Source organism: Carica papaya, chromosome 2 (assembly GCF_054855325.1).
Source record: "Carica papaya isolate Zhongbai chromosome 2, ASM5485532v1, whole genome shotgun sequence".
In the NCBI taxonomy this organism is placed as follows: Eukaryota; Viridiplantae; Streptophyta; class Magnoliopsida; order Brassicales; family Caricaceae; genus Carica; species Carica papaya.
In genome coordinates, this window is record NC_142310.1 from 36,605,805 (window position 1) to 36,737,571 (window position 131,767).

Below are 131,767 nucleotides of genomic sequence, written 5' to 3' on the forward strand. Positions count from 1 at the left end.
CATGCTTAAGCAATTATATAATATATTTGTGCACAAGTCATAAAACCCACTTAATCGAATATCGTAAATTTATCGCTATCAATTCTTGACGGTCTCCATTTTTGGACTCTCAGCATTCTTGGAATCTCTGTGAAACCCTAAAACTGAATCCATATATGTATGTGTCTGTCTGTGTGTGTGTGTGTGTGTGTGTGTGTTCAGAAATTACATATGAACTAGATGATTGGGTTGGTGGGTTCGCTTTAAATTTTTCGTAGTTTTTGATATGTATGACCAATCTTGACATGCTTCTGGTATCAGACAAATCTCCCATAATTGCCAAGGCTCATTTTACATTATTATGGGAGTATCACATGTACAATATTTGTTGTAGCATCACGGTATATATTAAGATTCAAATAATTGCCTACCCTACAGAAATGGAGATTACAGAAAGATAAAACAAGAAGAAAAAAAAAAACATGAAAACCGAGGCAAAAAAGAATAAAGCAAACAAAAATACCGAGTTATGCCACTTTAACCCCGCTAGGGCGTTTCCCTTCCATGGCGTCCTTCTTGTTTCTGCATTCGGCACATAGGAACGGTCCTTGCCAGGGTTTCGAGCTGGTAGAGAAAATTGAACCAGCGTGAACAGAGATGCCCTCGCTCGGAGCAAGATCAACTTGACATACAGCGCACATGAAAAGACCGGATGTTGATTGGTTAGCAGAATCATCGTTTCCCAGTCTGCAAGGTATGTTGTTAGAAATTATGCGAGTGTTGATCATCATTTAAAAAAAAAAAGTGCAGCGGAAGAACTTTGTCTCTGAAAAATGGATTATGTTTTGTAATGCCGGGGAAAGAAATCATCAATGGAACTCCAAGTATAAAACTCCATATCACCAAGTTTAACTTCTTGATTCGTAATTACCCAAGATGAAAGTACATGTCCGTTCTACTTTCCAACTTTTTCTGAAATAGAAAAGACTAAATCGGACACTAACCCGTTATGGCGAATTCCCAACTGACGAAAAGTAGCTACCACAAAATATTTTTTTCACCAGAATTATAATAGCCCGATAGATGAAACTCAATTTAGTTACTTAAATCCCATCAACACACTAATGGTTGTTCTCTATAAATGATGTTGATTCCTCTTGTAAATTATGTAAATTCCTCAAGCAATGTAGTAAAACATAGAAAAGAAGACAAATTTCTGCATAGAAATTCCTTTATGCATACGATAAAGAAGCTGGAAATATGGAGAACTCGAAAAAAGAGGAATCAACATCGTTTGCAAGCTTTTCGACCATTACCAATAGATGAAAATTTACAGCTTCAAGCGAGGGAGTACTAACCTTTCAGCAAGCATTGCTGAACCTTCTTCAAATAATTCTTCCACAATTCCAATAGAGGAAAACTTCTTTGATAGTTTGTTAGCAGAATCATGGGACCCCCTCCGGAATAATAAAGCTCTCAATTTGTTCTGCTTTTTGGGAGGCGGTGACAACTCTCTGGAATTTTCTGGAGGGATTATGTCAACGACTAAGCACGTCGTATCATCCTTCAGTCCCCTTGTTCTCAAGGCTTCCTGTACAGTTACCCATCAACGAAGAAGCCGTTTCGAGCATTTATCATAATCAGAGATGATAAGAACCAAATTTATTACCTTCACCACTTGTCTAGCTGCAAGTTCAGCTGGCAATCCACGGCAAGATTTTGCAGCTGCTTCTGAGGATAGAGCATCCCAGATACCATCAGAAGCAATAATAAGCCTCCCACCTACATTTGATAGCTGTTATACCAATAAAGATTGTTAGAATGCACTGCCCAGCACAAGTTCATTGACTTTGAAACATTATTGCAATAAAACTAGCTCTGTAGATAACAGACCAAAACGTTTTTCCAAAAGCTTAGTGCTCGAAATTTTAACACTTTCTCGGAATATGCTTGATCCATGCTTGGCAGTTAGTTTGGTGGATTTGCGTGTAAAGAGAATATTGATGTATAAATAACAAATAGTCCCTCTACAGAAGATCAAACTTTTAGAAAAATCGGTTCAACTCTTTTATTTAAGAGATATAAGTTGAGTTAAAGACCCAATACCTTCACTTGTTTGACATATGGTATTGGTACAATGAACTCTCCGACATCCATGTCTCCAATTGACCTAGAAAGGCATAAACCTCCCGGCCAACACCTTAGAGGACCTATCTGCAGAGTTTAAAGAATAAATATTGTAAAAACCTTACATGATAAAGCAAGATAAAGGGCTAGACATGTTTATTATATGAAGTCATCGGGAGAATTTGCAACTGACCTCAGCACCACCGACAATGCTAAGCCTCCCTACTTCCCCTCCGCTTGCAGTAACACGTTCTCTCCTGCAATCACAACAGAGTAAACTAACGAATCATATGGAAATAGAAAAAGGGAATAAACAAAAAAGATTTCGAGAATTTAGATAGACACACACTCTTCCGCATTCTCTTCAAGCCTATGATCGACAGTTAGGGAGGAAATTCCGCCACCCTGAGTATCTAAAATGCAGCGTGAGTCTCCTACAGACGCCACAGTGACAGTCCAACCATCGACTATCACAAACGTGGCTGTGGTTCCAGATGTCTCTCCTGAAACAATATGAGCTGGGTTAGAGATCATTAACTTATCCAAAGGCACAAGAGAGATAGAGTTTGAAATTTTGTAGTCAGATTGCATGCCTCTGCTCTGGAACTCTTTGTCAGTCTTTACAAACCCAGCAACTAATGCCCGAGGTAAAGCTTGAAGCCACTCCTCACGGCCAAGTCCACGAGGAATTGCACCCAAAACATGACTTAACAAATTCTCCCTCGTAAAAATTGCCGCAGCATTTCCATTGTGCCCGTCAAAGATCTTAGAATAAAGAGAAAAATACATATATCATGCATAGTGATACATCAAGCTTAAGATTAACCCATTTAATTAGTTGCTTGCTTCACGTTCTGAGAAATAAAGTCCCAAACTACATGTACAAAATAGACAAGAAATCAGCAATTCAGATATTTCTGTCTTCCAAAAAGTGATACAGCCACCATAATCTCGAGATAAGGAAACTGCTAAGAGAATAATCCCAATCACGCACACAACCACACAAAGCAAAGAGTAAAAGAAAAAAAAAATTCAAGATTTTACGTGATACGGCAAATATATCTACGTCCATGGCCAAGACAGAAAACAAAAATTTTCACTATGGTGAAAGAAAAGAATACATCACCAATTAACTTGTAAACCCCAATACACCCGAAATATTATGATTTTTCCAAACTAAAGAAAACCGATTAACAAAACCAAACCAAACCGGTTTAATATGACCAAAACCAAGTCAAAACAGTCAAACCAAAATTCAAGGCACATAAACAAAAACTCAAATATCAAGGTCAGGAAAAATGATGAAGAAGCTTGTCAAGATTTAAAGGAAAATTTTGGCTCAGTCAATTTGAGTAAGATTTGACTTCTATCATCACACTCATTATCGTGACTCGGAGATTGGAATTATTAAAATACAAACTCCAACAAATTTCATATTCAAGATTTCAGTGAAGTGATAAAGTGAAAATCCAATTTGGAAAGGAGCAAAACATGCCTAAGCTAGGTGAAGAACTAAAATTTTGATGATATAAGACTATAATAAAGCATCCCTAGTTCTAGGGACAAGAAATTCATACAGCAAAGACAGAAAATGTTGATGAGGAGTTTCCAGGTATTCGCTGATAATCCGTCTTTATCAAGAAATAATCTTCCCCCTTTCTGGACTGAGCAGCATACCCATATCTCACAGCCGGTTTCTCCATCTTTTCGTTCCTCATTTCTTGGTTTATCAAAGCAGCAAGAGGCACAAGGTTGTGATGACGACGTCTTCCTTCTCGAGACGCCATAGCTAGAGCACTGCACTAACTCAGCCTTAGGCCTCGGACCTTGAAACTATCAGAGCCTTGGCCTCAAGATCATAGTACTGTTTCCTAATACCTCTGCAACTCACAATCATATGACATCCAACTCAATCACAAGCATCTTCCTCCACATCAACAATCTCTCAATGTGAAAAAAAAAAATATAAAAATAAAAACACACACCAACCGTATTCCTCTGTCCCAATAGACAAAGACTTTGAAGTCAACTGTTTATGAAATCAATCACGAAGTTTCCAACTTGATCTGCAGTCGTGATTGACAGCCAGATGTTAAACAACATGTCAGGTAAAAATTGATAACATATAATACAAACTAAAACTAGGTTATGCTAAATCAGAACAGCTTAACAAAGGAAAGAAGCAGACCATAAAGCAATAGCAAAATTATTCCGGAAAAGAAAATCCCAACCGAGATAAATGGGAAAAATAAGGAGACCAGAAATTCAAGTTTCTAAAATTTTCCTTGATGGGATCCTAAACCAAGACCAAGAGAAAAACATCATAAAACACAAGATTCAAAAACTTCTAGACTAAGAAAAGACTTGGTTGCTTACTTCAGACAACAAACTCAGCTACATAGCAAAACTCTACTGCATATTTCGCACTTTCCTCAAGTTTCTCGGCAAACAAACAGAGGTTAACACTCAAGAGTCAAGAAGACAAACGAGGAGAAGGAATCTGAATTACCAGCAAGAATGTTTGCCTTGCTTGCTCCAAACCCAAATGCAGATCTGGTTACAAGATGCAACACTAAGCAAATACCAACTTCAACAATAAACAAATGAAGAAAAAGATACGAAACTCAACACGGAAAAAAAAAAAAAACGCGTATAGTTGACAAGATATGAACTGTAGAATCCATTAATCTAAATCCGATTCAAAAAGAAAATCACCATTTCAATTAAAAAAATACCCAGGTCCCAGAGACACCACCGGATTAAAATAAACCCAAAAAAGAAAAATCAATTATTTTTTAAAGACAACCCACAGGTCAGCTTCACAACATTTGCCCTCAAAAATCAATTTTCCTGGGAAAAAAACAGAATTTCCCAGGAAAACTAATTGGGGTTGCTTAAAAAGATAGCCTTTTTAATATTTGGAAAGTGGGGTTGCTGACTATAACGCAAGCTGTACACAACCCACATTCTGTTTCTGTTAAAAGTCGGTTTCTTCGATCAATTTGCTTTCTTTCTACTAAATTTTCTAAGACAAAAACTTTTACAGTGTGAGCAAATGGAATCAGGAAGAAAAGCAATAAATTAAAAAAAAAAACAAATTTAAGTAGACTGTCCTTTTGTTTACCTAACAGATCGCGGAAATGGTTTATCTTTCAGAGAGAAAAAAAAAAAAAAAAAAAAAAAAAAAAAAAAAAAAAGATCCTCTTTTCATATATATTCTCTGCTGGCTGGAGGAATCTGAGATGAGAAGAGAAAGGTGGCGGTGATATATCAGCTTTAGCTGGGAGCTTGGGAGACGAGTACCAACCAAGACGGTGTAAAACACTCAGTGATTAGTGCATTACAGTGAGATAAACTTGCAGGCCCCATAAATTTTTCTTTTTTCTTCTTTTTCCCTCAGATTTCATCTAAAAATACAAATTTGTTCATAAAATATTGATACAAGTCAAATTTAGGTCACCGTTGTTTTATTACTTTTTTTATTATGTATATATATATATATATCGTTTAGGTCAAATTTAGTGATCATGTGAAAAATAAAAACTTTTGCACGCGTAAGAGAGTGTGTAAAAAGGTCGTGCGTGTGTTTCTGCGTAAATGCTTTATGTTTTTTATTTTGCAGTAGGGTTGTTGTGCAGACTGCAAACCGTTTGGAGAAGACGACGATGGTCCCGTTAGCTGAAGCCATGGGAGGACCACAACAAGCTCTGTGGTTAGATTACGTTAACATGTCAGGATCTCCTTAATTACACTACTGATTATAAATACTTTTTTTATTACGACATAAATTTAATATTTAATTTTCATTACTAATTACTTATTTTTAAAAAACCCAGTTTCACATTTGTTATAATTTAATTTATAATATTTTTTTTATTGTAATTCAGTGTATGATATTTTATATAATTTAGTATATTATATAAAAAAATAATATTATTATTATTTAAATAAAAATTCAATAGATTTATAATATATTTGTAACAATTGTTGTATATAATTTGCATGGAGCAGCCAAATGGCTAGTGGGTAGGTTTCACTTTTCTCATCGTTGTATGTGGTCTGTATGAAATTTGCATTACCTAAATACAGATACATACATTAAATAACAAAGACTTTATAATAACATTATTTATTAATCTATATAATATAATAATAACAACAAATATATGGTCATAATTATGAGAAGTGAAGTTTGATATTAAACAAAGACTTATATTATATTTATTGTAAGGACTAGAAAGTAGAAAGAAAAATAATAATAATAATAATAATAATAAAAACGACGTCGTTTTAGAGAGGGGAAAAATGACGTCGTTTTGAAAGAAAGAAAAACGACGTCGTTTTGGGATGTAGGAAAACGATGTCGTTTTGGGGTAGGCTGGCAGAGTATAAAAGGAGGTCGGAAAAGGGAGAAGGAGGAAGAGAGGAGAAAAGAAAAAAAAAAGAAAGAAAAGGAAAAAGAGAAAAAGAGAAAAGGAGGGAAGGAGGACAGCGGAGACGAAGAAGAAGAGGAAAGTTCCAGAAGGAGAGAGGAGAGAGTCGGGGCGGAGGGGAGCGAGAAGGGAGAGGGAAGGAGGCCGTGGACGGACGACGCGACCGGCAGGAAGAAGGAGGATGGAAACGGGAGGTACGGTGAAAATTTGAGTTGTTTGGTGTGGTGTGTGTGTGTAGAGAAATTTGGTTGCAGGTTGCGGCGTCGGCAATGGCGCGACGGAGTGGAGCAGTGAAGGTAGGCCGTAAGCGTGGGGTTGTCCCGCGCGCTCACGGAGGTGATCGGGGAAGGAAGGGAAAGTATGGCGGTGTTGGGGGCGTGTGGGGGGGAGCCGTGGGGAAGGATGGGGGTGGTACGGGTAGAACAGAGTGAGGAGGATGTGAGAGAACAATCTAGGGGGCGCGGGTGGGATAAAAACTCGAGAGGACAGAAGAGGTGTGTGGGTGGTGTGTGCGTGGGTGGGGATGTGGAGGGAGCCGTTAATAGGCGGTGATGTGTTTCCCCGAAATGCACGGTGGTGAGGGCGTGTATGTGGCGTGAAACGGTGCAAGCTGAGAGGTTAATCGCCCTAGGTAGGCAAAAGTGTATAGGAACCGGGAGGAGGCAGGAGGATGGGGGAGGTAGTGGGTAGGGGGCAGTGGGAGAGGGAAGGGAGCTGGAAGGTACGGCAGAGGGGACTAGGAAGCAGGATTTGAGGGGGATTGGATGGGAGAAGAGGAGTAATGTGGTCAGTAGGAGTTAGTAAGTTAGAATGCTTGGGACTAGCATGGTATAAGGGGAGATGGGAGCATGCGGTTTGGGAGGGGAGATTTGGAGGCCGTTGGTAGGGGCGGGTTGAGTTGCCGATGTTGGTGGAGCAGGGAGGGGATATGTATGTGAGTGTGGCCTAGCAAGGCCGAGAGGGGTAGAAGGGTGCATGAGTCACGGATGGTGGTGACGGGAGGTGGAAATGTTTGTGTGTGTGCGTGGCCCAACGAGGTCGAGAGATGGAGGAGTGAGTATGAGTCGCCGATGTTGGTGACGCGAGAGGATGGTATTTGTGTGTGTGTGTGGCCTCTTTAGGTCGAGAGGTGGAGGAGTGAGTATGAGTCGCCGATGTTGGTGACGCGAGACGATGGTATTTGTGTGTGTGTGTGGCCTCTTTAGGTCGAGAGATGGAGGAGTGAGTATGAGTCGCCGATGTTGGTGACGCGAGATGATGGCATTTGTGTGTGTGTGTGGCCTCTTTAGGTCGAGAGGTGGAGGAGTGAGTGTGAGTCGCCGATGTTGGTGACGCGGAATAATGGTGTGTGGGTGTGTGCGTGGCCTATTAGGTCGAGAGGTGGAGATATAGGTGTGAGTCGCCGATATTGGTGACGTGGAATGAAGGTGGTTGGGTGTGTGTGTGTGTGGCCTCGTGAGGTCGGGAGATGGGGGAAGAGTGTATGAGTCGCCGATGTTGGTGACGAGAGTTAGTGGATGATTGTTGGGTGGGGGGGGGGGGTTGTTTGGCCGTGCTATTGCCTTGGAATGGGACCTTGATAATTAGTGTAGGGAGAGGGTTATGAGTTGTTTGGGGTTGGGTAGGATAAATGCATATAGACATTTCTGGAAATTCTTGTCACTGCATATTACACTTACAACTTGATTTTTATCGTATTGAGTTATGTGAACTCACTTCTCATCATTCACAGGTGGAGTAAGGACGGAATTGGGATCCGAGCGGCTGGTAACGGAGCCCCGTCGGTAGTGCCATAGGGCACAAGTTTTGTTTGTGATTTAAAGTAGTTTGAGAGGATGGTTTAGTCTGGATATTGAATATCTAGGAATGTTTGATATTGTATTACTATGTGTTGTAGAGGTGGAGATGTATGTACAATTGATTTGGAACATGGAATGTGGATATCTCTTGTGCATGGTTGGAATAATATGGATTTCGGTATTGTGTTGTATGGGTGCTTTATCGTACACCGTTAAGAAAAAAAAAACGGGGTGTTACATTTATGATATTATAATAATTAAATTAAACTATATAATTATTCATTTATCTTAGTTAAAATTATTTCAAATCGAAGTTATATATACATGTAAAAAAAAAAATACAAAAACTTAAATTGCAATTTACAATTTTTAAGGGTACACAAAAAAATTATATTAATAATTATACAAAACACTAATTTTAATTAATTTCACTAATTTTATATTAATTACTCTTTGAGAAAAATAAAAAATAAAAAACATAGGGGCCGACGTGTTGGAAATGTTAGGGACAAATTAAAATTGGTTTTTTATTTATTAAATAGATAAATAAATAAAGTCGGTTCATTGATTATTGCAAATCTTGGATATCGAATTAAAAATGTATATACATAGATACATACATACATATATATAAATATGTGTGTGTGTGTGTATATATATATATATACACGTACTATATATTTAAAGCCACTCGCCAATCTAAAATTTATTTGGGGAATTCCAAAGGGGAGCCTAGTAGGTACATTGGATCAATAACCAAATTTATTCCTCTCTCCTTTTGTTATTGATTTTTGAAATTTGACACAAAAGTGGGTAATCATATTATATAATTATAAGATATGGTCGGATTTTAATTTGGGCATTTGGGATTTTTTTTGAACAAAATTATGTACATTAACTTTGTTAAGTGTCTTAAATTTTGACTCTTACATATATTAAAATTAGTATGTCTTATATTATAGTTAGTTCATGTGCATTTAATGTATATATATGTATATATACATTGAATTTTTTCAATAAATGAAGAATTTAGTATGAGTTATATTCGTTTAATAATAGTTAATTTATGAACCCATTTAATAGTGATTAAATACAGTTAAACGAAAGTAGATCTTAATACATTCGAATTAAATATGAGTTTAATACATATAAATATTATATTTGTAGTTTCTCGTTTTATAATAGACAAAATAAAAAATATAAAATTATGTCGATATAAATAAACGGTTATAACTATCGAATCATGCATGCGTCATTTTATTTTTTTCTAAATTTTGTCATGATTTGAAAGTATTTACCGCATAATGTAATTAAATATTATGCGATGGATTAGGTAGGCTTTCGTTTATTATTTTTTATTAATTTAATAATAAATTACTTATTTAGATTTATATGATTTAATTTGATTTTTTTTTTTTTAAAAGAAGAAGAAGATTTGGTCCCATGGGAAAGAATGTGTTTACAGCTGTAGTGTTTATATGCATTGAACTCCATTTCCACCCTTCACATCATACCATAGCCGCCCACCATTTTACATAAATCAAGCAAATATTATATTATAAAATAAACTATATTTATAATTTAATATACTAATAAATTAAATTACTTATCTCTTTAAATTAAAAATTATAAATATATTACCGTCAAACTTATAATATACTTACAAAATTTATTAATTTTAATTTTAATTTTTTTCCTTATAAAAACAAAACAGTACTATAAATTTGAAAAAAAATATATTAAAAATTAACTTATAAATAGTATTAAATTTTAGTAATTTGTTAAAAATTAAAAAGAAAATACAAATATGACGTAAGCCCTAGCACCAAGAAATTTGCGAGCCTAGCCCAATTTAAACTAAGCCCGCAAGACACGCCGAGCCGCTCCCTTAACCCGTCCACTCTAACAAGCCCAGCCTAGTTATGGGTGGGTTTGTTTGTTTTTTTTTTCTCTACAAAAATTAACTCCTTTATTTGTTGATTTTAATTTATAAATTATGAAAATAAACAATCAAATTAAAATCAATATTTAAATACACTTTACTAATTATTTATTTGACAACAATTTACACTTTATTATTTATGTTATAAAAAATTATAAATTTAAATCACGTTGTATAATATTGTATGTTATTATTAAAAGATCGTATTAATATTATTTAATTAATAAACTATATAAATTTATAACATAAATACATTTTAAATAAAGAAAATGAAAATATAAGTGCTTTTATTGATGTATTACACACATAAACACATACGTTTATAATTATTATATACTCTTTATAATTATATTAAAATTAATAGTGAAATAATACTACCAAGTTAAAAGGACAGATAATTATGTATTTAAGTTATTTTTTGTTTAAATAAATATATGATTACGTACGATTTTAATGAAATTTTTAAATTTTATTTTTATTTATTTTAAAAAATTAATTGATATTTGAAATATATATTTTTTTATTTTTAGATTTATAATTTAAAGATTTCGATGAATATTATATGTGGGTCCGAGTTTTATTTTTTTTTTCGGATATATTTTTTTTAAAAAGAATTTTTGTATTTTTAGTAAAATTTATATCACAAAATAAAATTTTAATTTTACTTAACAACATTTTTTGGAGAGAGAAAAAAGAGAGAAGTGATTATGATTTTAATTATGTTAATTACTATCATAATATTTTTATTTAATATAAAATTAACATTAAATTTAAATAAAATAATATTAAATAATTTCAATTATGCTACAAAAATTAAAGGTAAGTAAATCATCATGAGTTTTCAGCTTCCCATACATTTATTATAATTAATTTTTTTAAAAAAGGTAAGTAAATATATAATTTTAATTTAAAAAAATAAAGTGTTGAATTTTTATAAGCACTTTTTATTTTTAAAAAATATTCTATTTATTTTTTTCCTTGCTAGTGACGGCTGACTTTTTATTTTATTTATTAAATTATAATAATAATAAATTCACACTTTTACATTTTTTTTTAATTATTTAATTCTGTAAAATATGTAGCTTAATTTGACAGCATCACCTTCCTCCAACTCGAATCCAAATCAAACCATACGCAGTCCAGAAACCCGGAAGCCATCCCTCCTCCAGATTAAATTCTCTGTTTGTAAACTCTTTCGCGTGTAAAAAACAGTGTAAGAGTTGCCATTACTGTTCAGAATTTTGCTAGGTTTTCGTCTCGATTAAAGTTCGACGAACTGTAATTATTATACTTTCCAGCTAGCGATCTGAAATTTCTCCAGTAAGCAATAGGTTAAATTCAATTCCCCTTCGGAGAAATTCTTTTGACATTGACCAGTTCAAAGAAAACACAGTCTATTACAAGAATCGAAGTAAGGTTTGGTTTATGAATTTGATCTTAACCCTTCAAACAAGTTAGTCCTAGATTCAAGATTGCGTCTCTCTGCCGTTCTCTCTCCCTGTTCGTTTCAAATGTTAGCGTCGGTTGGATTAGAGTATTTTGCACACGCGTGGAAGTGCGTGTATATATAGGTAGATCTTTCTTTGTGGATTTGCAAGTCTTGATAGGGTTTCTGAGAATTTTGAGAGAGTTGATTGAGGAAGATGAGTCGAGGTGGGAAATCGTGTAGTGATGCTCCAAGCACAAGGGATTTAATCTGCGACGCCGCTGCTGGTGCATCCGCTGGTTAGTTCAACTTCTTTGCATTATTTCCTGGTTTATCTTTTTGTGGGGAGTGCTGTATTGATGTTGCTTGGCTAGGGTTCTATGGTGGTGAAATGCATTATGTTTTGCTAATCTTTGTGTGGTTACTGGTTAATATGGTGTTTTAGGTGCAATTGCGGCCTCCTTTGTGTGCCCACTAGATGTGATCAAGACAAGATTGCAAGTTAATGGCCTCCCTGAAGCGACCCAGTCAGGTGGCAGAGGTATGTTCAGCCTCTGTTCAATTCACTTGATGCTTTTTCAGTCTGTTATTTTCATTGGGTGCATGATTGAGCAGTTCTGTAGCGAAGGATTTTGGATAAGGGAGTAATGTCTAAATAAACAGTATTGAATTGGTGAATCATCTATAGTAGTTCGTTAATAACTTAATACCATGTTGATGATTATTATATTGAAACTGTGCTATGTGACCTGTATGAATGTCACTTGAACTAGCTATTGATGTGATTGTTGGGAAAAGGATGTCTGTTGGAAGTTTTAATCCCCTCATAATTTTTCTGAAAATTGAAATAATTGAAAGCGAGACAATGTTTTATATGTCTCTGCCTCCATGAAAAATTTAACAAAGGCCTATGTGAGCTGAACACGAATTCAAAGCGGATTTTTTTCCTTTGATGAAGCAAGCAAGATTGGGTAAGTGGAAAACCTACCAAAAATGCATTTGGAACTGTGAATCCATTTGTTAATTGTTAAGGTTTGAGGTTGATGGTGTTAGTTGTCATGAATATCCTTTATTTTTTGCCTGAAGGGCACGTAAACAAGGCGGGTGGAACCCACAATTAAAGCTCTCACAAGGAGGAAATTTTGTCTCTGACCCAAACTGGCTTGGGCTAGTTGTAACAACATTAGTAACACTTTTTGTTTCTTTCTTGTCTATGCTCAGGTAGTATCATAATTACGAGCCTACAGAATATAGTAAAGAATGAAGGTTTTAGAGGAATGTATCGCGGACTCTCACCAACAATAGTAGCTCTACTTCCAAATTGGGCAGTGAGTATTACCTTTGTGGACTTTCCTCCTAAAATGAAGTTGAAAAATGGAGCTTCAAACTTTGAGGAGTTTCTTTTCTTTTTCTTTTCAACCTAAGATTTAGACTTTTATTGATAATCAGATATTTAATTTAAGCACAGGTTTTAGAGTTCTAATAATGTGCCAAAACATGAGCAGCTAGCTGAAATAAAAGCGAGCCGGTGTCTTTTAGTTCTAACTTTCCCTGGCACTCCATTCTTTCTTCATTTACAATACACATGATAAGATATCATTAAGGGTTACATCATTGGCTCCTCTATTCATAAAAATGTCTATCTTCTTTTTATGAAAAAGGTTATATAACTCCCCGTGCCTTTTCAGTTTTTGCCTCAAAAGTGGCTATGGTTTTATTCTTAAATTTCTTAAGCTCTCTTGAGGATGTGGTTTCTACATGCAAGATGCATTGTCTGTACCTAATGCAGATTTTCTGTAACAACCTTTTTGTTCGCCATGTAACAATCTAGCAGTGTACTTGTTTTTAAATATTTGCTGGAAATGAATTCAGATCTATGTTGGAATCTTTTTCCTCTGACTAGAAGAACTTCCATTGATCTTCCTGTGGTCATCTAGGAAGCACGCAAAATTATGATTTTATGCAATGTTCATAATTTGATAACTGGAAGATTTTCGCATCTCAATTGTAGGTTTACTTCACAGTTTATAGGCAGCTAAAATGTCTTCTCCATTCGCCCGGTTAGTTCTTCTCAATGCATTTATTTTCTCTGTGATCCGAAGCTAGCACATATTTCCATCATCTAAGTTTTGACATTGCTCAGCCGGTCAACCATGAGCATATTGACTTCATTCAACTGGTTACATCGTTTCTCTAACTTTCCATGTTCATCGTTTTAGAGGATGACCAACTCACAGTTGGTGCAAATATTATAGCTGCTGCTGGGGCAGGGGCTGCTACAGCTCTTACAACTAATCCATTGTGGGTTGTGAAGACAAGACTCCAAGTAAATTTGTTGTCTCATATTTTCCATTTGTTTTCCCTAAATATGGAGATCAGGACTTCTCTAGATATATCGCATGCTTAATTACTAACTGTATCTTTTTCTGATACCTATTTCTTAGAATATTATTTCAGGATGAAAACATGGTCTTGCATAATTTTGGTTTCCAGTAGTGAGCTCTGTTGTTGGAGCATTCTCTTGTTGCAACAGAAAAACACTCCTTTATGTTGTAACTGTGCAGGTGTATCTGACCCTGAATTTGAAATTGAGAATGGGTTAATGTGAACTAAAGTCCAATTGGTGAGTTAAGCTTTAAGGTGGATATGAAGGAAGATTAGTTAGGATAACAACATTCTGGAACTATTAAATAAAAGGGCAGATGTGTTACTAGTTCTGATTTGTTGGGCCTTTCTCAGCACATTCTTATGCACCTTGAGGGTGAGGAAATCCACATTGCAAAAGATTCTGTCATTCTATTGTTTGCTTGGAATTCCTTCTCTTAAATTCACTGGAAGTTCTAAAATTCATCCAGAAATAATGAGTGCTTCCCTTGGCAGCGGTTAACTTCTAAGGATCTAAGGGCAAATGAATAGTAATGCAATCAAAAGCATGCAGGATGCTCATTTATGTAGCCACTTTCTACCTGGAAACCTTCAATGGGAATGGTTGGGTGGTGGTTATTCTAAGTCTACAACAGATTTTTGTGTGGAGTATCATCCCCCTTAGGTTTCAGGCATTAGTCTTGGGATGTTGATTTAATCAATTAATCTGTTAATCAGAAATTAATAAGAAGATGAGAATTCTCTCCATTGTGTCTTGCTTGCTATAGAAGTGTTGGGAAATTTCCTTTGGCTAGATATATATATATATATATCTATAAGAAGACTCAGAATTAATTCTCTCAAAAGTGTCTTGCTTGCAATTGAAGTGTCGGGGAATTTCCTTTGGCTAGATTTATGCTGGCGTTAAAATGATTGGAAAAGTGAAATGAAGTAGATACCATGATTTTTATATTAGTCTTGTTGATTATAAACTTTTTTATCAAATCAAATTGCTTGATGTAATACTCTGTCTTAAATTGTCGTATTGATTGTGCTAACAGAAAAAGAAAATCAGATTTACATTCAGTATATTTCATTTTTACTCTGTTTGGTAATGGATTTTCTTTTATATTTGTTTAGACACAGGGAATGAGGTCGGGTGTGGTTCCCTACAAAGGTGTGTTTTCTGCTTTGAGGAGGATTACATATGAGGAAGGTTTGCGAGGGCTGTATAGGTCAGTATATTTTATTCTTTCTCATTGATCAGCCATTGGAACTTTGATATTCATCAGTCTATAGGAATTGACCTTCAAGGACCAGAGAATGAATTCAAACATGAATGAGACCGATTCATTAGCCTGGTAAAATAATATAAAAATCAGTTTCTGCTCCTTCTGGAGCATTTTTCTGTGAGCTGCATTTGTATTACTTTGAACAGTGGCATTTTGGTCCTGATACCTCCTTTATTTTGACCAGTGGCATTTTGCCCTCGTTAGCTGGGATAAGTCATGTCGCAATTCAATTCCCAACATATGAAAAGATCAAGTCATATATGGCTAAAAAAGGTAATGTGATTTCTGTATCTAATAATCTATTTCTTTCGTGCTTAAGGCGTGGATGTGAAATCTATGTAGATATATATATCTTTTATGTTGTCTTGTTCCATCAATAAGTTTCTCATTATATTTGGTTGAAGTTCTCAGATGGTACTACTGTTGATGAACTTAGCCCCGGACGTGTTGCAGTTGCCTCTTCGATGGCAAAAATAGTTGCCTCTGTGATGACATATCCACACGAGGTTTGTTGAATTAATCTGGCATTTCTCTACCCTGTGCTTGAAGGCCCCCTAATTCCTCACTCTCACTGTCTTCACTGTAATGTTGAAATTATATTATCACCAGGTTGTACGCTCACGGCTTCAAGAACAAGGGCAGGTAAGGAATGCTGAGGTCCAATATTCAGGAGTAGTTGATTGCGTCAAGAAGGTCATCCGAAAGGAAGGTCTTCCTGGCTTTTACCGTGGCTGTGCTACTAACCTATTACGAACAACACCATCAGCCGTCATTACGTTCACAAGTTATGAGACGATACGTAAATACCTGGTACGAGTACTCCCATCAGCCAAGCAGCATTGCCACGCACAGCCCAAACCTGGCGGGCGTATCAAACCTCTGCAAGAATTAGGGGGAACCGGGGAGGAAGAAGAAGCAGATAACGTTACGCGGCAAAAACAATCGAATAAGATAAGTCCTTCCCTTCCGCTGCCAAACAAAGAGCAACTAACAGCCAGACACTGACTATTTTTTCAATTTCTGAACTTGGTTCCCCCACAAATTTTCCATTTTTTTTTTCCCTCAAGTGTGAAGATGAATAAAAATGAAGTTCAATTTTCTCTCAATCTTATTTAAGATTGTATATATTGGATCCCACAAATTTTGGTGAATTACACATCAGTTCTTTTAATTTGACAGTATTATCCATGTTGCATGTTCTTCCCAAGTCTATACACCCACACACACACACAACCACAGTTTTTCAGGGTGCTGAGAGAAGATCAGAATGCAATTTTTGCTACTGATTTTTGGCATGGAAACCAAAAAGTATTCTCATGGTGCCATTGATGGTTAGACTTAGGACCCTTTAAGATTTATAATATATATATATATATATATATATATATATATATATCAAGTTTTTGTGGTGGGAACCCATAATTATTGTAGTGGTGCCACTGATGGTTAAATTCTTAGAAGCTATGATTGGCACTTTTGATCGAATGAAGTAATTGAACTGAGTAAATCATTAAAGAGTGGAATAGAAATATACTATGCTAGTGAAATTAGAGACATTCTATATATATATATATATATTTGATAAGAAAAAAGGAAGTTAGGAAAATAAAATATCATAAAATCAAGAAAAAGATTTATTAAAAATCGTCGTCAGAAAATTAAATTCCACAGTTACTCGGGGATGGCAACGAGCATGGGGCGCCATGCTCTTCTAAGCAGCAACCGGTACCGGAAACCGACCCAACTCGGCCTTGGCGAACCCGTTTCGACACTCAACCCGTTTCGGACACCGAAGGAGGCAACTCCATTCAACTTGGCGGCAACTGTGAACGTTCCGCTCTTTCCTTTTCCTTTCTCTTCTTCTTCTTCTTCTTCTTCGAATGAAGGCGAGGAAACGAACAGGTCTTTCAATTTATGGCCCACCATATCCTTGCTGCTCCTCTTCTTCTCGGTCAAATCTGTAACAAGTATCTTCGGTTGACTTGGAGGTTCGCGGCAGGCGGAGGATCGGCGGCTGGAGCTCCGACTCAGAAGCATCCTCAAGGTACTCTTCCGACGGCGGAGCTGCACCACCGGGCTTGTCCTTGGGCTTCTCGTAGGGCTCTGCGCCACGCCGCATTGCGTTGCTAGCAGCTTGAACTTGTGCAACGTCGCCATTTACAGGTTCCTCTGTCTTCTACCTCTCTGTTTCTCTCTTCGTTTTTTTTGTGTTTAAAGGAGATATAAGGGAGACTGAATTTGAATAATTGATGAACTGATTTGGGTGTGAGGAGTTTTGCTTCATAGAGAGAGAAAAGTATCTAAATTAGATTTGAAAATCTCTCTCTTCCTTTCCTTTATCGTCTCAAAAGTGCATTCTTTGAATGGAACTTGACGAGCTGAGAAAAAGAGAGGAGGGATTACATTTTCCGAGAAAATTCTGAATTTTCATAGACTGTAAGAATACATAAAGATTGAAATGTCTATACTGACCTCTACTTTTCCAGAAGGAAAAGAATTTTTGAAGAAATTTTGTCTCCTATGAACAATCTAGCACCAACTTATGGAAGGAGTAATCCCACCATCAGATATGTTTCAACTTTCTTGACTGCACATGTAATATACACTTCATGCCAAAAACTTAGCTTAACATTGCCTCATCACACAGCCAAATACTGACTCTGACAAAATAGACCATGGCTACCGTAGCATCTATTTGTTTATACGCCCATTCTCGAGAATGTTTTATGGTTTTCTAGTACTGCAGTATATTTATTACTGGATTTCTGATGTTGGTATTTATAATCATATGCATCATGGTTAAACCGATCAAAGATAAGTTGTAGATTCACCTTCAATATGAGGCCTTTATGATTTAAAGAATAGATTCCAGATTGGGTTTTTAAGCTTGCCAGAGTTGCAAGTCATAAGGAATAAATTCGCAGGAGAGAGTGGGAAGGAAAAGGGAAATTGAGGAATGGTTTTGATAGCTTTGTTTTATTCCCCACTATCACTGTTCCGTGAGGCCAAGGTTACCTCTCTTCGGCCTTCGATTCAATAAGTAGTAGGTACCTTTTGTTTGTCATCTTATAACACAATCAACTCAAGGCATTGAATGAAATTCAAGCACTAGATGTGTGTGTGTGTGTGTGTGTAGATCATCCAGAAGAATGCATCTTCCCTTGAAGAATCTCAGTAACTTCCTAAGATCATCAATGTGGTTGAGAATCTTATGTCATGACCCGAGCATATGATTCTGATTTAAGAAAGTATGTACTCTTTGAGAGAAAGAGAGGAAGGGTGAGAGAAGAAAAAGAACGATTTGAGAAAGATAGAATAAGCATATCAAGAGGAAGAAATAGAAAACTAGAGTAAAAAGATATTGAGATAGAGATAGATAGAATTTTGATAGAGATAATGATAATATATTCAAAACGTTTCATTAACTGATTGATTACGTAAATGAAAATAAGTGATTTATAGATAAGGAAAAAATGCACAAACAAGTTAATAAACAATTAATCTTTCATAGAATCTCAACCGGTTGTAGAAGAAATCCTTAAATTTATTGAATGGAGATGGAAGAGGAAGTGGTTGGTCAACTAAGGTTTGAGAGGACTAAAGACCCCTTGGGTTTGAATTTCCTGTAGACATTTCCGTAGTTCTCTTCGTGCACCTCTATAGATTTTGTACTTTCTAGTTTATTTTTCTCTGTCTGTACTCGAATCTTTACGTCTTATCTAAAAGTAAACAGAATATGAGACTATTGAATTTTTTCTAGGAGAAAAAAACTTCACTAACTGAAGAATTAACAATTTAAAATATTTTTAAATAGATTTACATTTAAATTAAATTTTTTAAAAATAATTGATCATAACGTAAAAGATAAACAAAAACTAAATTTTCTAAAAGATAAACTCCTACTAATTACATAATATTTAAAAAATAAATATGACTTAAATCTAATTAAAGATTAAGTATATTTAAATTTAAACTAATAAATAAAATAAACTATAATTTTTACATTAATCTTCAACAGAGATTATAGGCAGGTATAGTTCAGTAAATAAAAATACCACCTCATATAAACAGCGTCACCATCAAAAAAATGTCAAACATACGAACATTTGTTTAAGAATGAAACCCCATCAGCTATATACATTTTTAATGATTCGCTGTTAAAAAGATACTTTATACAAAAAACCATTGATGGAAGCAAAACTTATTTGTATATTATGATTGGTAAAAAAATGAATCCTCACCATCTATCGATAAAATGGAGGAGACTGGGGAAGATAAAAGGAGGAAACAAAAATCTTCATCCACTGGTATTCGGTGTAGTATCTGTACTAAACCACTTCTCAGTCACAGAGTTCGGTGAAGAAGGGAACTTGATCTTCATTAGTAATGCAACTTTATCACTGTCAGGTGGTGACGGTGGGGCCTCTTTATTCTTCATCAACTGAGGTTCATCCTGTCTTGTCTCTGCATTCTCCAACTTGCATTCCCCACTTTGGATTTTCTTTAATTCGTCCAGAACCTCTTCCATGGTAGGTCTAATTTCCGGATCCTGCTGCAAACATTTAAATGCCAATACTGCAACTAAAGTTGTCATTCGTCTAACTTCTTCATCAGATTCATACCCAAGATTTGGGTCAATCAACTCTTCAAATTCACAGTTTTGTATCTTGTTTACTGCTAAATTAGATAAGTTAACCTCATTCCTATTCCTAGTTATGTCAACTGGAGGCAAGGATGATATCAGCTCGACAAGAACAACTCCGAAGCTGTAGACGTCGCTTTTGTCAGTGAGCTGATAGCATTGGTGATATTGAGGGTCAACATACCCAGGAGTTCCCTGTGGAGCAGTTGATATATGAGTTACATCACTTGGGAACAATCGGGAAAGCCCAAAATCTGCAACTTTGACAGTAAAGTTATCATCAAGGAGAATGTTGGTAGTTTTCACATCACGGTGTATGATATCTGATGCATGGAGATAGGTTAATGCACTTGCAGTTTCTATGGCAATGTTCATACGAGTAGGCCATGTTAATGAACTAGGATTTGCTTGATCACCATGGAGATGATCAGCAACAGTGCCTTTAGATATGAACTCGTATACAAGCAGGAGTTCCTGGCTGTGACGCGAAGTGCAACCATAGAGGGAGACAAGATTTTTATGGTGCAGACATGTCAAGATTTCGACCTCATTCATGAACTGCTCCACCCTTCTATAGTTGTGCTCATATAGACGCTTGACTGCGACTTCCCTCCCATCTCGAAGTTTGCCTGGTTAAAAAATCCATGCCAAAACTAAGTCAACAAGCTGTAAGGTTATTCACAATAACCTCTCCATTTTGTTTCATTTTCACTTTTCTCACTTATTCCTTCAAATTTTCTAATGCCATATTGAGTTTCCATCCAACAAAATAGATATTCAATTTTCTTACCATGGTATACGGTTCCAAAGCCTCCATCTCCAAGTAACTTGTCATTGGCAAAATTGTTAGTGGCTTCTTCAAGTTCACTGTAAGAAAAGATGGGAACTCCAAAATACACTCTGCCTGCTTCCAGATCTAATTTTTTGGAGTGATAAGAAGTACTCCTTGAGAATAACTGTGATGACAGAGATTTTATTTTACGGTATCGCGGAAGCATGAAGACGGCAAATAAGACAATTACAACGAAGAAGACTGCTGCAGTACCTGAAGCAGAAATGCCTGAATGATCAGCTTTAATTGTTTGACAACCGTATATGAGAAGATATTAATGATTTGAGATTTCTGTTTAGGTTTGTAAAGAAACACATGAAATAGGGAAAATTAAGACAGAATTACATGTTGCTATCTTCCATCCGTAGTCATGCCCTGCAATTTATGTCAAAAGAGAACTCGTTCAGTTCAAACAGAAAAGACAGATACTGATGCAGAAAATTTGGCTTGCTGGGAATTTTAATTAACAGGAAAGCAATGCACAAACAATATTGAATACTTTATTGAGTTATTACCGGATAGAGTTACACGGCAATGCACTAAATTCATCAACCATAAACAACTACTGCAGATCACTACCAATGACTCGGTAGAAGAAGGTCTAACAAATGTTAGAGAAAGTAAGCCTTTGGTTAAGCAAACTTATGAGGGATTTTGGAACACAGAACGGGAAGACATACAAATGCATACAGAGCTATAGATTTACTCTTTCATCATACCCTTCATATTATGTCTCCGGCTTCCTGCACATTCATAGTCTCCTTGTCTGTTTATTTGACATTGGCCTCCTGAGAAATGACATCCATAACAATGGGGAGGTATTTTCACATCAACAAAGAACGTGGCATTCAAACATTTAGACAAAGATCCACATTTTCTTAGCTCCTCATTCACCGGGAGCAAAATACCTGAACACTGAGATGAGAAACTCTGTGTACTATTGTTTTGTACATCTCCATAATAGATCCTGTGATCTTTGCAGGTTGCATAATTGAAACCTTCCGGGAATTCTGCATGCTGAGTGCGATTGCACACGAAGAGACTTAGAGACTTATTGACTGCAAAGGAGAACCAAGGAGAACTTGGAAGAGTGAGGTAGTTGTCGAAAATATTGCAGTAATTTTTGGAGTTTATGTGATCACGGAGCACAGTATCAGTCAGAATAAGGTCATCAGCCTGAGATACCCTTTTGACTTCATACCATCGTCCTCCCTCCACTAGTTGTATCGTCTGAACTGACCCACTACAGTTTAACTTGAACAGGCCACAAGTGGAGTTTATATTGCTGGAATAGAAAGGGAACCTCATCTTCCCAAGCTGGCCGCAGTAGAAATCATGTGGACAATTTGAACCTCTTTCTTCCTCAGCCGAGTGAAGAAGAAGGACCCGAGAAAGAAAAAAGACGACAAACAAATAGACAGTAGCCATCTCAAGCAGCAGCCACAAACAAAGGGTCTCAATACACGTTCAATAGAGCTGTGTCTTCACCATATATTTTGCTTTTTATTATGGATCAAACATGGCCACTGTCTTGGAAGAAAATGCACAGAGAAGAAGACTTCAGGGCGGTTGAGACAACAAGGTAAGTTCTAATATACAAATGTCATCTTGTCCATTTGGTCATCTTTTTTATTGGTCCAACGGGTGATCCATGACCAAAACTAGAAAGATTAGACTCCATGACTCTCTTAATTCAAAAGCTAACACACAGATTAACAAAACTGCCTTGTTCTTTAAAATCTATTCTAATTCCAACTTCAACAACTAATATACAAACGCGTTCTCTGTTCTGAGAAAAAAAGAATCAGTAGCTGTTCTCAATAACCAAAGTAAAACCTAAAAATTTTCTGTCTTTTGCAGCTTTTTTGAATCTTGCAGCCATGATATGCAAGGGAAACATTACAAACTATGACCCACAATGAGATTACCTGTAGACTTCAAGAAAACCTCCAATAAACTTGGTTATGAAATCTGTTCTTCTCATAAATATTCTTCACTACGGTCTTCGCCAAAATTTAGAGATAAGCAAATGGTCTTATGGGGCAAAAGCTAGGAAATCAATTTGCCAGAATTTCAGGTCTATGATGACGATACTATGTGGAAATTTCTTACTATTTGGACTTGTCAACATAATTTTCTTCTTGTCCAGGATAAAGTTTTCTACACAAACAAACACCCATTTAAAATATTTGTTCAGAAGACAACAGAAAAACATTTCCATTTGTTCCCCCTTTTGGGAAAAATTTTTATAAAAATATCTCCGAATTACTCTTCAAACTCGTAGAAATTGTAACTCGAGAAACCATACTATGAACTAGATGTTCGTTAACGGGTTCGAGTTTGAGAGCTATAACTCTAATCCACCCAAAAGAACTTAAACCCAATAATTTATTTTGTTAACTAAATATCACAAGGATTAGGAATGAACTAATCATCCCTGATTAGTTTATGACTATTAATTATTCAACTGTCAATGGTCAGAATAGTTAGGAACTATACAGACCATTAAAACCATTCTTACAAGATAATTTACAACTAATTATCTTGTAATTAACAAAGTCAACTCTTAATTGTGAGTTTCGGTACCTAATGACAAAATTATGACAAGGGTAATTTAGGATTTTTTATTTTTTTTAAAGTAAAATTTTATAAACTAAAATATATTATGGATTTAAAAATAAATCTAAAGTAAGAGCAGTAAAGAAGAACTTTAATTAATGAATAACATAAGATTTTTTTTTGAGAAATAAATTATAATATAAGATCTGAGTTGTAAGTAAACAATATGGAATGAGATCTTCATTGTTCTTAATCTAAAGAAATATATATATATATAATTAATCGAAATTTTTATTTAGGTTCCCAATATATATACATATACATATATATTTATAGGATCCTAATATATATTAATCTCACCTTAACTAAAATCGAACCTAGAAGAAAAATTCATTACTTAAGATTATATATTTAAGTAATGAATTTTAAATTAAATTAAATTTTAATAAATTTATTATGTTTTTATATGAAAAAAATATTATACTATTTAAATTAACTTTTTCCTTTTAAAATATAATATATATATATATATGTTATGTATTTTTTCAAAATGAAATTAAAAAATGCAGTATATTTTGACCATAAACGCCCTTACCCAGTAGACACCTCTCTGCCAACATCAAGAATATATATATATATATATATATATATATATACATACACACACACACACACACACACACACACACACATATATTTATATAGCCGAGAATGATTCCTTCGGCTCAATCCCTGTTCTCACAGTCCCAACAATGTATAAAAAATAAGAGGAAGTAATATTTTCTTATACACAATAACTTACAGTTTTACTATAAATATTGGCAGGTTTCTCAAGAATATTTTAACTTGTTTTTACAATATTCTTCACTTCTAATATCATCTTTTATTTTGGTATAACTCCATATCTTTTCATATTAAACACTTTTCAACTTTGACCGTATACAAACTTTGACTCAAAAATTTAATCATCTATGAAAGAGTTTTACTATAATATATACATACATACATACATATATATATTTGCTATAAATAAATCTACATCCATGTCGGTAAACAAAATCAAATATGGGGAAATGTTTTAAAATTTTTATAAAAAAAAAATTACATGGTTTGTGTCCAAAGCTGAGAAAATAATAACAAAGAGGAAGGAAAAATTAAAATACATGTATGTATATATCTTCAAAATGATACATATATGTATGAATATTCCTAAGCATTAACAAAAGCTATCTTGATCTCCTAAAATTTTCACTAATTTTAAATTAACAATGGGTATCGTTAAAGCTCGATATCTTAATCAATCTGTTCTTAATTACAAACCCTAATTCTATCATCGTGGATTCTCATATTTCTCTCAGCATGACTACTAATAGAATATTTTATTACTCTATGTCAAATTTAGAAATATATTTATAAAAGATTTAGTTTTTTTATTTTTGTTATATGTTTTTCCGTCAAAATTTAAAAATTTCTTTTTATGAAAGATTAAGATGACGTAAGTTTTAATGAGGTTAAAAAAAGAAATTTCGATCTAAAATTTTTTATTAGAAAGTAAATTTAAAAAGAAACCTAAAATTTTTAAGAAGTAAAAACACGATTAAAAATTTAACCTAAATGCACGAGAACTCTAAACTTTTAACCTATCGTCCTAGTCAATATACCCTAATGCTATATTTATGTGCATGTTATTCAAACTTGAAACAAGTTTGATAAGTATAGTTTGATTACCTATATATTAAATTAAACTAATTGATTAAAAACGAATATAAATATATATGGAGAGCGGGTATAAAGGACATATTATCAAAATGTTTAAGGTTTGAATTGAATCGAGTCAAACTAATTTAATTTTCATAATCTCTAAGTTGAAAAAAGAATGGAAAAGTTCTAACACTTTGTTTCTAATTAAATATTACTTGTAAGATGAATATTACAATTAAACAAAAAGTAGTTCATGTAAAGTACTAGCTAGCTAGTTTGAACCCACTTGCATTTACTTGGCTTTGATCATTTCACATTTCTAACTTATCCTCTAATCTCAAAATGTATGTCTATATATATATATATATATATGTATATAGTTTTTTGGGTTTTGTTAATGATTAAACACGAGTAATAATGTTTTATGATATGAGTTTTATGACAGAGAATCATATTTTTACATTATTTTACTAAGTTTAATTATTTTTTATTGTTTATTTACGTTTCTGTCTTACCTCTAATTATATACGGGTTGAATGTTTGTTATTATCAAAAGTTTGTATAATAATTAGTATATATGTGATGCGTAATTAATAAAATGTATAGATTTTCACTACAAGCTTTTTAGTAACTAATTACTATCCGATTCTATAAAACCCTATAATCAAATTTTTTTTATTTTATCAACTACTACTTAATTAAATAGTTACCGTAGTTTTTTCTTTATAAGAAATTATAAGTTTGAGTCCGTGTAACTTCTTATATCTCGTAATAGTTTTGTAATATATTGATAAATCTTCGGATTTTCTTTTTTCTATTTCAAATAAACATAATTTAACTAACAATTAACAAGTAATTAACTGAATTAATTTAAAAACTCAACCAAACAAGCCCTTAAAAACATACCAGTAGAAGTATTGCAGCGCCAAGCATGAGGTCGATCAGGGCAAAAACACTTGAAATGATAAGTAGACTCGTCGAACCCACACTTGCCTCCACTCTCCTCGCATATACTGCAATTACTCGCCACCCACTTCACCCAGAATCCCCGACTCAGCAACTCACGAGTCGACTCACCTCTCCCCGACTCGTCCACCACGACCGGAACCATAACAGCGTCGTTCCCACACTCCTTCAACGCCAAACCCTCCTCCTCCTCCGACGGCAGAGCCAGAGTCGTCAACGCTGTTCCATTCCGATTCCCGCCATCGCAGCTAATCTTGTATTGTTCAAGATTCCGGCTGCCGGATGATAAGTTACAGTTGTAAAGCAAGAAGAGCTTCCCTCGAGACAGGACGCGGAACCGGTCTTCGAGTAAGGTCAGGTTTTGGATTGGTGGGAAGTCACGACAGACGGTGGTGGTTTTGTTTATGTGGTTGAAAACGGCGTCGGATATGCGAAGAGATTGGTTGTTGTAAGAGATCTGGCGGACGACGTATTGGTTATCGGGTAATTGGAGAACTGGGTTTCCATTGTCGTTGCAAGAGAGCTCGAAGCCAGGGAAGCCGCAGAAGCTTTCTCGGCCGCCGTGGATGGAAAACGGGAACTTGATTATTTGGCCGTCACCGCATGATTTAGGGACACTACAGGTCCGGAACTGCGAGTCGACGACGCAGAGAACGACGACATGTGAAAAAATGAAAGAGAGGAGGAAGAGGTTTACTATCAGCGAAAACGCAGCGTTTTGAATCATTTGGGATCTTCGATAAATGGTGAGGATGATGATGATGGAGTTATGAAGGAGAGAGAAAGGTTCGAGACAGAGAAAAGCCGAGAATCTGAAGATGGTGACGATAAAATTATATAAATAAATTGAGAAATTAATTTTGACTTCTTAAAAAATTATATACGGCTGAAAAAATAATTAAAAAATAAAATTTTGGACCGTTGAATTTTAACAAATTAAAAAAAGGAAAATTACCAAAATGGGTCCATTTTACGAAAAATATTTAATGTGGTTACTACTTATGGAGAAATTTAACAATTATGGATTTTTAGATTAACACAATATAACTTCACATTTATGGAAATTATAATTATAATAACACTTATTATATTTTTAAATTAAAAATATATATATAGAAAAAATAGACTTAATTTTCATATAAAATATTGTATTGAGTATATAAATTATAACTAAATCCTAAGATATTAAATAATTACTATTTAAATATATTTTTAAAAAGTATATAATATACCAACAAATATGGAAATTAGGAGGCCACGGCTAATCAATCGGACTCACTTGCACACATTTTTAGGGCTTGGATTATAATTAGCCACAAAGACAATTGTTAATTTGGGCCTATGAAAAAATTTGGGTCTTTCTAAAATTTGTTCATAATTCATTTTTTTTATTTTATTATAACGTAATATATATTAATCTTGTTCTATATAATATTTATATACAATTTAACGTAAATAACCACGGAATTAAAACCCATCGGTTCATTGTTAGGTTTTCTTTGCTCTAATACGAACTCTTTTTTTCCACGAGCGCTTAATTCTTTAAAGTTCGTAAAGGCCCAACTAAGTAATCCATTGAATTTTAACACGAAAAATAGTAGGTTTTGAAATATCAAATTCTATTAGAGAATCTCGAGTCCTCGAAGACTTTCATATTTCTCGAATTTTTTTTTATTATCGTGAGCAATTTATTTAATTAAATAAATATAGAGGATCTCCTTAAAAAGTTTAATATTTGAAGAAAAAAAAATTATGTTGATAATAATAAATAATAAAGTTAGGGAAATGTTGTGTGGACCCGCGGTGTAGTATAAATATGCATGTGAAAATTTGTGGCGGAGAATGAAGAGTTGTGGACCTAGTTTTTCAATGTAGGGAAGAATATTGGATATGCATATACATATATATATATATATGTATAAGTACTTTCTTACTTTTTAATTAAAAAATATATTAATTTTTAACTCGTTATAATTATCTGAATCAAAATATATATTATTTTTTTATTAAAAAATATTTATTAAAAAATTAATTAAATTTAATTACTGTAATTTTACTAACATAATAATAAATTAAATTTTTTATCTTACGAAATAAAATAGTATAATAATTTAAAAAAAAGAAGGCATACTAGTGGCCAATAATGAAAGTGAATTATGATAGCTATATATATATAATAATAATAATATATGTGAGAGAATAATGCTTAGTGTTGAGAGCATATGCCAAACTTGTGAATATGGATGAAAAATATATTTTATTATTTATTATTAATGTTTGTTTAACCATTAATTTTATATTAATTTTTTTAAAAAAATTTGTAATTAGGAATTTATACAAAATATTTTTATTATTTTAATATTTATTATTATTAATTTTTTATTAATATATATGTTTCGTTCTATATTTATCTCTAACAATAATTTATTTAAAATAAAAATAATTATGTAATGTTTTTTAATTAATTATCAAATGATTCTTAACTTATATGATTGAATACCAAAGCTTTATATGTAACACCCGGGAATTGGAAGAGGAAAAAAAAAAAAAAAGTCACGTCAGCAGCCACGTCAGCAGACCCAGTCAGCAGTCCCGGCCAACCAGGACCTGTCGCGTGGCAAAATCACATCGACCGGGGACGGGCCACGTTGGCGATCTGCGTACGCGCGATCGGACGGCCCAGATCAAGCGTGCGTACGGACGACCAAGATGAAATCACACAGACGGTCCAGATTAAAACAAAATGGACGGCCGAGATCAAAAGGCAAAAGGGTATAAATAGAACCCCCACACCAGACCACAAAAACCCTAGCCGCCTGCCCTCGCCGGAGAAGACGAACCAGACGCCGGAGACGCCGGTCGTCGCCACCCGCCACCGCACCGGGGAGATTTCCGACCGCCAATCGAGGTAAATTTCATACCCCGACTCGTTTTTCCACGCTGATTTCCCCTGTGGCCAAATCGGAGCCAAAATCCCGGCCAAACGGTCGGAAAAATACGGCCGAAATCCAGCGGCGCCGCCGCGCCCCTTCTCGATTTTTGCCTCCGATGAGGCCCTTCCCGGCCTCCGTTTGATGCAATTTTTATATCACCGTGATTACCATTCTTTTCTCTACAGGTTGATCGGAGCCGAATCACCAAAACACGAACTTCACCGGAGAGCCGCCGCACCCGAGAGCACCGCTGCCGGTAAGCTTCGGTTTTTCGTAATTTTTTGGCCCCCCGATGGCCCTAGGGTTGTTTTATCGCAAGGATCGATGCAAGTGTGCCGGAATTGCGATGTTGGCCAAAAAGGGGCCCTGGGCCTAATTTGTGATTTTTTTTGGAACACGTGCAGGTACCAGTAGTGCGTTTCAGTTCATCGGAAAAAATTCAGGGAAAATTAGGGATAGCCTGTAGGCGCACCGTGAAGCCGTGTTCGGACCCCGAAACGAGTAAGGACCCATCACCCTATTTCCTATCACGGTATTAAAGTTCAATAAATGATAAAACGGTATTTCATGAATCAACGAATGTGTGAAATTGCTTAAGGTCGCGAATGGAGCCCGAGTCTAGTGTGTTTGTCGGTTAACTGTTATTTGGCCTGTTTTACAGTTTTAAATGCAGTATGAGGTTTGATGTTTTCATTTTATAATTTCGTGTGCATATTTTACTGTTTTACTGATTATGGATTGAATAACTGGGATATTGATGTTGTATGTTGTCTGTTTGGCATAAATTACCGTTTTGTTTGTTTGCATGTGGATTGATGATGCTGACTGAAGGAAAAGAGAATGAAAGATTATGTAAATGGGTAATTATATAATGTGGTCAGCCTGACTAAATATCCTGGGAGATGGTGGACGGATCGGGTCCGTATGGAACCCTATCGGGATGGTGGTCTCCCATACCGGACGGGGTATGGAGCTCTTATGTGTTTTGGCGCCCATACCGGACGGGGTATGGGGACGGCCCGCTTCACCCTCATACCAGACGGGGTAATGAGGTTTATAGTTTTGGCGCCCATACCGGACGGGGTATGGGGACGGCCCTAGAATCTGATTTCAAGTGTTAAGGGTTAACGGGTAACGGGACCCCTATGGATCCCCATGGATACTAGTGGGCTGGTAAATGAGGAAAATATGTTGTGTAACGATTGAATTACAAAAGGCTTGATAAGTATTATGTTATACAGTTCATATATGATTTCATGATGATGATAATGTTATTACTTTCGTATACTGTTTTATGGATTTCACCGAGGTAAGTGGATGGTGAAGGATTTATTATTGATAAAAGAATTTGTTGTAAATTATGCTCAATTGGTCTTTTTGTATTTTCTACCCACCTTTACCTCCGTGACGGTGAGATATCGTGATGTCTTTACTGGGTTAGTGTAGTTCATTCCTTATTTAATCATTTCAGATCAGGAAGACATCGTTCCCGAGCCGGTTCCGCAGGAGGACGACGAATGGGACGCCTAAAGACTCCATAATCATATTCGTAGCTTTTACTTTCAAGTTTCTCCTTTAGGTAGTTTGATATTTTATATTTTGTGAGCACGTTTTTTGTTTTAGTATAAGGGATGTTAATCGAATTTTTGACTTCGCTTCCGCATTTGATATTTTTAATATATTTCATTTTAAATTTCCGGGGCCGTTACATTATATATATATATATATATATATTGAAGGAACAACAAAATTCAAACTTGGAGGAAAGGTAATATTGCCTTTTGAGTTAAAATGAACTTTCATTTTTAGACAGAAAAAAAAAAAATTTAAAAATAAAATAAAAATAAATTTAGGGTAAATTTCATTTTATTTTTCTTATATTACACAATTTTTTTTTTTAATTTAAGGGAAAAACTATTATATAATATTTTATAACAATGGTTTTTTCTTTTTTTTTTTATTTAATTAATTTTTTATTTATTTATTTTTGAAGTATTTAAGTGATAAATTGGTGTATTTTGAATATTAAAAAAAAATATATATTATAAATTAGTAGAATTTTCACTAAATAAAATAGTGATTGATCAAGGTGTATAATAATTTATATACTTATATTTAATTTTGAAAAAAATGAGATTATTTAAATATAATGCATTAAAATGTAAAAGAGAAATCGAGAAACTTAAAAAGTCAACAACCCTACGTTGACCACAGGTAGGCGAAATTGAAAGGGATTTTCAGTCAACGTGATTGGATCTAGTGGAATTAGCTTTCACCAACTAATTAAATAATTATTTAATTAATAAATTATTTTGGGTTTGCAACTTTAGGAAAAATATAATATATCTCGTTTTATAAATATATATTTTTTCTTTTTACAAACATACCAAAATCTAACGTGATACACATGACATAACCATCTTTAATAATAATAAATCACGTATTAGTTAAAATTTGTGTGTTTTATTTTAAATTACGAGTTAAAATTTTATTAAAAAATGTAAAAATTATTATTTTTAATATGTAAGTTATTGCGTTTATATACAAATAAATATTTTATTAGGGGTAAATTCTCATAATTAAAATAATAAATACGAGTTAAAATTTGATTTATTATTTTAATAATTAAGATAATAATATTTCGCGTTTGAATATTATTAATTTAAATATTATTTAATTTATTAGTATATAATTTTTATAATATATATATTGAAAAGTGATATACACGAACATGATCTCCGCTTAAAAAAAAAATAAACAACCATTAAAAAAGCAAAATGGAAATAATATTATTATTTGAGGGGCAAAAGAAATCGGGACTTAAGAAAATTAAAATAAAAAAAAAAAACATTAAATTCTGCACCTGCTGCTAATTTCAGTAATTTACATTTAAATACTTGTTTAATTATAATAATCATCGTATTAGTGAACAAATAAAAAGTAATTAAACCTTAAACATGCACGTGACGGCATTTGCAGGTTCTCTTCATCGGCTCGCCTCTTCGCTTTTTAAGAATTAAAAAAACAAAAGATAATTATAATTTATATTGTAAGTTTTTTAAAAATATTATTAAAATTTATATTTATTAAAAATATTTTTAATTAAAAGTTATTTAGTGTTTGATATTATTAATTGTGAAAATAATTTATTTTAAATAAATATGAGATTATTTAATGAAATTAATTTCTGAAATTTTAAGGGTCAATTTTAATAAAATTAAAATTATTTTTTATGATTTAAAATTTATCACTTTGGCTATCGTAAAAAATAAGTTGTATTTTACTTGTCTTAGTCATAAAAATATTTTAAAATATAAAAATTAAATGGACTCATTTTACATCAAAATATTAGATATCTAATATATATACATAAAATTCAAAATTTTAAACTAATTATAAACTATTTACTATATAAGTGATCAAACTAGATCATGTACATAAGTTTTAGCAAAAAAATTTTACTAAACGAAAAATTTAAACTGCTACTTCAAGTAAACGTTTTCCTTTTACACGATGATTCCACATTTCTTACGTGAATGCGACATAGATTGAAATTATCAAATATGCTACGAAATGTATCACAAAGCATAATAAAAATAGTTATCTATATCGTTTATCGCATAATTTAAAGTTTATATTTTTTTTACGCATATGTATGCTTTCAGTGTTTTTATCCCGAATCTCTTTCCTCAGCTTTCGAGCCCCTTTCTACACAATCTCTTGCTGTCTTTTCTCGGAGGACGGGTTTTTCTCCTTTTCGAGCCGAGTCTTTTGAAATTGTCTTTCATGTGAGACTTCGCCTTAAGAACTAGGGCGGAGCCCGTTCCTCGCTCAAGTTTTGTCTCTTTCTTGACCCGCTGCCGGCTAACCGTGGCCCTACTCCTTTCATGCCTCACCCCAAAGACATCCACACATCTGTTAGGGGATTCTATTCGTGTTTTGATTTATTATAGACGATAAATATATATTTGAAAAATAATTAAATATTGTGACTAATATAATTAAAAATATTTATAGTTAAATTAATTTATTCATTACAATTTAACTAATATTTAAATAAAATATAAAAAATAATGTAATAAATATTTTTTAAAACTCAAAAATCAGTCTTACAAGATGTTAGGTGTTGTAAAACGGACACTTGTAAGACAAGAGCACACGGCGTGTGTCTGTAACTTGAGAAGCGCGTCTACCCACGCTCACGCCCGCTGCGAGTGAAGAAAAGAGGGAACACAATTTATTAGTAATTCGAAATTCCTCGAGACAATCGACTGAGATAAGAAAAAGACACGCTTCCCATCCCTCAACTCTCAAATCCAACCGTCCACGTGTCCCGTCGTACACTCCGTTGGCACGCGTCATCGCTTCTTGATCATCACTCCTTTTAATTCCCTAACAACACCTCGTCCTCCAATCACACCTTCGTAGAACTCTCTTCGCTTCCTGACCAACGCCACTTAACTCTCTAGCCATTGATTCTGCCACTCTCGTTTATTATAAGCGCACTCCTCCAACTCTCCGGCAACAGTCGATTTTTTTTTTTTAATTTATATAATTATAATTTGAAATAAAAAATAAAATAAAATAAAATAAGCTTAAAAAATAAATTATTTCCCTTCCGTCTCTACTCATCCATTTATTTCAGTCTGATTTGGCCCACGTCTTCCCTTCCCTTTCCCTTCTCTCACGTTGCTTCATTTTCTTTTCAACCTCCAAAATTCGCTTATATTTACCCTTTTGCCCTCGCAATTTCCTTTAGATTCGTTCCTGATTCCTCTGCAATCTTCAGAGGCTCCATTGCAGGTTTCAATCTCCCTTAGGGTTTTCTCGCAGCAGGTTTTTTAATCCAGTTTCTGTGATCGGATTAACTTTTATCTGAATCTCATTTTTCTCGTATATCGACGTTATTCTCAGCCGATTGGATAGTTGTCACAGTACTTGTATATAAGATATATATATATATATATAAGCAAAGTAGCTGCTTCTTTTTTTTTTTTTTTTCCTTTTGCTCGTCTTTTTCCCCTCATCTTCTTGTTCGGGGTGGTTTTTCATTCGGCTGTAGAGATGTTGGGGGCAGGATTGCAGTTAACGCGAGGACGCGGCGATGATAGGTTTTATAATTCGGCGAAGGCTCGGAGGGCAAACCAGAATCAGCGTACTGGTGATCAACTGCGGAGAGCTCAGAGCGATGTAACGGCGAGTCAATCTCCGTCTCCGAAGGTTGCGGTAAACCGGGAGCCGGAGAACAGGACTAGGTCGGAGGAGCAGCCAAAACCGGTTGCCATCCCAGTCTATGAACCAGTTGTATCGCCTTTGAGTAATTTGGAGCGGTTTTTGGAGTCGATCACGCCATCGGTGCCGGCTCAGTACTTGTCGAAGGTCCGATGAATTTTTATATTTTGATTCACTTTGATCATTTAGGTCAAAGCTTTTCTATTTGCTTCAAAGGAATTTGCAGAAGCAACTACTTTTTTTAAAATTTTTTTTCTTTTAGTTTGAAAACAAGCATTGAATATTGTAGAAACGCAAATGAGAAGAATAAATGAAAGATGTGAAGGACGTGAAAACTAATTTAGCTTAGCTTCTTTAGTCATTAATTAATAAAATAAATTTTTCCTAGGAAAAATTTATTTTACTAGCGAAAAATTTATTTTATTAATTAATGACTAAAGAAGTGAAAAATTTACTCGAATAGCAAAAGTTCTACGTTGTAAAAGCTCAATTATAGTTGGTTTTCTAATATTTTGATATGATTTTTAATTAACATGTTTTGCTGGATTTTCATTGTTTGAACAGACAACTATTCGAGGTTGGAGGACATGTGATGTGGAATTTCAGCCTTACTTTGTGCTGGGTGATTTGTGGGAGTCATTCAAGGAGTGGAGTGCCTATGGCGCAGGGGTGCCACTAGTTTTGAATGACAGCGATTGCGTAGTTCAGTATTATGTCCCATACTTGTCTGGCATTCAAATATATGGTGACACCCATTCTATGAAGTCGTCTCTTAAGTCAAGGTAAACTTGCTATTACGGTAGAAATTTGTTGGCCTTGTTGATTCTTAATTTTCTCTTTGAGGGGCTAGTCAGGGCTTATTTGGTCCATTTAGTGTGCTATTTAGTAATTATTCTTATGCAAATAACGTCTATTCTTCTTTTGTGGGATTGTATTCCTTCTGGTTTACATCAAAATCTTGGATCTGTAGTTTATCTTAAGTAACTTGTTTTTATTAAAACATGGGAAGACATCAACCCAAACTATATGACTGTACCATAGTTTGTTATAAAATAGTGTATACCAGTTTATCTTGTTAATTCAAAAGGAATTTAGCAGTTTGGTGTGTGTGCTTTTCATGCTTTGGCTAACGCTTTGTTGTTGGCTACTAGGTAGAAGTCAATGACTACTCCTCTGAAGTAGAGAAGGAGTTTACTCCACAGTAGCTTATGAGATTGCATCATGATGTTCCCCTAGGAATTCATTGTGATTGATCAGTGTTTTAATTGGATTTTTAACATGTTTTTACTAGACCCGATCAAGCAATTCCAAATCATTATTATTTTTATCTTTGGTTTGTTTTCTGGTGAGTGAGTAATATTGTGCATGATTTCTACACGAATATTAATATTTTCAAATAATTTTTACTTGGTTTCCAAATGAGTTGGGTGGCTTTAAGGCTGCTGGGGCATGGCATTGTACTGTAAGATAGATTTTTTTTCCTTTGGTTGGCAGGAGCAATGTTTTCCCATCTCATTCTTATTCTTATTACTTATTCTTATTATAGTGTTATCTGAGTGTCACTTCTTTTAGGATCCCTCCTTTGATGATTGATTCTCTTTTATTTTCCTTTTCTTTCACTGCTCTTGGCATTTAAATTTTGTCTATGGACTGATGTACTTTCTTTATGGAAAGCATGATGAGCAAATTCCATGATAGTTGCATCATGTAAAATATTGTCAACTCCTCTGATAACAAAAATTTCTGATATTTGTTGGGGCAAGAGCTCGAAAATAAGGATAAATGTCATTCTCTTTTTGCTCGAAGGCTCTCCACTTGCCTAACATGCTTTGGAGGAAAAGATGAAGGGTTGGGGTGTTGGTGTGGTTATAGTTTCTTTAATGCATGTTTTTTCCTTCCTTTAATATCTGAAGTCCTATATTTTGCTTGTGAGAAGGTTCTTTTTTGGGGCTTTTTTGAAAAGTATATTATTTCTCTTGCTGAGTTGTTTCCACTAAAATAGCTAAATCCATTACTCATCATAACCAAACTGACTTGATGTGTTTAAATTGAAGTAAGCTGCAAACATCACATATTAAGTTGGTCTGTTAACTTTTTGTTTTCTTAGAACTGGCTGAGGTAGGTTCATTGATACCATTAGAGTGAGGCTTAGGCTGCATTTGATTCATTTTTCATTCAATTTCTAGTAATTTCCTTATTATAATTCTAAGATTTATGAGCAGAACATTCTTTTACCCCCACCTTGAATTATTCAACTTTTATTTATATATCTTAAGACTAATGTAAGAACTAGAACTAAGAATTGACCAGGAACTGAATTAGAAATTGACCAAATGCAGCATTGATGTACTTCAATTTTTTTGGCATTGATTATGATGTTCTTGCCAAGGGGATATCATAGGTTCTATGATAACCCTTGTAATTGTTAGTGTTCCTCACTCTTATAATTATTTTTCTATTATGGTTGTCATATTATTTTCTAGTTTAGAATATTATTCTTTTGTTTCAGCATCTCAAAACTGAGCTTCTCTTGTATCATAGGCGGCCAGGGGAAGAGAGTGACAGTGATTTTAGGGACTCTAGTAGTGATGGAAGCAGTGATTGTGAGCCTGAAAGAGGAATGAGTTACTCAAGGGAACAAATATCTCTCAGGATGGATAGGATGTCTTTGAGAGACCAGCATGCTGGATTGCAAGAAGACTTCTCTGGTGATGAGGGGGAATCCTTAAATGCTCAAGGTCGTCTGATATTTGAGTATCTTGAGAGGGATCCTCCTTATAGTCGGGAACCTTTAGCTGACAAGGCTAGTACTTTTCTTTTAAGTCTTCTGATCGAATTTGTCATGATTAGATCTGCATATGGCTCATTTCTCTCTCCTTCCATTGGGTTGTCTTCTAAAATTATTCTGGTTACAGATATTGGATCTTGCTTTTCGGTTTCCTGAACTGAAAACCCTAAGAAGTTGCGATCTACTTGCCTCCAGCTGGATTTCTGTTGCCTGGTATCATCAAATAAGCATCATTTCCCTTTTTTTTTCTTTCATGTGTATGCATCTATGACTTATGATTCCCTTCGCGATTGTGTAGGTATCCAATTTACAGAATACCAACAGGACCAACATTGAAAGATCTGGATGCTTGCTTTTTAACGTATCATTCACTTCATACTCCAGTGGGAGGTAATAATTTTGTATTTGTGGGTGTGTTTTTGTTTTATTCTTTTGATTGGTAGAAAGATTTGTACAAATTCCTGATAATATCCTATAGTCCTACATGTTACCATCGGCTAGCCATGTATATGTTTATTTATTTTTTATATAAGTACAATTTCTTCATTTTGCAGCCAAATTATTCTCGAATAATGGAGTGTGTGGGGAGTTGATAGGGAAGGCTGCCTTTAGGTTTGGAGGGGGGGGGGGACTTTGGTGCTTGGTTGTCTTGATTATGTACTAATTTGTGTAGTTATTGTTATTTTCGTTGTCTTCTCAAGAAGAATATTAGCATTATTATTGCTAGGTAGCTGGAAATAATGCTTAGCTGTTGTCAAGTCACATAGTATAATGTAGATTTTCACTTGCAGCCACACGAGATGCACATGCTCCGGTAGTGACTTGCCGCAGTGAGATGGATGGTGTTCCTAAGGTTTCATTAACTGTTTTTGGCCTTGCTTCATACAAGTTCAAGGGTTCTGTGTGGATGCATAATGGTGGATGTGAGCGACAGATATCAAACTCCCTCTTGCAAGCTGCTGACAAGTGGTTAAGATTGCGTCAAGTCAATCACCCAGATTTCATGTTTTTCTGCCGTCGGTGATACTATGATGATGACGATGATGCCGTCGGTGATACTATGATGATGACGATAACCATTTTGAAGTGAAGTGCAGTTATTTATTGGTTGGCTGCTCACTTGTTAAAATTCCCTGGTTTTGTTGGAGATGAAGATTGCAACAAATTGTGGGGTAAGTTTATAAGTTATTATGGAAAAAAAACAACAAAGAGTCCAAAAAGAAGGAAAAAAGAACACCTTTTTGGTTTGGAAGGGAAGGTCATATGCAGTAAGTGGCTCAAGAGAACAAGAAAAAAAAGATAAGACTTTGAAAAAGCTGCTGTAAGGCTTAGCTGATCCAAATAGGTAAAAAGGTGCATCGGCATTTGCTGTTATTATAAGCAACTTTTATCTTGCTAGTTCCATCTTCTTTGTCTTAAAGTTGGAGTATTTGACTAGAAGCAGGCTCTTTTTTCTGTCCTGATGATGAAATATTTAGATACGTGCTATCGTATTTATAATCTTCTTCTTACTATTATGTATGCAAGAGGATTTTGATAGGGAAGGTGGTGTAAGTGTCAGGTTTGATCTACCCCAGATGTGTACTTCGATGCTAACTGTTAATGTTCTTTAATAACTTGATCATCTGGAGATGTGTTAGAAGTATTGATAAAAAGAACTGATTGTTTAGGTTAATGGCTTCTTCCTATTATTTTTCTTTATTATTGTTGATTGCTTGTTTATGACTTGTAGACTTTTAACTTTATTAATAATTCGGTATATATATACCTTGCAGACTTGAAGTTACTTATGTCATGTTGCAAATGGATTTTGATATTGATATACCATGATGTTGATTTTTTTGGATGCAGACGCGTATTCTTCTTCGTCAACTTCGTAAAATATATTGGTTGAAATGTCCTCTATTTCGTTGGTATATTTCCATCGAAGATTTTGGATTTGAATTATTTGATGGTATTTTTCTACATGATAAGGATTTGTGGTGGGTGTGAAGTTACTTGACACTCGATCATATGATTTTGAATTTGATGGTATTCACCATACAATGGGGTTTGGTTTGGTGCTTAACACTCCACTAGTGTTCAATTTACAGAGCTTCATTTCTTTCGCAAATAAAATATAGTCTCCACGCGAACAAACTCATCTCGAGTAGATTTGGGTTGCTTGATCTTTCAGGAAGAGTGTTTACATATTGGGGTCGAAACCAAAAAATGGTGGTTTTAAATAATTCAACACCTTAAACCGGAATATAATTGAATGCAACTCATGGTTTGACACTTAAATACATCTTAATCAGAGCACGGTTTTAAACTCGAGCACGACCTATATATGATATTAGCTCGGTAAAGATTCTTAGCACGGTACTACTCAATCATGAGAGCTAGTCTCGAACTTATTTTTATACAAAATTAATTTGAAATCACAAAGTGTTATAGTAATTGATATTTTATGAAGTAGTTCTTTCATATTTTGATGGTATTGTATCAATTGACACTCGTTAAGTAGGATTAATATCCACTTGTGATCGGAAAAACCAATCACGAAGACTAGTCTTAATCTATTATTCTTCCGTAAAAACATTCGGAACCAAACAGTGATATGGTAGATCATGTATTAGAAAGCAATTCTTCTCTTAACAATTTACCTAGGGCTATAGATTCACCAAAAACTCTTTTTTCTACAATTTGATATAAATCATGACTTGTCAAATACCAACACCAAAACTATCTAAAATTGTAAAGAATGATACTAAGGAGATAATTATTACTGAAATTATACAAGATTAATACAATGCATCAAAAGACCAGGAAGTAAAAGAAACCAACCGGCCCATTGTTGCCTCATGTAAGTACAAACATATACATAGACCAAGATTGAAGAAACCGGGGAAGTTTAATTTGATCCATTAATCACATATGTTTTGAAGCTTTCTATCTATTGCCTCTGAACATATCTGAGTCATCATGTGGTAGAAAGACAAGAGTTCAGAGAGTTGGGCAACAGACATTTTCCCCATTATTGCTCTTGCTGTTCTCTCCTTCTCCTCGATCACCTTCAATCTTTTCATATACTCAGAAGCATTCCTCACTGTTGCCCCCATTTGCTTCAACCTCTTCTCTTGTTGCAGACTAAGTACTGTATTTGCCTGCAGTATATATATATATATCATATGTATATCCAATCACAACTATAATTTGAACCAAATTCTCGAGTCATTCTAAACTGAGTTTGACCAAATCTGAGCAGTCTGGACAAAATTCACTTCAATTTGGTACATGAGTCTATACTTCAGTTTTTGTTCTCTGAGTTCATATATGGTTCTAGCTAAAAACATATACACTACTCCGATACGAGCATGGTTGTTTTGTTTTTAACAATCATTTTTAAGTATAATAAGCCTAATTCATTTCTAAATCTAGTTAAAATCATGTCACGGGATTAAGAGATTCGTTAAAATAAAACAAAGAAGGGACTGATATCAAGTGACTAGAAGATTCACCAAAAAAAAAAGAATTTACAACCCAACTTCAAAGCAATCGAGTACTCTTTTTTACCTGTCACTGGACCTTTAGACTTAAACTGAGAAACATGGACCTGAAATTAATTTTGTTTAGCTAACCTCTAGAAATTCTGCTCCAACTTCTAGCTCAGATTCATGGCCTGCAGTCATTCCCTCCCCCGAACAGTACATGTTTTTTGCAATAGAAAAACTTCGAACAATTGTTTCCCTCTTCATTTCCATTTCTTGATTAAGCTTCGAAGTCTTTGGCACTTGAGTTGAGGAACTAAGCTTCTTCTTATAAGCAATCACAGCTTTCACAAATTCCTGCACATCAACAATCAAACAACTCTTTCTTCTTTATAATTCTGTCTACCAGAACATGCCTCTCAAGAGCTTATAGCAGTTCCTAATAGATTACTATAATCATAGCTATAAATACCCATAATAGTATTAGCATAATTTTGCTAGTAAATGTAGTAGAACTAGTTACAAGTTTGAAACTCAATCTTGCTCACATCCGAATGGAGGTACTAACTTATAAGTTGTGTATAATTGAATTAAGAAAAATATAAGAATAGAATCATTCTACCTGATATGCTGCTGGACATCCGGGATAATCAAAACTATTGGAAGCTGAATTGCACATTCGCTCTGGATGAAATTGGAGTCCCATGATGAATTTACCTTCTTGAGAATCATAAGCATCAGGGTCATAAAACCCTTCAATCAAACCATCAGGAGCAAATGCCATGGGCACAAACCTCTGAGCTAATCTTCTAACACCTTGATGATGATAACTATTTACCATAATTTCCATTTGATTTTCCTCCAAAGAATCCTTAAACCATTGATGTAAAGGTGTGTCCTTAACCACTCTCACCACATGCCTATGTCCATCATAGTTATCATAATCCATGTGGACTACTCTTTCCCCTTCCGAAGGGCAAGTTCTTGAAAGCTCTTTCTCCACATCTTGGTAAAGGGAACCCCCACAAGCAACGTTAAGGATTTGGGACCCTCTGCATATGCCTAAGTAAGGTACGTTTCTTTCTAGGCAAAGCTTTGCGAGTGCGAGCTCAATTGTGTCTTTTTCTCTGTCAATGACGGTATCACTTGAGTGGAGTTGCTTGATTTCTTCGAGCTCCTCTGGTGAAAAGCCGGAGCCTTCTGCATCATAAAGAGATGGGTCTATGTCTTCTCCTTCGCAAAGAAGAACTCCATGGATGGGCTGGAAGCTTTCCAATAGGGTGTCGACTCCACTTACTCGGGGAACAATCACGGGAACTGCTCCATACCTCACAATAAGATCAAGATGATATTCTCCTGCTCATGAAAATCAAAAGCATTTCCACTGTTAATTTTTCACAAAAGAAAAACGCATATAAAAGTCAGAAACACATTCATCCATGGCAATAACAAGAGAAACAGAAAACAAAGAAATTAAGCAAGTCTCTTCTGTACTGTTTTAGTCTAATCTTATTGTGGTTTCTCCATTAATTAGGTGAGATTGCTCCACTTCGTCAAAACCCAGAAAAATATAATGCCTTAATCTTTTCATACATACAAAATGTGCACACATACCCATAATATACAATATATATGTATACAAATAAAGGATCATGTTTGCCCAAACTCGTGAAATTATGTTCGTTCCTCAGTCTAGGGTGACGAATATGAATATACATAAAAATATAACATATACAGAACCGCCATTAAAAGGCCTACACGGATTCGGTATCTGCAAAAAGGTATTAGGGGAGAGAGAGAGAGAGAGAGAGAGAGAGAGAGCGAACCGACAAAATCTACGAACTTGTTCTTGCGGAGACATCGTCTGGAGACGATGAGAACCCTTGGAAGAATCATAGAAAGGTCTGACGCCATGCTTCTCTGCAACTATATATATGGATATGTATATATATTACAATATTTGCTACAAGGAGATCAAGAAAAATGATAATAAACCAAACAACCAGAATCAGAGAGAAACGGAGACGCCACAAAATCTTCAATTTATATTTCCGATTCTTATATAGACGCAGAAATAGATAACATACGTATATATATAGTGAAACGCAAATATAAATGCAGACTTTCTGAGGGGAGCTGATGGTGTGGACGGATGGGTTGCTTGGTTGATTGAGGTGAAAGCAAAAAACCTCAGAGTTTATATATAGAAGACGAAGCAGGGTCTAGGCGCCGCATATTTTTTTTATTTCTGATTTATTTATTTATTTATTTATTAAATCGTTTGTATATCTCATTTAATTAGGTATTAACAATTTAATTAATTAACGTTATCTTATAATTAGGTGGTACCGACGTGGAGATTTCTGGGAATTGGATGGCATCTCTCATGCGAAGCTTAACGACGCCGTTAAACAAGGGTTTCCGTTACCCATTTGGATGTGGATTGTTTATTTTGTTTTCCAGATTTGCCGGTTCAACTTTCCTATTCCGTAATTATCAAGCTGTATATGTATATATATATATTATATTATATATATATATATGAGAATTAACAAGCTGTTTAGTACCCACCAAAGAAGCAAATTGGAAACGATAGAAGTGAACGCCAACTAAATTTTGATTAATGAAATTAATACATGTATTATAAATAAACTCATTGTAATATATATGTGTGTGTGTATATATATATATATGTATATATATATATATATGATGGAGCATGTGAATTTTCCTTAATGCATTTGGTCGTCGTATACTCCATAGTTCACCGCTACGTGTATCTTCTGTACATTTTCACCCACAAAAACTCAAAACAAATATATAATCAATATTCAATTTCAGTAAATATAATGTTATATGTATATATACACCTATTCTTATCACTCTACAAAATGCTTTATGTATATGCCATTGCATTACCATCTCTATAGATATATTCATGTACGTATCCCTCATTTTGGTTTAACTATAAATTAACGTCGGTCACGCACATATATATATATATATACACACACACACACACACACACACACACATATATATATATATATATATATATATATATATATATAAGATGTTAAGATATGGTTTCTCAAAAACAGGATAAGGTACTTAATTGTACAATTAATACTTAATAATATTAATTAACAAATGAAATTTGGATAAGGAAGGTTCATGCTAAGCTTTTTTTTTTTTTTTAAATCAAGTAGATAACATATACATATATATATATATATATATATACACACACATTCATCATAATAAATAAAAATAATAGTTAGATAGTGATATATGAAAGTATAATTACGTATTTTTGTATAAAAATAAATATAATAGATAATATTTAATAATTATTGTATAAAGTTTGTCTTTTAAATGCAACACTTATCTAATTATTATCCTAATTTTTAACAAATCTATACATATATATATATATATAAAGAATACCAAAAATTGACGGGTCAAATAATTTTATTTTATTATTTTAATAATTAATTAACTAATTTTATCCAAAATTTTTTTTTTAAAAAAATAGTTACCTATTTGAATTGAATTATTTAAATAAAAAATAAAATAAAATTATATTATTGTCATAATTACGTAAGCAAATATTATCGGGCCAACCCTATGCAAATGTTTATAAACTTACACGAATATTAAAAGGCCCAGTTTAAATACTGTTGTATTTCAAAATATTTTATTTATTTATTTATTTATTTTAAAAATTAAATTATAATTTAATTACGTTGTTATAATTTTTGTATTTATTATTGTTATTATTATTATAATTATTAATGTTGTTATTAATTATTAAAATAATATAATATTTTATATTTAATTATTTTAACTGTATAATAGTATAAATATTTTAATATGAAGATTATTTATTTGATTTATTGTTAAATTTAATAATATGTGATAATTAATATATATTTTTTTATAAAAAAAAATTGAAAATAAAAAACAAAATCCTGATTAAAATAATAATAAAAAAAAAATCATTGTAACTTGTAATTTGATTTATTCTTATTAAAATTAATATTGAAAGACAACAACTTGAAAATAAAAACATAGCTTACGCCATTAAAATATACAGGACCGACGACTGAGAAAGGTCCCAACGAAACTTCAAGTGTTCTGGGAGACGCACATGAATTGGCGATTAGCTTTCGGTGTGATTGGCATTAAGATGAACAATCAACTTGTTTAGTTTCTCTTTACGATTTGGCTTATGTGAGATCGACACGAGCCGTCCCTGTCCACGCGTCCGCGCAGAAACCCTCATGAGACTCCAAGAACCATGTCAAGGTTGGTAAGGACACGTATCAATCGCCAAACTATGGCAGTGAATGGATTGCGCAGTCTCCATCTTCAAATACCCAGAAACTGAACGCACCACCGTAGATGGACAGGCTCATGAATTTGTCGTTTTCTTGCTCTCACAATTTCCCAACATTACAAAAGTCGTTATTTTCTTGGTTCCCGCTTTCTACACATTTTCACCAACTGTCTTTCTCTTTGTCCCGATGTTTCCATAAATTAGGAATAATTCCCAATTCCCCGGTCGGTCACCGCAAGAACTTGCTGGTTTTCTTCCTCTTCCTTTCTGGTTTTCTCTTTTTTGCTCACAACCCGTTCTGGGTTCGTAAACATGAGCCAGCAAGCGCCGTTTTGTGAGATTAGAGCTAGTTCAGGGGATGAAGTTGATGGGTCTTCAAGCAACCATGGAGATGGTTCTATTTTTCCTGTTTCTGCGTCACCTGAGCTCAACCCATTGTCCCAAATCTTTAGTTCCTTCACTTACTGTGGTGCGGAGGCAGACTGCTTTCAAGATGTTTGGGGAAGTTTACCTGATTATCAGCTTGACTCGACTGCACAGAACGTGTTGGATAATATGCCTGCGAGAGACTCAGGTTGTGAAGTGAACGAAGGTGACTCAGCTGGGAGGAAAAGGGGGTTTGATGAAACTGGTTATCGAAGATGTAGTAGCGAAGTCAGTAGTTTAAAACCAACTTCTCTGTTTTCCCTTTCTCTCCATTTTCAGTTTTTCTTCATCTAACAGTCTCTTAGTTTAATCGATTTGAATTTGTTTTTCTTTTGTTTTTTTTTTTTTTCCTCCTGGCAGGAGCCTAACGAGGTGTCTAGAGAATCCAAGAGAAGGCTAAATGAGCGGCCTAAAAGAACACGCTCAGCTGAATTACATAACATCTCAGAGAGGGTGAGATGCCCAATTTGCACTCGTTTATAATTTTTTTCTTTTGTGCTTTTCTTTCTGTTTTCCTTCCATCATGACTATCCCTGGCTTTGTTTTTGGGCAGAGGCGAAGGGACCGGATCAAGGGCAAGATGAGAGCTTTGCAAGAGTTGATACCCAACTGTAACAAGGTGACCAGTAACTACATATATGCAGTACATGTCTTCATATACATATGTTCTTATGTTGGCTTTGTTATATACACACACACATATTGATATCAATGTACGTTTAGTACGTCCAATAAGTTGATTAATTCGCAACCCCTGGTGCTGCACTCCCGTTCCGGCTTTCCCTACCTTCTTTAAACTGAACAAATCAATAGAACCGCATAATACATGATAGAGTTGTAGTTGCTGTATATTCAAGATTAAAACTTTTGATTATTCATTATATGAAATTTTATTAATCTTCCTAATCTTTTGAACAATGGCCTTGTTTTCTTCTTGTTTAATTCACTATACTCTGTCTTGCAACAGTTGCTATGCTTGTTAATGTGGTATTCCGTAAGGTAATTGTTAGATCATTCAGTGGGCAGACTTTTAAATGCAATTGCAAGAATGAAAAAAATTGACACGAAAGTAGTTCTATTTGAGAGAATACTTAGTCATTGCTTTTGCTTTCCATCCACTTTTTATTTGACAATATGTCAATTTTTGTGAGCTATTTATTCTGTAATTTCATGGCATAATCTCTATCATTTAACTGTTACTTTGAAATATTTTCTTTAATGTTTTTCACACTTTAGCTCTCTCCTAGCTAAAAAAAACGGAATGACCGCCTCACTTCCGTATATGCATGACTTTATTTCAATGCAAGTCATGCTGTTGGCAAACAAACGTTCTTTGGGCGACATTTCTTTGATTGAACACAACTAAGTATAATATTTATCTAACTGCAGTTGGATAGAGCTTCCATGCTTGATGATGCAATAAACTATCTTAAAGCCTTAAAGCTTCAAGTTGAAGTAATCTCTCTCTCTCTCTCTCTCTCTCTCTCTATCTCTCTCTATCTATCTATCTATCTATCTATATATTTATCTGTCTTTCTATATATCTATATATCTTTTTCAATTGTTCTTTGTTCAATGGTATTTCTTTCTTAAAACTTATCCTTTGTTCCTCTACGTGCATCAGATGTTGTCCACGGGCGGAGGAACACCATGCCAATTTCTTCATATGTCTCCAGCTGGGATTCAAAGCATGCAATTTCCTCAGTTTTCTCCATTTGTCCCCTTGAGACAGGGTTTGGGATTGGGAATGGGCCTGGGATTTGGCACGGGAATGCTTGGAGCATGCTTTTCAACTAATCTCCATCCTTCTCTGTTAGCAACTGCTACGAGATTGCCTCTGATTTCTGGATGTGGGGAGTTTCCATTCTCCCACATGCAAAATCCATTTTTTCATTCCCAAACCTTGCCTGAAGCAGCTGCCTCATCGTCCTCGCTGCAGGCGTTCTTAGCAGGGTTTTCCCCTGCATTAAACTGTTCAAATAAGGGAGATTTTGTTTGTCAAAGTGAAGCAACTGGTAGCATTAATTACAAGCATTAATTACCAGCAACTCTCATTAATCAATCAGGTTCATATCAATTACAATTTTTCTCCATTCAAATTAATTGTTCTGTGTTTACCCAATTAATTTCCGGATTATTTAACTTATGCAGAAATTTACTTCCGATTCAAAAATGCCGAGCAAGTAACATAACAACGCCTTCCATGAATGGGTAACATAGCAGAGGTGACTAAAACTATGACAAGTAAGTTGGCTGCAGTAGTTCAAGCCAGTGCAAGTGCCACTTCATTTTACTTCAATCATTCTGAATTAATGTATGTGCTATGTTTAGAGTTCAAGGGAGTGACTGCTTATTATGTAAATAATGCCAAAAAATGAGATAGTTCAACACATATTTTGTTCATATTGTTCAAATTCCGTGCATTTGGTTCCCTCAAGTTCACTTCTATCTTTTCGATTAAGCTGATTGTGAATCGGTTTTGCATTTCATATCTGTCGGTTTCGGTTCAGAGGCATTTACTTTATGAGCTGTGCTATTAACCAAGTCATTGTAGGCGACAAAACCGATATGATCCCCTGAAGTTTCAGAAACTTTTTGTTGCTTCCTGTCCAGAAATGGTTGCATCTTACAATATGTATAAATGCTCCTTTAGGAGGAATACTCTATCTTCTAGTCATCATGTATTAACCCTAAACAAGGCGTGGCTAGTTCTTTCCCATCATCTAGAGATACTGAGAAAAGCAAGGTGCTATGGAATAAATTCATCCATAATGATTAATAGTTAGATGTATACAAAGTCCACGACTTTCTGAGTTCATATATATATGTATATATATGTTTAAATATTAATGTGTAAGGATAATTACTGAGACATTAACACTGATAGTACTGATGAATTTTTTTTTTTTCTTGAATATCTTTTCTATATTTGTTTCTCTTCGAAAATATTCCCTTGCAAGGTTATATTGATTTCTCTTTTACTCGTGGAATCTTGTCAAGAATGTTAGATTTGACCATCTGAAAACAATTCTCTATCTCTTCGTTGCTTTTGCTGAGAAAATAGTTTACTGCTCCTTTGTACCGCATATAGACTATCGGTAGTGTCCCAAAGCAGAGAAATACTTTATGCCATAAACATAAAACATAGCTCAGTTAGGATTAAACAAGAAACTTTCAGGAGAGAATGAAGATTTAAGAACTATGTAGGATCTTACCAATATATATGAAGGTCAAGGAGCTGAAACAACTGCTCATAACTGAAAATCCAGAGGCTAGCAGTTGTCTGAAAAGTCATTGTTCTTGTGGTTGTCAATGAGAAATTTTATATTTATGGTAGCGGAAATATGAAGGGGAAAAGTATATATACATACTAGAAGGAGAGGTTTCAAATCATTTGAGCATGCATTGTGATATAATTTAGCCATAACCCAGTTGATCTTTGAGAAAACGTACTCACAAGTTGATTCAGATAGCTTGATTTCATCAAAACCAGGAGGACCCTTCATGCTGAAATGTATGTTTTGCCCAACAAAATTCTTTAGTTTGCACATTAGTAGTTCTAAGGTGTTCTATCAGATCGATTTTAAATCAAGGCACCTTGTATTCTCCTTATTGGGTTATTCTCTGTTTGGTTAATTTCTCATTTCATTCTTTAGTACATGTGTGTGTGTGTGTGTATATATATATGTCTGTATATATAGATGTAGTTACCTATTGAATATCCCTGCTCCATTAGACCATAAGAAGAGCATAATCATCATGAGAATGAGGACGTAGCAAACAAGGGGGATAAAATAGCATTCCACAACTTCAAGAAGAAACCAAATTACTGTTGACCCAATTAGCATTGAAAGAGAAATGTTTTGGTTCCTCCACAAACATATATCAGCAACTGCAAATAAATCAGAATCATTATGTTGATTACCAAACTCTTTGAAGAATTAAATTACACTCGAGGTTGAATCGAATCGATCATGAGAAGAAGAATTAGGTTAAAAGTTAGAATGCATTTATGAAAGTTTTTACCGAGAAGTAGAATTTCAAAATTTAAATAATAATTTCATAAATTCAAAATATATTAGAGATAAAACTTACGTGTCCTTACCATATCCACCTCCAAGAAATTCATGAAGATACTCCTCTGTACATGCCATGATTTTTTCTCTCACTTTCTTTTTTTTTTTTTCTCCCTTAAATTTCAATTTTGACTTTATCACTGTAGCAAGATTGATTCTCTTCTCATGCACTGTATATATAGAAGGATATGTTCTTGTCTTAGTATATAAGAAATTCATTAGAAAGAAGAAAGGAATGACTTTGGCAATAGTGTTGGTTAATTAATTAATTAATTAAATTCATGCGTGCACTTAATAAATCTTAATCTGTTGGATACAAAATATATTATATAAAGTTATTATATAAAATTATATCAAACCCCAGCTTAACTTTCAATTGAATATATAGCATGCTGTTTAGATAATTAATTTAGTATGTGCCATCACAGTTTATATTAGCACTAATTATGTAATTATGATGAATAAATGTAATAATGATATTGTACAGCTTACAAATATGTCATTATGAATTTGTTAGAAATTATTTTTACGCTTAAAATAATAAAATATAATAAGTGTTATAATTCAGCGTCTCGAGTCTTTTGTATAAGCTCTGAAAATAATGTTTGTTTTAAATAAACTCTGAAAAGCATGTTACATGTGGATAGGAGAAATATATATACACACACAAAATTATATATAAACAAATTAACATAGACATAATAGTTGATCTGGTGACTCATGACAATTTCTTTAACTACTGGACTTGATTTCTAAAATATATCAGATAACATTTATCCACTGAAATATCTCCACCAGAACAAAGTCTCAAAAATGTGGGAATCAACCTAGTGTATGGACATAATTAATTAAGCTTTTCTGAAATTACCGGGCTGGAGGTGGCTGATTCTGTGGAAAATCAGAAGCAGTCATGCCAATGCCTTCCTTAGGCTGCTTCTCCCATCCTCCAGTATCTGCCTTGGAGTGAGCCCAGTAGTAAACGATAGAACCTACCATAGACAGCAGTGTTAGGGCTGCTCCGGCAGCGAATATACCTTTGCGGAGGGTGGCGCATGATAGCTTTTCTGCTCCAAAGGCTGCTCGATACTTGGTATGGTATGCATTCCTTGCTGATCCTGCCAATAAGCAGGCCTCTGCTGCCAGAAAGCTTAACCTGATTTCATCGTTCAATTATCGAATATATTAGCAACAACCAACTTCTTAGTTCTAGTTCCCATATTAGTTTTGCTTTGCATAATTAAAAGACCTTTTGTGTTTGGATTAACAACCACCACCAAGACTTTCTTGCGAGAATTCAGCCACTACCATAAAATGTTGCAACGAAATTGCCAGCATTAAAAAATTCTAATTCAAGGAGGAGATTCATAACTCAACACAAAAAATTATATTCTAATTGTATAAAAATGTTCATGGAAGTTAGAAATGAGAAGTAGATATTAATTAAGAACGTAATGAAAGATCAACCAAAGGCAACCTTACAGTTTATGAATGAAAACATTTTGAAGAAATACCAAGGGCAGCTGGGTATTCTTATTTAACTGTTTAATTTTCCAAATAACTGCTTAATTTTTCAAATAATTAATTAGCAATAACCAAGTTATCAATGCACGAGAAACACATCTTTTAAATAAATCTTAGAGTTAAAGAGATCATGGCCTTTTGAAGAAAAATGGCAATATTCAATATTTCAAGGCTGGCCATCCAGGTTGTCAGGGAGACATTGATGAGAACTCGCAGCATACTTTTTACATCAAAAGAATATCGCCAGAGCTTGGCATGACAACCTTTAATAAGCTTCTGGCTATGATGTACTACCCCACAAGAGAAAAAACAAGAAAGTTGCTATTTCTGATCATCCCTAGCCTGATTCTGGTCAATTTCGAGTACAACTACAAACCAAAATCAATTTGGAACTGAAACCAAAACATAAATCCGTCAAAACCACACAAGAAAAAAAATAATAAAACTGGTTTGGTTGCATATAGGATAATTCTCATGGTATCTGTGAGATATAAATATAATCAGGCTTAGTGTATTAAGCTTATTAGCCGGAAGAAACTAAAGTGTGATTAGTTGTAGTATATGTAACATATGCAGATATATGCAATTTATTAAAGACTACATAGGTTTGTCTAGTCAAGATTTTGTCCAAACTCGCTAGTTGCTAATAAATCAAACCCCATATGATGCACTAAACGATTTGAAGGGAACTCTTACATATCCCATAAATCTTACAGAATGAAAGTCCACGAGAAGCTTGAAAACTTTGTAGAAAGCTCAAATTTTGATAAATAAACCATATTGAATAGACAATATACAGAGCAGCTGCATCAAGTGAGTCTCGTAATCTTCATGAATCAACATAATTTACTACTCACAACCAACACAAAACTAAGGCAAGAGATTTAGTCACGCACCTGATACAAGAACTAAGAAACAAGCAAAATTTTCATTTTAACTGATAAAACACGTTAATTTACAGTAGCAGTAAACCAAAAACGAGTTGTTTATGGAAATAAACTAGCGCAATTATCTGGCCGAACTCGTCGGCTATATGATATACAAAGAAAAGGAAGTAGATTCATCATGTACGACAAAAATGACAAATAAATAGTAATTTAAAATAATAAAATAAACGCCAAATAGGTAAATCCAATAGTAGTGATTGCCTCTTTTTTCTTTTAAATAAAAAACTAGTAATTACGGAGCAGAGTGAAGGAGAAAAGCGAGATTATACCAGGAGATGACGAAGAACAAGATCGAACAAGTAGTGGAGGATCTCCCCTTGATGAGTCCCCTGCCGAAGCAGAGACACCTCGTGATGCCGCTGACCACAACTTGACTGATCAGCAGCAGACCAAACGCCGAGAGCCCGTACGCCGTCGACGCGTCCGTTGTGTAAACGCAGTAAGTTCTGTCGTCATACTTATCAGGCACGACTTTAGCCTATTCGCACATCCGCAATTCAAGATTCAAGCAAATTAACATCTGACAAACTTCAAAAAAAAAAGAGAACAGAAATGGAAGAAAAAGATACAGAGAGATAGAGAGTGAGCGAGAGTGAGAAGAGAGAGATACTGTGCTACGTCTTCGTTCGGCGCCGATTGCGAGGACGAAGGCGAGAAGGTGAAGAGAAGTGATGACGGCTAAAATAGAAACTGAAAGCGCCATTGTTATCTTCTGCTTTTTCCTCCCCCTTCTCCCCCCTTTTTGTTGCTAACTGTCTCCTTTTGTCTCCCTAAATCATTAAGGATCACTTTATTATTAATATTATTATATCATTATTATTTATTTTTATATATTTACGAACTAACGGTGTCTGATGTGACGTGTACGGTGAGGATTGGAGGGTGTATGTTAAGAATAATAGATATGGAAGCACAGGAATATCATCGGACGCTTTATATTCCTGTAGTGGGGCCCATATCCTGACTGATATTGACAAAAGGCGTTATGCCCGCCCCAAATAGCTGCACCGCAGGTTTGCTTGTCGGTACGCGCCGCGCTAACGCTCTTCCCTTTTTTTTTTTTTTTTTTATATATAATTATTTTGAGTTAATATTATGAGTTAAAATAATTTCTAAAAAAGCATATTAAAGTAATATAAAATAATTAATTTTTTTTACAATTCTAAATGAATTTAATTCATTATTAACCTAAATTTATTTATTTATTTTTAATTTTCAAATTCTAAAAATATTTTAGTTTAAATAATATAATTACAAAATTGATAAGCCTAACAACTTAAAGTGGGGGCCCAAATATTTTGTTGGTTGTAATTTGTAAGTGGAGCGGCATCAAAATGGGCCTTAAAATTTGGCCCATCATCTAATCCAATTTCAAGTTATAGACAGAAAAATCTATCTATTTTTTTTTTAAAAAAAATGTTTATTATATTATATTATATTTATATTTATATTAATTTAGGTTAAAACGTTGTATATTTTAATAACGAGTAATTATATTTATAATATTTTAATTTTAAATTTAAAAAATAAGTAAATTATTATTTATTTTTTAAAATGAAGTATTATGATATTAATTAAATATTTTTTATCAACATGGTCGAATTGTTTGAACTCAATTTACTCTAAACAAGTTTTATTTTTCCTCAATAAATATTTAATATAATCTTGAGATATTGATGAATGGGACAAAATACTAGCAAACCATAAAACCGGCCAATAACTACCACGAAGGGCCAAGACTAATGGGCAAATCTAGTTACCTCAAGTGTACATTATATATATATATATATATATATATATATATATGTATATACTATTGACTCTTTAGTTCAACTTGGGTACATAATATTTTTTTTATAAAGATAGTGGGTTGGTGTTGAATTGTATTTTTGCATATATTATGGTTTAAAAGTTATGTTTTTTTTTTTAATTTTTATAAAATGTTATGGTTAATTAGTATGTATGTATTATTTAATTAATGAATATATAAATTTATTAAAAAATAAATACAAAATATAAATGGAGAGTGCTTACATGCATAATGGTCATTCATAAAAAAAAAAAGAATTAATATATTATCTTAATATATTTTCATCTTACAAGATTTATATATTTCTATTTTATTTGGTAAAAAATAAGTATCTTTTTTATTTTAATTATTTACATTTAATTTTCCGGTTACCGGCCATGATAAATTGCAATAACAGTGGCGCCCTAGTCGACAGTGCAACCCATTTCTTTTTTTTTAAATCTAATTTTGACAATTTTGGTCAACAAAGCTGGCTTTAAAATTTAAACGAGGATAAGATTTGAACTCTATGGCTGTCCGAGTCATTGCAGCAATACCTCAATCACAGTGTCTCGCCATTGAAGCATTGTATATGAGCAGTTGGATCACGTACGTGGAGACATATGATTGGTTGGTTTCCATAAAGTCAATATAAAAAAAAAAATATATATCAACCATTGATGTTTGAATATGATAAAGCATGAGAATTGGAGAATTGGGTCGGCGGATCAAATCCCACATCATCTGTCACATTTACTCTCCCCTCAACGCCTTATATCTTTCTGCATACGAAGAAACTTTAAGACATTACACAAACCCAAGTTTAAGTCTTTTTTTTTTTTGTTTTGGTTTTTACACAACGGTCAACGTCAAAGGTACTTCGGAGCTTTGTTGGGGATTTTACGGAGACAGAAAATGGTAAGGGAATGGAAGGAGATGGGAGAAAGAGAAGATGAAGGATTAAGCAACGTAATTTTCTTGTTCTGGGCAGTTCTGGTTAGCTTCTCTATTGTAACAGGCGTGTTATTCTCCTGCGCCGGCGGTGGTACGTCGAAAGACAAAGCCTCCGCCCATAACGATGCTTATGGCGCCTCAACTTGTGCAGGCTGCGGCGCAGGATGCGGCGGAGGCTGCGGCGGGTGACTCGTGACTCCGCTTGTTTTTTCTACGAAGTCTCTCGGAGGTTAAAAGTGTATAGAGTTTTCTATATGACACATTAGAAAATGCGGTGCAGAATTTTTCTTTCTTTCTTTCCTTTCCTTTCCTTTGTTCTCTCTCTTGGTGCTTTGTTTTCTGATAGAAACTTCAGTGGGCAGCATGGAAGGTAAGATGATATTTTTAGTAGAGATGGTGACTTTTTATAATCAATTTTCTTTAAATTACTTATGCTGTGTGGTACTTTTTCTTAAGCATGAAATGCACATATTCATCTCATTAAATATCTTAACAGAATGCAAATATTCTCCAAGTAAGAACACAATCACAGATTCTAACTTGCACTTTCTTCGTCATTGTTAAACATTAATTTGTAAATTGTATTTAATGTTCAATGCTTTTATAACGAGTTTACGAAGATTTATTCTTAAATCTTTCAATTCTAGCGGAAATAATATACATTTGACATGATTACAAACATTTTTTGGATGAACTTCTTATTTCCAGTGCGGATAGAACTTGCATTTGAATACACTTAAGGAAAAACTCTTAAAAACATAAAAAAGCTAACAGAAAAATATTACACCAGTTAAAAAAATTAATATCAAAATTTTTCTTAATTAATGAGCCTGGCACGATATTCTTAAATTACGTTTTTTTTTTATAAAGAAACATCATTTGGCTATCACAAAGTTCTTACACATTTGGGTAAAACGAGGAAAATAAAATTCAAGAAGCTTTTATTATTTGTTGCCCCATGTAAGCAGAGAAGGAACCGTGGTTGAGATGTTGCAGGCCATTATCAGATTTTATAGTCCGAGGCTTTTCCTTATCTCCGTGGATGATATATCCATGCGAAAAGCTTCTGCCGGTATTGAAACGAACATGTCTTTTAATTCCTCTGGAATGTCAAAATCTTCAAGCACCTGCAGAGAAATCATGTGGTAATACAGAGCAATAATACCAGTTGCAATCGAGGATAAATGAAAAATGACAGCCAGTTTTTCATTCATCATGAACCTTCCAGCATGTGGGTATACCTTAAAAATGCCATTTACATTGCGGCCACCGACAAGGAATGTGCATCCTGTTTGTTTGCAGGCATTGAGGATGTCAATCATTTTTCCATAATCTCCACTGTAGTACTTCGGCTACAAAATGATAGAACAGAGTATTGGTTATCTGCATGCTCACAATGCTCCAGCTGAATTTAAAATAGAGTCAAGAAAGGAAATGGGAAAGCACGCATCAAGATACAACACATTCCAGCCCCAATCTCCAGCCTATCCAAAAATAAACAAATAAAAGGAAAGAACAAGGGAATAGTATAGTCTATGGACAAGCTGCTTAGCTTCTTGCATAAGCTTCAAGCCTCTTATCAATCAAGTCTAAGAAAATGAGATTCGGGAATAGTCATATCCAAGTTGTGGAAATGATTGCACCCAAGGTCTATGTAAATGTTCAGATTCATCAATTTATCCGGCTTAATAAATATGCAAAATATCCGCTATGGCATATATCAATTAGACATGCTTACTTGAGATAACAATTAGACAAATGATGCAACACATGCTTAAGATAGAACAACAGTAAAATATTTCTCTACGAGGATATCAATACATTTATGCAGCAAAATTTCCTTCTTGAGGGCACAAAAGACAAATGTAAAAGAGATCGTTTAATTGAAGAATCCTTAGCAGCCTGCTACGCGGAATCTGTTGTTGCATTCCTAGTCATGGATAACAACAATAAGGCCATACCTTCAGATTATGTTTCCCATCATTAGAGTAGGGTAATTAAATTAAACAAAGGGAAGTTGAAAACTCTTACTAATTGTTTGGCATTATTTGGACAACAGGTTAGGTAGTGTTTGAATAAAATAGTCTATGATCATAGTGAGCTTTAATTCTATATACATGTATATACATACACGTATACATATAGAATATACTGTCATTGAAGAGACATTTAAAATATTAATGTCATTCATATAAAAACCTAGTTATAATTTCTTATTTTAAAAATTATTAAAGAATATTTTAAAACTTAATAGTTAATAGAGGAAAAGAACATGAAAAAGGCCCAGGCAATCATATCTCGCAACGAAGCTGGCATCCTACCAGGCCACAGTGTTCTATCCAAGCAGTGGCCAGTCGACCAGGTGCTCGCTCTCCCAACCAAGTGGACTGCCACCCGTGCAACCACCTAGGCTCTTCTCCATCTAGCCAAATCTAGCTACATTACATCACTCCATAGCCAGAACTGGCCGTGACCCTTGTTCCGGGATTTTCAATTGGTTTTGTAGTGGTCTATGGATGGTCAGCAGTAGTTCTATTGGTCGTGCAGATGAAAGAGGGTGGGATTTAAATTTTATAGACGGTGGAATTTAAATTTTATATATCATATTCTGTAAATATTTTAATTACTAGGACCAAACATGGAAGCAAAAAACGAGGATGGTTTAATGACTGTGCTGAACACTTCTTTCCCAATCCTATCTATCCTCCCTCTTTACAAAATATTGGATGGAATTTAGTAAGACCCTCTTACCTAACCGTAACCAGATCCGGTATACCAATGATGGTCTAATACCCACTAGAATAAGACATTATTTATTGGAATGAATAAAAAGAAAGATACATTTGGGACAATAAAGTTCCATACATCAATAAGCCTTGCCGCAGTATCTGCACCAATAACAAAAGCACTGCCTGGAAAAAGTTCAGCTTTCTTGTAAAAATAAGGCTGATTGGAAATTATTACCGTCTTTCCTGCCAGTCAATAATTCAAAGATAAAAAGTCATGCAACATATTCAGCATAAGAGAAATTTACATTTTTTAAACAGGGTTCTCAGGTAAAACTAATGACTATTTAGACAATTAAATGTCAGCAGGCATTGTCATCAAATAATCACTTGCGTATATCTTTTGCTGCAGAAGAGTTGCTAGAATCCCACATATGCAAACAAAGCATATATTTTAAATTACATGAGGACACCATCATATCAAGTCGATGACGATTTCCACTAGAAAGTCTGCTAAGCATTAACGGCACATTTTATTTTGAAAAACTAACATATAAACGTCCAGAACAAAAACAAGAGACAAAATATCAAAACAAAAGACAGACAGTCCCTACCAACTTTTTCAAATTGCTTGACACGATCTTTGATATATGGAATTGACAATGGAGGCTTGTCTGCATTAACTGCTGATATTTCGAAACATTCACATCCATTTCCACATATGCTGCATGAAAATTTTTAGTTAAATTTTCTGTTTTCTTTGAATTTTATTCATGATACTTAATTTATAACAGTTAAATATAAATTGAAGAAGATGATAGAGAGTTTGAACAATAAACTAAATACAAATCAGTTTCATAAAAGGAGAAAATCTTCCAGTTAGTGGACATCGACTATGACTTTGCTTTACAGGGAGATTTCCCTGAAGATATCAAATCTGTTCAGGCGCCAAACTTTTATAAGAAGTCGGATTCTTACACTTCTCTCAAGCAAGTTTAAAAATTATTCCCCAAGTAACAAAATTCCTAAGGGCTATTCCTCCCAGTTTCAATTACATTAAATGCATCAGAAGCAAACTAGATTCCAGAGGTTTTCCTGAATAATGCATCATGATCACTTCAGCTTGGAAACTTTAATTAGTTCAACCAACCTCTTTAACAGAAGGTTGAAGTCGAACAACTAAAAGGTTTACAGAGTTAAAATATTTAGCATTGGAACTGTAGATGATCTATGGTTGCATCTAGGTCATTTAAATATACAAACTTATAGTTTCTGAAAAAGGATATGCATGCACATTTAGTAACTTCCCTGAGGGAAATGCATGTACCTTTTGGCAACTTCCATGAGCTTGAGATGACCATCATGTAATGGATTAAAAGAACCAGACAGAACTATCTTCCTATCTTCGTCTAACATACATGTCTCTGCAACAAAGTTCACAGTTTATGACTAATGGAAACAGATAGAAATAGAGTTAGTTTCAATTGTAATTGGGGCCGATGCAATCTAAACGTCAAACCACTTTACACCTGAAAATGGATAAACCTTATAGCATATTTGCCCATTTAAAAGTTGTTCTAATTCTTGCTCTTCAGAGAATTGTGTTTCATATTCATCTGGCACTTCAGATTCAGTCAACCCAGAAACAAAGGTTCCTGGAACTTTGCAGGCATTCGCAACTGCCTATAACCAAAAGATGAATATGCAATTAAATAACATTGGAGTTAAAACAACAGCAACCTCGAAGAAGTTAATACGCGAGATTGCAATAAGAATGTCAAATGCTGAAAGATTCATTGAATATAAGAAACTAAGACAAGCACTTTCCAGTTTGCAGCAATCCAACTCTAGTTACTTGTACATTAAGACTTCAAAATTATTTAAAAATTTCTACAGAAAAGTTGTTCTAAAAAGAATTGATTACCAAACAAATTACATGACCTTACATTTCTTATTTTTTTTGAAAAGAAGTGGAAATGGATAATCTTCATCATGTCATTACTCATTAGGTTCCTCACGCACCTTGATTAAAATGCGACTTGAAACTTTTTCTTCTTCCTCTCGACTTCGCAAACCCTAAATTGATTTGGCATAAGATTATGATATACATAGTACAAAACTTAAGAAATAACACTTCCCATCCCACCCTCGACTCTGGGAAAACAAATTGGTGAAAGAATTGCAAGATTACCTTCGATAAGGTAACTGTTGACACCCAATGTCTGTCAGAAGTTCTTGTTGATAAGTAAAACCTGTTCATGATTGTGAAGAGTTTAGGCAAAGATGGAGGCCCCAACATTTCTATTGAGGTTGATCAACGTGAGATATCAACTATATTAATTCGACTTTTTCTTTCATACAAAAACATTTATTGAGGAAGACGGAACTGCAAGTTGTGAGTCATTGAACAGAGGAAGGAGAAAACATGAACTGCAAAAGGAATTACTACTGACATGTTCTAATAGAAAATACCACAAACGTATAACAACAATATCATGTTAGAAAGCAATCATTTGAATCAAATCGAAACAATAATGAAAAGAATATGTGTGATAAGGATTTTTTCTTGTAAAAATGAATTCCATTGAAATACCTGTGGTCCCCAAGTTTTGGGCGCATGGTAGCCAAAGAACCAGTAAAACCCACACCAAGAACTGGGGAACCTATCCAAAGCATGATTCAAGATCATATTATTATTTATATATGGAACCCCATAGGTCTGCCCTTTGGAGCAGAGTGTCCAGAAGTTACACAATTAACCATTCAAATCAGGCATATATTATGTCAGTTTTTAATGTCTGAGACCTTTTTTTCTGGTATTAGTCACAGTCTCCTCCCAGTTAATCATGTTCGAACTAAAATAATCAATTCAAGGGCAATATTACAAACTGATTAGCAGTAATTAACTAATAGCTCAGAATCTGGAGCATAGCAATTAACATTAATGCGTGCACATATCATGAAAGTTAAGTTCCAAAATTAAAGTACCAATTGTCTCAAGAAAAAAGTAGTTGCTCCGCATTGACAAACACAACCAAATATACACCAAGGCAGACTATTCCTTTTAGTTCACCAAAGTCCAGTAAATCCTATTTGCAATCTGCATGCAGCTTATTTTTTTATCCAATGGAACCACATAGTTGCAACATTTTCCACTAATTGATACTTATATGTTAGTGCAATTCCTATCATTGACCATTGTGAAAACCTAATATTATTAACAACAACCAAAAGAAGAAAATCAGAAGTTATATGTCGCTGCTAATCTCTACGTATTCCTAAAAAGAATTAGCATGAACTTGAAACTAACCTGGACTAGAAAGCTTAAGAGCACGATTATAAGCTAACAAAGCCATTTCCTCAGCTATTTGCTGAGAACAATACCGACTAGGAACCTGTAAACAACAAAATTACAAAAGAATTCACGAATTCCTTTGATAACAATACGCAATTCAAGTTTTATTCCTAAATGATGATGATTAAGCAGAACAATTGGGTTAATCAAGAAAACCTTGCCAAGTAATTGAACCAGAGACTGTCTAGAGTAAGGCACCACAGCTTCGAGGACTGTACTCGAAGCTCCCGGAACTGACATTAACCATCCTAAAGCCTGCTTAGATTTCAGTGCACGATGAATTAGTAATTGGTGACGAACATACGGCGAGTATAGAGATTGACTATGTACAAATATATAATCATATCGTACATACGTTTATACATAGTATATCTATAAAGAGAGAGAGAGAGAGAGAGAGAGAGAGAGAGAGAGAGAGAGAAAAGACCAACGAGGCACCGCCGCAGATGTAAACAACAACTTGCGTAGGGGATGAGTGTATGGCTTCAATAACGGCCCTCATGCAAGCGTCCACCATTTGTATCTTTCCTTCTTTCTCTCGATCGATACAACTGATCCCTCAGCACGGCTCTCAAGTCCAGATGAAGTTGACTAGATTTAAAACGGCGTCGTTATGTTTATCAATCTGTCAGCCAATAGTTTGCGTCCATCGAACGCGCCAGTTATATCCACGTGTTCGTCCGGCAGTGGGAAATAAGCGGATGAAACTTGGGCTGCAAGAAAAGAGAATAAAGATACTTTTCATAATTAATAATTAATTTATTAAAACTATTTAATACTTTTTAAAGTAACGTTTCATTATGAGAACTAATAATAATATTATTTTCTTATATCATTAATAAATACTAATTACTATTCGTATGATTACAATTTAAAATTTAAATACTAATCATTTAACTAACTTGATAATTTAAAAATAAAATTTACGATTTAATTTAATAATAAATGAGATTAAATCTTTGTCATTTTAATTCTAATATTATAATTTGATATTTATGATAAGATTTCATTAAACGAAATATTCATAAAATATTTAAATTTGATTCGACCAAAAATTAATTCAAATTTAGTCAAATTCAAATTGAGTCTTGCTCGATTCTTCAAGCAGAGCTTTTGGGCGCTTTTGAGTAACTTAAGCATACTTGAAACCTCAGATCGCGTTATATTATCCTAAATATAAATAGTGTCATCGTTGTTTAACTTTTGAACAAGATAATCAATAGCGAAACGGTTACCACAAATACAAGTTCTAATCTTTTGCTTGCAATCAGAATTTAACTTACGAAAAACTGAATTATTAAGGTACAACATACATAACGGTAAAGTAACATAAGCACTGATTTCGTGGTGAACCTGTTTTATGATGAGTCCATTGAGGGTCACTCCTTACTATAACCCCCTCTTGGGCTTTTGAGCATTTTTTATGAAGATATATTTAGTGTTTTCTGATCCAAATTATGTAATATTTATGTATGATTGTTTTTATTATCCATTTTAACTGGTTTTTCATATCAAAAAAAAAAATAAATTAGAATCAAACTCGAATGCAACAAAATCTTATCATATTTTAATTGAACAAAAATTTAACGTCATTTAAACTATGATTTTTTCTTAAATTTTTCTTCAATTGATTTTGAATTTATATATTCCTCTTTCAAAAATTAAGTTTAAGTTTTAAAAAATTTAAAGTTGAACTTAAACTTTATAATACTTAAAAGTATTTATATATTTAATTTGGGTATTTTTTTTCCTTGTAAAATACATATAATTTGTTGAACAACCAACATGCATACTCAAAAATAGGAACCAAGAATGATGAAGAAAGAAAAGAGAAGGCAAAACTTGCACTAATAAAACAAGATAACACTAAAAATGACTTGGCTTGGAGGACACAACTAGAGAATCCAAGCTAAGGATGTTGGAATTAAAAATTTTTATTATAAATTAAAAAGTAAATTTGCACTCAAAAAATAAAAAAAAAATATTTAGATTTAATAATTTAAAAAAAAAAAAGAATACTAATTTTAAATAATCAATATTTTAGAATCGATAATACGAACATGGTTCTGTTAGTTAAAATTCTTTTATTATATTCGAATGTTACAAATTTAAATTTTGCAGAGAACTTTAATTTATTATTTTATTTGGGTGTTATAGATTAATAATATTCAACTTATAATATTTAGTCTAATAGAATTGACGATTTAATTTATTAATGTGTTAACGAGACTGTAAAAATTAAAATTCTTATAATCTCGATGATTTTATTATAATTTTAAAATATAATTATATTAGTTAAGATTTTTTATATTATACATAAATGTTATAAATTTAAATTTTATTTAAAATATAAATTTCGTTATTTTTTTTAGTGTATTATTGATTAATAATAGTAGATTTATAATATTTAATATAATAAAATTAATTATTTAATTTATTAATATATTATATTTCTAAATAAAAAGAGAGAGTAGTTGGAGAATGCCGGAGCTGTAAAGGGTAGAAGGTCACAACTCATCAGTGAGGGTAGAGTGAGCGAGTGAGAGTGTAGGTCGGGAATTATTTATTCGGCGGTGGGCCCCGAGGAATGAAACTGTCACGCATTCACACTTCCCCCGGTGGGGCACTCCTTGTCTTTTCACCCCGTTATTCTGTATCTTCTGAAAAGACAAATATGCCCTTATCTCCTTGTTCTTTTTTCTTTTTCTAACACGTTTATAAATAATCGTAAATATTTAATTAAATTTATTCGCTTAGTGATTAATCAAATTTAATTTTTTAAAAAAATTATACCAAGTATTTTTATTTCAAAAATAGTATTATTTGAGAATTATATTTATTAAATTAAATGAAAATTACAATTAAATTATATGACTAGTAATTTTAAGGACAAGATGGTAATTCTATAATACTTGGCGGGCATTTGACTGCTAATTCCAAGAGTCGGAAACCGTAGACCGTGTAACTCTCTTTTCTTTTTCTTTTTTTTTTATACTCCCTAATTTTTAACATTTTGGTGTTTAGCCCCACGAAATAAACTTTTTATTCAATTCCACCCCCCCTCCCTTCTTACCCGACCGCGGACCACAGGTGTGTCTGTAAAGGCATATAAAGTAGTAAAAGCTCCGAGGTGGGGTCCGCGTCTTTAGCTCCTTCTGACAAACGGCTAGTTCTCTAGTCCGGAGTTCACACGATAATTTCTCGCCTCAATTTATCATAACGTGATATCTCACTCCATTACACACACACACACACACACACACACATATATATATACACACACGTATAACATATAAAAAATTTTTGTGCACAACGTGGAAATAACAAATGGGTTGTAAGGAATTAAATACGTAGGAGGAAAAAGTGAGAGTAATCATGACATGTCTCCTTAACGGTACATTGGTGGTGTGGGATTATCATGATTGTCCGATTCAAGGCTTTGTAGATCCTTCAATATTGACCATGCATGAAATCATTTTGATATTTATAAAATTTAAATATATAAATAGATTCAATCTAAGTAGTATTAAATATATATATATATATTATGAACATTTAATATAATATTGTATATATATATATAAGTACACATAAACCACGATTAAAAAATAAATTACACGTGAATAATTGTGGCGGAAGACGAAAATTACTAAAATATCGGGGAGGCTCTTGCATATCCACGTCATCGTCATATCCAACTTCACGAAAAAGCGGTTACCGAGACGAGATCGATCATAATCTCTTTCGCATTCCTTGCAAAATATCACGATAAATTCATTGACGATGAAAAAAATAATTGGAGAAAATTTCTCGCACCAACTTCTCCTTTCGCTTTTTTTTTTTTTTTTTGTTGCAAACATACTTTTAGGAAATTTCTATGTATTATTTAGAATATTTAAATTAGTGTATATACTTTTTTTCTTTAATCATTATTTCAATCCTTATACTTTTAAAAAATTTATTGTTTTAATCCCTAGTCATTAACTTCTACTAACAAATTTTATATTATAATTTAATTTCGAATTTTTAAATTTACAAATTTCATACTTGTCATAAATCTTATATCGTCAAGTTCATTTACTTATAAATAAGAGTAGAACGACGTTAAGCACTTCTAATCTTAAACGACTATTAGAGAGATAATTTTATTGTTTTAGAAAATATAGTTGTGATAATGACTGAAAAATTCGAGATCTCGCAAAATCATAAATACTAAAATACGAGAATGAATATTATGAAATATCTCATTAATGAATATAAGAGAATAGTCGAGTTATCTGCAGACAAATGCAAACTCATAGTCATTATCTTTGTTGTTATCATTTTTAATTAAAAACATGACCGTTTAGATCATGTGACGGAGAAGATTAGATTGAATGCGTGAGCAATATTTGTAGCTGGAATAAGAATCTTATAAGTAAAAAACGTTTCAATAACTCGAGCAACAATTTTGGTAAGATTGGCAAACGAGTAACTATTGAGATTGGGAGAGTTTGGAGAGATGAATAATAAAAGATTTGCATGGACATGCATCATTAGTTATCGTAGTGCGTGTAATTTTTTGTTTTTGTTTTTAGAGAAATGAAATTCTGACAAAATAGTTAGCTGAAATGAGAAAATATGATAAATGTGAGATTCGTGATGTCAATTAGATTTAATTTTTTTTTTATTTAAACGAATTCTTATATTGTAATAATTAAAAAAGACCAAGTTAAATATTTCGTTATTGAAATATAATATGTGACGTGGACAACAACTCAACTAGAATGTGAAACGTTGCAAACTTGGATCTATATAGCACCATTAGTGGAAGATAATAATTAGGGACCAAAGTAAAAATTTCTTACAAATATAAGGACCAAAATAAAAAAAAATATAAGGACCATTTTGAACAATTAAAATAATACAGGACCCAGATTAGTATTTTGACTAATTTTCTCCAATTGTCTATTTTCCCGAGGGTCTTCTTTAGCTCTAGCTAACCCAAACTTTCAACACTTCAGTCTCTTCTCCATCACTGTCACTGCTTTCACACACTCTCCCTCTCTAAAACCTCCATTGTTACTCTAAGCATCTTTCTTCATCTTCTGGCTTTATGGTCCAGAAAAGAAAGGTAAGCCCTCTAGTTCAGTCTCTGAGTTAACACTGATTTTCTCTCTTAACTGTCAACTCTAGCTTAAAGGCATGTTAGCTTTTATTTGCTGGGTTGCTTTTCTCTGCAACTTCAATATTCAACTGAGTCATGCTTTGAGTGGAGAAGGCTATGCGCTTTTATCGTTCAAACAGTCAATTGCCGAGGACCCAGAAGGGTCCTTGATGAACTGGAACTCCTCTGATGAAAACCCTTGTTCATGGAATGGGATTACATGCAAGGAAGAAAGAGTTATCTCTGTTAGCATTCCAAAGAAGAAGCTTTACGGCTTTTTTTCTTCTGCTTTAGGGTCTCTCTCGGATCTTCGCCATGTAAATTTAAGGAACAATAGGTTTTATGGAAGCTTGCCTAGGGAGCTCCTTGAGGCTAAAGGGCTTCAAAGTTTAGTCCTTTATGGGAATTCATTATCTGGCTCCTTGCCATTTGAGATTGGCAAGCTCAAGTATCTGCAAACTTTAGATTTATCTCAAAATTTCTTAAATGGGTCTATCCCTGCATCCATTATACAATGCAAGAGGCTTAGGACCCTTGATCTGAGTCAAAACAACCTCACTGGTGCACTGCCTGATGGGTTTGGGACTAGTTTTGTCTCATTGGAAAAACTTGATCTATCATTCAACAAATTTAATGGTTCAATTCCTAGTGATATAGGTAACTTATCTAATTTGCAAGGAACTGTTGATTTTTCTCATAATCTGTTCAGTGGTTCAATCCCTGCTAGCCTAGGAAATTTGCCTGAGAAAGTTTATATTGATCTCACGTACAACAATCTAAGTGGGGCAATACCTCAAAATGTTGCTCTATTGAACAGAGGACCAACTGCATTTATTGGGAATCCTGGGCTTTGTGGCCCTCCATTGAAGAACCCTTGTTCTCCCGATAGTCCTGGCGCAAGTTCACCTTCCTCGTACCCATTTTTCCCTAGTAATAGCACTCCTGAGAGTTCGGTTGACAATGGTGGGAGCAGTGGGAAAGGAAGAGCCTTAAGTAGGAGTTCTGTCGTTGCAATTGTAATTTGCGATATAATTGGAATTTGCCTTGTTGGATTGCTTTGCTCTTATTGTTATTCAAAATTTTGTGCATATAGCAATGATAAGGATGAAAATGGTTATGGGTTTGAGAAAGCGGGGAAGCGAAAGAAAGAGTGCTTGTGTTTTAGGAAGGATGAATCTGAGACTTTATCAGAAAATGTGGAGCAATATGATCTTGTGCCATTGGATACACAGGTGGCATTTGACTTGGACGAGTTGCTTAAAGCTTCAGCTTTTGTTCTAGGAAAGAGCGGAATTGGTATTGTTTACAAAGTAGTTCTTGAAGATGGGCTCACCTTAGCTGTTAGGAGATTGGGAGAAGGAGGCTCTCAAAGGTTTAAGGAATTCCAGACAGAAGTCGAAGCAATTGGGAAGTTAAGGCATCCCAACATTGTTACTCTCAGAGCCTATTACTGGTCTGTCGACGAGAAGCTGCTCATCTATGACTACATACCTAATGGAAGCCTTGCCAGTGCACTACATGGTAAACTTTCATAAAATTCTCCACACAACACTTGCATTTCTTTTCCACATTGGTGATATATGATTTTCGATATCAGGATTCATTCTTTATAATTTTTTAATACTGTGATTGCTAACATCAGGGAGGCCTGGAATGGTATCGTTTACACCACTATCATGGTCTATTCGTTTGAAAATAATGAAGGGAACTGCGAAAGGCTTGGTCTACCTACATGAATTTAGTCCTAAAAAGTATGTCCACGGAGATTTAAAGCCGAGCAATATACTGCTCGGACAGGACATGGAACCTCATATTTCCGACTTTGGACTTGGACGGCTTGCTAATATTGCAGGAGGATCTCCAACCTTGCAGTCAAACAGAATGCCCCAAGATAAACAACAAGAGAAACTCTCGAAGAGTGCACCTTCAGAAGTCACCACCATTAGTTCATCTACCAATCTGGGATCATATTATCAGGCTCCTGAAGCACTGAAAGTTGTAAAACCATCACAGAAGTGGGATGTTTACTCGTATGGGGTAATTTTACTGGAAATGATAACTGGGAGATTGCCAGTTGTCCATGTGGGACCATCGGAAATGGATCTTGTTCAATGGATTCAGCTCTGCATCGAAGAGAAAAAGCCACTTTCAGACGTTCTTGATCCATTTTTAGTGCCTGATACAGATAAAGAAGAGGAGATTATTGCAGTTTTAAAGATTGCAATGGCTTGTGTCCATAGCACTCCCGAACGAAGACCTACAATGAGGCATGTCTCAGATACCTTGGACCGGGTAATATCATCAAGGGATTGAGAAAACTAACATTACCATGAATTCAGCTTATGATGATTTTGAGTTGTCACAATGAAGCAAGGATTTGCCAATCCAGACTACAGTGACTCGGTGTTACCAACAGTTGTGCTGACTTGTATTGTCTTCGGGGTGAGGATTCACATTCAGATTGTTAGGGAGGTTGGTGAAAGTAGGTCTGCTTTAAGAGCTAAGAGAGATTGTAACAGATATTACTGAATGGGAAATCTGTACTCTGTATACTTACAGTATGTATGTATGTGAGATCATGTACTTGTTTTTATCCTCTTGCTCTTATAGCAGACCTTTCTTGTCTTGTTTAACTTTCTTAGCGAATGGAGTTTCCTGTTTTGTTTTCTTTTGTTTCTTTATTTTTGTTTCTAGTGCTTAACACAACAATTATTGAGCAACGGAGGAGAAAGAACTTTCTGCTCACATGGTTGCTGGACAAAAATGGAGATCTGTAATCCTCTAATCGCAGCTATGGTACTCCTTCATGACTGAGTAATCTTCTGTCAATTTCTTAGGTTCGTGCAGTACTAACCAACTATTTTTTGGCTGTGATATTAATTTTTCTTTTATTTTATATGAGAATATATGTTTGAATCGACCTGTTTATATACATGTTTTTGTTAAAAAATTGTGTTATAATTCACGTGGGACGAAAGTGAAATTCAGAGTTACCATTAGGGTAAAATTTTTCTTAATTAGGAAACTTAATGTTCTGCAAGAACTTCTGTTAATTTTCCTGATCTGTGTTCTGCAGTCTGCTGGGTTATGATAGCAGGAGAAGATTATGTAGTGTGAAAATGCAGTCATGTATAGTTGTGACTCGGAGTTTAAAGTAAAAGATTTTTAACCTAGTCGTGACCGTACAATTAACGAAATTTTTTTTATTAAATATTTTTTATATTTAAAAATATAATAAATTTATTAAAATTTAATTTAATTTATTCATTACAGTTTTAATAAATAATTATAATTATTTTTTATAATATTTTTTTTTTTCATACGTGATTTAATATATTATTTAATCGCATGTTTTATTCTTTATTATTTTTTTAATTTTAATTATTTCAATTTTACCATATTATTTATAAACACTAGTATTTTAATTCTGTTAAAAATTATTTTTTTTTTAAATATTAAAATTTTTGGACATAATTTAAAAGAATTTTAATTTAATTTATTAATACAAGACTCGAAATTGTATATTGTTTTAATGTAAATTTTAATTTAAAAAATTCAACCATGACCGAAAAATCACTACATATTTTGCGTTTTGAATCGAATGATTTAATTTAATTTAATTTAATACTTGAATTATTTAAATATTTATGTTATTGATCGTAAATAAATTATAAAAAAAATAATAAAATTTTTATTTATAATAATTATTATCAATTCATAATATATTTAATAAAATAATAAATTTTAATAGAACAAAAACCCGACAATTAAATCTTTTAAAAAGAGAATTGATAGCTGTCGTTTGGGATTTTAATTGGTGTTACATTTGTCTTTTTCTTTGACCTTTAACTTTATTTCTTGTCGGAAATCTTGAATTATATACTCCTCCCTTTTAACTCTTCATAATTTATTTTAAATATATATATATATAAATAATAATATAGCTATAACTATTGCTTATAATTATTCAAAAATATTTTTATAATAATCTTTTTATATGTTTTTTTGTTGGGTGGAAATCTATTTTACCCAAGAATGTTTGTCTTTTATGTATGTATTATAATGACACAATAGTAACTCTTGGATTCGATTAATAATTTAATACACTCTTGTTTAGTACATTATATTATTATATTGTATTATATGAGTGAATAAATTCAACTTTACTTACATTTTTATAAATTAAATATTTAAACAGAATCTAATAATCATTGGGTATAAATATATAATTTTTAATAAAAATGTTAGGTTGGTTTTCTTTTGCGAGTAAAAAAATTAACCGAGATGCCTTTTAGACGATAATAGAAATAATATTTTCACCCCGTATTTTCAATATTTATAAGTCAATCAAAATGTTAATAAAGTCTCAAACATTCTCGATAGAATACAGAAAATGATCCGAAACCCAAAATTATCTAAATTTTGATCGTTAATTTATAAATCACAGTTCATGTCATGTTAGCATCTTTGCCATCGAGCACAAAAGTTAAGAGCACCAGCTAGTGTAGTACCACTTTTGACAAGTAATTTGTACAAATCAAGTTGTAATGTGGTTAGTTTTTGGGGACTCATAATGCATAAATGGGCAGAGGATATTCAAAGGAGAGTGTCCCTTGTGCTCGGACAAAACCAGAAGGCTTCATTTTCAGCAACAGACAATGTGGGTGCTGTAAAGGCCCATGACTTAAAGTACATGACTTTTAGGGGTCAACTTTTCTCATTTCTAAAAAGAACCCTAGAAAATAAAGGATACTACTTTGATTCTTGACCATTGAGTTTTCCAATAGCTGAAATCTCATACCATTTTTTTTTTTTTCTTCTTGTTTGAACTTTTTGAGGCAACCCAGATGCTAGAATTTTGAGTAGATAACATCTCTCAAAGTATTAAGTTAACATCGCATGACAAAACAAGTTTCAGGATACCTTCCAGATCTACGAATTAATCTCGTGTCGTCGTGTTGTTGTTACTACGATGTGTTAGTTTGTATCATACCGTATGCAGACTGTGTTGATGTTATGATGTTTATGAATTATCATAATTTACATATAGACATATATATTATATGTCTGTTAGATTCAAGAAACAAGATTCAATAAACGAATACCCAGAAATTAGTTTATTTATTAATCCGATGAAAAACAGAGTACAAGTTGCAGTAACTTATGACTACAGTTTTAGCTACTAAGTATCTTAAAATTTCCCCGAATGGATATTTTGCTCCAGCAGTCTCTCTTTTTAAGTGAAATATTCAATTGACATGAAAATTTGCTTATCAAGATCAACAATAATGTATTTAACTTCATCCAGTGCCTACATGTAATGCTCAACCCTAACTAATATAACATCACTTCTGCAATTTATGCGCAGATTTCCCATTTTAGATTCATCTCTAAAGCAAGTAATCCTTAATTTGCGATCTGCAGAGAGTCTTCAAGCCAAGACCATTCAAAGAAATCAGTTGAATGACGACGAACAAGAATGTAGAGCTTCGCTCCTTTTTGCAATCCTCAGCCGCCTCACTTTTTCAACAAACTCTCTATAAATGTCAATGATAGCCATCGAGAAATAATTGAGTTACCACAACAGTAATGAGTACAAATACAGATAGACAGATCTAACCATAATATACAGGCATGAAAAAGCAGTGCGAGACTCCAAACACCTCGAACTCTGATACTATGTTGAATCATTAAGGTAAGTGAAAAATAAAGGACTTACTTCCATGGAACATCACCCACAGCCCTCCAATTGTCTTCCCTGTCCTTGTAAAACAGGGAAAATTCAGACCCAGCCTGGAACAACCTTAACCCAGATGCAGATTGTCTCCCTGGAATTAGTAATACTAATAATCTTAGCCAACACTTATTTCCAAGAAGGGATTTTGTACTTCAAGAAAAAAATACTCATTTCCAACGAGATCAAACAATGTAAAGATTATCAGTTTTCTTTCTATACCTACCAAACATGTCTTCTAGTTGATGTGCAAGGGTCGGGTAACCTCCATAGTCAAGCACACAAACTTTGCGACCAACCATAACTCCATCCATGTTAACCTTTACATAAGCCCACCTCTCTTTGCTCTGCACTGCTTCTGCTTCTTCATCACAGTGATCATCTTCAAAGAGTTTCTGATACCCTGTGATTGGATTCTTGAGCTGTGGCGAGGAATTAGCTTGAGGCTGGGGCCAACCAATGAGGTCATTGTAGCCACCAAGACTTGGCACTTGATTCGGACACAAATTCAAATTAGAGTTGCAGCTATATATGCTGCTATTATTAAAAGAGCCAGATTGCTTAATCCAAAAATTTAAAATATCCACTTTCTTCGTCCTAAGAATATCTCCACCAAAAAGCATAAATAAACTCTTATCCATATCACCATATAGCCATACTTAATGCTCATGCATACACAGTATCTGGTACATGGTCAAGTTATACTGTAAACAAATATTGCCACATCACTGTATAGTAGATTCAAGCTTTTCTATAGCAAGTATAGTAGATTCACCAACAGCAAAAGGGAATGAAATCCGATATCTAAAGTTCATGTATAACCCAAGAAAGCATGGAATGTAATTAAAAATGGAAAAGAAAATCAGAAATCACCGCTCAACATTACAACATAAGACCAAACGGCGATAATATATAAAAAGTATGGGATGAGCAAGAGCTTACTATGTCCAGATGGATGGTAAGCTTCAGGTTGCAAAGTTCCTAGACTAAGACCCAGATCGATTATACCATCTCCATTGTCTTCCTTGCCTGGATAGTAAACAGAATGGAGAGTTGAAGGATTCCAGAAAAAGCCTGAGGAATTAGAATCCATTAATGGAAGATGAGAAAACTTGGGTATTGACTGCTTGGCACTTGGATATAAGTGAGTAGATAAGCTGATATCTGCACAATGTGATACCCAGTGCACGTATATATAGAGGCAAGTAATGTAGCTGAATCTGAGTGTCAGAATTGGAGGAAAGAAGGTGGGGGCCAATTGCCTGGACATGGAAGGCACAAGGACTTTCTCCCATTATCAATCATTTAAGGGTGCTTTTATCTTCTTGTTAGAGTCTACTACTATCAACATGGCAAGTACACTAGCAAAGTGACTAGAAACAGGATCAGAACAAGGGATGGCCAAAGTGATCTTTAACAAAAATTGGGTTGGATTCTGTGACCCAACATTGCTACAATGTTGGTTCTCTTCTTTTCAGGCTGCAGACATCCATTACTGACTCAGAAGCCAAGCCATCCACATTACAAGGTATACAAATATTTGACTGTTTTTACACCAACAGAAGCACACATTCAATACAAACACACAAAACCATGAGAGAATGAATCTGGTCAACTGAGCTAAAGAAGACTACAAAGTACAGTCTTGTTAATGTCCATGTGATCTGCTGGGATATAAGCTCTGTTCATCTCTAGTAATCTCCTTCAAACCCTGGTGCTTAGTTTCTTTAAAGGTGGTTTTGTTTGACATACAACTTCTTTTTCTTGTTATAGTGGGCATGTTGATGCTAATGTTGTTATATAATAAAAGCATGCAGTATTACTGTATTCGTATAATTAATTCTCATATGTATACATATATATATATATACGTATACCAATTTTTGATGGGAAAGAAAAATTGACAAGAACTATAATGATAAGGCTATATGTAGTTCTGAATTAGCTTTCAAGTATAATATTTTAGCTGGGTAGTCCCTTTCAAATGACAGAGCTGCCACTCTTCCAGGGGACAAATATTTGTCACTGCCCCTCTTCCCACTCCACCTTGCCTGTGAAGGATGGTGCCCTAGTACCATGGATCCAATGTGCATAAATATATTAATACATATAATTTGCTTTTTCCTCTTATAAATGGGTTTGAAAAACAAGAAAAAAAAAGATCTTTACTAGCTAGTAGATCAAAATTTCATACACCAAGATCAACCAGAATTGCGAAAAAAAAAAAAAACAGAAGAACACTTAAATACGTCATTCTGAAAAATCCAAAGCCAATATGCAACCAAAAGTAATATATATGAACAGGTCACAAAAAGTAGTTTATTATATGAAAGCAACCAACAAGAGCAGTTCACAAATATAAAAATTGCAGGAGGACATGGACCTAAAACTGCTTGTATCAGTTACATCAAACATCAATGAAGCAGGTTCATGGGTGTTTTACAATTAACCTTGGCGAACCAGTATTGATATTCCGATGAAGAATCCGACCTTGACCCGAATCGCCACCGTCAATCAGTTCCCTCAATCCCAAATTCCCAATTTTCTCCTCTTCTTTCTCTTCTTCTTCCTCTTTCTTCTCCTCTTCCTTGTCAGCGCGAGCGCGCACCTTAACATGCAATCTCTCGAAGTAATTCCCATAAATATACTCTGGTGTATAACCATTTTCTTCATCGAAGAGCATTATGTGGCCGTGCCATTCCCATACCCGATAATCCGAACCCGTCTCCTCGTGGAACCCGACGCATATGTGGTGCTCGTTGATGGTAACAGCTTGACCCGAATTGGGTTTCAGCGAATCCGTCTTGCCCGATAAAATTACCCGGACGATCTCCTTCTCGAGCTTGGACTCCTCTCTGGAGAGCTGCGTCTTGTTTTCGTCGCCTTCATCATCGGAGAGATTGGCTGCATCGAAGAGAAGATCCTCGAGCGATTGAGAGAGGAAGGGGTTGTTTGGCTGGCGGATTTGGAGCCTGCCCATCAGGGTTTGGAGTAAGAGATTGTCGAGGTTGGTGCTGTTGGTAAATGAGCTCATGATTTCTCTGGGGGTTTAGGCGAGTTGTGATTTTCTTTTAGGGTTTATGGGGCTCGTGGGATTGGGACTCTACGGGGGAGGGGATCAGATATGCTCAACCATTGGATTTAATACTTTGCGTTGAAAATTATTTGGAACCAAAATTAATTATAACATAGAAAAAAAAATGAATAGTTTATTTAATTAATAAATCTATTTATTTTCAATGTATTTGATTAAGGAAATAGAGAACCAATAACAATTAATAAACAATTATGAACGAGTAATTTAATTAAATAATTAATAAATTTACCTTGAATTTTAAAATATGTTTCTAATTAATATGCTTTTGTTGGTATTTGAAGTAGTTAACAAAATTAACCAAAGAACAAGAATTCGTATTGGTCAATAAAACAAAAACAATGACAGAGATTTTGAACTCCTTTTTTTTTTTATTAGAATGACTATTGATATTACAATATAATGCTTATATATTATAAAATTAGGGTATGTTTATATATTTATATTATTTTTATATGCTTACTCATTCGTTCATGAAAATATATGAAAATTGCACACTTGGTAATAATTAAACCAAAAACTAAATTATCTTTTTTTAGAGAAAAACACTAAGAACAATTTTTTTGGAAATCTTATAAATTTTTATTGTCATTTTCTCCGTTGTTCTCTTAATTGCTGACTAATTTGTATAATTTTATAAATGACATACATAGATTTATAAAGCAAAAACTAATAAATATCTCCACATACCAAAAGAAGCAAAAAGTTTGCTACAAGCTCACGGCATAAGTGAAGTTCATACCCATGATTAGAGAACAATGCACAAAAACACACTTTCTTCCCCTTTCAAAGGGATTATAGGGCCCCCTTTGGTTTCAAAATTAAGCAAAGAGTTCGTGGATACCTTATATCGCCATGAAAATATAGACCAGCTTACAGAAATTTTTGGATCTTTGCATTCCGCAACATTCTGCAATTTCACATTTGATCTTGTTGCACAGGAACTCTTTCGGAATTCACTCCTGTGTTTACTTTTATAGCACAACAGTGAGATATGTGCTATATCTTTCCATGACTCCCGCACATTCTATTCCCATTCTGGAGGTCTTTCTCGCATTTCAACATATATCCCACGGACCCTAAATACAATGACGTCAAAGGTGAGCATTTGCTTTTACTAATGGCAGCTCTAAGAAGAGTTCTATTTAGACCCAATACAATTTCTATCATTAAGACACAGAGAGAGAAGTACTTCATGCTTGTTGCCGGTTGGAAATCAACTTGGTGGATGATGAAGTCCCAAGCCAAGAAAACTATGTCAAGTCATAGCGACAAAGAAATTCAACTATGCAGGGATAAACTTGCTCCACAGCCTGCATATCAAAGTGAAATATATGAAAAGACATAAACAAAAATAACCAAATGGGCTGTGACACCATTTTTCTTTAAATATTAGAAATCGTGCTCACCAGTCGTCCTCCTACCAAATCATAGTGTGCATAATGTGGGCCTCCGGGTTGTCCAAACGCCTTATACGTAACCAAATTCTCAGGAAATAACTTAACAGTTTCTGCCTCAAACAAATAACAATGCATGAATATAAATATCATCATACGTATAAATTGTGAACCTGGTTAAAACATCCATACATCTATATGTGGACATTCGAGTTAACGTTTACATCAACCTTAGAATATTACCCTTTACAGCCTCAGGTGGGCAAATTAGATCCTGATCTCCAGCAACAGCTAGCACAGGAACATTGCTTTTATGTAGATGATCCTTATAGAAAAATTTACCACTCCTATCGCATAAGCCACCTTCTCGAAATGCTGTTGTAAGCTGAAGAATAAGTTTGGCTGGAATTGTACCTACCAGTAAAAGAAATACAAATTAACTTAGAATTTGTATTACAAAGTAGATGAAAAAAGACAACAGTTGATGCAACACAAGAAGACCCTCAAATGGACATATTTCAATAATAAGAGAAGTTTAAATAATTGTAATTTTTGCATATTAATTAAATATTTAGTTAATTTAGTATTATTAACTATAGGCTTATTATTAGTATGAGTTTGTTATTTCCTATTCAGTTAGGATCTTATTTAATTATTGATACTTGCAATAACAAAATAACATTAATGTTAATAATACTAAATTAACTAAATATTATTAACTATAGGCTTATTATTAGTATGAGTTTGTTATTTCCTATTCAGTTAGGATCTTATTTAATTATTGATACTTGCAATAACAAAATAACATTAATGTAAAACAAAGAGTGCTTGAGCAAAATATTTGAAAAGAATTTATTAAGAACCAATTGGAAATATCTGATCTCAACAATCAGATCAATAACTCATACATTTTTATAATAATCATATAAATAGTTTACCAAATAACTAGTTAGGGTTTCCTATTTGAAAATATTAGAAAAAATATATCTATTAAGAATCAATTGGAGATCTTAGAACTCAATTATCAAATCAATAACTCACTTATTTTTATAATAATCATATAGTAATCTACCAAATAACTAAATTAGAGCATTCTATTTATAGGTATCAAATTATGATCAAAATAGAAGTTCTCAAATATATCTAAAAGTTCTATTAAATAGAAAAAATAAGCTAATTAATTGAGATAATCAACTCAAAAATTCTTCTTGGGAAGAAAAAGTAGCTTAGAACAATGACTTGCATAGTCTGAAGTATGAAAGAGTATATACATATGCAAGTGATATATGAGGCTGCTAGCATCATGTGGACAATGCTTTGCCATCCTAACAAAATGGTGAGATGAAGAACATTTTATAAAGAAGTTCAATATCACAATTTTATAATGAAGTTCAGTATCTTCTAGAGTTTCCAGAATGATTTCCATAATAATTCCAGAACAACCAACATACACAAAGTGGCGTAAATTAACACCCAGCAAACTTTTTGCCTTAGATCATGAAACAATTCCAAGAATAGCTGAAAGTTGGGATCCTAACAATGTAACGTTCAGAGAAGGAACTAAAGTTCTGAAAGTAGAGAAAAGAATATGATGGATGTGTGTATAAAAGCTGTCCAAGATATTTATGGTAAATAAACCATCGTTATTAACATTTCACAAAAACCAGAAAGCATGTCTTTTCTTACAAAAGTATTCAACAGAAGCTTTTCTAATAACTAGAGAAAGAATATGACATTTGTGCGTACAAAAGCTGTTCAAGATAGTTATGGTGACTAAAAACATTGTGAATGGACATTTCACAAAAACCAAAAAGCACTGCCACTTACAAAAGTTGTTCAACACAAGCTTCTCAAGTAACTCAGGATGCATCATGTCCTCTGCAGATATCAAATTATTAAGCCAAGACAAAACATAAGGAGGTCGAGATGAAAGAGGATAAGCTGCTGACAATAATGCTCCCAAAGGAACAACAGGGACATTAAGAGCCTGTGCAGGATCTGCCTGCAGAATACGATCTTGATATTACTATTACATTGAAATTATAAGCATCGTACAAGCAAAACAAAGAATTAAAAAGCACTCAAGAACTTCTGTTTTTCATTACTCACAAGGGGCAAGAGCAGTTTGAGTGATGATCTTGAAGTTGTGTAGTCAAGTGAAGATGCCAGAGTAACAACAGCTGCCAACTTAGGTTCTCTTCCTTCAAAAGCTAGCAAGAGCAAAAGTACAACACTGATATTAATGGCATTTTTTAAAAAGGAAAAAAGAAAGGGAGGGAAAAGAGAGAAAAGAATAATGAGAAAGAGGTTAGAAAAACAGCAAGAAACTTGAGCTAAATAAATAAGTGTGCATATACATTACAAATAAAGAATGTTGAGAGTAACCTCATACTGCAAGTTATCAATCATACCACAGCGTGATAACAGGGAGTAGAGCAAGATACCCCCCATAGAGTGTCCAATTGCAAGCAATTTACCATCCTTTGGGTTGCATTCTGCCCTTATGTATTCCATCTATATCAATAAACAAATATTAACTCCAGCTCAACACTGAAAGGGTAGGAAATGATAAAACAAGCAAAAATATAGATTATGAAGAAAAAATTAAATGAAAAAAATTATATGGCCACAGCCTTTCACCAACGTAAAATGTCACCTCACCGCAGCAGGAACATCCTCCTCCAGGTAATGATCAAAATCCCAGTCATACTTTACAATCAAATCCAATTGTTTCTGGAAGTCTTCTATCGTAGAAGTGAAGCGTTCTTGCAAGTCAAACAATGGAGGTGAAACAGATCGTTGACCTTCTTCAATAACATTTACAAGCCTTTGACTTAATTCCCTGATTTGACTAGCAATTCCATTGTTTTGCCCTGTTTCCAGTAACCTTGAAAGTTTTCCCCTTATCTCATTAAAACGTTCAGATAATTGGGAATCTTCTAAAAGTTTTGATATTTGATCAAAAAACTTTGCAGACATAATCCTTGACTGACTATCACTGAGAAAACCAGAGAGCCTTTCTGACAAAAGGATAAAAGTTTCTGTCAACCTCGTCACAAGTTTAGATTCGTCCCATATAGTTTCTATCACTGTTGGGTCATCCTTGACAACAGAGATCTCAGAACATGGCAAGGCATTGGGGACATCAGTTGGTTGTTGTTCTGGAGATGAAGCTCCATCAATTGCAGCCTTCGCAGCAGCTTCCATCTGGTCAGATACTGCATGGGCAGATGCCTCAATTTCTTTCAAATTTGATCCTTGCACACTTAACCCAGCTCCACGAACTTCAAGAATCCATGTATCAAATCCCTGACCAGACATGTATCGTGCAAAAGAAGACTGCAAAATATAGCATATATCAGTGAGGACTGGGCAGTAATCCAGTCAAGAAACCACAGAGTATCACTCAACTTCAAAACAAAGTTCCTGAACAAGGACGAATTTTCCTATTTCATAACTCTACAATTCAAGGCAGTTTAATTCTCTTTTCCCTAAAAAAAAATATATTTAAAGTAGTTTATTTCAAACAGCATGTTAAAGGAAACAGATAATTCTAAGTAACAAATGCAATAAATATATTAGTCTCTTCACTCTACATGATGTCAACGGGAGTGATTGCCGCATGCCATCCATTTTAATCATTAAGTTTGTATCAACTGGTTGAAGTCAAGATTGCCATGGTCACCTAGCAAAATATCAAAGAGAACCATTCCCAACAAGATAAATTTGTACGTATTTTTCAACAAAAGAAATATAAGTCAATCCTTAAGCTCGCATAGTTGGTACATATTTCTGCAGCTCCTGGACAAAGTGATAACACTTTATTTTTCCAAATCATCAGATGCTTAATGTTCCCCGCTACATTTTTAATGCCTTGATGTGGACTGTGAAGCAGAATCTGATGTTCAGACTACTACTGTTGACAGCATCCTGTGGATACTCACAAAGTTTCATAAACATGAGTTTAAATACTCGGCATTGCGTTCCTTAGCTTCTAGTGTAAAGACAGAAAAATCATATCCCTTTTCATATCCACACAATTTCATATTTTTAACCGGTCTTTCATTTTCCAAGGAGTGGATACTACCACATCTATAATGGAAAACCAATTAAAATTATCATTAACTAGATCGCAATGCATTATGCATTCTATAAATTCCTTACATTCTTGTAAAACTCCTGACAAAGAGAATGATTGATGGTACAAAACATCATAAACATGTATAAGGCAAGGAACAAATTTTGACTAGTGAACCGTAAGAGTACAGATTTCACACGCTACGTCACTCGCAATTACCAAATTGTAATAAACAAGAGATATTGATAAACAACTAAAGGAAAAGTTGCCAGTAAATATGCTATATATTACTTACACCAGGAGATAGATCGTATCCGATGGCGTTAGTTCCTACTCCAGACAACAGCAACAGCGGATGGTTCCTTGGAGGAGCCTAGAAAGTACATATTGAATAAATAGAATATCAGAATTTAGAGATTAAAAACACAATCCACAGAGAGAGAGAGAGAGAGAGATAACGGAGTGAGACCTGAGGAGGAGGGTTGTAACGCCAGAGAGCGACACGCCAATCGCAATTTGACACAGAAACGTAGTGGAGCTCGTCGGCGGTACAAATCGGCGGTTTGTCCGGGATCCTAACAGAGTCTTCGGTGGAGTAAGCTCTAAGCCGAAACGGCGGCGAAGCAGGAGGAGGCAGCCGCCTGAGGTGATGAAAAGGCGAGGTGGCGCGTACGGGACGGAGGGAACGGAATGTGGAGGATGCGACGAGGATGGCGGAGCGGATATCGGATTGGATATGGACGTGGATATGGATTGCTGTAGCCATTTCTTCTGCTCAGAGCATGGGCTCTTGCGTCGAAAATTTAAAGCTTCTTCGTCTTCGCTTGAAGAAATGTTGACGCTCCTTTTGTCAGTCTCCGAAAAAGGTTGGGTGGTTCGATGGCTACGTGAACCGGCTCATGTTGTGACAGCGATGTTGGGCAGAACTGTAAAAACGTGGGAAGGAGATGATGATTTTAATTTATATATTTTCGCATTTTACTTTTAGAATTTTCAAATATAAAAAATAATTAAAAATAAATACCATTTTAAAAATGTACAGCAATAATAATTAATAATTAATACTACACTAAATTTTATACTTAAAACCATTAAAATAAAAAATAAAATATAAAATATAAAACATAAAACATAATTTTTAATTTTATTTAGTTTTACTATTTATTAATTTTTAATTAATAAATTAAAAATTTTGGTCTAGTCCTCGGTCTAAACCTTCACATTTGATCGGTTATTGATCCGGTCCGATTCTTCCGGTCGGAACCGGTTCTCAACCGTGAAGGCCCATTAACGATTGAACCAAGCTCCCAGCCCATTTTACCTACTTCTATTACTGTGAAAGCCCATTAACAGACTTACAAACTTCAAACTCCACTTTCTCCCTCAAGAGTCCAGCACCTTTCTACTGCGTCTCCCTTTTACCTTCGACTTCCAGCACGGAGCTCAAACTCCGTTAGTCCGGCGGCAATTCTAATTATACGACGGCCATGGTTGGCGAAGCTGAAGTGAAGCAAGTATTTATAGGAGCAGGATGCAATAGAGTAGTCAACAACGTTTCATGGGGAGCCTGTGATTTAGTCGCCTTTGGCGCCCAAAACGCCGTCGCCATCTTCTGTCCCAAGGTCCTCACTTCACCTTCTTTTTTCATTTCAGTTTTATGACTCTGTAATCTGCCTCATCTTACCAACAAATATTTGTTTTTTTTTTTTCTATTTGCAGACTGCACAGATCCTGACCACGCTTCCTGGTCACAAGGCAGCTGTTAACTGCACTCATTGGCTGCCCAGCGCCAAATTTGCTTTTAAAGGTTCAATTCTTTTTCTTTTGTTCCGTTAATTTTTTTCTTCAAGTAAGAACTTGTTAATTTTTAATAGCATGAAAGTTTAAGCATTTTGCATATTACATTTTAGAACCAGACTTTTCAAAGCTTGTTTCCCTGTTTGTTTCCACAAAATTGTAAGGAGCAAGGGAAAGATATTAGATTTTTTTTTTAATTATCAGATTTTCCTGTTATATAGGAGATACTCACGTGGTGCTCTTAATGACTCTATATATGTATATGTATATAGATTTGTATGTTTCCATAGTTATATTAGCTCCTCACTTGGTGCTCTTAATGACTATATATCTATGTATATGTGTGTATATTTGTATATTTCCATAGTTATATCTGCTACCAAGTGAATGATAAATGATGGCCCAAGCCTTTGGGGCTCGTTGGCATGTCATCTCCTTTATGGAGCAAAATGGTTAGGGGTTCTACCCGCATTACAATTTCTATGGTGCTAATGAGGAGAAAAAAAAGTGAATAGTAAATGATGTAAAGCAAGCCTACTTCCATTTCTTCTTCATTATTTCATATTGTTTTGAGACTTTGGAGGTAGCATATAACAAGTAGAGAAAGTAGGGTATGGTTGGATTATTGGGTAGTAATGAATTGTGTCATCTGTTTCCAGCTAAACATGTAGAGAGGCATTATCTGCTATCAGGAGATGCCGAGGGCTTAATCATTTTATGGGAATTATCTCTTAGTGACGGAAAGGTACTATTTCTCCTGGTATAACTTATTAATATGCTGAGAAACCTACATCCTTTTGTTATTAGGATAAGCACATTAAACAAGAGATTCGATTTTGTTTTTCTGTTGTTTCATATGATAATTAACTATTGTCATCTCTTTTGTTAACTGGTGTGCTAGAAATAAGATTCATATTCCTGCCAATGCCGGTGGAAGATTTTGGATTCCCGTTTTTCTATCAGTGATTTATCTGCCGTTTGTTTTTTAAATTATTTTTGGTATCTATTTAAAAAAATATTTTTCATATCATTTATCTTCTTTTTTCTTTTTTGTTAACAGTGGAGACTTGTCCAGCAATTACCACAATCACATAAGAAAGGTGTCACATGTATTACGGGGATTATGGTTTCTGAAACTAATGCTATATTTGCTTCAACTTCTTCTGATGGCATTGTAAATATGTGGGATGTGGATTTTCCATCTATCTCTGGTGGTGAGTAAAATTTTTAGGAGATTTGATTATTGCCTTTTCGCTCACTTGGATTTTTTTTTGGTTGTTTGTGGCATAATGATTCACTTGAACAACCTTTTCCCTCTCTTGTTGTTTATATAAAAAATTTAGCATGTATTTTCTCTATAAAAAATATTTTCTGGGAGCAGTTACCTGAATAATTTCCAAATCAATTTTTCGTCATGGAAAATCAGATGATTTCCCTTTTTGGTTAGTTAGGTTGGCTGTGTGTAGAATTAGTCAGGTCATGATCTTTTTAGAAGATGAAGACCATAATAACTATGCTGAGAACAAGCCAAATAATCAATAGGTTATGAATTCTGCTTTGAAATAATCATAGATTATTAGATGTTGGTTATGATTGTGCTTCTTCTAGCTGGTAGTTGTCAACATCTAATTCAACTGTGATATTGAGTTAGTAAAAGTAACTATGCTTATACCAAATATCTGACTTATAGTTAATGGTTATAATTAATGTTCTGTTTCATTGTGCTTAGGTGAATGTAAACTGTCATGCCTTGAATCTCTTTTTGTTGGTTCCAAACCAATGGTGGCACTAGCCTTAGCAGAATTGCCTTACAGTACTGGACATTTGGTCCTGGCAATGGGTGGATTGGATAGCAAAATTCAACTTTACTGTGGGGAGAGGACAGGAAAGGTATCTAACCTATAGTTCATATAGATCACCTATAATTTTCTATCCAGAAATGTCTCATGCATTCTGTAATTTGTTTTTGTACTTCCAGTTTGTTAGTGCTTGTGAATTAAAAGGACATACGGATTGGATCCGGAGTTTGGACTTCTCACTACCTACATGCACAAGTGGTGAAACAAACAGTCTTCTACTTGTAAGCTCATCTCAGGACAAAGGCATACGTATTTGGAAAATGGCTTTACGAGATTGTCTAGTTAATGGACAGGGTGCTTACAAAAAAGAGGAAATAACCTTGGCTTCTTATATTAAAGGTCCAGTGCTTGTATCTGGGCCATGCTCTTATCAGATATCTTTGGAGTCACTTTTAATTGGACATGAGGATTGGGTATACTCTGTAGAGTGGCAACCACCTTTAGCTGCTGATGTAGAAGGAAGTCCCTACTATCAACCTCAAAGCATCTTATCTGCATCAATGGATAAGACGATGATGATCTGGAAACCTGAAAAAAAATCTGGTATCTGGATGAATGTGGTTACTGTTGGGGAACTAAGTCATTGTGCTTTAGGGTTTTATGGTGGTCACTGGAGCCCAGATGGATTGTCAATTCTGGCACATGGATATGGCGGGTCATTCCATCTCTGGAAAAATGTTGGTGTTGATTTTGATGATTGGAAACCTCAAAAAGTTCCTTCCGGGCATTTTGCAGCCGTGACAGATGTTGCATGGGGAAGGTCCAGTGACTACATTCTGTCAGTCAGTCATGATCAGGTATTATGTTGCATAAGTAAACAGTTTCCTGAAAATCCATTCCTATTACTGTTCTTAGAATAGTTGAATTTTTTAGGTCCTAGTTTTGTGTGCGTTAAATTTCTTTACTGCACTATAAATTTCTGGAAGTTCTATAGGCTGACTATGTAACCTTACGAGCTTCAGAGATCAGGGCCGTCTTGGGAACTAAGTACCACTTAATAAAATTTTGAATGTAAACATGGGGGAACACTCTGGCAAGAATGTAGTCAAAGATACCATGAGATTGTGTTAAAATATTTTATTATTAGCTTCTGACTAGTGATAGTCTTCAAGGCCTCAAATCCTAATAGGAGCTTGGTACTGCTGTAAAGACTAACCACGGGAATGGGTGGCTAATCTTTATTTCAAAAGAAAACAAGAAGTTTATTTATTTATAATTAAAAGAAGTTGCTATTAGTTAATCCAAATCTCATGCTGTGTTTTGTTGGAGCTTTATTTTGGAGAAACATAACAAAGCATTTGAAGTAGCTGTATAAATGGAAACAAACAAAATTTACCTTATTAATTTTTTTTCATAATCAAAAGATGGTTGGCAACATATTTTAGCTTTAATTTGTTTAAAACTCACTGTGTTTATGAAAATTAAGATGAAATCTATTGTTACTGAACCAACATGCCGTGTTATGTTACCGTAGACAAGTCGTATCTTTGCTCCATGGAAAATGGAAGCTGTCTGCAATGACTGTGACTCCTGGCATGAAATTGCACGCCCACAGATTCATGGTCACGATATCAATTGTGTGACAATCATTCAAGGGAAAGGTAATCATCGTTATGTTAGTGGTGCTGACGAGAAAGTTGCCAGGGTGTTTGAAGCTCCTTTGTCTTTCTTGAAGACATTGAATCATGCCACTTCTCAAACTTCCACTGAGGATGTCCAGGTAGATGTACAGATTTTAGGTGCAAATATGTCAGCTCTTGGATTGTCGCAGAAGCCTATTTACATACATGGTTAGTTTTTATTTTTGTATCAGGTAATATATTAACATTTGGCTTTTCGGCCTGTGTTTTCATGACCTAGGTCAGTGAAGCCTGATATTTTTGATCTAGCCCTTTAGAGTTGTACGCAATCAGGCTTTTATCCTGTTGTACATGTGAGCATCTAAGTTTATCAACAACTATTATCTGGTGTGAGCAAGTTGTAAAAATGGATTACTAATATGCCCATACTCATGCAGCTGCTCCTGTAGCACGAGAGAGAAATGGGAGTGATGGTCTTGACACCCTTGAAACTATTCCAGATGCTGTTCCAGTTGTCTTGACTGAACCTCCAATAGAAGATCAACTAGCATGGCATACACTATGGCCAGAGTCACACAAGCTTTATGGTCATGGGAATGAGCTGTACTCTTTATGCTGTAACCACAAAGGGAATCTTGTTGCTTCCTCATGTAAGGTATGATGCATATTGTAATATTGAAATTCAAGCAAACAAATACAGGTTTGCTTACAGTTGGTTGTCTTTGGTATTATTGCTATTCCAGTTTGTTCTTGCTTGTAACATGTTAGGTTCCTTTCCTGCCTTTTGATGAGTTTGCTTGAACTTTAAAAAATCTGGCAAATAATCAATGGTTGTTCTACAGGATTCTGAGCGTATATGTGCTGTGGCTTGGATCATTCTCAAAATTATATCAAGGATTTTTCGTTTTCTCCAAATAGCGTTGTTTTCCACTTAATATGAAACTCTTATTGCAAACATATGAAATTGATGATTCAAAAGTTCATTCACACCTTTTTCCATCTGCCAGGAAAAGGATCAACCCAGGAAATAATTGGAAAAGGAATGTGGATGACATATAGATTTGAAAATCCATAGGAAACATCATGAACATAAAAAAAATCTGTGCAAAGTAAAAGAAGACACAAAGTTACTTTGATGCATTAGAAACCATTTCTTTGAAATATGAAACTGAAATGCTTCTTGGAACTCCATATATGAAAGCTATATATCATAGCTGAAGAACACATCCTATTTGTCCAATTACCTCATGTAGTTCTAGATTGTAGAGCTTGTAGGCTCTCTTTTTTGTTGATTGCCTCTATTAATGGCCTTGCAGATATTATTGTAAAATGGGAAAGAGAAATGCATTGAATAAAGAACTGTATTAATGTATTCTTGTTTCTGATATAACATGTGAAAGTACTAGATTTAGTACTACGCTGTGTAAAATGTGTCACTAGGATTCCATTAAAAATAAACAAATAATTGAAAGGAAAAGTGCAAAACTAATTTCATATGCTATTGAGTTGATTGGAGTGCTGTCAAGCTCCAATAAATTTCTTCAGAATCTTCTTTTGGCCTATGTTCTTCAGAATTTATTGTTCATCTTTAATCTCTTGCAGGCTCAATCAGCTGCAGTAGCAGAAATATGGCTATGGGAAGTAGGTTCATGGAAGGCAGTTGGTCGCTTGCAGTCTCACAGCCTAACTGTGACACAAACACAATTTTCCCACGATGACAAGTTGCTTTTAGCTGTCTCAAGGGATCGACAGTTCTCTGTTTTCACCATCCAAAGAACAGGTAATCAAAACCTCTTATTAGCAATATCCATCATGGTATTCTTCTTCTTCTCATTTGGTTATTTGTTTGCACAAATATTCCCTTTATTGGTTTTAATAATTAATTTACTAGGGAATCTTGGAGGTTTTCTTAGCATGCTTTGTCTGTTTCTGGACAAGATAAGTGGTAAAAGGATTTAGTATCTTGAACTTTCTTGTCCTGCTGTGGGGCTAAGTGGAATATATAATCTAAGAGATTGAAGAGCAGTATGGGTGTAAGAAGTCCATTTCAACTAAATTTTGGCATGTTCGTTCAAACCTTTAGCACAAAGAATGAAAAATTCTAGGGCAGTAAGATGTTTGGTTGGACCCATAACATGAACTTTTCTGCTGTCATCATGATCAGCCCACATGAATGAACTCTGTTCGTAATAAATCCTTGGAAATTGCTACACTTGGATACGAAGTTATGCAGCAGTTCAAAAACGTCTCCTCAGAGACATCCGATAAAAAACATGCAGTCCAAATACTCTTGGGAAAAGGAGGCATAACTTATTTATACATGTAGTTACGATATTATTCAGTAATTATGGTACAGATGTGTCTTAGTTGATAAAACAGTTTTAACTCATCATGCTGTTTACCTTTACAGTAGGATTATGTTCATGAATTGTTTCTTACAGGCACAGGTGAAATTAATCACAAACTCTTAGCTAGGCAGGAAGCACACAAAAGAATAATATGGGCATGTTCTTGGAACCCTTTCGGACATGAGTTTGCTACAGGTTCAAGGGACAAGACCGTAAAGATCTGGGCTGTGGAGAAAGAATCTTCTGTCAAGGAGGTTCTTGTTTTGCCACATTTCAGCAGCAGTGCCACTGCCCTATCTTGGGTTGGCCTTGATCGTAACAGAAATCAGGGACTTCTTGCGGTTGGAATGGAAAATGGACTCATAGAACTATGGAGCCTCGTTATCAATCGAAACGACGATGGTAGCATTGCCGCACCTGGTGCGGCTGCTGTACTTGTTGCCAAGCTTGACCCCTTGCTCTGTCATGTTTCTGCAGTGCATCGTTTGTCGTGGAGAAATGCGGAGAGAACCGAAACTTGCCCGAGCATGCAGCTTGCTTCATGCGGAGCTGATAATTGTGTGAGAATTTTCGAGGTAAAAAGTTTATGATTCTTGTTGTACTCGACTTGCTTACCCTCTGAATCACCTGTAGTGACAGAAAGTCTTGTTTCATTTACTGAAAATTCTTTTGACTCACGGTCTCCACCTAATGCAGCCGTCTTCTCGAACATCTTGCCTATGAACTTTTCTTTTTTTGTTCTAGTGGAGCCCATGAATGGATGACTGCTGCTCCTTGTGTTTTGACCAAGCAGAAATTTAGGACCTAATAAATCAGGTTGTTCAAGAATCTCCATTAAACAACCAGGCTCTTATTGGTCCCCCTTCCAACACAATTATTCTCCCAACTGGGACACACATTGGAAGCAGAGTCCGATTTAAATTTACAATCTCATATACAGATGCGGAAGAGCACCAACCATCCGAGTAAATGATAGTTGATAATTTTTATAAATAGTAAATAAGACTACCAGAAAAATTCTATTTACCATAATTATGTAGAATGGTGCTTAAGATTGTCCACTGAAAATTTAGTTTCAGTAAAAGTAAATCAACTGGAAAAAATCTAAAAAAAATTATTCCAGTTAATAAAAAAAGTAGATAGATATATCAACTATATATAATGTTCTCTTCTTTGTCGAAGAGTAATATTAAACAATGAAAAAAGTAAATGATTCTCCGCATACAGTCGTGATTCTAAGGTTTATGTTGTGGGGACATTTACATATATATATATATATATGTGTGTGTGTGTGTGTGGATATATACATATATATATATATATATATCATATGCTTTCTCAATCAAGGCTGCGTAACAGGTTTGAAGTCCTACTACATATGACCTGGGTTCCCTTTGTAGAACACTGAAAGTTAAGGCTGGCGAAAATTAAAATACTCCACTTTTCTACGCCCGCACATCTCAACTTTCTTCGATTAAGAGGCCATGATTTACGTATGTGATTATCATCATTCTCTTCATGTTAAATTACAGTGAGCTCGATATATTCAATAAAATTGGAATTCAATGATCTTATATACGTATACGTATACGTATACATATATATATATATATATATATGGTTTTAATATTGGCCTTACCAGATGGAGAGCATTAAATGAAGGTTGAACCCGAGCAAGTCCACTGGGAAAATCAGTGGGCTACTAGTTAAGTGTCAGCTGCAACCACACCAATCAAACCATGTCTAATAAAAATAAAAATAAATAGATTGTAATAATATATTTATTTTAACTAAATAATTCATTTTAAGAACAAAATTTAAAGGTGGTGAACTATTTTTATATAATATATATATATTTATTTATGTACATATGTTTATTCTTTTAAGTTGTATAAATATATTTTTATTTTTTGAGTATATCTATATATCAAATGGACTGAAATTCTGAAAAAAAAAAAAAAAAAAAAAAAGTACAAATCTTCACATGCTACTAAAGTGCTCAAATGAAATCATGTGAACAAATTTAACCACATAAATTTATTTTTCACCCATCTCGAAAACTAGCTAGCCTTGATTCCTCGTACGTTTTATACATAATTTTATCTGCTAATTTGCTGCACATATAATTATTTAAGTATCTATATATAATTATATGTGCATATACATATATATATATATGTGTGTGTGTGTGAGTTAAATAGTAAAAACAACAGAACAATAAGCAGTACTGCTGTCTCTGCATAGCCAGCCACGTGAAAATCAGTGTGTGTGTGTTTTGAAAGAACAAATATGAGTTAGATTAATCTCCATAGTTAATCCACTTCTACTAATTGTGGGTTTTTGTTTTCTAGCTATTTTGATTTGATTCTGGTATGAAATATTTTGAAAATAAAATATTTACATCCATCGTAACACAACAGTTTGATACAAACTTACGATCTTTTTATACAATGAAGAATTAAAGATGAGAGATAAGAGGAGGATCAGCCGATTCTCGGGCTACCAGAAGTCTGAAAGAAAATTCGAAGTTGTTGGATGACCTACCTGGAGATTGCAGTTTCTCAAACATGGCTGTCAAAAATTTTCTCAAGACAGATTTCCCAAGTGCTCTGCATAACTAAAACTTTCTCTGCAAATTCAATATTTCATCAACCCGAGATCCGATGACAGAGAAAACGAAAACCTGCATGCATCTCTATATACAATGATATTACTCGGTAACTACTGACATCGGAATACACGAAGAACGCGATACTTCAGAAGAAGAGTTTAAGGTTTTACAGTATAATATTTAGACCACTTTTAATTCCTTATGCAGTAATATCAATTTGACATACAAAGGGAGAAAAAGAAAAAAAAAAAAAACAGTAATTGAACACCAAAGTTCCTTATTGTCTACTCACAAATACATACCACAAACCAATACCCAGAGCAAGACAAGACTCTAAATAAGAAAATATAAGAAGATGATGATAATAATAATAATAAACCAAACCCGTCCTTCAAAATTGTTTTTCTTATCTTCCTGGATGCATTCACAATGGCTGTGATGTTCTGATCTGCTGCTGCTGCTGCTGCTTCATGGCCTCGGTTGGGAGCTGAGAAGAAGCTTCTGGCAACACCATAGCTGCAGCTGCTGTCATGGTTTGGTACTGAGAAGGCACCCCAGGGGCAAGAGGTTGTGTATAATATATCTGGGCATGAGCGGGATCCACAAACTCGTAGGCATAATTAGGAGCTCCGGCTGAAGGAGGAACAGACTGCGATGGGTGATGAATCTGAGAGTAACCAACATATTGCTGCTGATGCTGTCCGGTAGGAACCTGAACTAACTGTGGAGGAGCTGCAGCTGTAGTTCTGTAGACTCCGGCAGCAGCCATTTCAGGTTTAGCCAGAGGAGCATTTCGCATAGGGTTGTAGGCTGCAGAGTTTGAAACCATTGCAGGATTAGGAGATGTTTGAGGACGGCTAGATGCCATTGTGGCAGCAGCTTCATTGATGCTGGATTGCTGCACAGGTAAATTATAAGCCTGGGAGGGTCGAGTGGGCAAGTAGAACATCTGGTATTGTTGCTGATCGAGCTGGGGATGATTGTGATGGTGTGGCTGTTGCTGGGAAGGATATACATGGTAGTAAGCAGGGATTGGGACTGCACCAGTTGGGTGATGGTGTATGTAATGTGTACCAGTGTGTATAAACTGTTGGGGTTGAGGCTGCGGTGGTGGTTGTTGTTGTTGTTGTTGTTGTTGTTCGAATTGGGGTTGTAAAAGATACCCAGAATCCTGAACCGGAATCCGGGTGTTGGGATCAGAGACGTTGATCTTCGGATCAACAGGGTTGCCGGCAACCCTGCTGACTCCGGAGGGGATTTGAACAACTGAATCCTGATATACTACAGGTTTTGGACGAGACAGAGGATTGTTCATACTACTATCACTGAAAAATTAACACCAGCAAACAAACATGAGGAAACCCAATTCAGATTCTAATCATGATTTCTCACCCAAAAAACAGAAATGATCATGTTCGTTCATGAGAGAAGTTAGAAATAATCGGAAGAAACAATAGTCACCACCATGGGAGTAAAGTTGTTGCAATGAAAATGGTACCTTGCAACTGAATCAGGAGAAGGCAAATCGTGACCACCACCGGACTTTTGTGGAGGCTGAGGAGGCAGGTTTTGCGTCTGTGACGGAGGAGCCGCTGATTTCCGGTATCCAACCGGCACCCCATGGTCCGATCTCTCATCATCGGAGAAAACCCGATTCAGGTACTCCCCAGAAGCCGCCGCACCACTCACCTGTACTCCGGCTATAGCAATGGTCGTCGGCATCGGCGGCGGCGATGAAAGCACCACAAACCCCTCATCCTGCTGCTTCTGCAACCCAACAACGCTTATCTGAGCGAACTGTTCTTCGATCCCCATCTTCTGATCCTGCATCCTAGCGCCGCCGCCGCCACCAGCACCCACCCCGTCGTCCACGTGAACCCGAATCGGAGGCAAATTCGCGAGAGAAGGTGAAGAAGAAGTGGACCCGAAAGACGACGTCGTTTCCAACATAGGGGAATCTGGCACTGAGTGCACATCTTGTCCCGCTTGTTGCTGTTGCTTTACATTCTTCTGAGAACCCTCCAAATCTCTGACACCCAAATCGAGATTCCCGCCGGAACCACCGCCGGCACCACCGCTACCAACATCATCGTCGAGACCCAACAAGCAATTCACCGACGTCGAGTCTGAAAACCCCCTATTCAACAATCCAGACCCATTCAACGCATTCAAGAACCAATCCTCGCTTTTAGTAGTGTTCTCAAGAATCGGCCCGATGGACTGCGACGATTCGGGTTTCAGAGGGAAGAGAAAGAGCCTGATGCGGGAGGGTTTATTAGAACTGGAGCTAGAAGTGGTTCGATCGTATTCCTCGATCATGTTGTCCAGGTCTTCATCGGTCGTAACGGAGATGAGCGAGTCAAGGTCTTCGCTAGGAAGCTGGTACTTGAGAGTGAACGGCCGGCCGTTGAGGAGGGTGTGAGACAGTCTAGAGGAGAGAGACGAAAGAGTGGTGTTCCGGTCGACGACGACGATGCGAGTGTCGCCGCCAACGTAGCAGAGAGACTTGTCGTGCGGACGGGGGACGATATGACCACCATAGCTGCACATGAGACGGAGCTTCGACGGCAAGGAGGCCGGCGGAACAGGGGGGTCTTCCCAAGAATCGGTGTTACGGGAGCGAGGAGAGGAATCTATTGAGTCTGGGTAGGAGGGCATGTGAGAAGAGATGGGCGGCGCCGTGGTGGCGGCAGCGGTGGAAGTAGAAAGTGGAGGCGCCGGCGGCGGAGGTGGTGCCTCCATGGTTGGGGGGTTTTTGGCTGGGGTGGTGGTTTTGGAGGAGAGAGAAAGGGGAATAACGTAGTTGGAGTTGAGGATCTTATAAGCAGAACGCACAGCTGGCTTGCAGCTTGCTCTACCCGGTTTGCCAACAAAAAGAAAATTAAATTATAAATTAATACCACGCCATTTATTTAATTACTTTTCACTTTTCGTCTATTTAAATTTTTAATAATTATAAATTATTATTATTATTTAAAACTATCATTGAATTTAATTTTAATAAGATTTTCTGATTAATTTATTTCTAGAAAAAAAATTATAATTAATAAATACATGGGATATTACGAATTATTGCAACAAAATTAGAGATTTTTTTTTTAAAAAAAAAGTATAAAACGCAACGTTTAAATTAGAGAAAAGGGGAGAGCAAGTGGGGCTAAGGAGGCAACTGTTTGGGTGGGGCCAGTTGGTTTGACAGCGTGTTTACTGATTGGCTCCAGTTGGTGGTATTGTGGGGTCGAGAGTAGTTATCAGGTGAAGCACGGACCACGCTAACGCACGTTATTCTCTCTTACAAAATTCCTCCTCCTTTTATTTTTTTTTTTAAAAAAACATTAATTGCCACTATTTTCTTTTAATTTGGATCAATTAGTGCATTTTTACAAAAAAAATAATAATAAAAAAAAATAGAGAAAAATAATAAATAAAATTTATTTAATTTATATTTTACACACAAAAAATGGTGAAATAGAAGATTATTTCTATAAGTATATTTATAATAATTGCAAAAGTAACGTAACCAACTCCGCAAGGACCAAATGGGTGAAAGTGCTATTTTTTACTACATACATAACCCATTAATTATACAACTATAGATATTTTATTCTTACATGAAAAAAATATTTAAATCATATATATATATATACACACACGTAAATTTAAAGTATAATATTATATTATATAAATTTATATTCATGTTCTCATACTTATATTCTCTAAAATAAAAATAGTGAAACAAATTGAGTTTAAGTTTTTACCACTAATACTTTAATTAAATATTACAAATTCAAACTTAATTGAAAGCGTAGAGTTAACCACTTTGTATAAAGATAAATATTATTTTAAACTAATATTAAACTATACAAAAATAAAAATAAAACAAAATTTATAAACCAATTACCGAATCGATATAACTTAAGCCCATACCATACCATAATAAAAGTTTTCAGTTTGATCAAATCTTAAATTGGAGTTAGGTAAAATTTACTTTAAAATTTTAATTTTAAAATATATTATTTATATAGTAATATTTTGATTTTAAATATTAAAGAAGATGTGTATATTATTAATATACTTAATATTTTATTTACACAATATATATAATACACATATATTATTTTCTATATTTATTATTTTTAAATTTTAATATAAAAAAATGTTAATCGATTCAAACAATGCCGTACCGGATATAGATTGGATAACATTCATAGGTATAATATAATATAGCGGTGGGTAGGTTACGATGTTTAATTTAATAAAACTTATCAATATGTTTGTAAAAATATAATGATCAAATTATGTTTAATCTCAGCAACCATAATGTATCACGAATAAAATATTTATCGATAATTAATTTTTTATTTATTTATGATATCACAATGAAATAAAAATTTGACTTATTATTTTTTATTTAAAATAAAAAATGAACTATAGTTTTTCTATATAAGTCTATGTACTTTATATTATTTTTAATTATGTACTTCAAAAGTTTTACCGAATATATGATCCGTTTATTTAACCATGTATATTTAAATTTTTACTGAATTAATCATCAGTCTTAACTATTATTTATATTCACACACACACGTAGTTGCTTGACTTATTTTATATAAGTTCATATATTTTTATTGATTTATTCTAACTATATATTTTTGAATTTTTTGTAACACCCAGACCAGAAAAATTTGTTCCGAAATGATTTTTTTATTTATAAAATAGATATATAAATAATTAAAAATTTTATTTTTATTTTATTTTATTTAAATTACTAAAAAATAAAATATGAACAAAATTAAAAATAATTTTAGAGAAAATATGTGAAATTTTGAATAAGAAATGTGTTTTTGAAAGAAAACTTGAAAATATAAGGTAAAATCGTAAAAAGAAAAAATTTGGTCACGTGGGACAGTCAAATCAGCAGTCACGATGAACCAGAGTACGCCGCGTGGCAAAATACGATGACATCAGCGCCATGCGGGAGGCGAAGCAGGCGATCCATATGCTTGGCAATCCGACAGTCCAGATCAGTCCCGTGCGCACAGACGGCTCAGATACGTTTCCCCTTCAAGTGCGATCAAACGATTAGATTAAATTTGATCGTGCGATCCAGATTTATTCTCTGAATAAGAGGGATCCAACGGACGGGAGAGGGTCACGTGTCCCTGCACGGACGACCCAAATCAAAACGGGGAGGGTATTCAAGCATCACGTTCCAAGAAACCCTAACCCTAGCCATATCAGCCCTCTCTGGAGAAGAAGAAAGACGACCGGAAAAGAAACCGACTGCAGTCACCACCGCACCAAAGCCACTGTCGATGCCAAAATAAGTACTTTTTCCCCTTTCCCGCTTGGAATTCAATCTCGAGCCTCCATGTGGCCATATTGAAGCCAAAGGATTGATGGGTGAGCAAAAAACTATAAGCAAAGCTCGGCCGAGCCGCTGCGGTCAAAACCCAAAACCCTCTCCGATGAACCCCTTCCATTTCTCGTTTCACGCGATTCTTTGACCACTGTGTTCATCGTCTTTTTCTGGTGTAGGTTAGTCGAAGAGGAACCCCAGCCGCGAAGGAGGACCGGTGTAACGCCCAATAATTTTAGCATTTTTATTTATTTTATTTATTTAGTTTAATTTATAATTTGAAAAAAAAAATAATAATAATAATAATTGTAAAATTGGGTAAAAATATTATTTGGATTTAATTGAAATTGATTTTGAAAAAAATGGGTGAAAATTTGGATTCTGGGGGTATTTTTGAAAAGAAAATCAGAAACCGGGGGTCAAAACGCAATTTAGAAAAATTGTACCCCGTTAGCGCCACGTCAGCAGCCACGTCAGCGGCCCAGTCAGCAGCCCTGGCCAAACAGGACCTGCCGCGTGGCAAGATCACGTCGACCCGGGAACGGGCCACGTGGGCGATCCGCGTGCGCGCGATCGGACGGCCCAGATGCATCCCCACGCGCACGGACGGCCCAGATTAAGCGTGCGCACGGACGGCCCAGATGCAAGTGCACGGACGATGCAGATGCACGCGCACGGACGACCCAGATTCAATCGCACACGGACGACCCAAATTCAATCAAAATGGACGGCTGTGATCAAAAGGCAAAAGGGTATAAATAGAACCCCCACACCTGACCACAAAAACCCTAGCCGCCTGCCCTCGCCGGAGAAGATGAACCAAACGCCGGAGGAGCCGGCCGCCGCCACCCGCCGCCGCACCGGGGAGTTTTTCGACTGCCGATCGAGGTAAATTTCATACCCCCGGCTCGTTTTTCAATGCTGAGTTTTCCTGTGGCCAAATTGGAGCCAAAATCCCGGCCAAACGGTTGGAAAACACGGCCGAAACCCAGCGGCGCTGCCACGTCCCTCCTCAATTTTTGCCTCCGATGAGGCCATTCCCGACCTCCGTTCGATACAATTTTTATACCACCGTGATCACCATTCTTTTCTCTACAGGTTGATTGGAGCCAAATCACCAAAACACGAACCTCGCCGGAGAGCCGCCGCACCCGAGAGCACCGCCGCCGGTAAGATTCGATTTTTCGTAATTTTTTGGCCCCCCGAGGGCCCTAGGGGTGTTTTATCACAGGGACCGATGCAAGTGTGACCGAATTCGGCCGAAAACGGCCAACCCGAGGTGAATCTCCGTCGGTTGCGGCGGCGCCGTCGCCGTGCTTGAATTGCGATATTGGCCGAAAGGGGCCCTGGGTCTAATTTGGAATTTTTGGGACACGTGCAGGTACCAGTAGTGCGTTTCAGTTCCCCGAAAAAAATTCAGGGAAATTAGGGACAGCCTGCAGGCGCACTGTAGAGCCGTATTCGGACCCTGAAACAAGTAAGGACCCTTCACCCTACTTCCTATCACGGTATTAAAGTTCAATAAATGATAAAATGGTATTTCATGAATCAACAGATGTGTGAAATTGTTTAAGGTCGCTAATGGAGCCCGAGTCTGGTGTGTTTGTCTGTTAGCTGTTGTTTGGCCTATTTTACGGTTTTAAATGCAGTATGAGGTCTTATGTTTTCATTTCATAGTTTCGTGTGCACATATTACTGTTTTATTGATTATGGGTTGAATGACTGTGAACCCGATGTTGTATGTTGTCTTGTTTGGCATAAATTACTGGTTTGCTTGTTTGTGTGTAAATTGATGATGCTGACTGAGGAAAAGGGGAATGAAAGGTTATATAAATTGATAATTGTATAATGTAGTCAGTCTGACTAGATATACTGGGAGATGGTGGACGGACCGGGTCCGTAGGGAACCCTACCGGGATTGTGGTCTCTCATACCGGACGGGGTATGGAGATCTTATGTATTTTGGCGCCCATACCGGACGGGGTATGGGAACGGCCCGTTTCACCCTCATACCGGACGGGGTATTGAGGTTTATAGTTTTGGCGCCCATACCGGACGGGGTATGGGGACGGCCCTGGAATCTGATTACAAGTGTTAAGGGTTCACGGGTAGTGGGACCCCTATGGATCCCCATGGATACTAATAGGCTGGTAAATGAGGAAAAATATGTTGTGTAATGATTGAATTGCAAAGGTGTGATAAGTATTATGTTATACCGCTCATATGATTTTATGATAATGATAATGTTACTGCTTTCGTATATTGTTTTATGAATTTCACCGACGTAAGTGGATAGTAAATGGTTTTATTATTGATAAAAGAATTTGTTATAAATTATGCTCCATTGGTCTTTTTGTGTTTTCTATCCACTTTTACCTCCGTGACGGTGAGATAGTGTGATGTCTTTACTGGGCTGGTGTAGCTCATTCCTTATTTAATCATTTCAGATCAGGAAGACATTGTTCCCGAGCCCGTTCCGCAGGAAGACGGTGAAGGGGACCCCTGAAGACTCCGTAGTTATATTTATAGCTTTTATCTTCGAGTTTCTTTTTTAGTTAGTTTGTTCTTTTATACTTTGAGCGCGTTTTTGGTTTTAGTGTAAGGGATGTTAATTAAATTTTTATTTCGCTTCTGCGTTTGACCTTTTTAATACATATATTTTATTTTAAAATTTCGGGGTCGTTACAACCGGTGGACCTGCCGCACCTGGAGACGCCCCCCCCCCCCCCCCCCCCCCCCCCGTTGGTGGGCTTCGATTTTTTGACTTTTTCAGCCAACCGAAATTCCCTAACTAAATCTTGAGAAGGTTGATGCAGTACTCGTTTGGGAAAAACTGACTTGGGTTAAGGAGATCCATAGCTTTGTGAGAATGACAGGATATTATCGTAAGTTTGTAGAAGGATTTTCTAGCCTAGTCACTCCATTGACCCGACTTACAAAGAAGAACGTCATATTTGAGTGGAATGAGAATTACGAAAGGAGCTTTACAAAACTCAATAAACAGTTGACTACTGCACCCGTGTTGGCTCTACCGAATGGGACATGTGAATACACAATGTATAGTGATGTCTCATACCTAGGGTTGAGTTGTGTTCTTATGCAGTATGGAAATGTTATAGTTTATGGGTCTAGGCAGTTGAAGAGTCACGAAAAGAATTATCTTACCCATGACTTGGAACTTGCCGCTATAATCCATGCATTGAAGACCTAACGCTACTACTTGTATGAGGAGACTTTTGAGGTTTATATAGACCATAAGAGCTTGAAGCATATATTCACTTAGAAGGATCTCAACATACGTTAGAGGCGTTGGATATAGCTCCTTAAGGACCACGATTGTAAAATTTTTTATCATCTGGGCAAGGACAATATGGTAGCCGACGCGCTCAACAGAAAAAATATAAGTATGTTGCCTCACTTACAGGGTAATAGGGGCTGCACAACAGATACAGCTTCGGGACTTGAAGAAGATTACATGTTTGACCCATCTAACAGTCCAACCCGAACTGATTCAAAGAATAAAAGAAGTATAATCGACTAATTTCACTCTAGCAGCTATCAGGAATGATACAGAATATGAAGTAAATCCATATTTATGAGTCTCTGCCGATGAGTTACTCAGGTTCTAAGATAGGGGGTGTGTCTTAGATGACAGTGAACTGAAAAGGGACATCATGACAAAAGTTCATAGCTCAAAGTTCACCATGCATTTTGGAAGTACTAAGATGTATTAAAGTATGTGACCCCGTTTTTTGGTGGAGCATAATGAAAAGAGAAATTATCAATTTTGTCTTCAAGTGCCTTGTATGTTAACAAGTTAAGATAAAACATCAACACTCAGGTGGGCTACTTCAGCCATTATTAATCCCATAGTAGAAATGGAAATATATCACCATAGATTTTGTGATAGAGCTGCCAAATGCACGTTCGAGACATTGTGCTATATAGATAATTGTTGATCAACTCACTAAGTCCTCTCACTTCTTGGCTATCAAGATGACTGACCCCTTAGATAAGCTAGCAAGAATTTATATCCGGTAGATAGTCAGGCTACATGGAGTCCTAGTAACAGTGGCATCCAACAGAGACCCTAGTTTTACCTATCAGTTTTGGTCTAGTTTTCAGCAAACAATAGGGACAAAACTGTCCCTCAACACTGCATTCTACCCTCAAACTGATGGACAATCAGAATGGATAATTTGCACACTAGAGGATATGCTCCAAGCTTGTGTTCTAGATTTCGGAGGTCATTGGGATGATCACTTACCCTTGATGGAGTTCACCTATAATAATAGCTACCAAACAAGTATCGGCATAACCCCGTATGAGGCATTGTATGACCGATCTTGTAGATCACCGATCTGTTAGGAAGTGGTGAGTGATAGAAAAATTTTTGGTCCGGACCTCATAGAGGAGACTACAACCAACATAATTAAAATCATAAAGAACATCCAGACAACTCAGAGTAGGCAGAAGAGTTATGCGAACACCCGAAAGAGATATTTGAAATTTGAGAAAGGCGATCGAATGTTTCTTAAGGTCATCCATTTCAAGAAAATCAGCAGATTTGATAAGAGTGAGAAATTAAATCCCCAGTTCATTGAATCGTTTGAAATCGTAGGTACGTTCGCCTACAAGTTAGCACTATCTCCAGAACTATCCAGAGTTCATAATGTGTTTCATGTGTGTATGTTACGTAAGTACAACCCGGACCCCTCCTATATCCTGTCTCACGAACTACTTTCACTCCAGGAGGATCTATCATATGAGGAAGTATCGGTAGGCATTATAGATCGAAATAGTAGAGTACTTCGCAACAAAGAAATTTCCTTCCTCAATATCTTATGGCAGAATCACGCGAAGGAAGAGGTCATTTGGGAGTTAGAATCGGACTTCAGAGCCCAGTACCCCCAACTATTTGACAAGCAAGAGAGCAACAAATTCGATGAACCAAATTTCTTCTTAAGAACGGGGAGAGTTGTAGCACCCGAAGCGGGAAGTTTGGCTCGGAATGATTTTTTTATTTATAATATATATATATAAATAATTAAAAATTTTATTTTATTTTATTTTATTTAAGTTATTGAAAAAAAATAAAATAGGGACAAAATTGAAAATAATTTTAGAAAAAAGAGGTAAAATTTTGAATAAGAGGGTGTGTTTGAAAGAAAACTTGAAAATATGGAGTAAAATCTCAAATATAGAAAATTTAGCCATGTTGGATGGCCCAGTCAGCAGCTACGGCGAACCGAGTATGCCGCGTGGCAAAACACGTTCATCGGAACCACACAGACGATCCACGTGCCTAGCGATCTGACGGTCCAGATCAAGTCCCGCGCACACGAAAGGCTCATATACGTTTCTCCTTCATGTGCGATCGAACGGTCAGATTCAATTTGATCGTGCGGTCTATATTTATTTTCCGAATAAGAGGGATCCAACGAATGAGAAAGGGACACGTGTCCTTTCACGGACAGCTCAGATCGACACAGGGAGGGTATTTAAGTATCGTGTTCCAGAGAACCCTAACCTTAGCCACACTGGTCCTCACCAGAGAAGAAAAAGAAGGGCGATCGGAAAAGAAACCGACCGTCATCACCGCCGCACCGGAGCCACCACTGACGCTAAAACAAGTATTTTTTCCCTTTTCTCACTCAAATTCAATCCCGAGCCTCCCTATGGCCATATAGGAGCCAAAGGATTAACAAATCAGCCATAAACTATGGGCAAAGCTCGGGCGAGCCGCTACTGCCAAAACCCAAAACCCTTTTTGATGACCCCCTTCTCGTTTTTCATTTTATGCAATTCTTTAATCATCATGTTTACCATCTTTTTCTGGTATAGGTTAGCCAAAGATGAACCCCAACTGTGAAGGAGGACTAGCGGAACCGCCGCATTTGGAGACCCCAATGCGAAGAAGTTTTGATTTTTTAATTTTTTCGGCCAACCGAGGTTCCCTAACATATTTTTTTCAAAAGGGATACGTGTAAATCTGACCTAAATCGGCCAAAACTAGCCAGACTGAGGTGAACCACCGTCGTGGGCGGTAGAGCTGCCACTGGAGCACGGCAACGCCACCATGTCGGAACCCTAAAATTTGTCGAAAAAGTTTTCCAACACCAATTTTAGCATTTTGGAGTATTTTTGAATACGTAACAAGTATTTTAATTTTTGCGTGAAAAATTCAACAAACCTAGGGACCGTCAGGAGGTGTAGGAGACAGCACAATATATTGAAACACCGATCCGAATAAGAATCTCTTATCATATCCGTTATTACGGTAAATTAAAGCTTAATAATTAATAAATCTTGTATTTTGTGAAAATTAAAAAAATCCTAAAAATGATTACAGGTCACTATTGAAGTCAGAACTGATTAGTACGAAATTGCTTATTTTATCTATACTGTTCATTTGTTGTTAGACTGTTGTTTTTGCTTACCGCATACACTTTAATTTATAGGTTTAATTGTCTTCTGTTTATTGATTGCCTATCCGTTATTTTCATATGTTTACTTATTTGAAATAAATGCCCTAATTATTTTTCTTAATTGTTGAAGTATAAACTTGTATTGTCTGCTTAAGTGTCTTTTTATTGATCTGTAGTTATGAAATGGGATGTTGATATGCGATTGGTAATTGGTTGATCATGCGAACCTTTGTATGAAAGGGTTACCAGGTACCCTGAGAAATGGTGGACTCGATACATAAGGAAAAAATCTACCATGGACATTAACTCAGTCGAACGGGGCTGAAAAGTCTCATACCGAAAGGGGTTGGGAGGTATAGATCACCCTCATACCGGACGGGGTATCGAGGCGGTGGTATATTTTGTACCAATTAGCGGACGGGGTTTGGGAACGACCAGTTAATTAACAAATTTGATGTTAGATCACGTATAGGGGGACATCCCTATGGACCCCCAGAGGTTCTGGTAAGCAGATAAGGAGGTAAGTTTATTATTCATTGTTCATGTAAATGCGTAACAAAAATGATATTCAGATTATTATGTTCATAGGTCGGTTTTGAAAAACTTATAACGGTAAGTATGTGAATAACGTTTTAATGTTAAATGAATTTACTTAAATTAAGGGTTTCATTAGTTATTTTGTGATTTTTACCAATCTTCGTTTTCGTATCAGTTATTAGTATGATATTTTTACTGGCTTAGTGTATCTCACTTTTCTACTAACAATTTCATATTAAGAATACCAATATCCATAACCTTATCACCAAAAGGAGTGTGAGTAGTTTACCTCCCGAACTTTCTCAAATGCTAGTGGAGGTTAGCTCCCTATGATATTTATTTATTTTTTTTTATGAATCGCTATAGAGAAAATATTTTCGTAACCTTATTAGAAATTCTAATTTACTGTGTAAGGAATGTAAACTCTAATTTTATTATTTGATTACGCATTTATAATATAAAATTATTTCCTTTAAATTTAAGTCCTTTACATTTTTACCAAATTTACCTTTAACTTTAACTGTTCTTTATAAGTCGTAGAATCTCAAACATGTAGTTGCTTATGTATTATAATACATGATTTGACTGTCATGTTAAATTAAATATTTTAAAATTTTACGTGTCACAACTTCATATCAATTAGTTTTATCTAAACGCTATATAGAAGTTAAAAAGACTGAGATCTTAGTATAATATAATATATGTTATTTTTATGTTACACGAAAATCATAATTTAAAAATTTATTTTGAATGAGAATATGGATAAGGTGCTGGACCGGAGCTGGTTGGGTGCTAACAAGAAAATACTTAATCCATAAGCAAAATTTATCTGAAAAATGCAAATATTTAAATAACAAGTGTATATATATATGTATATGTATATGTATATGTATATGTATATGTACATATGTATACGTCTAAAAGGAAACTAGTTCCCGAAATTGGCAGTGAGTAATTGCCAAACCCCTATTGGTAGAAAAAAGTAGCAATTTCCTTGAGAACCAATCATCACCGTCTATCTACGGTCTGTCATCTTCTGATTTGTCACTGCAAATTTTCAGTTTCTTGAATTGGAAAAGACAAAAGAGAAATGGCGTCACCAAATATAATTAATTTATATGCATGTTTTTTTAAAAAAATTATTTATAACGAGCATTTAATTTTAATATATTATATTAAATTTTTTATAATCAGATAAACTTTTAAGGTCGTGACTTGTTTTCTGACATTCTTTATAATTCTATGAGGAGTTGTTTTTTTTTTTTTAAAAAAAAGTTTATACATCAAATTTTTATTAACTAAATCTAAATGTCGCAAAAAATAATTATTTTTTTAAATAAAATATATGTACGTTTAAATAAGTATAGACTGAATTAATTATTAAAAAATTCAAATATACGTGACTAAAAATATAATATATCTCTTGACCAATTGAATTATTAATAATTACAATTTAAATTGAACATTTTGAAAATTTCTTTTTTCCCATTTAGTTAATATTTGAGTGCAATTTTGCACAATTATCTCCAAAAAAGGTGGTCTTATTAGTCATTTTCTACCATTTTTAAATTTAAATATTCCTCTAATCACTATTATTTTTAAAATTTAAAATTAATTAAAGGGATTTTAGCCAAATAAATAATTCTTAGCACCAAAATTTTTTTACTTTCTTATTTTTTTTTAAAAAAAAATACTAAATATTTATCATAGCTTACCTTAAATCATATGGTAACCTAAAATAATAAATATCTAAAATAATAATAATAATAATACTTTAAAGCAAGCAAGCCCTTTATAACGTTCATCCAAAATTTTCGGCCTTAGCCAAACGCGGTCTTAGCCGAAAACTCGGGCTGAGGCTGCTCACCCACGGGTGACGCAATCATTCTGACCTTTTTCCCTAATTTAAAAATATCTGCGAGAGAAAAATCAGCAGCAAATATCGTTCCCACTTTCCCCCAATTCACGCGCCTTAAAGCAATTATATTTTTTATGATTAAAAATTAATATAAAATTTTTAATAAGTTTGTTTAATCCAAAAACACCCATAACTTATTTAACATAAAAATTGTGCCAAGTAAAATCTAAAATGATAAATCGAGAATTATTTTGAATGATTCTTTCTAAGTTCAGTCATAGTATAATACTTAAATTCGAAAATACAGTTAAATTTAATTTAATCTGATTCCTTCAGACTCTACGGTCAATTTAATACGATCTTATTCAATCCAACCTCGAAATTTATAATGACCTGACATGTTTTGAACAACAGAATAAGAGAAGAGATAGTTGTTTTCATTCTCCTGTCTATACGAATAGAAACATTAAAATTGACAACAACTAAATATATGTATTTTTAAATTTTAAAAAATATTTAATTATAATAGATAATATGCTAAAATAAATATTATAATAATATCATAATTTTTAAATTTTTATTTAACTTATTATTTAATATAAAAAATTATCCACATAAAAATAAATTAGAGACGGTTTTGTCAAATTCTGTAGCACCCGGAAAGGAGGAGGATAAAAAAAAAAAAAAAAAAAAAAAAAAAAAGAGGGCGGCCACGTCAGCAGCCACGTCAGCAGGCCCAGTCAGCAGTCCCGGCCAACCAGGGCCTGCCACGTGGCAAGACCGCGTCACTCCAAAAGGAGCCACGTTGGCGATCCGCGTGGGTGCGATCCGACGGCCCAGATCAATCACGCGATCGGACGGCCCAGATTCAATCGCACGGACGGCCCAGATTCAATAAAAAACGAACGGCCCAGATTAAAACAAAATGAACGGCTGTGATCAAAAGGCAAGGGGTTATAAATAGAACCCCCACACCAGACCACAAACCCTAGCCGCCAGCCGCTCGCCGGAGAAGACGAACCAGAGGCCGACCGCCGCCACCCGCCGCCACTCGCCGCCGCACCGGGGAAATTTCCGACCGCCGATCGAGGTAAATTTCATACCCCCGACTCGTTTTTCCCCACTGATTCCTCCTATGGCCAAATCGAAACCGAAATCCCGGCCAAACGGCCGGAATACGCGGCCGAAGCCCAGCGGCGCCGCCGCGCCCCCTCTCGGTTTTTGCCTCCGACGAGGCCCTTCCCGGCCTCCGTTCGATGCAATTTTTATATCACCGTGATCACCATTCTTTTCTCTACAGGTTGACCGGAGCCGAATCACCAAAACACGAACCTCGCCGGAGAGCCGCTGCACCCGAGAGCGCCGCCACCGGTAAGCTCCGTTTTTCCGTGATTTTTTGGCCCCCCGAGGGCCCTAGGGTTGTTTTCTGACAAGGACCAATGCGAGTGTGGCCGAATTCGGCCGAAAACGGCCGAAAACAGTCAACCCGAGGTGACTCGCCGCCGCCAGCGGCGGAGCCGCCGTGCCGGAGTTGCGATTTGGGCCGAAAGAGGCCCTGGGCCTAATTTGGAATTTTTTTGGAACACGTGCAGGTACTGTTAGTGTGTTTCAGTTCCCCGGGAAAAATTCAGGGAAAATTAGGGACAGCCTGCAGGCGCACTGTGAATCGTATTCGGATCTCGAAAACAAGTAAGGACCCCTCACCCTATTTCCTATCACGGTATTAAAGTTCAAAATGATAAAACGGTATTTCTTGAATTAACGCATGTGTGAAATTGCTTAAGGTGGCTAATGGAGCCCGAGTCTAGTGTGATTGGTGATTTACTGTTATTTGGCCTGTTTACAGCTTTAAATGCAAAATGAGGTTTGATGTGTTCATTTTACAGATTTGTGTGCATATACTACGTTTTTATTAATCATGGGTTGAATGACTGAAAAACTGATACTGTATGTTGTCTGTTTGGCATGAATTACTGTTTGCTTGTTTAAATGTGAATTGATGATGTTGATTGAGGAAAAGGAAAATGAAAGATTGTATAGACTGATAATTGTATTATGGGGGTCAGCCTGACTAGATATCCTGGGAGATGGTGGACGGACCGGGTCCGTAGGGAACCCTACCGGGATTGTGGTCTCACATGCCGGACGGGGTATGGAGATCTTATGGTTTTGGCGCCCATACCGGACGGGGTATGGGGACGGTCCGTTTCACCCTCATACCGGACGGGGTATTGAGGTTTATGGTTTTGGCGCCCATACCGGACGGGGTATGGGGACGGCCCGTTTCACCCTCATACCGGACGGGGTATTGAGGTTCATGGTTTTGGCGCCCATACCGGACGGGGTATGGGGACGGCCCTGGAAACTGATTATGAATGTTAAAGGTTAACGGGTAGCGGAACCCCTATGGACCCCCACGGATACTAGTAGGCTGGTAAATGAGAAAAAAGATATGTTGTACAATGATTGTATTACAAGAGGTGTGATAAGTGTTATGTTTTACAGCTTAGATTATTCAATGATTATGATAATGTTATTGTTTTCTCATATTGTTTTCATAAATTCCACCAAGGTAAGTGGATGGTAAAAGTTTTATTATTGATAAAAGGTTTTGTTGTAAATTATGCTCCATTGGTCTTTTTGTGGTTTTCTACCCACCTTTATCTCCGTGACGGTGAGATATCGTGATGTTCTTACTGGGCTAGTGTAGCTCACTCCTTAATTAACCATTTCAGATCAGGAAGACATGGTTCCCGAGCCCGTTCCGCAGGAGGACGACGAAGGGGATGCCTAGAGACTCTGTAGTCATACGCATAGTTTATTTTCGAGTTTTCTTTCTTAGTTAGTTTAACCTTTTATATTTTAAGTACGTTTGTTTGGTTTTTCGTGTAAGGGATGTTAATTGAAATTTTGATCTCGCTTCCGCATTCGATATGATTTAAATACTCATTTCATTTTAATATTTTCCGGGGTCGTTACAGTTGGTATCAGAGCCAGGTTTCCTCGGACCCATCCCTTACACTATAGTCCTTTAAAAAAAAAAAAAATACTCACCGATGGGTCGTTACTCAACCATTCCTTGTAAATGCAGGTACACAGAAATGAGGAGAGGAAGGCCCCCACTAAACCGAGCGGCCCAAGATAATTCACTTCGGGAGGATTTGGACAGATTATATGAGATGGTGGAAGCTCTCGTAGCTGCCCAGCGAAGGCAAGAGGAGAGAAGGGAGTTACCCGGACCTCCTCCGCTAGCGCAGGTTGAGCCCCCGTTACAGCAGGCTGATCCCGAGCCACCCCGGCAGGAGCCTGTTCCTCCACAGTACCACCCGGCACCACAGCCGCGGTACGACCCGGTACCACAGCCACAGTACCAACAGGTACCGCCACAGCATATTCCAGTGCCCCCACCCCATCAGCAGGCGCCACCACAGGGTCCCCCAGTTCACCCTCAGCCGGCCCCAGTTCCTTTACCTCGGGACCCCGCTCCCTCCTTGATCGACCCCGGCTTCATAGAGAGGTACAGGAGACTGAACCCTTCTACTTTTTCAGGGGGATCCTCTTTCGAAGAGGCCCAATACTGGCTGGCGGAGACTGAGAGAGCATTTGAGACCTTGGGAGTAATTCCTGAGCAGAGGGCTGCCATTGCCTCCTACATGCTGGTAGGGGAAGCAGTACGCTGGTGGGAGCTCAAGCGGGCCACCTTGCCTGTACCAGTTACTTGGGAGCAGTTCCTAGCGGCTTTCCATGCGGAGTATCTCCCTAAGCACATCCAACACTTAAAGGAAATTGAATTTGCTCAGTTGGTCCAGGGTAATATGACAGTGTCGGAGTATGCCCGCAAGTTCCTGGAGCTGGGTCGACATGCCCCGGAGACATTGTTGGATGAGGGCCGAAAGGCCAGGAAATTCCAGTGGGGTCTCCGCCCGGAGATCAGACAGCACTTGTTGGTGATGGAGCTCGAGACATATTCGGCAGTCCTGGCAAAGGCGCAGATCATAGAAAGGAGCTTCGACACCCGCCCTCAGCTAACGGGAAGTTCCCGACCTTCAGCCCCGCTCCGCAGGCCAGCGCCTACCATGCCTGTCCAACCCAGTAAGAGACCCAGGCCTGCCGTTCAAGGCCCTCCTCAGGCTATGGGGGCAGCTCGTGGGAAGATCTGCCAGTACTGCGGTAGGGATCATGGGGACCGACCCTGCTACCGCCTCAACAACACCTGTCGCATATGCGGCAGTGCCCAGCACTATGCGAGGGAGTGCCCTAGGAACCAGAATCAAGGGAGGCCTCCTATCCAGGGCAGAGTTTACAACCTTACCCAGAAGGATGCCGATGCAGACCCGGACGTGGTACATGGTATGTATACTATCTCTGGCCACATTGCTCATATTTTGTTTGATACTGGTGCATCACATTCTTTTATTTCACATGTTCTTGCTTCCAAAATTTGTGTATCACCTGATAGACTAGATTCATTATTGTTTGTATCTACCGCTGGGGGGGAGACACTACTAGGAGAGGTTGTCTACAGGGCATGTGCCGTGGAGATAGCAGATAGGAAATTGAGGGTAGACCTGATAGGGTTAGACACAGGGGATTTTGATGTAATCCTAGGAATGGATTGGCTGGCGGCGTATCACGCCACCATAGACTGCTTTAATAAAAAGATTGTATTTAATCCTCCCAACGAGGAGCCATTTATAAGTTAATAAAATTATTCGGTACTGATTCTCCCTAATGACAAATTCTTTTCTTCTTAATTCCCAGTACGTTGATATTGTATTTTCCCTAACTAGGTAAACCCAAGAAGGAAGTTTGTATCCAAGAGATTCCAGTAGTCCGAGACTTTCCAGACGTATTTCCGGATGAACTGCCCGGTCTACCAGGGGACAGAGAGGTCGAGTTCACCATAGACTTACAGCCAGGAACCCAACCCATTTCGGTAGCTCCTTACCGAATGAGCCGCATCGAAATGGAAGAGCTAAGGAAACAAATCACTGAGCTACAAAACAGTGGCTTCATTAGACACAGCATTTCCCCATGGGGTGCCGGGGTTACTTTTGCAAGGAAAGGAGATGGAACGTTGAGGCTGTGTATTGATTATAGAAGGATAAACAAGGTAACAATTAAAAACAAGTATCCTCTCCCCCGGATTGATGACCTTTTCGATCAGTTGCAGGGTGCACAGGTCTTTTCTAAAATAGATCTACGGTCAGGTTACCATCAGGTAAAAGTGAGAGCAGAAGACATCCCCAAGACAGCATTCCGAACCAGGTACGGACACTATGAGTTCCTAGTTATGCCGTTTGGGCTAACCAACGCCCCGGCCATCTTTATGGATCTAATGAACAGAATCTTCAGAGAGTTTCTGGATAAATTTGTCATCGTGTTCATCGATGATATCTTAGTCTACTCAAAAAGTAGAGAAGAACATGCTCATCATCTTGCCCAAGTCCTCCAGGTACTCAGGGAAAAGAAGTTGTATGCAAAGTTGAGCAAATGTGGATTTTGGCTCGAGCAAACCGCCTTCCTAGGACATGTTATATCGAAGGAAGGGGTGTCGGTGAACCCCGAAAAGGTTGAAGCGGTACTTGGTTGGAAAAGGCTGACAACAGTTAAGGAAATTCGCAGTTTCCTAGGGATGGCGGGTTATTACCGCCGGTTTGTCGAAGGGTTCTCCAGTCTAGCGGCCCCTCTAACCCGACTCACAAAGAAGAATGCAAAGTTTGATTGGAATGAGAACTGCGAAAGGAGTTTTTCAGAATTGAAGAAGCGACTGACTACTGCACCCGTGCTGGCTCTACCGAGCGGATCAGGAGGGTATACAGTTTATAGTGATGCCTCCTATCTGGGCCTGGGTTGTGTCCTGATGCAGCATGGAAAGGTTATAGCATATGGGTCTAGACAGCTAAAGAATCATGAGAAGAACTATCCTACCCATGACTTGGAGCTTGCCGCAATCATACACGCCTTGAAAATCTGGCGCCATTATTTGTATGGAGAGACCTTTCAGATCTACACCGATCATAAGAGCTTGAAGCACATCTTCACTCAGAAGGATCTCAACATGCGTCAGAGAAGGTGGATGGAACTCCTCAAGGACTATGATTGTGACATCCTATACCATCCAGGTAAGGGCAACGTAGTAGCCGATGCCCTCAGTAGGAAGAGTGCAGGCACCCTAGCCCATCTGATGGTTTCGGAATGCAGGTCCATTGGGGCTACGCAGCAGGTTCGACTGCAAGATCTGAAGAGGGCCACATGTTTGAGCCACCTAGCAGTCCAACCCGAGTTAATCCAAAGAATAAAGGAAGCCCAGTCAGTCGACCCCGCCCTAGTAAACCGCAAGAAGGATGCAGAACAAGGAGTGAACTCAGACTTTCAGATCTCCGCCGACGGATTGATTCGTTTCAAGGACAGAATGTGTGTCCCAGACGACAATGAATTAAAAAGAGACATCATGACAGAGTCCCATAGTTCAAGGTTCGCCATGCATCCAGGAAGTACAAAAATGTACCAAACTATGCGACCCCGATTCTGGTGGAATGGGATGAAGAGAGATATAGCCGACTTTGTATCTAAGTGCTTGGTATGTCAGCAGGTCAAAGCAGAACATCAACGCCCAGGGGGGTTGCTTCAGCCTTTACCGATTCCAGAATGGAAGTGGGAACACATCACCATGGACTTCGTATCGGGACTACCCAAGGCACGATCGGGACACGATGCCATATGGGTAATTGTTGATCGACTCACTAAGTCTTCCCACTTCCTGGCCATCAGAATGACTGATTCGTTGGACAAGTTGGCAAGAATGTATGTCCGGGAAATAGTCAGACTGCATGGGGTCCCAGTAACAGTGGTATCCGACAGGGATCCCAGATTCACTTCTCGGTTTTGGAATAGTTTCCAGCAAGCTATGGGAACAAAGCTGTCCCTCAGTACTGCCTTCCACCCCCAAACCGATGGACAATCAGAGAGGACAATCCGTACGCTGGAGGATATGCTCCGAGCTTGTGTCCTTGACTCCGGAGGCCATTGGGACGACCACCTACCCCTGATAGAGTTTGCCTACAACAACAGTTACCAAGCAAGCATCGGCATGGCCCCATACGAGGCGCTATACGGGCGTCCGTGCAGGTCACCGATTTGTTGGGAGGAAGTGGGCGATAGAAGATTGTTTGGCCCGGATTTGGTGGAAGAAACCACGTCCAAGATAGTTAAGATCAAGAAGAACATCCAGACAGCTCAGAGTAGGCAAAAGAGCTATGCTGATACCCGGAGGAGAGACCTGGCCTTTGAGAAAGGTGACCGTGTGTTTCTTAAAGTCACCCCCTTCAAGGGAATTAGTAGGTTCGGCAGAAGGGAAAAATTAAACCCCAGATACATTGGACCCTTTGAAATCTTAGACAAGATTGGTACCACTGCCTACAGACTTGCACTGCCCCCTGAGCTCTCCCGGGTTCACAATGTGTTTCATGTATCCATGCTGCGCAAGTACAATCCGGACCCTTCTCATGTCGTGGCTCATGAACCGCTTTCACTCCGAGAGGACTTGTCTTATGAAGAAGTACCGGTCAGTATCACGGACCGAGAAAGCAGAATACTCCGTAACCGGGAAATATCATTTGTAAAAGTCTTGTGGCAGAACCACACGCCTAGGGAGGCGACTTGGGAGCTGGAATCAGAATTTAGGGCCAAATATCCTCATCTGTTTGATCAAGAGTAATGAGGCAAATTTGGGGACCAAATTTCTTTATGGGGGGGAGAGTTGTAGCACCCGGAAAGGAGGAAGAAAAAAAAAAAAAAAAAAAAAAAAAAAAAAGAGGGCGGCCACGTCAGCAGCCACGTCAGCAGGCCCAGTCAGCAGTCCCGGCCAACCAGGGCCTGCCACGTGGCAAGACTGCGTCACTCCAAAAGGAGCCACGTTGGCGATCCGCGTGGGTGCGATCCGACGGCCCAGATCAATCACGCGATCGGACGGCCCAGATTCAATCGCACGGACGGCCCAGATTCAATCAAAAACGAACGGCCCAGATTAAAACAAAATGAACGGCTGTGATCAAAAGGCAAGGGGTTATAAATAGAACCCCCACACCAGACCACAAACCCTAGCCGCCAGCCGCTCGCCGGAGAAGACGAACCAGAGGCCGACCGCCGCCACCCGCCGCCACTCGCCGCCGCACCGGGGAAATTTTCGACCGCCGATCGAGGTAAATTTCATACCCCCGACTCGTTTTTCCCCACTGATTCCTCCTATGGCCAAATCGAAACCGAAATCCCGGCCAAACGGCCGGAATACGCGGCCGAAGCCCAGCGGCGCCGCCGCGCCCCCTCTCGGTTTTTGCCTCCGACGAGGCCCTTCCCGGCCTCCGTTCGATGCAATTTTTATATCACCGTGATCACCATTCTTTTCTCTACAGGTTGACCGGAGCCGAATCACCAAAACACGAACCTCGCCGGAGAGCCGCTGCACCCGAGAGCGCCGCCACCGGTAAGCTCCGTTTTTCCGTGATTTTTTGGCCCCCCGAGGGCCCTAGGGTTGTTTTCTGACAAGGACCAATGCGAGTGTGGCCGAATTCGGCCGAAAACGGCCGAAAACAGTCAACCCGAGGTGACTCGCCGCCGCCAGCGGCGGCGCCGTCGCCGGAGCACGGCGGAGCCGCCGTGCCGGAGTTGCGATTTGGGCCAAAAGAGGCCCTGGGCCTAATTTGGAATTTTTTTGGAACACGTGCAGGTACTGTTAGTGTGTTTCAGTTCCCCGGAAAAAATTCAGGGAAAATTAGGGACAGCCTGCAGGCGCACTGTGAATCGTATTCGGATCTCGAAAACAAGTAAGGACCCCTCACCCTATTTCCTATCACGGTATTAAAGTTCAAAATGATAAAACGGTATTTCTTGAATTAACGCATGTGTGAAATTGCTTAAGGTGGCTAATGGAGCCCGAGTCTAGTGTGATTGGTGATTTACTGTTATTTGGCCTGTTTACAGCTTTAAATGCAAAATGAGGTTTGATGTGTTCATTTTACAGATTTGTGTGCATATACTACGTTTTTATTAATCATGGGTTGAATGACTGAAAAACTGATACTGTATGTTGTCTGTTTGGCATGAATTACTGTTTGCTTGTTTAAATGTGAATTGATGATGTTGATTGAGGAAAAGGAAAATGAAAGATTGTATAGACTGATAATTGTATTATGGGGGTCAGCCTGACTAGATATCCTAGGAGATGGTGGACGGACCGGGTCCGTAGGGAACCCTACCGGGATTGTGGTCTCACATGCCGGACGGGGTATGGAGATCTTATGGTTTTGGCGCCCATACCGGACGGGGTATGGGGACGGTCCGTTTCACCCTCATACCGGACGGGGTATTGAGGTTTATGGTTTTGGCGCCCATACCGGACGGGGTATGGGGACGGCCCGTTTCACCCTCATACCGGACGGGGTATTGAGGTTCATGGTTTTGGCGCCCATACCGGACGGGGTATGGGGACGGCCCTGGAAACTGATTATGAATGTTAAAGGTTAACGGGTAGCGGAACCCCTATGGACCCCCACGGATACTAGTAGGCTGGTAAATGAGAAAAAAGATATGTTGTACAATGATTGTATTACAAGAGGTGTGATAAGTGTTATGTTTTACAGCTTAGATTATTCAATGATTATGATAATGTTATTGTTTTCTCATATTGTTTTCATAAATTCCACCAAGGTAAGTGGATGGTAAAAGTTTTATTATTGATAAAAGGTTTTGTTGTAAATTATGCTCCATTGGTCTTTTTGTGGTTTTCTACCCACCTTTATCTCCGTGACGGTGAGATATCGTGATGTTCTTACTGGGCTAGTGTAGCTCACTCCTTAATTAACCATTTCAGATCAGGAAGACATGGTTCCCGAGCCCGTTCCGCAGGAGGACGACGAAGGGGATGCCTAGAGACTCTGTAGTCATACGCATAGTTTATTTTCGAGTTTTCTTTCTTAGTTAGTTTAACCTTTTATATTTTAAGTACGTTTGTTTGGTTTTTCGTGTAAGGGATGTTAATTGAAATTTTGATCTCGCTTCCGCATTCGATATGATTTAAATACTCATTTCATTTTAATATTTTCCGGGGTCGTTACAAATTCCATTTTTAATTATATCATAAAAAGAGACAAGGAGTTAGAAACCCGGCATGAGCGCGTGACTAGAGAAAGCGTGAAGATAGGGGGCGGTTTTAGAGTTTTAGCCCATAAACATTATTATTTTTTATTTTAAATGACATTCTCATTTTTTTGTGAGGGTTTTTAAAATAATTTAAAGTAAAATATAATTTTATTCTATCATTTCTTAATAATCATTTAAATTATAAAAATCTACCCTTAAAAATTAAATTCATTGTATATTTCATAGTTGGTTATACGTGTATATATATATATATATATATATTAGTGTTGGGTGCTCCATGCTTGTATGTAAGTCTATATAATCACAAATTAAGGTTTGGTCATTTTCTTCAATTAGTAAAAGTTAATTATGTATAATTATTTAAAAATATCAATTTAAACCGAATAGTTAACTCATTATTGTGTTGAATGATTGTGTCTTAGTTAAGTTTTTATAAATTTATTATATTTTTAAGTAAAATAAATATTTTATAATAATTAAATTTTTTTAATTAAAATTATCATAATATGTTAAAATTTTAATATTACTTTTTTATGGTAAAAAAAAATCTATAAATATCATTTCAAATGAGTGATATGTTGATGATAGTTTATGTGGTTGATATAATTTATATATCATCAGTTTAAAGTTACTATAGATTTAACAACCTTACTATGGCAAATGGGTAGATTATGCTTTTAAGTTCATCAACCTATTAATTAAAGATAAATATAGTATAACGACCCGAAACTTAAAAAAAAAATAAATTATAAATTAAATACGGAAGCGAAATAATAAAATTAAAGTTTACATTGCTTATATAATAACTTATAATACCCAATAGAGTTACTGAAATGAATATTCTAAAAAAATAAACGAAAAATCAAAAAAATAAATGGAAAGTAAACAACTGGACATCCTATTCGCAATTTTCTTGTGAATCGAGATTTTGATCTTGGTTTTCTTGATCTGAAATGATTAATGAAAGAGTGAGTTACACTAACCCAGTAAGAATATCACACTACTCACTGATATAAAAATAAAGGTTGGTAAAAATTATAAAAACAACTAATGAAATTCTTAATTTAAGTAAATTTATTTATCATAAATAAAATCATTTATTGTGTACTTACCATAGCAAGATTTTCAAAACCGACCTATAGAAGCAATAATACAAATAATATCATAATCTTATTTTCAATTAGGCAGAACAATAATTTTTCCTTTTTATCTGCTTACTACGCATGAACCCTTATTTAACATTATCAACTAACTAGTCGTCCCTATACCCCGTCTAGTATGATCGCCAAAAATATTATCCCTCAATACCCTGTCCGGTATGAGCGCCAAAAATACTATCCCTCAATGCTCCATCCGGTATGAGCGCAAAAAATATCATCCCTCAATACCCAATTCGGTATGAGGGTGAAACGGGTCGTTCTCATACTCCGTCTGGTATGAGTGCCAAAATACCAATCATCGATACCCTGTCTGGCATGAGACAACGTTCACAGTAGGATTCCCTATATACCCGATTCATCTACCATCTCCCAGAATATCCAGTAAGGCTACCATTTAATCATTCACTTAATCAAATAATTTTTCGTTTACATTTAATTTATAGTTTCATAATGTAACGGTAAATCACTTAAAACAAGCAATATATGCATCCAAAAAATACAACTAAATCATCTTATAAATTTCAGTGTATTATTATTTATTCAAAATTGTAAGATCAAACAATCAGTTAAAATATGACAAATATTAATAAATAATCGGTTCCGGCTTCATTAGTAATATGTAATTAATTATTGATATTTTTTAAATTACACAAAATACCATATTATTTATAATTAAACTTAAATTCCATAACAGAGAATAAAGTGAGAGATTCTTACAGAGAATAAAGTGAGAGATTCTTACTCGAATCGGTATCCGAAACACTAAACTTTCAGCTGCACCTACTGGCAGTCTCCGGATTTCTTAAATTTTTATTCGAATGTTAAAACACGCTTCAAGTACCTAAAAATATCTCAAAAAAATTCAAAATCAGTGTTAAAACCCTTTTCCAGCCAACTTCGAAATTTCGGCACGGTAGTGGTGCTGTCGATCGCGTTTTAAGAGAAAATGAATATGAACCGTTTATCGCGATTTGATCTGAACTCTACGATTGCGTTTAAAGAAAGAACAAATTTGTGCTTTTCATTTTGTTTAATCGTGATCGTCCGATCGCGCTTGATGAGACAACAGATTCGGACCGTCCACCCAAGCGGGAACAAATTCGAACCGTCTGATCGCGGGCACGCAGATTGCCAACATGGCCTCCCGCGTGGCACCGAGTCAACGTGCTTTGTTACGCGGTGCACTCCGGTTCGTCGGCGCTACTAACTAGACGGTCCTACGTGACACATTTTTTCTAAATTACGTTTTGACCCTCAAATTCTGATTTTTCTTTCAAAAATACATCCATAACCCAAAATTTTAACTATTTTTTCCAAAATTATTTTTAATTTTATCATCCATCTATTTTTTTTTTAAGTTTTACAATAAATAAAATTTTATAAATTTAAAAATTATATTTTATGCATTAATTTAAAATTTTTTAAAATTAATTCCGGATATTACAGACAGAGTTATATTTTAATTGCTACTAATTTATTTTGATTAAAAGTATTAGAAAATATTAGGATTAACTTTGATGTAGAAATAATAGAAAAGAATACTTACTCTTTTGCTCACATAAAATAATTCTTAACTGTTTATTTTTTTATTTTCTCTCGTATTCTACTAAAGTTTTGAATAATTTTCACACCCTAAAATCAAAGTCTGTTTATAATTTTTACTCAACGTTAGATAGATAATAGTGATATGCATTTTATGGTGTGTTATTTGCTTTTTTAATTAAATAGAAACAATTTTTTCTCCCTTATACACTCACCAAAAATCATATCTTTTTACAATCAGTGATTCGTCCACAACAAAAATAATTAGCATTAGGTTTTGTATAAATATGTATATATTAACTTATATAGCCATATACATGAATTAATATGCATATGTTAATTTATATATAAAGGAAAATGTCCATTTATCTTATAATAAATTTGACAAATGTTAATAATTGACAATTTAGATGGACTAAATTAATTTTGTTTTTTTTTAAATATAAGTATTAATTTAAATCAAGATGAAAGCAAGACTAATTTAAGCAAAAATAGATAATATACAAATCAAATTATTATGTTAGCCTTAATATATATATATATATATATATATGTCATGTTAACGAATTATAATTTACATTATCCAAAGCTTAAATTTCAGATAAACAAATAATATAAAATGACTAAACCCACCACCACGATCTATCATGACCCACTAATCGTAAAAGCATGGAAATATTTTCTTACATATGATGAACTCATCAATTAGATCAAAATTAATTATTTGTATCCACATTACTTGCATAAAAATAAAAGCAACTTTCCCAAGCTTAGGAAATCTTACAAGCAACATTCTCAAATATAAAATTTACATTTACCCAATTGATATTTTACACTATAGATTTTTAATAAACGAAGCAATATGTATATATATATATATATGTGTGTGTGTGTGTGTGTGAAATAATAAGTTTATTGATAATTATTATATATCTAACTATTTATTGTCACAAGCATCATGTAGTCAATTTTCTTTTTGTAACTCAAATAATTGGTCGTATCCTCAAGTTATTAATAAAAATTAATTTAAAATTTTACATAGAATTCATGGATCGTATATATTTTTAATACAAAATTAGGAACACCATAATTATTCATGCTCAAATTATTATTATTTATACATTCATTAACTATACCCATGTGGAAGTTCAACTCTAAAATATATATACATATATGTTTATATATATATATATATATGGGTACATACATACATACTAGGTAGTAGGCACTTGCATATCCAACAAGCTTCCATAAATATGATAATTACAAAAAGGGAAATGAAGGAGGGTACATTGAATAATTTGAATGGCATGTTATGAGCCATTATTGGTGGAGTTTTTGGTCAAAACGACATCATTTTTGTTGAGATTATAATTTTTGGGGGAGGTAAATTTCGTGGAGGTCTATTCTAATCTACCAATCAAAGAAATCCTCTTATAGCCTTTTACTAAAGAAAAGGGTCCCACCAACTAATTGGGAAGATGCCTCTTCATCATGTGGCCATCCTATAATATATATATATATATATATATATATTCTGAAGTACCAATTTTACACCCATTTATATTAATAATAATATAATATATTTTTAATTAAAAATAAATTTATGAAGTAAATTAATTATTAAATTTTTTTATAATTTAATCATAAATATTTCATATTTATTTTATTTTAAATGTAAAATTTTATTACATTTCTTAAAAAAAAAAAAAAAAACCATTTAGATCAAATTTAGATGATTTTAAAAAATAACTAATTAAATAAATTAATTTAAAAACTACGTGTGACATTATTATTAATTAATTAAATTAATAAAAAATATTTTTAAAAAAATGCGTCACGCTGATGTCATATCATTATATTATTAATAGCTTAATTTATTTTATTACGTGGCTCTAAACGTACTTTTAATTATAAAATATTTTACTTAACATTACGTATGAGACTAACATATTTCTTTTGTCACATAAATTTGAAATTTTTTTATTTAAATAATTATATGATATTACGAATATATATATATATATATATATATCAATATTTCTAAATAATATGTATTAGTACAAATTCATATTATTGTATAGTATTTCTCATGAATGAACAAATTTTTTAGATAAAGTTTTTTTAATTTCTTTATCGATAATCACCGCATCGTGCATCCTAGTTATACTCGTAAATCCATTTATACTACACACACATATATATATATATATATTGCTTAAAGATTTTATGCGGATATAAATTCTAAAAAATGATATAAATTCTATTTATCTGCAAAATTGTTTTTCCCCTATATATGTATATGCATGTATAGCCCTAAAATTACAATTCAAGCCTTAATAAGAGATCATGCATGCATTAATAAGAGATGCTTGCTGACAAGGAGTAACTCGTCGCCTTTTGTTTAACCTCTGGTTGAAAAAAGAACTTACATGCACTCACATACAAAGACAAAACACACACACACACACATACATATATATATATATATATATATGATTTTAACTTTAGGCTAAGTTTGAGAATACATGAGATGATGGAATTGCATTGTTCACCTAATGGGTAACCATATATAACTGGAATCTATGTAATGTTATTGTTTTTTTTTTTAGCAATTCCTCATCTGAATTCACGTACAACATCATGATGGATTGATGGATGGATGGATGGATGTGATGGCATGTTGAATATTAATGAAAAGCATGTTCCAACAAACCATAGCTAGCTACCTTTTGATCACGTTTGTACTATAATTAGATATGCAATAATTAATGTCTGATTAGTGATTTTAATTTTGATTTAAATATGTTATTATAAGTAACTATGTCACAATGAAAAAATAAAACACATTTATATAAGAATAATGTCGGTGGATAGTATATAATTACTAAAATACATTAAAAAAAATTGACAAAATTTATCACGTGATCAGCATTTCATATACAATAAGAGATTTACATTTAGGGTAAAATTTAACTTTCACGTTTGTACTACCAGACCCGTCCGCCATTTCTCTGAGTAACTAGGAAGTGTTTCACATACAGATTTTCATCAACAAACAACCAATAAATGCATATTACTATATCATATCACATTCATAGATCAATTAAACGATATTTATGCAGATGATATGACTTATCATAATAAGGGATCGAGTAACCAGATAACTGAATAAATCATATAAATTGAAAGACCATTAAACTATAAATTAAGAATATGTATTATATAAAAATCAAGCAAGTAGGACAGTACAGAAAAATAAATAAAAATTCAAGATAATTATGAACTAACCTGTTCCTCCACCAATAACTTGTAATTATTTTTAGGATTTTCTATTTTTTTTTTTATAAAAATACGAAATTATACATCGTTAACCCTCAATTTACCATAACAGAGAATAGAGTGAAGGATATTTACCCAGATTGGTATTTCAAGACGTCAAGTTGTCTACTACGCCTCCTAACACATGCTGATTTTTTTTGAATTTTTTCTATAAAATTCAAAACACTCGTCACATACCTAAAAATTCAAAATTAGTATCCAAAACTCATTTTGGCCAATTTTGGAATTTCGGCACAGTGGTGCCCCCGTGCTTTGATGTCGGGTCTGACGCTCACGGTGGTGGTTCGCCTCGACCTCACCGGTTTTGACCGTATCCTTGCAGAAAAACACGTTAGGGAGTTTCGATTGGCCAAAAAATCATAAAAATCAAACCTACCGGCAGGGGAACCTTTGGGTGCAGCGGTTCCGCCATTCCTCCTTTATGGCTAAATTTTTTTCTTTAGTTAACCTGTATAGAAAAAGACGGCGAACACAATGGTAAAAAAATAATGCAAAACGTGAATCGGGAAGGGCTCATCAAAGGGATTTTGGAGTTTTGGTCGCGGTGGTTACGTCGGGTTTTGCCCGCAGTTTTCGACTCACTCGCCATTCTTCTTGCTCTGATTTAGCCACAGGAGTGCTGAGAATCGAATTCTAAGCAGGTATGATAAATTGTTACTTTTTTTTGCGGCTGATTGTGGCTCTGGTGCGGCAGTGGTCGGCGGTCGGTCTCATTCTCCAATGTTTAGTTCTTCTTCTCCGGCGGGGGCTGGTGGCTAAGGTTTGGGTTCCCATATGATGCAAAGTATTTATATCCATCTCGCGTTGATATGGACCATCAATCGTGATCGATCTTATTCGTCCGATCGCGTCTAATAAAGAAACAAGTCTGAACTGTTCATCGCGATTGATATCGACCATCCGATCGCTCCTAAGAAAAAAATGAATCCAGACTGTCCACGTGTGCGGAATCGATCCTGGGCCGTCCATGCACGCAAGATCGATCCTAGGCCGTCTGGTCGTTGGGCACGCGGATTGCTCGCGTGACCTACCGTGTGGCACTGATGTCAGCGTGCCTTGTCACGCGGCATGCTCTGGTTCGTCGAGACTGCTGACTGGATCGTCTTATGTGAATAAACTTTCTTTTTTTTATATTTTGACCCATATTTTCAATTTTTCTTTCAAAAATACTCTATGAACTCAAATTTTCATCCATTTTTTCTAAAATTATTTTCAATCTCATCCCTAATTCTTTTTTTCCTCAAAACTTTAATTAAATAATTTTTTATTAAAATAATTTAATATTATCTCAAACTACTTTTCAGACCCGGGTATTACATATTAGGGATGAGAATGATGCTTGCTTGAGAAACTTCAGCAGGAAGATTGACAGATGCTATGTTCTTCAGGTCGAGATTTGGGGTGCTTTCGATGGTCTTCAACTCATTTGAAATGCTGGGTTTCGTAAAATTATTTTAGAAATCGATAATGCTTTGGTGGTGCGGTTATTTACTAAGGAGGATTACGATACTAATGTAGGTGCTACCCTCGTCCGTGAGATTAAACACTTGCTATTGCAGAATTGGCAGGTCTGGGCCCAATATGTCTGTTGCGAAGGAAATAAATGCGCTGACTGGTTGGCGAATGTTGACTTTTTTCTACCAATAAACCTCTATTCTCATATTTAAGTACTAAATGATTTCCAACAGCTCATCACTGACGATATCATGAGTATCTTTTGGTTCCAGATGTGCATAACGATTTCTTAATTTTCTTTGATTTTTGCCTCTTCTTGTACAAAAAAAAAGGACTTCTTACATCCCAAATGGATCATCCTACATTCATATATAACTGTTAGTCTATCAAGAATACACAAGAAACACTTTGAATTGTTGATTCGTTGCCAAAGATAATTTGAAACTAGTAGTTCATTATCGAATTTATTTTTCTGTTCTAATACTCTATTTAAGAGTTATCATTATTTATCAAATATGTTTTTATATAAATGAATGTTATTGGATAAATGACAAAGATATTCTTGAAAAAAAATATGAATTTTCTATTATAAAATAAAAATTAATTTCATGTAATACGATAATTACGAAATATGTATTAAATGAAACGTAATTAAGTTAGTGGTGTGTGTGTGTATATATATTATATATATATAACCTTGTATAATTACTGCATGGCTGCCAGTTGTTATGACAATCATGGCATGGGAGCTTTCGTGAACAATTAATTACTGCTATTTATTACAAATTTATTTTCACTAATTATTACTAAACCTGCAATAATAAGTAATCATAAACCGAAATTTTGTGTTAATTTATTTTACTATAAAGTATGATTTATATTTTGATTTTTTGAATACAAGACTGAGGAATTTAGTGAAGAGAGTGCAAAATAGGAAACAGGAAGTAAGATATTTAGGGACGTTGGTTTCCTCTTTTCAGGAAACGTGCCCCCTCTCCCTTACTTTCCTATTTTATTTCTTACATTTGGGAGACCGAGATGTCGTCAACCTTTTTTTTTTTTTTTCTTCACTTTCTTCTCGCTCCAATGGCACCAAAATAATACTTATAAATTAAAAATTTAATAATAAAATTATGTTAATTAATTTATGTATGAGATACGTAAATTACAATTAAATTATATATCAAATAACAAATACATATATGTATAAATATATAGGTCCGTGCAAGTCTTATACTTGGAATTTTTAAGCTTGTAGTCCCAATCAATTTTATCTATTGAATTTAATTTATTACAAACTTCATCTTTAGCCTTATAAAAACAAGATTACAATCTTATATGCTCTTAATTTTCTTGTGATGCCAATAAGATGAAAGAAGAATAAGTTCCACCACAGTGTAATTCTTTTTCTTGTTCATGTTATTTCACTCGCTTTATTTGGAATATATATCGATGACGACCGAGTGGATGCATACGAATTTTATTAGATTTGAACTTGACTTACTCATATAATATGCGAATTCAAATAAAGTTCGTAACTCGAAATGGGTTCGAATTTTTTTTGAAAAACGAATTAGATTATATAAAGTTTGTAAATTATCGACCAACATCATACCCGATTATTGATAAAAGATATCTTATATATATTAATATATACATGTCATGTTAAAAATTAATAGTAGATTGTGTGTAAATCTCTTTTGGGATTGTTTGGAGACTTAAATAATACACATGCATATAAAAGGATGAGATACACATGTTGATGTAAATATAATTATGACCAGGAATATATGGTGAAAAGGTCATTTAAGTGATATGATTCAGAATTCAGAAAAGAAAATGAAATATTCCACTTTAGATTTTATACGATTATCAAAATCTCTTGGATTATATATAATTATTATGAAATATATATATATATATATTTTGTAGTCGTACGATAACTATATATATATAGGATTTGAACATGCGGGATGTTTTATAAATAGATAAATAAAATATGTAAAAAAAATAGTTACATATGGTTTTAACAAATTATTACAATTCAATAAAATTAAATAATTTAATGTATTAAAATAATTTTTAAGATACAAATTAAAGTTCTTAGGTAAATACGACAAAATATTTTAAAATATAAAATATGTAAATTTTAAATAAAATAAAATAATTTTTTTGTCTAAATTGAGAGAGTTTTATCGGTCAATTAAATGTTATATCGGGTTTTTAATCCGTTGTAATTATTTCAATTAAAAAAATTTAACTATTACAATAATATTCTTTTTATCTATAAACATAATAAATTCATCGAGAATTATCATAATTTAGTCACTACACCCGTACTAAAGACTAAATAATTTGTTATATGCTCCAATATTTGGCCCGATAAATAAGAGAAGATACATTGGGCTATAGAGGAATTAGCCCATATATCAAGTTGGGCTATTCACAGTCTGGCTCTAACCTTGTGTTTTTATAATACTTCATTTTTATATTGATTTCAATGTTGTTTCACATAATCATATTAATTAAAATACAATGTATACACCCGTAGTATGCCGATTAATAGTAAAATTATAGATAATAAAATTATCAATTAATAAAACCTCAATTGATCCGTTTTTGTATCAATCTAATTATTATATTTTAAAATACAAGAATCTCGAGTAATCATACTCAAACTTTTAGCAAATCGGATAATCTAAATTACGTATATATCGCATGACATATTAAGATTATATTCGTGCAGAATAATAGTGAAAATGTAAATTGACATTTCAACTATTAATTCACTATTCTTTAACTATAGTAAATTATGTTATTGCAGTAAATGACAATAAAATGTATTTTGGAGTTTTATGTATTTTTAAAAAAATACCCAAATAACATTAATTAGAAAACGAGTACATTAATATGCGAAAGGTAAATTTTGCCAAAATATGAAAATTTTAACATAAGTGGACAAGTCTAACTAATTCGTGTGTCACCCGATTACAATTTTTCCTAACCCATGTAATATCTACTTTTGTTAATCGTGTTAGCAAGACACAACAGGCATCTATGATAGATCCAAATTAGGAGTGATCCACCTCATTCGATGTCAAAGCTTTTTGTACTAGTTGAGAATCCACTTATACTGTCCCTAGTCTTTTAAACATTAGATACAATGTGGAGCAAGGTTTTTTCTCTAGTTAATTATGTATGAACATGCTTTTTTAAAAGTTTGATAGAAATTATTGTAGTGCGCCAATCTCATTCATCCTCTATTTATTGAGGTATAAATATTGTAATAACTGATAAGAAAATATATATATATAAAGGAACAAATAAATAAATAAAATAATAGAGAGAGAGAAGAGTGAAATGGACGGTATAGATTAGATTAGGAGAAAAGAAAGGGACGGCTGAGATGAGCCTCAAGGTAAGTATAAATAGGTTGAGAAAATAAAAAAAAAAAGAAAAAGAAAAGAAAAAGAGAGAAAGAGGAGAGGAGAGAGGTCGAGGGAGATACAGGGGAGAAGTGAAGGACACGACGAGGGAGAATGAAATCACAGGGAGAATTCGGAGGACTGGAGGAGTTGAGTGAGTTATGGCTGAGGGAAAGGAAATGGAGGCAAGAGGTAAGGGAATTTAGGGTTTCTGAGGAGCGGTGCAAATGAGGTGATTAAGACGAGTGTGGATTCAATAATCTTTATTGTGATGAGGTTTGATATAGGTAGAGTAGAAGTGGTCGGGTGAGAGTATAAGTTGAGTGGAAGTTGTGTAGGCTAGGGCAAGGTCATAGGATCCGAGTAGACGAGGCAGATTGAGTGTTCTGGAGCAAGGAAGAAGTTGTAATAAGGTCGGTGTGTGTGGGTGGCCATTACAGGCCGCGTGTGACTGTGTAAACGAGCGGCTTAGGTTGACGTCTGGTATATACGCATAGGGTAGACACTGGCCGGGGATTATAAGTATTGAGTGGTTGAATGTAGGTGGTTTGGTGTGTGTGTGTGTGTGTGTGTGGCTCCCGAAGAGTCATGACGCGGTCCGTGTGCATGTGTGGCCATTACAGGCCTAGTGTGACAATGTAAGTGAACATTGCAGTGTGGCATCTGGTGTGTGCGTGTGTGGCAGAGACTGGCCAAGCATGGTAGGGACTGAGTAAGTGAGTTTATGTGATATGGTGTGTGTGTGAGTATGCGTGGCCCCTATGGTTGTGTTAGTAGGTTGGGTGTTGAATAGGTAGAGGGCCTTCACTGGCCGAGAGTTATGTAGGAGGAAGTCGTGTTGTATGGTACCTCGTGTGTAGGGGTGGCATGTACATGCCGTTGGTGGTTGTTGAGATAAAGGTGGACTAGGTGTGTGTGATCTTTTTAGGCTGGGCAATTGCTGATGTTGGTGTGGGCGGAGGTGTGTAGGTGGGGTGGAGGTATGTAGGTGGGGTTTTTACAGGTCGTTGTCCCAGGGTGATTAAGGAATAACTGACTGAGTTATTTGTGTGGGTGGCCTCTTCAGACCAAAAGAGTGGAAGGGGTAGATGTCTGGTCGGTAAGAACTAATTGGTTCCGATACTGAGGTTAAGTAGTGGACATAGGTGAACTGTGAGTGTGTCGTCTTCAAGACTGTAGCTACGAGTGTGGGGTGTGGGAGTATTTCGGTTGTTAGTAGGAGTAAGCAGTAGGTACAATTGAGTAGTTATAGTAACAAATTTCGAGGGAAGTGGCCATCTTAGGGTAGAGATGAGAGAATTGATAGGTGGGAGTGAGGGTCTAAGTGAGAGGTGTTGGGGTGAGAAATTTCTTGATTTTCATACTATAGTCTTAAGTTTTATATTTTTTTACTAGGCTTATTAATGTTCATTACTATTGTTTTCAGATGTGTTAGATTCAAAGTCAAAATCGGAAGGCATAGCGATGGAGCCCCACATTTAAGGAAGAGACACACGCTAGTATAGGATGCTTGTTTGATACACATGAGTGCACACACTGTATCAACCTTGAGATTATAATTATTGTAACATCGAACTGTATGAATTGACCATGTACTCTCTATAAATTTAATTGAAAGGAAGTGATTGGTACTTTTAAAGAATGAAATGATACATATTTGTAGCATGATGGAGAATGTTCTCGAATTGAAATGATAAGTTGTAACGACCCCGGAAATATTAAAAAGAAATGAGTATTTAAATATATCGAATGCGGAAGCGAGATCAAAATTTTAGTTAACATCCCTTACACGAAAAACCAAAAACGTACTTAAAATATAAAAGATTAAACTAACTAAGAGAGGAACTCGAAAATAAGACTATGAGTATGACTACAGAGTCTCTAGGTATCCCCTTCGTCGTCCTCCTGCGGAACGGGCTCGGGAACCATGTCTTCCTGATCTGAAATGGTTAAATAAGGAGTGAGCTACACTAGCCCAGCAAGAACATCACGATATCTCACCGTCACGGAGGTAAAGGTGGGTAGAAAAACACAAAAAGACCAATGGAGCACAATTTACAATAAACTCGTTTATTAACATGAAAACCTTTACCATCCACTTACCTTGGTGGAATTTATGAAAACAATATGAGAAAAACAATAACATCATCATAATCATTGAATAATCTAAGCTGTAAAACATAACACTTATCACGCCTCTTGTAATTCAATCATTGTACAACATCTCCCTTTTTCTCATTTACCAGCCTACTAGTATCCGTGGGGGTCCATAGGGGTTCCGCTACCCGTTAACCTTTAACATTCATAATCAGTTTCCAGGGCCGTCCCCATACCCCGTCCGGTATGGGCGCCAAAACCATGAACCTCAATACCCCGTCCGGTATGAGGGTGAAACGGGCCGTCCCCATACCCCGTCCGGTATGGGCGCCAAAACCATAAACCTCAATACCCCGTCCGGTATGAGGGTGAAACGGGCCGTCCCCATACCCCGTCCGGTATGGGCGCCAAAACCATAAGATCTCCATACCCCGTCCGGCATGTGAGACCACAATCCCGGTAGGGTTCCCTACGGACCCGGTCCGTCCACCATCTCCCAGGATATCTAGTCAGGCTGACCCCCATAATACAATTATCAGTCTATACAATCTTTCATTTTCCTTTTCCTCAATCAACATCATCAATTCACTTTTAAACAAGCAAATCGTAATTCATACCAACAGACAACATACAATATCAGTTTTTTCAGTCATTCAACCCATAATTAATAAAAACGTAGTGTATGCACACAAATCTGTAAAATGAACACATCAAACCCCATAATGCATTTAAAGCTGTAAAACAGTGTAAAACAGACCAAATAACAGTAAATCATCAATCACACTAGACTCGGGCTCCATTAGCAACCTTAAGCAATTTCACACATGCGTTAATTCAAGAAATACCATTTTATCATTTTGAACTTTAATACCGTGATAGGAAATAGGGTGAGGGGTCCTTACTTGTTTTCGAGATCCGAATACGATTCACAGTGCGCCTGCAGGCTGTCCCTAATTTTCCCTGAATTTTTCTCGGGGAACTGAAACACACTAACAGTACCTGCACGTGTTCCAAAAAAATTCCAAATTAGGCCCAGGGCCTCTTTCGGCCCAAATCGCAACTCCGGCACGGCGGCTCCGCCGTGCTCCGGCGACGGCGCCGCCGCTGGCGGCGGCGAGTCGCCTCGGGTTGGCTGTTTTCGGCCGTTTTCGGCCGAATTCGGCCACACTCGCATTGGTCCTTGTCAGAAAAGAACCTTAGGGCCCTCGGGGGGCCAAAAAATCACGGAAAAACGGAGCTTACCGGCGGCGGCGCTCTCGGGTGCAGCGGCTCTCCGGCGAGGTTCGTGTTTTGGTGATTCGGCTCCGGTCAACCTGTAGAGAAAAGAATGGTGATCACGGTGATATAAAAATTGCATCGAACGGAGGCCGGGAAGGGCCTCGTCGGAGGCAAAAACCGAGAGGGGGCGCGGCGGCGCCGCTGGGCTTCGGCCGCGTATTCCGGCCGTTTGGCCGGGATTTCGGTTTCGATTTGGCCATAGGAGGAATCAGTGGGGAAAAACGAGTCGGGGGTATGAAATTTACCTCGATCGGCGGTCGGAAATTTCCCCGGTGCGGCGGCGAGCGGCGGCGGGTGGCGGCGGTCGGCCTCTGGTTCGTCTTCTCCGGCGAGCGGCTGGCGGCTAGGGTTTGTGGTCTGGTGTGGGGGTTCTATTTATAACCCCTTGCCTTTTGATCACAGCCGTTCATTTTGTTTTAATCTGGGCCGTTCGTTTTTGATTGAATCTGGGCCGTCCGTGCGATTGAATCTGGGCCGTCCGATCGCGTGATTGATCTGGGCCGTCGGATCGCACCCACGCGGATCGCCAACGTGGCTCCTTTCGGAGTGACGCGATCTTGCCACGTGTCAGGCCCTGGTTGGCCGGGACTGCTGACGTGGCTGCTGACGCGGCTGCTGACGTGGCCCCCCCCTTTTTTTTTTTTTTTTTTTTTTTTTTTTTTTTTTTTTTTTTTTTTTTTTTTTTTTTTCCTCCTCCTTTCCGGGTGCTACAACTCTCCCCCCCATAAAGAAATTTGGTCCCCAAATTTGCCTCATTACTCTTGATCAAACAGATGAGGATATTGGGCCCTAAATTCTGATTCCAGCTCCCAAGTCGCCTCCCTAGGTGTGTGGTTCTGCCACAAGACTTTTACAAATGATATTTCCCGGTTACGGAGTATTCTGCTTTCTCGGTCTGTGATACTGACCGGTACTTCTTCATAAGACAAGTCCTCTCGGAGTGAAAGCGGTTCATGAGCCACGACATGAGAAGGGTCCGGATTGTACTTGCGCAGCATGGATACATGAAACACATTGTGAACCCGGGAGAGCTCAGGGGGCAGTGCAAGTCTGTAGGCAGTGGTACCAATCTTGTCTAAGATTTCAAAGGGTCCAATGTATCTGGGGTTTAATTTTCCCCTTCTGCCGAACCTACTAATTCCCTTGAAGGGGGTGACTTTAAGAAACACACGGTCACCTTTCTCAAAGGCCAGGTCTCTCCTCCGGGTATCAGCATAGCTCTTTTGCCTACTCTGAGCTGTCTGGATGTTCTTCTTGATCTTAACTATCTTGGACGTGGTTTCTTCCACCAAATCCGGGCCAAACAATCTTCTATCGCCCACTTCCTCCCAACAAATCGGTGACCTGCACGGACGCCCGTATAGCGCCTCGTATGGGGCCATGCCGATGCTTGCTTGGTAACTGTTGTTGTAGGCAAACTCTATCAGGGGTAGGTGGTCGTCCCAATGGCCTCCGGAGTCAAGGACACAAGCTCGGAGCATATCCTCCAGTGTACGGATTGTCCTCTCTGATTGTCCATCGGTTTGGGGGTGGAAGGCAGTACTAAGGGACAGCTTTGTTCCCATAGCTTGCTGGAAACTATTCCAGAACCGAGAAGTGAATCTGGGATCCCTGTCGGACACCACTGTTACTGGGACCCCATGCAGTCTGACTATTTTCCGGACATACATTCTTGCCAACTTGTCCAACGAATCAGTCATTCTGATGGCCAGGAAGTGGGAAGACTTAGTGAGTCGATCAACAATTACCCATATGGCATCGTGTCCCGATCGTGCCTTGGGTAGTCCCGATACGAAGTCCATAGTGATGTGTTCCCACTTCCATTCTGGAATCGGCAAAGGCTGAAGCAACCCCCCTGGGCGTTGATGTTCTGCCTTGACCTGCTGACATACCAAGCACTTAGATACAAAGTCGGCTATATCTCTCTTCATCCCATTCCACCAGAATCGGGGTCGCATAGTTTGGTACATTTTTGTACTTCCTGGATGCATGGCGAACCTTGAACTATGGGACTCTGTCATGATGTCTCTTTTTAATTCATTGTCGTCTGGGACACACATTCTGTCCTTGAAACGAATCAATCCGTCGGCAGAGATCTGAAATTCTGAGTTTACTCCTTGTTCTGCATCCTTCTTGCGGTTTACTAGGGCGGGGTCGACTGACTGGGCTTCCTTTATTCTTTGGATTAACTCGGGTTGGACTGCTAGGTGGCTCAAACATGTGGCCCTCTTCAGATCTTGCAGTCGAACCTGCTGCGTAGCCCCAATGGACCTGCATTCCGAAACCATCAGATGGGCTAGGGTGCCTGCACTCTTCCTACTGAGGGCATCGGCTACTACGTTGCCCTTACCTGGATGGTATAGGATGTCACAATCATAGTCCTTGAGGAGTTCCATCCACCTTCTCTGACGCATGTTGAGATCCTTCTGAGTGAAGATGTGCTTCAAACTCTTATGATCGGTGTAGATCTGAAAGGTCTCTCCATACAAATAATGGCGCCAGATTTTCAAGGCGTGTATGATTGCGGCAAGCTCCAAGTCATGGGTAGGATAGTTCTTCTCATGATTCTTTAGCTGTCTAGACCCATATGCTATAACCTTTCCATGCTGCATCAGGACACAACCCAGGCCCAGATAGGAGGCATCACTATAAACTGTATACCCTCCTGATCCACTCGGTAGAGCCAGCACGGGTGCAGTAGTCAGTCGCTTCTTCAATTCTGAAAAACTCCTTTCGCAGTTCTCATTCCAATCAAACTTTGCATTCTTCTTTGTGAGTCGGGTTAGAGGGGCCGCTAGACTGGAGAACCCTTCGACAAACCGGCGGTAATAACCCACCATCCCTAGGAAACTGCGATTTTCCT

General features: G+C 35.8%; 16 protein-coding genes and 2 long non-coding RNA genes across 30 annotated transcripts; 7 read left to right on the plus strand and 11 right to left on the minus strand.

Annotated features, from left to right (window-relative positions):
* Positions 1–296: 296 nt before the first annotated feature.
* Positions 297–5,249, minus strand: LOC110813391 (Protein phosphatase 2C family protein). Of its 5 annotated transcripts, none has more exons than XM_088214534.1 (11): positions 5,231–5,249; positions 4,616–4,659; positions 4,096–4,172; positions 3,684–3,986; positions 2,700–2,871; positions 2,456–2,609; positions 2,300–2,363; positions 2,086–2,193; positions 1,649–1,774; positions 1,338–1,570; positions 297–726 (listed from the first exon to the last, which is right to left on the minus strand). In XM_088214534.1, exons 4-11 carry the CDS (start codon positions 3,891–3,893, stop codon positions 507–509), a joined length of 1,287 nt encoding a protein of 428 aa, XP_088070660.1. In that variant the 5' UTR covers positions 3,894–3,986; positions 4,096–4,172; positions 4,616–4,659; positions 5,231–5,249; the 3' UTR covers positions 297–506. The 5 variants fall into 5 exon arrangements, with proteins under 5 accessions (XP_088070660.1, XP_021896184.1, XP_021896186.1 ...); XM_022040492.2 differs by having other exon boundaries at positions 4,092–4,172; XM_022040494.2 differs by lacking the exon at positions 5,231–5,249 and having other exon boundaries at positions 4,092–4,172; positions 4,483–5,203.
* Positions 5,250–5,576: 327 nt separating this feature from the next.
* Positions 5,577–8,519, plus strand: LOC148269022 (uncharacterized). Its single transcript, XR_015817418.1, has 2 exons — positions 5,577–5,836; positions 8,272–8,519. It is a non-coding gene; the product is annotated as an uncharacterized LOC148269022 (long non-coding RNA).
* A 2,849-nt stretch (positions 8,520–11,368) lies between these two features.
* Positions 11,369–16,533, plus strand: NDT2 (NAD+ transporter 2). 2 transcript variants are annotated; one of them, XM_022040496.2, is made up of 9 exons: positions 11,370–12,005; positions 12,152–12,247; positions 12,928–13,034; positions 13,718–13,766; positions 13,926–14,032; positions 15,211–15,305; positions 15,547–15,635; positions 15,774–15,868; positions 15,972–16,533. In XM_022040496.2, exons 1-9 carry the CDS (start codon positions 11,924–11,926, stop codon positions 16,365–16,367), a joined length of 1,116 nt encoding a protein of 371 aa, XP_021896188.1. In that variant the 5' UTR covers positions 11,370–11,923; the 3' UTR covers positions 16,368–16,533. The 2 variants fall into 2 exon arrangements, with proteins under 2 accessions (XP_021896190.1, XP_021896188.1); XM_022040498.2 differs by lacking the exons at positions 13,718–13,766; positions 13,926–14,032 and having other exon boundaries at positions 11,369–12,005.
* A 440-nt stretch (positions 16,534–16,973) lies between these two features.
* On the minus strand, positions 16,974–18,160 carry LOC110813401 (uncharacterized). The gene is made up of 2 exons (XM_022040507.2): positions 17,835–18,160; positions 16,974–17,740 (listed from the first exon to the last, which is right to left on the minus strand). Exon 2 carries the CDS (start codon positions 17,517–17,519, stop codon positions 17,034–17,036), a length of 486 nt encoding a protein of 161 aa, XP_021896199.1. The 5' UTR covers positions 17,520–17,740; positions 17,835–18,160; the 3' UTR covers positions 16,974–17,033.
* Positions 18,161–19,404: 1,244 nt separating this feature from the next.
* LOC110813429 (Protein kinase superfamily protein) lies at positions 19,405–26,878 on the minus strand. Of its 3 annotated transcripts, XM_088214537.1 has the most exons (5): positions 21,745–22,264; positions 21,556–21,624; positions 21,182–21,211; positions 20,795–21,049; positions 19,405–20,633 (listed from the first exon to the last, which is right to left on the minus strand). In XM_088214537.1, exons 1-5 carry the CDS (start codon positions 22,262–22,264, stop codon positions 19,660–19,662), a joined length of 1,848 nt encoding a protein of 615 aa, XP_088070663.1. In that variant the 3' UTR covers positions 19,405–19,659. The 3 variants fall into 3 exon arrangements, with proteins under 3 accessions (XP_088070663.1, XP_021896252.2, XP_088070662.1); XM_022040560.2 differs by lacking the exons at positions 21,556–21,624; positions 21,745–22,264 and adding an exon at positions 26,003–26,878; XM_088214536.1 differs by having other exon boundaries at positions 21,556–22,264.
* LOC148269023 (uncharacterized) lies at positions 21,863–22,557 on the plus strand. Its single transcript, XR_015817419.1, has 2 exons — positions 21,863–22,003; positions 22,100–22,557. It is a non-coding gene; the product is annotated as an uncharacterized LOC148269023 (long non-coding RNA).
* A 6,752-nt stretch (positions 26,879–33,630) lies between the features above and the next one.
* On the plus strand, positions 33,631–38,690 carry LOC110813396 (uncharacterized). Its single transcript, XM_022040503.2, has 7 exons — positions 33,631–33,798; positions 34,058–34,374; positions 34,792–35,009; positions 36,769–37,030; positions 37,143–37,228; positions 37,314–37,405; positions 37,807–38,690. Exons 2-7 carry the CDS (start codon positions 34,060–34,062, stop codon positions 38,037–38,039), a joined length of 1,206 nt encoding a protein of 401 aa, XP_021896195.2. The 5' UTR covers positions 33,631–33,798; positions 34,058–34,059; the 3' UTR covers positions 38,040–38,690.
* Positions 38,691–39,744: 1,054 nt separating this feature from the next.
* LOC110813423 (putative glutamine amidotransferase GAT1_2.1) lies at positions 39,745–42,667 on the minus strand. The gene is made up of 4 exons (XM_022040546.2): positions 42,312–42,667; positions 41,108–41,841; positions 40,636–40,842; positions 39,745–40,161 (listed from the first exon to the last, which is right to left on the minus strand). The coding sequence occupies exons 1-4, from the start codon at positions 42,397–42,399 to the stop codon at positions 39,922–39,924; spliced, it is 1,269 nt and encodes a 422-aa protein (XP_021896238.1). The 5' UTR covers positions 42,400–42,667; the 3' UTR covers positions 39,745–39,921.
* Positions 42,668–44,559: 1,892 nt separating this feature from the next.
* Positions 44,560–47,653, plus strand: LOC110813470 (uncharacterized). The gene is made up of 6 exons (XM_022040623.2): positions 44,560–45,478; positions 45,611–45,703; positions 45,804–45,869; positions 46,640–46,705; positions 46,875–47,316; positions 47,402–47,653. The coding sequence occupies exons 1-5, from the start codon at positions 45,137–45,139 to the stop codon at positions 47,286–47,288; spliced, it is 981 nt and encodes a 326-aa protein (XP_021896315.1). The 5' UTR covers positions 44,560–45,136; the 3' UTR covers positions 47,289–47,316; positions 47,402–47,653.
* A 347-nt stretch (positions 47,654–48,000) lies between these two features.
* On the minus strand, positions 48,001–49,871 carry LOC110813471 (reticulon-like protein B14). Its single transcript, XM_022040626.2, is given in 6 exon segments — positions 48,001–48,372; positions 48,466–48,512; positions 48,514–48,533; positions 48,622–48,757; positions 48,962–49,142; positions 49,346–49,871. Coding segments are annotated over 6 exon segments (579 nt in total). The 5' UTR covers positions 49,380–49,871; the 3' UTR covers positions 48,001–48,211.
* A 114-nt stretch (positions 49,872–49,985) lies between these two features.
* Positions 49,986–52,564, minus strand: LOC110813474 (aerobic coproporphyrinogen-III oxidase (DUF1218)). Its single transcript, XM_022040636.2, has 3 exons — positions 52,405–52,564; positions 52,064–52,272; positions 49,986–50,479 (listed from the first exon to the last, which is right to left on the minus strand). Exons 1-3 carry the CDS (start codon positions 52,495–52,497, stop codon positions 50,191–50,193), a joined length of 591 nt encoding a protein of 196 aa, XP_021896328.1. The 5' UTR covers positions 52,498–52,564; the 3' UTR covers positions 49,986–50,190.
* A 2,763-nt stretch (positions 52,565–55,327) lies between these two features.
* Positions 55,328–61,204, minus strand: LOC110813410 (Nucleotidylyl transferase superfamily protein). 3 transcript variants are annotated; one of them, XM_022040523.2, is made up of 12 exons: positions 61,046–61,204; positions 60,775–60,873; positions 60,574–60,658; positions 59,857–59,926; positions 59,455–59,515; positions 59,286–59,339; positions 58,793–58,946; positions 58,591–58,687; positions 57,878–57,987; positions 57,403–57,509; positions 55,779–55,889; positions 55,328–55,664 (listed from the first exon to the last, which is right to left on the minus strand). In XM_022040523.2, exons 1-12 carry the CDS (start codon positions 61,133–61,135, stop codon positions 55,548–55,550), a joined length of 1,155 nt encoding a protein of 384 aa, XP_021896215.2. In that variant the 5' UTR covers positions 61,136–61,204; the 3' UTR covers positions 55,328–55,547. The 3 variants fall into 3 exon arrangements, with proteins under 3 accessions (XP_021896215.2, XP_088070665.1, XP_088070666.1); XM_088214539.1 differs by having other exon boundaries at positions 61,050–61,201; XM_088214540.1 differs by lacking the exons at positions 60,574–60,658; positions 60,775–60,873 and having other exon boundaries at positions 61,046–61,172.
* A 4,388-nt stretch (positions 61,205–65,592) lies between these two features.
* LOC110813457 (Leucine-rich repeat protein kinase family protein) lies at positions 65,593–68,432 on the plus strand. The gene is made up of 2 exons (XM_022040600.2): positions 65,593–67,285; positions 67,407–68,432. Exons 1-2 carry the CDS (start codon positions 65,803–65,805, stop codon positions 68,075–68,077), a joined length of 2,154 nt encoding a protein of 717 aa, XP_021896292.1. The 5' UTR covers positions 65,593–65,802; the 3' UTR covers positions 68,078–68,432.
* Positions 68,433–70,858: 2,426 nt separating this feature from the next.
* IAA32 (indole-3-acetic acid inducible 32) lies at positions 70,859–73,655 on the minus strand. Of its 2 annotated transcripts, none has more exons than XR_015817420.1 (4): positions 72,441–73,655; positions 71,721–71,988; positions 71,484–71,592; positions 70,859–71,301 (listed from the first exon to the last, which is right to left on the minus strand). XR_015817420.1 is itself a non-coding variant. In XM_022040538.2 (4 exons), the coding sequence occupies exons 1-4, from the start codon at positions 72,766–72,768 to the stop codon at positions 71,220–71,222; spliced, it is 783 nt and encodes a 260-aa protein (XP_021896230.1). In that variant the 5' UTR covers positions 72,769–73,655; the 3' UTR covers positions 70,859–71,219. The 2 variants fall into 2 exon arrangements, 1 of the variants encoding a protein (XP_021896230.1); XM_022040538.2 differs by having other exon boundaries at positions 71,725–71,988.
* A 140-nt stretch (positions 73,656–73,795) lies between these two features.
* Positions 73,796–74,649, minus strand: LOC148269024 (uncharacterized). The gene has a single exon (XM_088214544.1). It carries the CDS (start codon positions 74,530–74,532, stop codon positions 73,927–73,929), a length of 606 nt encoding a protein of 201 aa, XP_088070670.1. The 5' UTR covers positions 74,533–74,649; the 3' UTR covers positions 73,796–73,926.
* Positions 74,650–75,246: 597 nt separating this feature from the next.
* Positions 75,247–80,985, minus strand: LOC110813452 (alpha/beta hydrolase family protein). The gene is made up of 10 exons (XM_022040595.2): positions 80,537–80,985; positions 80,363–80,440; positions 78,651–79,328; positions 78,401–78,503; positions 78,099–78,199; positions 77,817–77,991; positions 76,233–76,403; positions 76,002–76,102; positions 75,785–75,905; positions 75,247–75,671 (listed from the first exon to the last, which is right to left on the minus strand). Exons 1-9 carry the CDS (start codon positions 80,831–80,833, stop codon positions 75,846–75,848), a joined length of 1,764 nt encoding a protein of 587 aa, XP_021896287.2. The 5' UTR covers positions 80,834–80,985; the 3' UTR covers positions 75,247–75,671; positions 75,785–75,845.
* Positions 80,986–81,429: 444 nt separating this feature from the next.
* On the plus strand, positions 81,430–89,629 carry ELP2 (elongator protein 2). 3 transcript variants are annotated; one of them, XM_088214541.1, is made up of 11 exons: positions 81,430–81,689; positions 81,787–81,874; positions 82,524–82,609; positions 82,925–83,078; positions 83,594–83,754; positions 83,843–84,520; positions 85,198–85,513; positions 85,741–85,958; positions 86,906–87,083; positions 87,745–88,226; positions 88,348–89,629. In XM_088214541.1, exons 1-11 carry the CDS (start codon positions 81,555–81,557, stop codon positions 88,372–88,374), a joined length of 2,523 nt encoding a protein of 840 aa, XP_088070667.1. In that variant the 5' UTR covers positions 81,430–81,554; the 3' UTR covers positions 88,375–89,629. The 3 variants fall into 3 exon arrangements, with proteins under 3 accessions (XP_088070667.1, XP_088070669.1, XP_088070668.1); XM_088214543.1 differs by having other exon boundaries at positions 88,396–89,629; XM_088214542.1 differs by having other exon boundaries at positions 87,745–88,360.
* Positions 89,630–90,387: 758 nt separating this feature from the next.
* PDE331 (Octicosapeptide/Phox/Bem1p family protein) lies at positions 90,388–93,107 on the minus strand. The gene is made up of 2 exons (XM_022040437.2): positions 91,761–93,107; positions 90,388–91,587 (listed from the first exon to the last, which is right to left on the minus strand). The coding sequence occupies exons 1-2, from the start codon at positions 93,002–93,004 to the stop codon at positions 90,687–90,689; spliced, it is 2,145 nt and encodes a 714-aa protein (XP_021896129.2). The 5' UTR covers positions 93,005–93,107; the 3' UTR covers positions 90,388–90,686.
* Positions 93,108–131,767: the final 38,660 nt, after the last annotated feature.

Coding starts and splice junctions, on each gene's coding strand:
- LOC110813429 (XM_022040560.2), bottom strand. CDS start 26,789: ATGATTCAAAACGCTGCGTTTTCGCTGATAGTAAACCTCTTCCTCCTC. Junction 21,212..26,002: donor GCGCTGCAATACTTCTACTG/GTATGTTTTTAA, acceptor CATAAATTGCAG/GGCATGACTACGGATGGAAG. Junction 21,050..21,181: donor CGGATGGAAGATAGCAACAT/GTAATTCTGTCT, acceptor TTTCTGCTTCAG/GTACTGCAGCAGTCTTCTTC.
- LOC148269024 (XM_088214544.1), bottom strand. CDS start 74,532: ATGAGCTCATTTACCAACAGCACCAACCTCGACAATCTCTTACTCCAA.
- LOC110813396 (XM_022040503.2), top strand. CDS start 34,060: ATGTTGGGGGCAGGATTGCAGTTAACGCGAGGACGCGGCGATGATAGG. Junction 34,375..34,791: donor CGGCTCAGTACTTGTCGAAG/GTCCGATGAATT, acceptor TTGTTTGAACAG/ACAACTATTCGAGGTTGGAG. Junction 35,010..36,768: donor AAGTCGTCTCTTAAGTCAAG/GTAAACTTGCTA, acceptor CTTGTATCATAG/GCGGCCAGGGGAAGAGAGTG.
- LOC110813391 (XM_088214534.1), bottom strand. CDS start 3,893: ATGGCGTCTCGAGAAGGAAGACGTCGTCATCACAACCTTGTGCCTCTT. Junction 2,364..2,455: donor CTTGAAGAGAATGCGGAAGA/GTGTGTGTCTAT, acceptor TTGTGATTGCAG/GAGAGAACGTGTTACTGCAA. Junction 727..1,337: donor TCAGCAATGCTTGCTGAAAG/GTTAGTACTCCC, acceptor CATACCTTGCAG/ACTGGGAAACGATGATTCTG.
- LOC110813423 (XM_022040546.2), bottom strand. CDS start 42,399: ATGGCGTCAGACCTTTCTATGATTCTTCCAAGGGTTCTCATCGTCTCC. Junction 40,843..41,107: donor GATGTCCAGCAGCATATCAG/GTAGAATGATTC, acceptor GTTGATGTGCAG/GAATTTGTGAAAGCTGTGAT. Junction 40,162..40,635: donor TTGGAGCAGAATTTCTAGAG/GTTAGCTAAACA, acceptor TATATACTGCAG/GCAAATACAGTACTTAGTCT.
- LOC110813470 (XM_022040623.2), top strand. CDS start 45,137: ATGAGCCAGCAAGCGCCGTTTTGTGAGATTAGAGCTAGTTCAGGGGAT. Junction 45,479..45,610: donor ATCGAAGATGTAGTAGCGAA/GTCAGTAGTTTA, acceptor TCCTCCTGGCAG/GAGCCTAACGAGGTGTCTAG. Junction 46,706..46,874: donor CCTTAAAGCTTCAAGTTGAA/GTAATCTCTCTC, acceptor TACGTGCATCAG/ATGTTGTCCACGGGCGGAGG.
- LOC110813401 (XM_022040507.2), bottom strand. CDS start 17,519: ATGGCGACGTTGCACAAGTTCAAGCTGCTAGCAACGCAATGCGGCGTG.
- ELP2 (XM_088214541.1), top strand. CDS start 81,555: ATGGTTGGCGAAGCTGAAGTGAAGCAAGTATTTATAGGAGCAGGATGC. Junction 83,755..83,842: donor GTGGGGAGAGGACAGGAAAG/GTATCTAACCTA, acceptor TTGTACTTCCAG/TTTGTTAGTGCTTGTGAATT. Junction 85,959..86,905: donor TTGTTGCTTCCTCATGTAAG/GTATGATGCATA, acceptor AATCTCTTGCAG/GCTCAATCAGCTGCAGTAGC.
- LOC110813410 (XM_022040523.2), bottom strand. CDS start 61,135: ATGGTGGACGCTTGCATGAGGGCCGTTATTGAAGCCATACACTCATCC. Junction 60,659..60,774: donor TGGTTCAATTACTTGGCAAG/GTTTTCTTGATT, acceptor TGTTGTTTACAG/GTTCCTAGTCGGTATTGTTC. Junction 59,927..60,573: donor TCTTAAGCTTTCTAGTCCAG/GTTAGTTTCAAG, acceptor TGCTTTGGATAG/GTTCCCCAGTTCTTGGTGTG.
- LOC110813457 (XM_022040600.2), top strand. CDS start 65,803: ATGTTAGCTTTTATTTGCTGGGTTGCTTTTCTCTGCAACTTCAATATT. Junction 67,286..67,406: donor CCTTGCCAGTGCACTACATG/GTAAACTTTCAT, acceptor TGCTAACATCAG/GGAGGCCTGGAATGGTATCG.
- NDT2 (XM_022040496.2), top strand. CDS start 11,924: ATGAGTCGAGGTGGGAAATCGTGTAGTGATGCTCCAAGCACAAGGGAT. Junction 12,006..12,151: donor CGCTGCTGGTGCATCCGCTG/GTTAGTTCAACT, acceptor ATGGTGTTTTAG/GTGCAATTGCGGCCTCCTTT. Junction 15,306..15,546: donor GGTTTGCGAGGGCTGTATAG/GTCAGTATATTT, acceptor TATTTTGACCAG/TGGCATTTTGCCCTCGTTAG.
- IAA32 (XM_022040538.2), bottom strand. CDS start 72,768: ATGTCCAGGCAATTGGCCCCCACCTTCTTTCCTCCAATTCTGACACTC. Junction 71,593..71,724: donor TCAACTAGAAGACATGTTTG/GTAGGTATAGAA, acceptor TACTAATTCCAG/GGAGACAATCTGCATCTGGG. Junction 71,302..71,483: donor GTGGGTGATGTTCCATGGAA/GTAAGTCCTTTA, acceptor TGACATTTATAG/AGAGTTTGTTGAAAAAGTGA.
- LOC110813452 (XM_022040595.2), bottom strand. CDS start 80,833: ATGGCTACAGCAATCCATATCCACGTCCATATCCAATCCGATATCCGC. Junction 78,200..78,400: donor CTCCCTGTTATCACGCTGTG/GTATGATTGATA, acceptor TGCTCTTGCTAG/CTTTTGAAGGAAGAGAACCT. Junction 77,992..78,098: donor TCAAACTGCTCTTGCCCCTT/GTGAGTAATGAA, acceptor CGTATTCTGCAG/GCAGATCCTGCACAGGCTCT.
- PDE331 (XM_022040437.2), bottom strand. CDS start 93,004: ATGGAGGCACCACCTCCGCCGCCGGCGCCTCCACTTTCTACTTCCACC. Junction 91,588..91,760: donor TCTCCTGATTCAGTTGCAAG/GTACCATTTTCA, acceptor TTAATTTTTCAG/TGATAGTAGTATGAACAATC.
- LOC110813474 (XM_022040636.2), bottom strand. CDS start 52,497: ATGGCGCTTTCAGTTTCTATTTTAGCCGTCATCACTTCTCTTCACCTT. Junction 52,273..52,404: donor CCGAACGAAGACGTAGCACA/GTATCTCTCTCT, acceptor ATGTGCGAATAG/GCTAAAGTCGTGCCTGATAA. Junction 50,480..52,063: donor TTGTTCTTCGTCATCTCCTG/GTATAATCTCGC, acceptor CGATGAAATCAG/GTTAAGCTTTCTGGCAGCAG.